This window comes from Arvicanthis niloticus, chromosome 10 (genome assembly GCF_011762505.2).
Source record: "Arvicanthis niloticus isolate mArvNil1 chromosome 10, mArvNil1.pat.X, whole genome shotgun sequence".
NCBI lineage: Eukaryota > Metazoa > Chordata > Mammalia > Rodentia > Muridae > Arvicanthis > Arvicanthis niloticus.
In genome coordinates, this window is record NC_047667.1 from 46,093,246 (window position 1) to 46,237,424 (window position 144,179).

Sequence of the window (144,179 nt, forward strand, 5' to 3'; positions counted from 1 at the left end):
GCATGGCTTGGACTCATGTAACAACACGCCAAGACACTCTAGCTCTCTGGAGATCCCTGTAGAACTGTTTCCTCACGTCACAGAAGATAGAGATTCTAACTATAGGTTTTTTAGTTGCTCCTCAGAGTTCCACAATGCCTCCTTAGCTGGGAAAGCCCATGCGGAAGGGCATAGGTGCCCCTCCAATCACACAACCTGGAAGCTTTTCAGGAAAAGGCGTGGCCCTCCTCACTTGTGCTTTCTTGGGAGTCATGGAAAAACACTGCCTAATATCCAAGGCCTAAGAGAATTTTTCCTATAAGGTGTCCTTAGTTTTCAATATTTGATGTGTGTATTAATTAAGGCTTCACTGCTATGAAGAGACAACATGACCAATGCAACTCTTATAAAGGACAACATTTACTTGGGGCTGGCTTACAGTTTCAGAAGTTAGTCCATTATCACCATTGCAGAAAGCACGGCAGCCTGCAGGCAGACATGGTGCTGGAGGAGCCTACAGCTCTACATCTTGATTCTCAGGTAGCAGAAGGAGACTGTCTTCTTCAGGCAACTAGGAGGAGGTTCTCTTCCCCACTGGGTAGTGCTTGAGTACTAGGAGACCTTAAAACCCACCTCCACAGTGACATATTTCCTCCAACAAGGCTACACTTCCTAATAGTGTCATTTCCCATGGGCCAAGCATATATAAACTACCACATTATTTCTGTCTTGGGGTTTCATTTCTGTGAAGAGACACAATGACCACAGCAACTCTTATAAGGAAAACAACTAGGTCTGGCTTACAGTTTCAGAGGTTCAGTCCATTGTCATCATGGTGGGAAGCATGGCAGCATCCAGGCAGATACGGTGGTGAAAGAGCTGAGAGTTCTACATCTTGGTCTAAAGGAAGCCAGGGGGTGACTTTTATTCCACACTTCGTGAAGTCTGAGCATAGGAGCTTCAAAGCCCATCCCCACAGTGACATATTTCCTCTAACAAAGCTACACCTCCTCCAATAAGGCCACACCTCCAAAGAGTGCCATTTCCCAGAAGCCAAGCATACTCAAACCACTACAGTGTGCTAAGGTGATTTTGGTACCTGTTACTCTGTATTGAGCAGAAGCAACACTCTCTGGCATTTTTTCTGTTATTCTGTTATTCTTTTTCAGACTGGGTAAAATCTTTGATACTTCCTAGCAGCAAAAGTCTGAGATGACAATTGTTATAAAAATTTACTAAAGATATCCTCTCAGAACAAAGGAAGTGAAAGACTTAGGAGAAGGGAGGAGAAAACCAAAGGAAAGGTGTCAGCTGGAGACATTATAGAAGAGTAATATTCCTGGATTGCCCCCTGTGCCTTACTCAGCTTGCTTTTTATTCAAATAGGAACACCTGTCCAGGTATAGCACCACCCACAGTGGTCTGAGCCCCTCTGTATTATCATTTACAAAGAAAATTAACAGAATTGCCTTCATGCCAATTTGATGGAGGTATTTTCTCAGTTGAGGGTCCCTCTTCCCAGAGGAGTCGAACTTGTGTCAAGTTGACAAAAACTAACCAGAGGAATCTCCATTGTCAACCTGACTAGGTTTTAAATCATCTGAGTGATATCTGTGCATTTCAGTGAGAGTGTCCAGAGAGGGGTAAAATTGGGGTAAAGATCCACCCATAGCTGAGGTCACAGACTGAGTAAAAAGAGGGAAAGAAGAAAGCAAGCTAAGCATGAACATTCATCTCTTTCTGCTTCTTTACTGCAGACTCAATGTCACCAGCAGTCTTAGGCTTCCATTGCCATGTTTCCTCTGCCACAATGACATAAGACTTCTCAAACTATGAGCTTGCATAAACTCTTAAGTTGCTTTTGTGTAAAAGTATCTTTTATTTGCCTGATGCAGTTGTTGTCTCTGAAGATTACTGCCTCAGTCTGCTAACATAGACCTAGTCCTGGAAGCTTCTAGCCTCTGAGCTGTCTAATCTAGGCTTAGATTGTTTTCAGCCTCTAAGACTTACTACTGAATAAGCTTACCCTTTCTAGTTCTTTCTGAACTTGGGCTGGCTGATTCTACTCAGCTGTTCTGGCTCAAACTCGTCGCCAAGCTGACTAACTCAACCTGGCTTCTCTCAGTTTTTTTCTGAATTGTTCTGCTGGTCCTCATACTAACTTTGGCAATATTCTAATCTGTGGCTCCTTCTCATTCTCTTGCTCATTCTGTCTTTAATTGTGAAGACCCCCAAACTCGGGAGACCCTTCCTCAAGTCTCAGGAAATCACAACCACCCAAGAATCACAAGAAACCATATCTGGATGCAATCAGCAGAGGTTTATTGGGGAATTGCCTAGCCAAGGTCAAAACAGCTTGTCCACGCAGGAACAGAATTTTGACAAAAGGCCAGCAAGATGAAGGGTTTCTTTTATAGGGAAAGGGAGGAATTTTCGCACGGTTACACATGATTGGTTGTATTTTCGCGCGGTTACACATGATTGGTTGCTTTACAAAGTTTGAACACCAACAGGTTGTAACACTGGAAAGACCAAGGAGGCGGGGGTAACCCAGAACAGTGGAACATTTCAGAGGAACCTACCCTAAACGATCATTACCAACTATTTCAGGTAAATTATTTTTCACTTCTTCCGGCTATAGCCCCACCTAGATGGTTTACATCTTTCTCTGTGGTCAGGAATGTGTCTTCCTGCCTTGGGCTATTCCCACCCACAGGTGGGGTCTACTCCCTGAGGCTTGAGGAATGTAATCCAGTAAGTGTTCTCTGATTCAGGGATAATGTCCTCCACCCGGAATGTGTCCCATTCCCGGGGCAGTGAAAATCTTACATTCAGTCTCGCTTTCTGGAACTTACATTCTTTTGCTCAGGTCTAGGTCTAGGGTAAAGAAAAAGCCTATATATATATATATATTTTTTTTTTTTTTCACTCTACACCTGTGTTTAGCTTGTTCTCTCTCTCTCTCTCTCTCTCTCTCTCTCTCTCTCCCTCTCTCTCTAACTGTCCCAGTAAAACTGTCTCTTTTTCTTCTTTCTCTTTCTGCTCTCTCTTAAGCAGCATTTTTTTCCTCCCTCTTCTCATGAGAGTCGGACAGATCATAATCTGTCAAATCTTTCTCTGATTCATCACTTTGTCTGTGATTCACACAATTAGACATCACTTTCAAACATGAGTGTTTCTTTCTACAAGCCAAGTTTTCCTTTATTGTTTGGTATTAATTGTGTGTGTTCAGGGCTAAGCCACACCATAACTAGAAATAGCTCTTTTCAAGAAACTACACAATCTCAGGGTTTACAATGTGATCAAAATCCTGCAACACTGTCTTTTGTCATAGCAATGAGAAAAGGCTAAAATACTAGGCAAGAAGTATGCTTCTGTAGATGTCAGTATATGATCAAGTAATGTATCTTACAGTAGAGTTCTTTGTTTCATCCAATTCAGTGGGTTTTGATATAGGCATACAATCCTTGTATCCACAATGAAAGTATCAATGTGAAGAGTTTCACAGTCCTAAAAGCCTTGGGTATTTCACCTGGTCAACACTCTCTTCTCTAAATCACTGGCAAATACTGTATTTAACATCTTTGTTGTCAGTTTAAGAGTAATACAAACCAAAGAATGCAGGATGCTCTAAGAGGTCCCTTGAGGGTGTCCCTTAGACTGTCTACTAGCAAGAAAATGCGGATCTCCAATCTATCATCTGGAATCAACTCATAACTTTTTTGAGTTTAGAAGCAAACAGCCCAAAAGGTCTAGTGTGTAATATAGCCACAATAGCTTTTTGATTTGTCTCGTGAGCCTCTAATGATTGTCTTGTGAGGCTGTGGTGAATTTGTCATCTGAAGCAGAACTTCATTGTTTAATGACATCAAACTTGTGGTGATGTGTAATGGCAAGAACAGAAAAGCAACCACACCCAGTAACTGACACTGTCCTGGATGCCAATATTTAATTGGATCTTCAACACAAAATTCTGTCTGTAGTTTCTTCAGAATCCTTACCAACATCTAGTTATATCTTGGCAAGAGCTATAACTAGAGTTATATCTAGTAACAATGAAGAATAATTGGTATATATAAATATTAACGACTGGCTCAAGCAAGTAAAAACCAAGATTTGCTCTTGTATCAGTTGAAATAAAGTCAAACACAGATGATTCTGTTCGGCCAGCAATGCTCAGTCACTGAACATAGGGTGGAGTGTTTTTTGCACAATCGGATTACTGCTTTGACCTAATTTTTCCAAACTGAAGGTGAGATAGGATCAGTTTCTCCTTTCTTATTTCAAGTTGGTAAGTGCAGATGCAGTGGATGAACTGGTTTAAGGAGAGATGCCCAGGGCTCTATGTGGGAGGAGTCCTTGTGTGAGAAAAGAAACACCTGCTGTGTCTGCCAGTGCCAAGAAAGAGTATAAGAACTGTTACATTGACACTGCAAATAGAAATAATGTTTGCTTTAAGCTGATATCACCTTTAGAGGTTAAAGGTGCTCCCAGGCTAATTTCTCATCCAAGCTAATATAAATAGAAATAAAAATTTTATGTTCAAATATCTAATCTTTTAAATCCCAGGTGGCTTATATAGGATCATAATTTATTGCTATGTTAACATTACTAGTTTATTGCCTAATTCAATGGCACACATCTTTTAATACAGCCTTCTCTTCTGTACTCATCACATACAAATTCTTTTTTAATAACTGTTTACCATGCTTTGTCCTTAATTTCATATATCATCTCTCTGTGCTGAGTCTCCTCATGAAGCTTGGTCACAGAAACAACCAATCAGAGGGACAGAGAGAGGCATTAGTGAGTAAAGACACTTTCAGCAATTGGGGATGTTTCTATGCACTGTGCATTCTCATGCTAGTTCTGTGCATGGCCATCAGGGTGGAGTGTAGACTTGGTATTGACTTAGTATTATGATTATTATGAAGAATTTCCTGACTCAAGTCTTTTGTAAAACAGTGTTCTCCATCATCTTCTGATTGGTCAATAAAGAGCTGGTCAGCCTATAGATGGGCAGAAGAGAATAAGGCAGGACTTCCAGGCCAGAGAGTGAGAAGGGGTCATCAGAGTCACCTTGAGTAAGAAAATGAAGGGAGGCCAGTGTGAGACCAAGGTGGCAGGTAACGGGAGACATGGCTGGGAAGTAGGCCAGGCCTGCATAGTTAGGTAAGAATAGATCAGTATCTGCTCAGCTTAAATATACTAGGTCTCCTGTGTCATTATTTCAGAGATAGGGCATAGAATAGCTTCATATTTTTACACGATACGAAGCTTAATGGCTTGAGTTTCATCCCCAGAACCACATGCCAGGAGAATACCAACTCCAATAAAATGAGAAACCAGAAGGAGACTAGGCACATCTCTAAAGATAAGGCCAAAGGGGCACATCATTTATCCTAGGAACTAAAGTTAGTTTGCAATCGTTTTATCCCCAGAAAAAGTTCCCTTTCTTCTTAATGAAATAACTTAGACTTTTCTTGGCTGTATTTTATATTAAGATACAATAACAGGGTAGAATAATCTTTACCATGATAGGAATAGGAACTGGAAGAGGTATGAATTCTCAGCAGTTATGCATAGGATACTAGGCAGAAAAGAAATCACTCATGATTTAGGAAAGTGCCTTAATGCAATTTATAAATGACAATAGACTGTTTTAACATTTTTTGATTCTAGCTTTATGGTTTGTCCAGATCACTTAGTTAGGTTCAGGCACTGAAATTCAAGGAGAATGCAGAGAACCATGAAGTTAGCTTGGCCTCGGTGTCTTGAGAGGCATTCATTGTAGGTTTTTCAGGTTAGAGTCATGGCTCTAGGGGTACAATGTGCTCCTGAACGTTCCTGGGAGACTAATGTACTCCCTCATGCAGCAAAACATTTAGGCCACTTTGTGTTTCTCTGTGTGTCCCCTTAGGAGTCAAAAAAGCATGAGAGCTTGACAGGACAATTGGTCTTAGACATTAATCTTGTGAACCCTGTATAACTTGCAAACATCATTGTATCCTGGCAACCACGATTGTATTGATCCTGGCAATTGCTATTATATTATGTTTCTGATAAAAGTATAAAAAGTCTGATTGCTCTCAATAAAACTGTCCAGCCTCAGTTGTGCTGTGACCCTTCAAATCTGTCTGACTTACCTCCTTTTGGCCACATCAGATGACCTTGGCCCAGTAAGAACAGGTACTTACAGAAGAGAGCAGACATGTTATCTTCTTTAGTTTAAATGCAAGGTAATTAAAAAAAAAAAAAATCAGATGACACCAATTGCTTTGTTCTTGTGGACTTTATCATACTTCCTTTTGATTTGACTTATGAGGTTCAATGGAACCAAATCTTCCTATATCTTTATGGAATGTACACACATTCACCCAAGTTTTCAGTAAATGTTGAAATTTTCCCCCTAATTCGGGGAGTGTTTCTAAAGTACCTGTTCACATTAAGACAACTCTTCCTATCATTTTTCATTGTTACAATACTTCTGATTGGCTCAGGATGTATTTTGCCACACCTTAGCTAACATTGGAAGCAGCACCCCGTGTCAGGAGTGCTGAAATAAAGAAAATTAACTTTAGAGCGTGATGAGTAACTTGCTTTGGTGCTGTTAGTCTAATCCCTCTAGTAGATGCTTAGGGTTTTACCTACAAAGATAATGGCAAATTGTTATGCAATGGAAACAGTGGGTTAGGTGTTTTCAGAGAAATACATGCTTTTAAATAATAGGTCAAGTAAATTATAGTTCTCTGAGTGAATCATAACTCCACCTCTGGATTTAATGGATTATTCCTACTAGGTGCATTGTTAATGTTATTGGGTTCACAAAGATTTCTGTGTCTCATTTTGAGAATGAATGAACAAAAAACATTTCTCCTTTTTTTATGAATTTAGTTTCGTCTGTTTGGGTTTGGTACTAAGGGTTGAGCTAACGAGCTACATACATCCTGGCTCCTTTAAACCTCTCTTATTTTTGTGAGGAAGCTCTCACTTGGTGGCCTACACTATCCTTGAACTTGCTCTGTAGATTAGGCTGAGTTTTACTTTTGCAAGCTTCTGCCTCAGCTGTCTTAGCAGCTTAGGTTATAGGCATGCAGCATCAGGCCTGGTTTTCAGTTTCTCTCTTTAATGCCATGCTTGTCTCACAACAGTAATGCATGCCAATTATACTGCATTAACTTAAGAAATCAGCAGGAAGCTAGATTGTTCTCTTAAGAGACTTGACTAGACTGCAGCAGGGCCTCAGATTTTCTAGTCTGGATTCAGAAGTTATTTACAAAACACAAAGCCTGCAGCAGATAGAAAACAATGTCTTTATCTCCCTAAAACACTGTATTTGGATATTTGCCTCAGGAATAGATCCGGAAGTTGAGTTTTCTTGTCCGCCATTCCATTCTACGTTCACTCCTTTGGTTAGATTTTAGATTTTGTCGTTCGTGTGTGTGTGTGTGTGTGTGTGTGTGTGTGTGTGTGTGTGTGTGTGTGTAAAACAGCTCACAGGCTAAACACATTTAACATTGTGGGATTCTTTTAATTATTTGTGCTTAGTATGTTTTGTTTTCAGTATTTAAACTATTCTATTCGTTGTTTCTCCTGAGTTGTCTTGCCTCCTTGTGTTTGGTGCATGCATGCACTTGTGTGCACCACACTTCCTCTTTACTGCTTTCCCAACAGGTCTTGACAGCAGAAACTACTGTGTATTTTTATGTATTTATCTCGTACAAGGGGAAATTGATTGCCTCATATTTTGTCAGCTTCTTCTTGCAGCTTTAGATGTTACTGAAGCTAGGCTCCAAGTGCTCATGATTTGTCCCTAGGAGACATGCTGGGTTATATCACCTCTCATTGGAATATACTTCTGGAAGAGAGTACTTTATTTCTCTTACATTCCCTATATTTTAAATCGGTGTTTTTAACATTTTTTTTTTTTGTTTTTGTTTGAAGACAGAGTCTCATTATACAGTCCAAACTGACTCTTAACTCACAATGTCAGTTACCTGCATTAGACTCACCTGGATATTGGGGGAATGTATATTCACATATCCTACAGGCCTATAGTCAGAAATCTATAGTTTAAAAATAAACTGTATGAATGTGTATTCTCTAATGTTTGAGAGTCATGGTACAGAAAATATTCTTAGTATGATTTAAGTATGGTTTGAGTGTTATTACAAAAGACATCTATACTGGAAGACTGGTCCCCAGTTTGTGTTGGGGTGATAGAACCTTTAAGAGGAAGAATATAGTGGAGGACATTTAGGTTATAAAAATATTGGCTGGAGAGGGATTAATGATGGTTTTAGGGAGAATAATTCATCCTCTCAAGGGCAGGCTATTATAAAGCTAGACCACTCCAAACATTTGTTAGGCCCTGTCATGGTTTGTATATAGTTGGCCCAGGGAGTGGCACTATTAGAAGGTGTGGCCTTATTGGAGTAGATGTGTCACTGTGGGCTTGGGCTTTGAGACCCATATCCTAGCTGCCTGGAAGTCAGTATTCTGTTAGCAGCCTTCAGATGATGATACAGAACTCTCAGCTCCTAATCTTTTAAGTTCAGACTCCATTTTAGAGAACCTAACCTAAGTTTAAACTCAGGTAAACTAACAGGATAGTACCTAGCATTAGTTTCCAAGTTGCCCCCCAACAAACCTGAGCCTAGCTCCAGTCTCTAGGCTAATCCCCAGCAAGACCAGTGTTTTCAGGTTACACGCTCAATAAAACCAGTGTCTCCAGGTTATTCCTGGCCAACACACCAAAATGTAGTGCCAGGGAAATGTTAGTGGTCCCCAAAAAACAGACAGGAGCCAATCTGATGCAACTCACAGCAGGGTTTTTATTCTATCCGAGTTAGCTTGGGCTCCAATGATAATAGATAGACTGAACCTGTAAACTAGTCCCAGTTAAATGTTGCTTTTATAAGAATTCCCTTGTTTGTGGTGACTGTTCACAGCATTAAAACCCTAAGACAGAAGTTGGTACTAGGAACTGGGATATTGCTGAAATAGGCCTGACCATGCTTTTGTTTGGAAGAATGTGGATTTTGGCACTTTAGATTTGGAAAGGGGTGAAATGCTTTAAATGGGGTTTAATGGGCTATCCTAGTAGGAATATGGAAAACTTTGTTGCTGAGAGTAGTTTGAACTGTGCAGACCTGGCCCAAGAAGTTTCAGAGGAGAATTTCAGAATGTGGCCTAGAGACTGTTTAGTGGTATTTTGGTGAAGAGTGTGGGCTACCTTTTGCCCTTGTCTGAAAAGTCTGCCTGAGGCTAAGGTGAAGAGACTCAGACTACTTGCTTTGACAAGGGAAGTCTCAAAAACACCCATCATAGACTTTGTTTTCTGGTTGAGTCTCATGAAGAGGATTTTAAACAAGGACAGCAAGCTGAGAAAGGGAAAGTATAAAATATATGGCTTGGGTATTAAAGGGGCACCAGGAAGTAAAATGGAGCTGAATCCTGTGTTCAAAGATATTAAATTGAATTAAGGAAGTGGTAACATTGGGGCAAGATCCCACCCAGCTAAATTTAGGTCTTGCCATGGTAGTACAAGCCTTATAGTCCTAGGAGATAAAGCCAAGCAGATCTCTGATTTCAAGGCCAGCCTGGGACAGAGCAAGTTCTAGGTGAAGAAAATCTTAAATCCAGGCATTGTGGTACATACCTTTGATCCACGGAGACAGACATGCAGATCTCCAAGTGATCCAGGGCTGCCAAGCTTAGGCAGTGAAGGAGTTAGAAAGCTGGTAATAGAGTAAGGGGGGCCATGTTCTAGCCCCAGCAAGCAGCTGAACATGGCAGCTTCAGCCATGTGTTTTCATGTGGCTTCAGAGTCCAGAATAAAAGGGACTACTGGGACTTTTGATGCTGGTTAGTTGGAGCTAAGAAATTAGTAGTGATTAAGAAGTGACCAGAATCACTGAGTTGAAATCTCTGGGAACTGTTTTCTGAGAGCACAAAGAAGCTGTGTTCCAGAGATAGCCATGGTTGTACCTTGTGCTGCAGCTGTACTTGGTTATGTGTAAGAGTCACCCAGGTGGTACTGGTTTTGAAGACATGAAGGCATCATGAAGAACAGCTGAGGCTTGGTATTGTGAGAGGCCAGGGAAGGCCATTGGTGAAGGTGCAGCCCCAGCTGCAGTTGACAGCCCAAGACTGAAGGGGTCATACAAAGGATTTGAGGCTTGGCACCGTGAAGAGAGCCTGTGAGAGGGTATTGGTGAGACCTAGTTGCAAGGGAAGACCCCATTGTATTGGAGATGCCAGTACCATGAGATGATCAAGAACAGCAGAGCAATGACGTGGATTAACCTGAGCTTAGAGTGCTATGGAGGGCAGAGCTAGAGAAGTGATGCCAGCCTTTTGGAGGAGCCTAGACATTGAAATAAGAAGCTTTGAAGTTGCCTTGGAAACTCTAAGATGTTCAAGATGCCAGAGCTATGGGCTATCTGCTGAAGTAAGCTTCTAACAGGGATTAGAACCAGCTCAGGCGAAAGAAGTTTGTTGCAGCCAACAAAGATGAAAAAGGAGTTGGAGATTGGAAGACTGCTTTGATATCAGACATGGAGGATGAGGAGTTTGGAGTTTGCCCAGCTTGTTTCCTGTCTTGTTTTGGGAATTAGTTAAGTGATTGGATGAATCTCAGAAGAAACTTTGAATACTGTTGAGACTGCTATAGACTATGGGGACTTTTGAAGTTGAACTAAATATATTCTGCATTATACTAGGTTTAGGTGTGGCCCCCATAGACTCATATGTTTGAACAAGCCTATTGGGGCCAGGGAATGGAATGTGATGGTTTGTATATGCTTGGACCAGGGAGTGGCACTATTAGAAGATATGGCCTTGTTGGAGTAGGTGTGTCACTGTGGGCTTGGGCTTTGAGACCCTCATCCTAGCTTCCTGGAAGTCAGTATTCTGTTAGCAGCCTTCAGATGAAGAAGTAGAACTCTCAGCTCCTTCTGCACCATGTCTTCCTGGATGCTGCCATGTTCCTGCCTTGATGATAATGGACTGAACCTCTGAACCCATAAGCTAGCCCCAATTAAATATTGTTCTTATAAGAATTGTCTTGGTTATGGTGTTTGTTCACAGCAGTAAACATAAGACAGCATCTTTGTATCAAACTATTTCCTTCTGGGCTTTTGGCCAAATTATGAGTCAATTTGCCCTTCACTGGAGGTGTGGCAGATATGGCTACCTCATCTTGAAATTTTAACCTCTCAAACTATGAGTAAATCTCTTTGACTAATAGCCCACACTGGATATTTTATTAGAATATGAAGTACAGTTCATCAAGCAATAGGTCCTTAAGAACTACTTATGATTGATGTATCATCCTTTTACTAATTTTCAAAAAATTTCTTATGTGTTGACCTTTCTGTTGTAACTTAGGCTGCATTTTCAATCTTTTCCTGGTTATGCCTACTTGCATGTTTTCTTACCCTACACTCAACACACCCAAAATTAAATTATCCATTGTGTGTCTTTAACTCTGGCATCATGATATTGTCATCCAGGAGTTATCTTTGGAGTCATTTCCTATACTTTTGCTCCATTATTTTTACAATGTATATTAGCTATTAAGACAAGCCCTGGAAAAGACACACTTGGGTCTGTATACTGAATTCTGTTCTGATCCTGGTTATGGAGGATGATCACCACAGAGAGCCTTCTAATTGAGAAAGACAGGCCCTTTCTGGTTAGTCTATGTTGGAAGCCCTCTTTCAGGCTTGGGAAGAAAATTCGAACAGGAAATTCTTCTCCAGTCTCTCATGGTAAGTTCAGAGACTAATAGTGGAGACCCTGTATCTTGGTTCTGTCTCATGAGAGATGTGGTTTCAGTATTACTTAAGTAAAATATCCAGTGTGTGAATGATTGAATTCATGAGGGGAAGTTTGGCTCAGGGAGTTATCTGCATTTTTTATTTTGCTGTTGGTGTTGTGTCTCATCTCAACAAGTGGGGCTGTGCTGTGTTCACTCTGCTTAACTTGATGGATTAAAATTTTTGCCAGTTTCTCAGGACTCTGCCAGTAGGTGACTCCTGCGAATGTTGTTAAAGGCTTTTGTCTTTTTGTCTGCCAAAAAATGTCTCCTTCTTCCGTAGGATGGCAAATTTTCAGTTATACCAATCCACACACCCTGGTCCCTCACCTGCCTAAGGCAGTGAGACAGGCTGTTCCCTGGAAATGTAGAGTTCCCATACTGGGCCTGCTTCACACAGTAGGGTCCCTGTTTCACCAGTGATTCACTGACTATGGTTTTTCCTTTGCAGAAGACACCAGGTCTTCCTGGGCTGGGGGCACCAACTTAGAGGAATCCAAATCTTTGTGACTGGAAGATCCAGGCCCACATCTTTCTTATAAGCTCCAAGCCCTAAATGCCCTCTTGGAATCTGTCCATCTGGATGATTGCCAACAACTTATTTATTTATTTTACTTCAGATGAAAGGGAAGAACTTATTAGGACAGGCAAGGAAGGCCTTTTTGGCCTTGATTTTAAGGCAGCTTTCCCATCCAAGCATCCTGATTAAGATGTGTACATAGGTTCCCAGGCCTTGAACACTTTTCATCTGTAACTCATGACTGGTACTTGGGTGCAGATTAAAACTCACTAATTTGTCTTAAGACTGCTGAGGTTCTTCAGAGCCCCAGAAGTCACCTTGGGTTATTTTTTGAGTGATTACTGCCTCCCCTACACCAAAGTTTCAGAACTTACATTTTTGATCCACTTACTCCTGAAAATGTTAGGGCATTAAATTTGGCTTCTGTTACTCAATCAGCCTTGGATATTCACAAAAATACCTTAAAAGCTAGAGGGCTATGCTAGGATGAATACCTCTCAAGTTATCGAGGTGGCCGAAAAGACACAACACCCGAGACACTGAAAGGCAGAGGCAAGCTGCCTTGGCAGCTGACTGAGCCACAGGCAACGATTGTGCCGGCTGCTTTCTAGCCAGTTCAGCTCCCTGTTGCTTATACTTCTCATGTTCAATGGGAGATACTCAAAAAGGAAGAATCTGCAGGAAACCTAGACAAACGAGCTTAGTCGGTCCCAGTCCATAGCCGCATGCGCGCTCGCTCCCACGCATGCGCAACACTACTGCTCCCTACCGCCGCAGGTTTAGTTGGGCAATCCGCCAGCGTCCACCCGGGGAACGCTTTAGTAGTTGCTTTTTTAGCGTTCCCGGTCCCCTCTAGGCCAGATCCCCGTCCTTTCCCCTTCCACCCTTTGGCTATCCCTCTACTACGTCAGGAACGAAATCAGCTTCCCACACAGACAGCGAGACACTGGGCCTCTCGTACAGAGCGGCGCCGGCGGCTGCGCGCGCAGCTGCTCCGCTGCCCCGCCCCTTCCGCCGCCCGTGAGCAAGGACAGCCTCCTCGGCGCGCCTGGGTTGGCTGCCCCGGCGGCCTCTACGGCAGTAATGGCTTCTCTGATGTGATAGTTTCCCCCGCCCCCTCGCGTAGGACGCGGCGGTGGGGCGGCGGTGGAAAGCCCAACTTTATTGTTCCCCCGGCCCACCTCCCGGCGCGTCCTCAGGATGCTCGGGAGCTGAGCGCCGGGGGCGGCGGAGGGTCGCGGTCCGTCCGGGCCCTCGCCTCAGAGCGCAGAGCCAAGGGAGGGAGGGAGTCACGATGTCAGGTAGCCGCCAGGCCGGCTCGGGTTCCGCTGGAACGAGCCCCGGCTCCTCGGCCGCCTCCTCGGTGACTTCCGCCTCCTCGTCCTTATCCTCGTCTCCGTCGCCGCCTTCTGTGGCGGCCTCGGCGGCGACGCTGGTGTCGGGCGGTGTGGCTCCGGCCGCGGGCTCCGGCGGCCTCGGCGGCCCCGGGCGGCCTGTGCTAGTGGCGGCCGCGGTGTCTGGCAGCGCGAGCGCCGGCGGGGCGGTGTCCGCGGGCCAGTCCCGGCTCAGCTGCGCGGCCAGGCCCAGCGCCGGCGTTGGAGGGAGCAGCTCCAGCCTCGGCAGCAGCAATAGGAAGCGACCTCTGCTCGTCCCGCTTTGCAACGGGCTCCTCAACTCCTACGAGGACAAAAGCAACGACTTCGTCTGGTGGGTTTGCATAGCAGCTCCTGCATGCTTGACCACGAGTTTCTGCTGTTGAACCTGGCAGGGTCCCGTGTAGGGAAGAGGCCTCTTGGAGGTGCTAGGATTTGAGCCTAGAGAGTTGAATGTTTGCAGAGTTTAAGGTTCCTCGTTGGGAGGTGGAGATGCACTGGGATCCTTGGGTTAAGTGGTGAAATGGGGTTACACAGAAGTGGGTGCTGGTGTTCAGGAACGGAAGGCGTTTAAGGGAGTGCTTAAAGATAGGTGGAGGTCCAGTAAGTGGTTATTAGAAAGGAGGTATTCGGACTAGGAGGTTAAATCCCGACTGTCCTCCCCCCCCCCCCTTTGGCCATCTAGTGGACGAAGTTATCAGTCTGGAGTAGTTCATGAAATTAGATTTTCTCAGGTAGAAGACGAGGGCCTGAGATTCTGAGATGTGGGATTGCTGGTCAACACGTACATTGTAAAAGAGTAGATAGTACCCGCAACATGGTTGGTGATGCTTTACAAAGTTATCTTTGCCCATCCTGCGTAGGAATGTGTTAAGTGTCTCCCATTGAATGGATAGGACACTTGTAATTCTACCGTTCATAATTTTGTAGTCAAAGTTTGTTCACGACCAGTTCCAGGTTCCAACTGTTGGAAAAAGGGAAAAACACTTTTTATTTCTGTGCGGTATGGAACTATCGCAGCCCTGTGCATACATTGGAACTTCTGACTTGAGAAACACTTTTATAGTCACTGCATCATAGCTGGCGTCTCGAATGACACAGTAGAATTCAGTCGTTTGGTATCTAAGAGGGACTTTAAGCAAAAAATAAATCTGATTGTCTTGAAGTGTGTTTGGAGTTTTAATTGGGTTTTGATACTAGTTGTAGGATTACAAAAGCTTAGTTAAGATTTCCTGCTCAAAAACTGGTAGAATTCTGGGCCTTTCCTGAGAAGGAACTTGTTGATTGACTTCATCTTAACGATGTAGGAAGTTGGCTTGAACAGTCATTCTTGGGGAAGTTGGTTCAGATCACAGTGGAAGATGGTTTTAGATGGTGTTATTAAAGATGATAAGGTTAGAGACTGTAACCATTGAGAGAGGTATTGCCTACACTTTCTTGTTCACTAATATAATTTGTATTTCTGCTTTTGTTTAGATTCAGAAGTAACGTGTGTGTGTGTGTGTGTGTGTGTGTGTTGATATAGAATAATAGCTGTGGTTATTTGTAATTTAAGTAGTTTATGGTTGCGTCTAAGAAGTGTTTGAATTCCTTTTTTATCTGGTTTGTTTTTTGTTTTGTTTTGTTTTGGTTTTTTTGAGACAGGATTTCTCTGTGTAGCCCTGGCGGTCCTGGAACTAGCTCTATAGACCAGGCCGGCCCTGAACTCAGAGATCCTCTTGCCTCTTCCTCCCTGTGTTAGGATTAAAGGTGTGTGTGTCACAACTGCCTGGGTGAGGTGTTTTCATTCTTGTCCAAGCAGTAGTGTCACATGATAAGGTAGACGCTAGTAAAACAGTCATCCTTTTCTTTTTAGCCATTATTTGCAGTTCAAACAAAGATGCCAGCATCCTTAGGTCATTATAGTGTGAAAGGTGTGAGAAATCAGTATTATTCAGTTATTAAACATATAACTTAGACACTGACTGTTGAACCATCTGTTTTGAGAGTCTATGGTATAGCCTGTATTACTGGAGGTGAATGAGGTACAGCTGGCATTTGGTTTTATTAGGTGTGTCCTATTTTCATTTCTGTTTCTGTGACCAATACCTTGACTATAAACAACTTAGTGAAGAAAAAGGTTTATTTGGCTCGAAGTTTCAGTTACAGTTCATTATTGTGGAGAGATCAATGCAGGAGCTTAAAAGAGCCATAACCACAGTCAAGCAGAGAGGGGAGAGTTCCATGCTGTCTGCCTGCTTGTTTGCCTGTGACTCAGCTGGCTTTCTCCACTCTTGTACAGTCAGGCTCCATAGCCTGTTGGTGCTGCTCACAATGGGCTGGGTCTTTCTATCAGTTGACAATCAAGATAATCCCCTACAGATATGCCAATAGGCCCACCTGATCTAGACAGTTTCTCAGTTGAAACTCTTTCCATGTGGTTCTAAATTGTGGTTAAGTTGACTGACAGGTTTTAACTGTTAGTTTTTATAATTAGCTTAGGAGTAAGACTAAATTATTAGTAGTTTTTATAACTAGCTCAGGAGTATGACTAAATTATTAGTTCATCATCTCTTTGTTTAAAATAAATAAATTGAGCCTAGGGCCTTAAGAGAAGACTTCAGTTGATAGGAGCACTTGTTGCTCTTTGCAGAAGATGGGTTTGGTTCCCAGCACCCACATGGCAGCTAACAACTGCCTGTAACTCTATTTCCAGAAGACTGAATCCCTCTTTTAGGCTCCATAGGCACCAGGCACATAATTGGTACACAGACATACTTGTAGGCAAAGCACTCATATACATACAATCTTATACTATATTATATATGTGTTTTATATTCTATTATGAAAACGTTCAGTGAATATTTGTAGTTGAAATTCTGAATATTTTAGTGTGTAACAATCTCAATTCATCATTTCTCTTTCTGATGACATTGTTTATTCAGAAGAATTAACCAGTGAGTGCATTTTTTCCATAAACTAGGTTTAATTTTGATCAAACTCTTGGAGTAGGATATACATTGGGCAATGTCTTAACAATCCTTTTTATTCCTAATTGGCCTCTGGGTGCTTTTGTCTTTTCTGTACTTCAATGTCAGACTGTGAGCCAAATCAAATTACTGTAATCTTTTATATTTAAATGAGGTTTATGTTTAAATACTGTTAATTCTTTACTCATTGATAACACCTTAAAGATATGTTTATCTTTCACTAGGAGTAGTTGTAAGGAGTTGCAAGGAGTGGTGTTATTTACTATAGCAGCAGTGTAATTATTTTCACTGACTATTTCAGGTAGGAGACAGCTAAGGGATAAAATGAGAAATCAGATTTAGAGTCTCAGTTTAGCACTTTCCTTTATGAGGTTAGAAAGCTTGAGCTCTGTGAGTACCAGCATATTACACAGTGGTTCTTAAATGGGCATGATTGGAGGTAAGCAGCTGTTGACTCATGTTTTTCTCTTTAGCCACGTGTTCCCTTGCTGCCCCTGATCTGAGACAGATTGTAATGGAGACTGGAGTGGCAGGTCATAGATAAGGACATCCTCTGCTCCAGCTCCTGAGAACAGTTAAGTAAAGCCCAGGGACACTCTTAGCTTTATCATATTTAAAAGTAGGTTTATGTTTAATTGTAGGTTGATTGACATTTTAGATATTTACACTTGTAGTCTTATATTTCTTAAAAATAACAGTATTAAGTTGTGGCTAATTTTCACAGGATAGAAAGGCAGGGAAAATTAAAGTGACATGACAAGCCCTGTCCACCCTGGAATCTAGTATGCCTTTCTTGTTGAACAAGAGCCAAGAAACCTTAACAATTTATAATGTCAAATTGCCTATATAGTGTTTTCCTAGAGACATCTCAAGCAAGGATGTTAAAAACAATAAATGAACTTCGTTTACATATCAGCTGTCATCCCTAAATCTGAATAATGATCTCATAAATCAAAAGAGAGTTCTTTAGAATAGGAAAAATGTAAACTAGTTGATAATTTTTTTTTTTATATAACCTTTAAAACTTACAAATTACATCCTTTGAAGAATGTAACTTAGAAAGCAGCCATGGGGATTTTATATATATATATATATATATATATATATATATATATATATAAATGTGTCTAAAGAGAAAAACATGAGTCAACAGCTGCTTACCTCCAATCATGTCCATTTAAGAACCACTGTGTAATATGCTGGAACTCACAGAGCTCACACTTTCTAATATATATAATTATATATTATATATTCATGTATGTATGTATGTATCTGGGATTGTAATGAGATACCCAAGCAGAAATCTCTAGAGATACCTGTACCATGTTGTGTGATTGTATATTATCCTTTTCCTGTGTTTATAGCTCCCTAAGCAATTATTTTAGTAAGCTCACTAACTTTATCTCTGGTTCATCTTAAAGTGTTTTAGGAGTATTTTCTGTAGGGGCGTAGCCAAGGACCAGCCTTTATTTGAGTGGAATGCAAGCTTCTAGTGGCCATAATGTGCTATGGTAATTTGCTGCTGGGAATTTTAGTAATACTTGTTAAGACATTCCTTTGTAATCAACCTGTCTTCTTTTTTTGTTTGGTTGTTTTGTTTTTGTTTTTTGTTTTTTGAGACAGGGTTTCTCTGTGTAGCCCTGGCTGTCCTGGAACTCACTCTGAAGACCAGGCAGGCCTCGAACTCAGAAATACGGCTGCCTCTGCCTCCCAAGTGCTGGGATTAAACAAAGGTGTGCGCCACCACTGCCTGGATCAACCTGTCTTCTTTATTGACTGTTTTTCCTCTTGCTCATAGGTTATATTTTCATTTGGATCCTAACCCGAGTGAGGCCCTAGGTTCAATCTCTAGCATGTTTGTGCATGTGTGTGTGTGTGTGTGTGTGAGACATTGTTCTTTCTGATTTTTTAAAAATAGATTATTTTATGTATGTGAGTACACTGTAGTTGTCTTCAGAGGACAGCCACATTGAATCCCATTACAGATGGTTGTGAGCCACCACGTAATTGTTGGGGATTGAACTCAGGACCTCTGGAAGAGCAGTCAGTGTGCTCTTAACCACTGAGCCATCTCTCCAACCCTTCTGATTCTTTTTTATTTTTAATTAAAGTAAAACAGAACATTGAAGGCAAGGTTTGGTTTCAAGGACGAATTCTTTACTAGAGCCTTATAGACTCTCCCTCTATGAACCCTTTAAGATTCTATTGGATGCTTTGAGTTTGAACAGTAGCTCCTTCACCATTTATCCCTGAACTTGTGGAATTGGATCGGGGCACAGTCACAGTTAGTAACAAAGAAGGGAAACTGATGTGGCTGTTCCAGAGTCAGTACTCCTTGTCGGTTTCCCTAAACAGTCTGTGCCCCTTGTGCTTCCTCAGTGACTCAGTGAGTGAGTTTTGTGTTCTGCTTGTGCTGTGACTGCCTACAAAATGCTTTCAGATGGAAGAATGAGTCCACAATAAACTTGGTCCAATAAATATGAAAATATGTTCATTTGTTTCCCTTCCTTCAAGGATGTTAGTGTTCAAATAGGTGTTTCCCCCCAGTTTTTCTGAGTAATACAGTCAAAGGAAAGTTCTCTCCAGTTAGATGTTGACCTCAAATGCAAATGAACTATATTTTATTATATTTCTTGGAATATAAATTTAACTCTCTTTCACTTGCTTTACCCTTTAACATTTTAAAACATTGATTTATATGTTATAGTTGTTGGTACCATAACAGTGCTATTGGATGTAGCTAACATTTTATGCAAGTTTGTATGTATAAAAAAATACCTGCCTCCAGGCCTGAATGTAGGTTTTGGCAGAATGAAAGAAAATCTCTCTGAGATAATTTTGAAATAATTGTTTCATTTTTTATGAGCTAATTGTTGGAATGAGGGACAGATGATGCTGAGATGTAGACAATCAGACATGTTCAGCAAAATTCTCACAGTTGAAGTCAGTTACAAGATACATAGCTAAGTTTAAAGCTGGCATAAGATCTTAGTGACAGTTTGGCTCTACTATGGATTCTTTGTAATAAATTTGCCGTCACTAAAGTACTGGATATTATTGTATGAAAAAATGTAGTAATCAATGACAAAGCTTACTTCAGGAGCCTGTGAAATGGCACAGTAGATACAAACAGTTTCTGTACAAGCCTGATAATCTGATCTTTGTTCAGGAACCTTAGCAGGAGGAAAGAACCAGCCTCTGAAGTTATCCAACTTCACATGCATGGCACAGCAGCTACACACATAGATAAAGTAAATTTTAGCTGGGTGTATATCTTTAAATCCCAGCACTTGGGAAGTAGGGGCAGGCATCTCTGATGATCCATATTGAGTCCTAGGCTAGCATGGGCTACACAAAGACCCTGTCATTTCCCCTCTCCTGCCTCTCCCTCAAAAAATGAAAGAAAACTCAGAGTGGGGAATAGTTCAGTGGGTAAAATGCTTGCTGCATATGCATAAGGGCCTGAATTTAGATCCTCATAAAAAGTTGGACTTAGAAATATACACACCTATAACTCCAGGGCTGAGGGTTGGAGACGTGAATTTGGAGGTTCACTAGCCTGCCAATGTAGCAGAAACAGTGTACTCAAAAGTTGTGAGAGACCTGCTGTCTGACTCTCTCCCACCTGAAAAGGTGAAGTTGTTGAAGAAGGCATCCACATTCATTTCTCACCTCCACGCTCACCCACATGGATTAGCATACCCATGTATTCATGTGCATACATGAATACATGCATATACTACACACTACCTAGAAAGTTAACAAAGTTATAAACTAAAATATAAGCACGTGCAAGAGCTCCTGATATATTTTTATGTATAATTCACATGAATGATGTAAGACAAAATTTGTGTAAGTATAAAGAGAAGTACAATAAAATTCTGTTTTGGCTGGGGACATATCTTAGATTATGTGAGTGCCTAGTGTGTATAAGGCCACATCCAAAACCAGCGTGGGTGGACACATGTAGACAAGAAAAGAAGATAACAGTTGGAAGAAAAATTTTCCCCAGGGACCACTCTCAAGGTCGGTGTAGCTATATATTAAATTTGGTTTGATTGACTTTGTTATAAGCCTTTTCCACTGTGTAACATTCTGCCTTAACAAACATTTTATCGATGGTTTCTTTCTCTTTTCTCTTTGTAGCCCCATCTGTTTTGATATGATTGAGGAGGCATATATGACAAAATGTGGCCACAGCTTTTGGTAAGACCTTCTTTGTTCAGTATAACTGCAACCAACCAGAAGTTATGTTCTATAAACTAATTTTATATTGTTTTTTCGACTGATAGGTCTTTATAGGTTTGACGGTTCATGATACAAAGTATGTTTGGTATATGACTTCTGTGAAATACTCCAGTGTACCATAGGCTGTTAAAATAAAATACATTTTAAAATCTTGTGTTTATTACCTGTTAGCAGAAACTTTGGAGTTTTAGAAAAATCAAGGTGGGTAGTCAGTCAATCAGTCATTAAGCATGAGACACCAGTTACTCCCTTGGGAATAAGGTGGGAGGACCCAGAAAACAGGGAAAGAATGGAGCAGACAGAAAAGACCTGCACTGTCTTTGTTAACACTTCACTGAGAATCATTAAATTATATTTGTTATGTTGATATACTTAAAAGTTCAAATTGTAAATTAATATAGAATTTACTGTCTTACCATCTTGATGTGTATAGTTATGTTGTACTATGTTTATTTGTTGGGCAGTCTCCAGGACTTGTTCTTTTGGCAAAACTGAAACTATACCTGTAAAAACAACGCTTCACTTTTTCACCTATGCAGTCCCTGAAGGCCACTAGTCTTCTTTCTATTTGTATGGATTTGTCAGTTCTAGATAACCTCATATCTGTATAATTAGATCATATGTGTCTTCCTGTGAGGGACTTATTTTATATAATGTCCTTTGCATTCTTCTGTGTTCTTTTTATGACATAATTATCTTAAGGTTGAATAATATTCTGCTATAAGTTCAGGTGACATTTATCCATTCAGCCATCTATGAAGGTTAGCTTGATTCATCCTCCTGGCTCCTATGAATAATGCTGCCTTGAATGTGTGTATTAATTACTTTCCTGTTGCTGTGATAAAACACCATGACCAGAAACAGTGTTAGAAAGAAAAGTCTTGCGTTTCCCAGTCCAGAGGTATGGAAGTACATTGTGGCATTGAGGCATGGCAGCAAGCAGTAAGCATGGTGGGAAGATCAGGAACCCCGGAGCACATGTCTTCAAATGCAGAGTCAAAGCAGAGAGAGAAAACAGCAGGTGGAGAAAGACTGTAATCACTAATAGTGCTCCATCATTAATAAACTTCTGTCTAGGATGGACCTCTCAAAAGTTTCACTGCCTCCCCAAACAGTGCCAGAGCTATGAGCCCATGTGGTGAGCTCTCATTCACATAACAGTATGCATATAGAAATACTAATGTGGATCTCTACTTTCAGTTCTCGGTGTTTGTTTGTCTTTGGTGGTTGTTTTTTGTTTGCTGATTTACTACAAAGGATACCTTAAAGGCAGAAGTAAAGAACCAGGTATAGGTGTACAACTGGATAAGATCTGTAGGAAGGACATGAGCTTCCGACTCTCCAGGCATACATGCCACTCGTCTAGTACCTCCACAGGTTCAACAACATGCATGTCTCCACTCCAGACATCACTCTGGGTTCTTACAGAGGCTTCATTAACTTGCAGGGGCTGATTAAATCAGGGGCATTGGCCATTAACTCACCCTTCAGTTCCTCTCATCTCCCCTTTGATGAAGGTGGATTGGAAGCTACAAACCTCTACCAGAGTAGTTAGTGTCCTGAGCAACCTCGAAGCTCCCAGGCTCAGAGACCTCATTTTTACTTGCTCATCACTGGAAGGGCATTTCTTGGAACTAGTCATCATCATGATTTATTTATATATTTTATTGGTATATAAGATTAGTCTTAGTATTTCATTAATCCATATTGGAAGTTGTGCCTGTAATTTTATGTTTTAAATGTTAGCCATGACATTTGATAGGTAGATATCCCTTAGTTACCAATGGGTGAAACCCATGATCTGGAATATGATTCAGGGTTAGTTAAGTTTGAACTAAACCAGCATACTTAATTTGTATTATTTATATTCTCCATTAAAATAAAATTATGGCATTGTATATTCTTGGCTTAGAAAAGCAATTTTTATTGTTTAGAACCATGTACTGTGAAATGTCAGTGTCTCAGTCATTCTTTTCCATTGTTCGATATTTTCACTGTTGGGATAATTACATCTTTTCAGAATTTTTTTGTTATCTTTTTTCCTTTTTATACCTTTGAAATCTTACTTATCCTTTCACAGTTCATGCATATATAATATCCTCTAGTCATAATTCCCTCCCCATTGTCCACTCTTACCATTGTCCACTCTTACCACCGTTGCTTCCACCATATCTCTTCTACCAAAAAGTCCCCCTCTTACTCTCATGCTTTGTTTTTCTCTATTATTTTGGTTATTTGAAAATTTCATACATGTATATATTATGATTACACTTTCTTTTTCTCTCCCCCCTGTTCCTACCAACCCTCTGCATTACTTCTAGTCTTTTCCTCAGCCTTATGTCTTTGCCTGTCTGTCTGCTTGTTTTGTGGCCTCACTGCATTTAATAAGGGATGACTGCATGAACACAGGCAGGCAGTTATTTACTTGAACAAGGGCTGCTTACCAGAGGCTGCAACCCAGGAATATGATCTGTGCCTTATACCCTGGCAACCAGTAATTGCCTATAGGACCTGGAGGAAAGGGAACTTGTGAGTCCTTCCCCCGTTTGTGATGGTTTATTAATGGGCCCAGTCTTTTGAAGGTTTGTATAGGTTGCCACTCTTGCTGTACAAAAGTTAGGTCATGTCTAAAACACAGTTTTTTGGTTTTTTTTTTTCCCCCAGGTTTTTCAAGACAGGTTTTCTCTGTGTAGCCTTGGCTGTCCTGGAACTCACTCTGTAGACTAGGCTGGCTCCAAACTCAGAAATCCGCCTGCCTCTGCCTTCCAAGTGCTGGGATTAAATAAAGGCGTGCGCCACCACTGCCCTGCTAAAACATAGCATTTTACAGTACTCTTTCCCATTCTTTCCCATTTCTGTTCTCTCTTCTTCCGTTTTCCCTAAGTTTGGAGGGGAAGGGATTAAAGATGTTCTTTTGTGGCTGACCATTCAAAAATGTACTTTTTTTTTTTAGTGCTTTGACTAGTTATAAACTTTTTGTTAGCATCTAAAATATTCTCCTTTTATCTGTCAACCCCTCTCATCTTTGTATCCACCCAGGTTCCTCCTTCATAACTGGTTTTATTTGATGTTTGGTAAATGCTGCCAAACTCTTCTCATGTTTATTTCCTGATAATAATTACTCACCTTCTTTTTTTCTAAGACTTTTTCACATTGAATTCTTTGTCTATTGTATTTGTGTATCTCATCATGGGTCTTTTTTTGGTAAAAATGAAAATGAAAATGCTTAATATTATTTTCTATACTGATACTTCCATGTAGAAAATGTCTAGTCAGATTTGGAGCATATCTGGTGGTCGTAGTCTGGTTGTTGTTGCAGGAGTGATGACAGTGTTTCTGCAGCACTGTTCACATCGTTTGTTTAGTAGATACTGGAGTCATTATGGACAGACATTTATTCCAACTTTAGGTCTCTGTGCTTTGCCAAGCAGTTCCTGATTGTCTTGAAAGTAACAAATTTGAAATTAAGGTAGTAGAGAAGTAGAACAGTAATACCTGATGGATGGAGGGTAGCAAGATAAAAATTAGTAGCTGGGCAATGGTGGCACATACCTTTAATCCCAGCCTTTGGGAGGTAGAGGCAGATGGATTTCTGGGTTCAAGGCCAGCCTGGTCTATAGAGTGAGTTCCAGGACAGCTCGGGCTATACAGAGAAACCCTGTCTTGAAAAATAAAAAAAACAAAACAAAACAAAACAAAAACCCCCAAAAGATAAAAATCAGCATCAGTTTATAAAGATGAAGTAAATACATAATAATCTGGAAAGAAAAGTTATGTTTTCTTTTTAGAAATGATTTTTGTAAGTACCTTTCTAATTTCTTAGAAATTACATTTTTTCTGATTGTCAGAATAATAGAAACAAGTTAAAACAATCTACAAAGAAATGTCTCCCTTATAGACAGAAGTAATGCTAACATTATACATGATTTTAGCCTATTTAAAATATACATATATATTAATGAGACAATGATTTTTTTCTCATGTCAATTTGATATTTTTCTGATAAGGTTGAACAATAGTTAAGAGTATGTATATTTGCATTTATTTACTTATTTAGGCAAGATAACATACAGTTATAAATGGTCTATTGTAAAGAATCTTGCTATACAAATCTATCAGACTGAGTTTGATCTCTAGAAGTCATGTAAAGGTGAAAGGAAAGAACCTGCTTCACAAAGCTGTACTTTGGAGGAGGGGTGTGGGGTGGGGGTTCTAGGGAGGGGAAATTTGGAAAGGGGATGACGTCTGTATTGTAAATAAATAAAATATCCAATAAAAAGAAAAAGCTGTCCTTTGATTCATGGCATATGCCTCCCACTATCACACACATATAGTACTGATGAAATAAGCAATTTTTAAAAAGCAGTATACCACAAAAATATAAGAAAGGACATTGCCTGTAATATATATTATATATTATGAATATATTTTGTAATAATTTATAAGACATATACACATATAAAATGTGATTTTTTTTTTATTGCCAGTATACCATTGCATTGAATTGATAACTGCAGATTTGGTCAGTTTGTATGTCTAATTTAGGTTGCTTCTCTTATAGATTTCTATTATGATGGTTAGCTAATTCTGCATTGGATAGCATATGTGATTCCTGATGATATATCTCTATAAATAAAACTATAAATAAAAGTTTCTATATTAAAGGGACTATAAGAACTTAAGGTTTTTTTTCCTGCATTTACCTTTTATGAAAGTTGTACTGGTTGCATTTCCTTCAGCTATGTAAGATTATGTCTTCTGGAGTTTAACACTATTTTATTTTTCTATTCTTCTTAGTAAACATTAGCACCTAATTTTGAATCACTTTTTTGTTACTAATGAAGATGGTTTTCTCATGCTTAACTAGATTTTTGTCTTTGCTTGAGTATCTAGATAGAATAGTATCTTTTAGCTTATTTGAACTCTGTGTGTTATCTAAGGATATCATTACTCTAAGAATATGAGTAGTTTGCTTAACTAGACCATAGGCATTTGCTTTCCTAGTGTATAATATAAATTACATAACCTAAAACTTAGTTCTCATTCACATTTTATATATAAATTTATAAATTGTTCAGTCAAGAAATGTTTTAGGTATTTTGTTTTATAAAGATAAAAGTAGAAATAAATGTTATATTAGTTATGTTGAAAGTGAGAGTACTAATAGTATTTTGTGACAGGTTTGTTAATTTGTCATTTTAATTAAGTTTGTGTTTTTTCCCTCCATGCTAATAGCTACAAGTGTATTCATCAGAGTTTGGAGGACAATAATAGATGTCCCAAGTGTAATTATGTTGTGGACAATATTGACCATCTCTATCCTAATTTCTTGGGTGAGTCTTTGAAATTGTTTTTATTATACTCTTTCCACAAAACATATGCTAACAGTAGCTTATTCAGAAATTCCAACTCAGAAGTAAGCACGTTTTTCTCTGTTACTCACCAGGGTGCTTTCATCTTCTTGGGCTATGGCATAGACTCTATACATGGTTAGTACCATTTCTTGTTATATTTCAGTTCCATATAAGCAAACCCCACACGCCCTTAGAATTTTGTACACATGTTTGGACAGTATGTAAGGTTTCAAGGAGTTGTCAGAGGTTTAGGACAAATTTAAGTAGTATTGCATGTTTCTGTGTTTCTAATGACAATGTAACAGTGAGAAGTAACAAAGGAAATGTTTGATGGGGAGGGAGAACATGTTCTTGGTCAGTGTTTTCTGATAGAAGGGGAAGATCAAGTATAGAGATCCCTGGATGTATGTAGAGTGTATGAAATGGAAAGGCTCCCAATAGGAAGAGGAGGAAATAAACACAGACTTTGATATGGAAATGTAAGAAGTGGAGTATAACTTTAAGTATAAATGGTAGAAACTTGGAACTAATGTAGTCAGGTGCTAGTTGTAAATTTAACAATTAATGTTTTAAGTTGGATGTAGTGGCCTGTGTTCATAACCAGCACTGGGTAGGCTAATGCAAAGGGGGCAGTGTGTGGTTCCGGTAGACTCTGTCTCAAAATAAGTTACTAGTTTTATATACTGAATGTCTTAAAATTATAGATCCAATTTCAGTACAAATTAAGGAGTAATGAGTATTAAAGCACAATAAATACTAAGACTAATCTTATATACCAATAAAATATATAAATAAATCTTGATGATGACTAGTTCCAAGAAATGCCCTTCCAGTGATGAGCAAGTAAAAATGAGGTCTCTGAGCCTGGGAGCTTCGAGGTTGCTCAGGACACTAACTACTCTGGTAGAGGTTTGTAGCTTCCAATCCACCTTCATCAAAGGGGAGATGAGAGGAACTGAAGGGTGAGTTAATGGCCAATGCCCCTGATTTAATCAGCCCCTGCAAGTTAATGAAGCCTCTGTAAGAACCCAGAGTGATGTCTGGAGTGGAGACATGCATGTTGTTGAACCTGTGGAGGTACTAGACGAGTGGCATGTGTGCCTGGAGAGTCGGAAGCTCATGTCCTTCCTACAGATCTTATCCAGTTGTACACCTATACCTGGTTCTTTACTTCTGCCTTTAAGGTATCCTTTGTAGTAAATCAGCAAACAAAAAAACAACCAGAAGACTATGAAAAAGCGAACTTACAATACACAGATGATATACTCATTAAAGTGGCTGCTAAAAAGGATTGCAAAGTCGTGGAGAAGCTGTGTGTATAGTGTTTGTAGTAGACAACAGTATAATGTTTTCTGAAAACAAACCAAAGTTTTCATGATGTAATAATTTTCTGTATGTAGACACCAAGAATAATTTTAGAGAAGTATGTGTGCATACACATTCACAGTATCATTCACAGGATCCAGGAGATCAGCTAAGTGGATAAAATACAATGTAGAATATTACTTAGACTTGAAAAGGGAGGGAATTCTGAAACTAAACTCCCTCAGTATACTCAGTTCCTTATTTCTCTCCTAGGTTGTCTAAGACTATTTTATTTTCAGGGCCTAGTCTTTAGATTTTCCCCACTTTTCACCCCCAACCTATTTGTATGTGTTTCTGTTTTTGCAAAATTTGTAATTCAAGTTTTCTTAGGTTTGTTGTGAATCAGCCTCTTACTTGCAAACTTTATTATCTACATTAGATCTGGCGTGGTGAGCACCTGTAATCTGCCAGCACGTCAGAGGATGGTGTAGGGGGACTTTTAATTCAGTTTAAGCCTGGTCTGTACAGGAAGGCTCTACAGTGTCTGTCTCTCCCCTCCTCTTTCTTTCCACTATTTCACACACTTTCCCTCTCCCTTCCTCCCTGCCTGCCCCTCATTCTCATTCTCTCTCCCTACCCCACACTCCTCTTCCCATTTGTGTATCTCTCTGTCCCACAAACACATTTAGCCAGTCAGACCTCCTGTTAGGCACTGTGTTATGTGCTTTATAGCTATGGCTTTATTTTCTGGTCATCTTATACTAGTAGTATTATGCCTATTCTTCAGATGGCAACACTGAGACGCAAACAGGTTGTATAAAGGGTAAATAAAGGTTTTACCTTTTTTTTTTTAACCTCACTTTATCATTTTTTTTAACCTCACTTTACCTTTTTTTTTTCCAGTCTTTTTCTAAGAACTGATTGCTTACCCAGTTTAGAGATACGTAAATCTGAATATGAAAGTCTTAAAAGCCTCATGCCAAATGGCTAATATATGTAGATTTTTATTTGAAGAAACTTCTGCTTTATTCTCATTTTAAAGTGTAAAACCAAAAAATATTTTTCAAGAAGTTCTATATAAAAAAATGTAAAGCATACTTAAGAAAAATAGATTAGTTCTTTTATTTCCCAGACAAAACTGCTGCTTATTTAGAGGTACAATTTTAAAAGAGAAAATTTGTTCGGTTCTTTGAGAATTTCATACACTGTGCTTTGGGTCATAGTCACCACCCTTCTCCCAGTTCCTTCCAAATCCACTCCCACTTTGCTATCAACCTAGCCTTGTGTTTTCTTCTTCTTTTTAAAATCAAGTCCAATTTATGCTGCCCATATATTTTTAGATGTGTGACCTTCTACTAGATGACAGTTAAATTTAGGTGTTGGTTTAATACTGTGTTCATTTACAGAATAATAGCAGTTTGTTCTTTCCTGGCCCCTGTGACCCACTAGTCACAGGTTTTAGGCTGACAGTGGTGCTGGGTATTGTTTCTTTTTGTTGCTTGGGCATTAAATTCAATCAGAAAGTGGTTGGTTACTCCCATAATGGTTGTTCCACTAATGTATATATATAAATGTATCATATATATAATGTACCATACATATAATGTTACACACACACACACACACACACACACACACCAGGCTGTTAATGTATATCAAATGGTACTTTTCTCCTCCAGCATTGTGTATAGCACCTTCTTTGAAGAATAGTGTTTAAAGGGGAAAAAACCTGTTTCAGTATCTACCCAAAATTCTTTTTCAGTTTTAAAGCTTATTTTGCTTAATTACATTATTCCCTTACTAAAAATGTTTACTTTGATAAGATTTTCTTTTTCTTTTTTCTTTTCTCTTCTTTTCTTTCTTTTTCTTTTCTTTTTTCTTTTCTTTTTTTTTTTTTTTGTGGAGCTTAGTTTGTCTTTGAACCTGTAATCTTACCATGCCAACTTTTCAAATGTTGAGCTATAGACCTGTACTACCACCACTGGCATTTTTTTTCCCTCTTTTGAGTGTAATCTTTCTATGATAGTATAGGTTTCATACCAATTAACATTTTTTCATTTTAGCCTTCATTTTCTATTACTATTTTACAGTTTGCAACCTTTAAAACTTGATGTAATAGTGTTGGAAAAAAATCAATCAAATACAATGGCATGTGAGACTTTAAATATGGAATAATACGCAATATTGTAACCATTTATATCAAAATTCTTATTCACATGCTTAATAACTTAGTGTAATGGAAACATTACATTAACATTAAACTTTGTCTTACTCTTTTAAAAAGATTGGTTTATTTTTATTATAGCGTATGACTGTTGTGTTTTTATATATTTATGTGTACTAACTGTGTGCCTAGTGTCAAGAAGGCTAGACAAAAGCATTGGTAGTTGTGAGTTGCTATGTTGGTACTGGGGACTGAAGCTGATCTTTTGTAAGTGAAACAAGTTTCCTAACTACTTAGCTGCATTGGTAACCCCACTGTGGTTTATTTTTACTTGTTCATTCTTCATGTGTTATTTCAAAATCTCTCTCTTTTGTAGATTGTAATAATTTTGTTAGGTGTTTGTTTCCAATCAGACTGATGTGTTAATTTCTGCTCTTAACATTTAACTGTTAATCTTCACAGAACTATCCTCTTATGTCTCTTGGGTTGATCACACACATGCACAATATACACTTTTATCTGTATTCATTTTCATTCATCTTTTTATTTAATAAAGAGCATAGCATATTTTGGTTTCATTCTTACTTGGCCTTCATATTGCCTGTGTATTTTTAAGTTTGTATCAGTGATAGTATTGATTATTCAATTATTACAACTACTACATCATATATATTTCTCATAGTAATTTGAATTATTTGAGGCTGTGGATCATTTCATTAATTTTTGAAGCATCAAACCTAAAGTTTCTTTGGTATCAATCTTGATTTATTTGTAGAGTAGATGATATTTGGCATTTAATTTCTGTCTTGTTCCATTTGTTACCCAAGTAAGTTCTGAATTCTAATAGAGATTTAAGCTTTTTAGTATCAGTTGGCTGTAAGAACAAACAACAAAGCAAAACATCCCCAAATACAAGTAAAGTGCCTTAAACATCATTTACATTGTATTCAGGAGAATTTTCAGAGCAAATTCAGTGCTTCATTGATAATGTTAAAATTCTTTCTCTTATGACCATAAGCCTTCGTCCCCTAGAACTTCAAAATGTCCTTAAGACAGTTCAGAAATCATCTTATTCTAGAGACAGGGAAATAATTTTTTATATACATCTGAAAGACAGCACATTTCTTATTGTTTAAGACTGTTTCAGGGCTGCACATGGCATTTCTGTAATCTGGAGAGGCAGGAGCATCAGGGGTCCAAGTCAGTCTTGGTACATAGTAAGACCTTGTCGTAAACTTAAAACAAGCCACATGACTTCTTTGGCTTCATATAAATTACTGGCAAAGAACAGACGGGCTAGTTTGGCTTAGATTACTCACACCATGGCTGAGAAGAGATTTGGCATCTCTGAAAGTTATATGACATCTGAGATTTGGACAAATAATTATATTACTAAGAAGGATGAGATGGATTTGTATAATTATCAGTGTCCTTCGAGGGATATATAGAAAAGTTACAGTCAAGTAAAAGTCTTCAAATCTTGTCTTTCAGAAGGCACTTAAATGTTTTCACCTGGTGAAAAATTATCTTTCTTGAGTGACATATAAAAGAGGGGTATATATTATAAAGAATCTTCTGTAGAGATTGTAGTAGAATATGTATACAAAATGATTCCTAATTAAAAATAGAACAAAAGCTACTAATTTCTCCTTTACATTTCTTTAAATTTGAGACTCTTGTAAAGTTAAAATAAAAATCCACCCGAGTAGAACAATTAGAAGATAAATAAATTTAACAAAAATACAAATTTTGTGTGCTTTTTACTTTTGTTTTCAGTGAATGAACTCATTCTCAAACAGAAGCAAAGATTTGAGGAAAAGAGGTTCAAATTGGACCACTCAGTGAGTAGCACCGTATGTTTCAGCTCTTATTACTATTTCTATTTTTGTTTGTTTTACTATGCTGCAGATTGAACCCAGGGTTTCATATATAGTAGACAAGTACCCTATGAAGTAAGCAATATTTTTTAGCCCTTCTTACTCCGATTTCTACTAAATTAATTTTAATGTTTTATTTCATTAATAGATAGTAGTATCTATTAAAGAATGGACTTTTCAAAACAGGAGTTTATTTAAGAGTATGATACTCAAATAAGTAAATAATAAACTTTCTTAAGTCCATTGTCTGTAATAGTTTATTAGACTATCATTTGCAGGGTCTGGTGGTGTCACAATAGATAGTTTACTTATATCTAACATTTGAAGGGTCATATGTCAAGGTATTGTGAATAAACTGCTCAAAGTTTCTTAAGTTAAAGGATTAACCCCAAACTATTGAGACAAGTAAGCTTAAATTAATATTTTACCAACTGCAAGGCTGGAAATACTAGCGTTTTCATTCATAATACTTAGAAATGTCAACTTAATATTTGTCTTCTGTGTACCTCTTGTATTTGTTAGCTAAATTTATTCAAATCAGAGATAGTGTTTAAATTGTATCTCCAGTAATTGGGGAGAGGTGGGTTAGAATGTGAATGTAATTTTGCTTTTGGTATATTAGAAAGATTTCTTAAATTTTTGTTTTAGAATCTAAAGTTGTCTTGTTAAGGTGCCATTTTTTTTTTTTTTTTTTTTTTTTTTTTTTTAAATTTTAGAATGGGCATAGGTGGCAAATATTTCAAGATCTGCTAGGAACTGATCAAGACAACCTTGATTTGGCCAATGTCAACCTCATGTTGGAATTATTAGTGCAGAAGAAAAAACAACTGGAAGCAGTAAGTGGTGCCTGAACTTAAAAGATACTTTGTGTTAAATGATGATCTAGTTATTATATAATGAAAAATACCTAGAAAGGTTTGAAAATAATAGGCCATTTTCAGTAACTGATTATTAGATCACATATGTAAAGGCATTTCTCCAGCCCGTTTTGTAGGCCCTAAAGCAAATGAATAAAGGATAATAGATTTTCATATTTTATAAAGCTGTGTACCGGGCTAACGGTGATGTAACAAAGTTACGAACTTTAAGTTATGTATTGTGGAGTCTTGAGATTGGGTGTATCAGGTGTCAAATTTAGTACAGGTTGGGGATAGGAGTGAAGTAGGTGGAGGATTGGCAAGATACCTCAGAGGATAAAAAACGTCCATGCCATGCAAACCTAATGACCTTAATTCTGTCCTGGATCCCAGTGGAAGGAGACAACTGACACTAAAAAATCGTCCTCTGACCTCCACAGGAACACAGACACACACACACACAGACACACACAGACACACACACACACACACACACACACACACACACACACACACAGAGTGATTAGGATAAAGAAGCAAGTAGAATCAGTGCTCTCTTCCTACTTAGCTGAAAGTTCCTTCTCTGCCTCAGAAGAAAATAAGATTTCATTCCTCCTTCCTATAGCACGAACTCATTTTTATTATTTAGGTCTTTGTTAAATCTAATCTCGTACCTTTTTTGTTTTTCTTATGTTTTGGTCTTTTTAAAAAAATATATAATTTTTTACATATATACATATGTATAATATACTTTAATCATTTTCTATTCTAGTATCCTCTTTACCTCCCCCCTCCCACCAAACCCCACCTTTCCAATAAATGCCCTCCTGCTTTAATGTCTTGCATGTGTGTTGGGAGAGATCAGCAGCATTTAAATAAGAGCACAGAGCTCAGGGAGTATTTACCGAGCAAGGAAATGTATTGTGCCAACAGTCTTCCATTAACAACTTGTATCTCCCTAAAGGAGTGGTGCGTGCTGATGGGCTCAGTCCTTTGGGAGGCCTTGTATAAGGAACCACTGCTGCTGTGAGTTTGTGTGAAGCAGCTGTGTGTTGTCCAGAAGGCAGTGTTTGACAGTGAGCCTTCTTTTCTGGGAACTTTTGTAAAATAGTAATATCAGAAATTTTAGACCTGACCAAATGACCATTGTAAGAGTGCTTCAGATAATTCTGTTGCATAATAAGATAAATAAAAGTTTTGTTAACCTTTATTTTCCCTTTCAAACCTATGTTAGTTTACATTTGTTTATAAACTGTCTCTCATTATTCTGTTTTTAAGTGTTGACATATATTTATTCTATTCATCTGCACTTCCTTAGTTGATTATATGGATTTTAGGATATTCATCTAATGTCATGGTCATACTGATCACATATCAATAAAATCTTCATTTCAGTTGCCAATTTGGGGTACTTGTTATTTTCCCTTTATGGTTTTTATTTATTTTTGTGTGTGCATGTTTTCAAAGGTTTGGTTCTCATCAAACTTTACAAAAATATTAATTTTCTTATCTATGTGAGTAGATGCTACATGACTTTTTCTGGGCAGTGTATTTCTGTTTAACCCAAATACAGGATAGTTTCATATAAAAGGAACTACTATTTCATCAATTCCAAATAAGGATTACTTAAGAGAATTCTCAAAGGGAGCTGTTCTACTCCCAATAGCTTTCTCTTCTGACAGCAAGAGGCTCCTGAGTCTTCTCCCATCCACCTATGAATGCTAGTAGGACCAATCTTGTGAGAAAGGCATACATTTCTTTCCAATTATTAATGCTTATCTCAGCAAATAAAATTTTTTTATTACAACTAGCAGATGGGAAAACATAGTAGTACAGTAACATTTATTCAGTTGTTAATGAAAATTTTGAACTTGTGTTTGTTGAAAAAAATAAAAATTTTCTATTCTAGGAATCACATGCAGCTCAGCTACAGATCCTTATGGAATTCCTCAAGGTTGCAAGGAGAAATAAGAGAGAGGTATGTTATTTCATGTTTGTTTAGTTTCCGTTATGTCTTGTATCTGTTATATGTAAGCATTCCAGGCTAAAACATGTTTAACTATTTTAATTTAAAAGCATTTAATTTGATGTTGTTTTCTTAAGCTTTGTTATTTTAAAAACCTGTATTTCTTTTGTTCTTTTTTTGTAGTTTTTCTTTTTCCTTTGTATTTTGTTTTGGATTTTAGGTAAGTCTCACTATGAGCCTGGCATTCCAACAACTATAGCTCAGGCTGGCCTTGGATCCATAAAGATCTGCTTGTCTTAGTGTCCTGAATTCTGGAATTAAAGGTGTATGCCACCATGCCTATCTCAATTTAATATTTTCAAGATTTTTTTTTTTGGACCTATACTGTAGAGTTTTTAGTGGATCTTATGGCTAGTGGAGTGCTTGCCTGCCATATGCAATATAAGGTCCTGTGAATCACAGTCTCAAGGACTGCCAGCTTACCATAATGATTCATCTAAAAGCAATAAAAATAGAAAATAGAACCATCGTGAATTTTTCTCAAAACCAGGAAATTTAAATAAAATAAATTTAAATAAAATCTGAGGAGTTGCGGCTTTTCCTATGGGGGGAAGTGCATGTGAAAAGAATAGTTAAAACCTGTTTGCAATTTCTTAAGTCATACAGGATACCTAAGAGACAATTTTGTCTTCACTAATATATAACCAGGATGTTCTAATTTAATACACACATTTCTTCAGCTCTTTCACACACATAATTTGCGAAGATAAATTCTTTGCTCTCTTGGCAACATATAGAAAGTAACACTGAAATTCGAGTTTTTCAAATCTCTTTTAGAAGCTGCTCAAAAGGTGCTTTTAATTATTCAAATTTTATTTTTTAATTAAATTATCTACTGTATACTATGTTCTAGACTGTTAACTTAAAAATAAAAATGAGTAATGTTTTTATTGTGATAAAACTACATATTTCCAGTTTTTCTTCTGGTTATTTATCTTACTAACATCTTTGTTAAGATTTGGGATATGCTGCTGTGAATGGTTAAATACTCTTTGCATGGTTTGTGACTTCCCTATTCTAACTTTTGTGGAATTTTATTTTGTATATTTATTGACAGAAATACTATCTTTATTACATATTTAGATTCACTTGTCTCTTGGTGGTTTTGGTGGGAGAGCAGGTAATTGTCAGCTATTTATTTACTTAAATTATTCTATAGAGTTGTGCTTTTTTAAAGTTAAAACAAATTTTTATTTTATATGTATGAGCGTTTGCCTGCATATATGCAAATGTACTACAAGTGCACCTGCTGCCAGAGGCAGTCAGAAGAGTGGGATAGGTCTCACTGGAACTGAATTTACAGATGGTTGTGAGCCACCATGTGGATGCAGGAAACTGAATCCAGGTTCCCTGCAAGAGGGGCAAGAGTGCTTCCTGCCATCTCTCCAACCCACATAGTACTTAAGCTATTGATTGAACTCATGGAGTCAACCTTAGGATCTAGTTAAAATGCAGTTGGTTTTTTTTTTGTTTTGTTTTGTTTGTTTTTATTTAAGGGAGTCTTTGGACCCCGACTGTATGCATTTCTAGCAAGTCCCAGATGATGTAGAGGCCCTTGGTCCTTGGATCATATGGAGTAACAAGACTGAAAATAGATCTTGCATGGATTTTCTTTTTTAAATGCAGAGTGTACATTGTGAGCCCTCTGCCTCCTGTGGGAAATTTTTTATAAAGTATATGAAATTTCATATTTCTTACCTACCTTACTTGTTAAACAGAATGCATGAAAAATTTTTGCAGTCATTTTACATGTTTCTTTTTGACTTAGACTTACTTATAGCTTCCTGTAAATGTTATTTTGTTCATTGTAAAAATCTTTGATAATGAATAAATGCATCAATAAAATGAATAACCCACCTATATTAGGACATACGGTAGTTAAGTGAAATGGCTGGTAATTTTCTATATATGGAAATATGTGAAGTTCTTATTAGTTATTGAGTTGTTTTTTTTCCAGTGTCCTTTTAAGCATTAACAGTTAAGTTTTTATAGCGATAAAAAACAGAAAGGGATGGTAATTTTACCTCACTTTTAGCTCCACCATGTTTTATTGATTCTGGTCAAAGACCTGAGTCTAGTGGGTTAAGACTAAAGACTTCATTTCTCATTAAATGTCTAGCTGAATCAGCTTCCTCATTGCCTGAATCTGCCCTAACTCTCCAACCCCTCACAGGGCAGTGTGGAGGTGGGTTGGCTTAGTTTGGAACATCCACTGGATTTGTGTTACAGTAAGGGATCTTAAGCTCAGGAGGTCTAAATCTGGCTAGTCTTTGTTCTGTAGAGAGACACTGTTTTTATTAGTCAGAAAATGAGTCTGTCCTCTTCCTTGGAGCAGTTCTATTTAATCTATGAATATTTGTGTACAAATAATTTTGAACAAAAACTGTCTTGAAGTATAAAACTTGGAGTGATGAGTTGAAAGGAGAATTGTCTCCCGACAGTAACTTTTCCTTGAGGTTCTGATAGGTCTTTTTTCTGGTAGCCAATATTTTGTAGTAACCTTCCTGTGGTACTTCATTGAGTCATATAGCATTGTGTACTGCTTTTCTGTTTTTGTCATTAAGCTTCTTGGGGATTTATATGGGGGTCTTTTAGCTTGACTTAAATTGAGTCTTAATAGCCTTTGGACTGATTTCCTCTTGTGCTATATATTTTATATAGATAGTTTACTTTAAAAAACTATATTGGATATTGGAGCCTATAGTGAGCGGTAAATATTTGTTAGTATGTTTTTTTTTGTGTATCCATGAGTTTGGTTATTTTAGTTTTAATTATTATAAGTAAGGAGCTAATTTATTTAAGTCTAAAAAACTAATATATTTAATTTACTTTGTGGGGTTGGGTTAGGAAGGGGTGTCATACATAGGTCAGAAGGCAACTTTAGAAACTATGTTGGGTGCTACCATGTGTGTCCCAAAGGTAAGCTTAGATCATCAGACTTGATGTCTGTACCTTTACCTCTTGAGCCATCTCACAGGTCTGACACCTCATTTTTATATTAACGCTTTAGCCATTACTTCTTTGTTTAAAAAAGCCATAGCCCTGTTCTAAACTTTATAGGGAATTCCACAAAGATGTGACTACTAAGAAGAGAGGTTCTTTATTGGCTAGAGTCTACCTATCAATAGCATTAAATATTTAGATGAATGTTTTAGTTTTTCTTCATAGTTAGAATGGTAGAAATTTGAGTTCCAGGTAAAAGCAGTTGTATCCATTTGAATCTGTATTTGAATTATTGTTAAGTATTTTACTTGATATATTTTTTAAATAGACTTTTTGGCAAATTTTGGAACTTCTTTATTAGTTTATTTCAGTTGGAATTTGAATGAGTTGAATTTTAGCAATTTTATGTGAAATAAAACATGGAAGATTGTATCAGTTAAGGTTATATTTAAGAATAGAATAGCATGTACATAGCTTTCTTAATTACACAGCAAAGCATTGCTGGGATTCCAGAAGCTACCTGCTTATACTCTTTCAGATTTCTTTCTTACTTGCCTGCTCGCTAACATCCTGATATTTATGGTTGTAACTTCCCATTCTTGAATGTGTTGCTGCTAAAGTATTTATAGTATTTATAGTTCTCCAGTTTGAGCTTTATATAAACGTGCTTGTACAGTATTTAATCAGACCTGTTTACTGTAGCTCAGTGTTAAGCCTGTATGGATATACATGACTAGCTGACTGTCTTAATTAGTTTCTCTGCTGTAATAAAGAACACAATGACTAAAGCAACTAGGGGAGGAGAGGGTTTATTCAGCTAGCAAGTGTCAAGTTGCCTTCCAGCACTGAGGGAAGTCATGGCAGAAGTGAGACAGAGGCTATGGAGGAGTGCTCTTAGTGGCTTACTCCTCATGGTTTTCTCAGCCTGGTTTTTTGTTTTTTGGGTTTATTTGTTAATACAACTTAGGACCACTTGCTCAGGGGTAGCACCACCTGCTGTGAGCTGGGCCCTGCCTTGTCAATCATTAATCAAGAAAATGTCCCCACAGGCCAATCTTGTGGGGCAGTATTCTCAATTGAGAGTCTCTCTCCCCAAGTGATTCTAGCTTGTGTCAGGTTGATAAAAATCTAAGTAGGACATTAACTGATTCTATTTCAGTGGTCAATGAATTAAGTAAATACTATTTTTATAAACATAATTGTTTGTGGACATTCAAGTTGTTTTTAATTGGGACTGTACATAAACAATGTCAATATTGTCCAAATGTGTATATTAGAATATTTACTTGTGGGATATATATGTGCGAATGGAATCAGCAAGTCATAGGGTATGTATATCTTTACATTAAAAACAGAATACTGTAATGTTTTACTGAGCAGTGCTCCTTGGATTGCATAGTCCTTCTATAGACCTGTATGGGTGTTTGTTTGCATTTACTCTTGCCAGAAGCTGTCAGTGACATTACCTAGTTTTAGAGTTGGAATTTGGGCATTTCCTTGATGGCTAACAGAGCTCTTTGGAATTATGTTCGCTGGCTCTGCGGATTATCTTGAGTGTGTGTCTGAAGTACTGATTACATAAGACCTTTTGTAGCTTTCCCCTTTTTTGTGGTTTAAGTTGTTTTGATATAAATTCTTTGTCATGTTAATATCTTACACAAAGATCATTTTCCTTGCTATTTGGAATACTATTTTCTGTTGTCTTATTTATGTTGTTTGATAGATAGAAGTTTCTAACTTAAAATTATTCAAATTATTTTTCTTACAGTGTCTTTTGTGCTAGGTAAAGAATCTTTACCTGTGGTCATGAAAATTTTTCTTGTACTGTCTGTCATTTGAAGCTTTGCTTTGTTATCTTTCACATTTGGGATTCTGCTTTACTTGAAGATTTTTATATATGGTGTGATATTTAGAGATCTTTTTACATGGATCCCCAGCCATCCAAAGATTCTTTACTAAAGCCCATCCTTTCCCCCATTCTGGAGTTTTTCACCTTTATTCATTATGCATCCATGTATACATGTACATGCCCCTGGCTCTCTTCTGATCCCATGCTCATTTTGTCTGTCCTTTGGGAAGTACAATATTAGATACTAGAACCTAAAGTGACTACTTTTCTTCAAGAAACTTTTGGCTATTAATGGCTCTTTGTATTTTCTTACACGTTTGAATCAGCTAATAATTTTCATGTTAAGTCTGCTAAGATTATTATTGGGATTACATTGACTTCAATAGACAATTGGGAATGTATCTCTATAGCATTGTGCCTTTGAACCCATGAACATGGTATTTCTACATACTTTTATATCTTACAAACTATTTTTAAAATTTTTGATACTTTCAAAATTTATTAGTCTTCCACATCCTGTATAGATTTTATGATTTCAATGCTAATGTAGATGGTATCTATGTCTTTAATTTTATTTTCTTATTGTTGCTGATACATAGAAATTCATCTGACTTACATATTTTAATCACCAGCAACCATGTTAGACTTTCATTAATTCTAATTTGTAGATTCTTTTTTTGTTTTCTATGTACACATCATAATCTGCAATAACAATTCAATGTCTTTCTCTATGATCCTTATATCTTTTATTTATTTTTCTTGTCTTACTCTGCTGGCTAGGACATCCGGTACAGTGATGAATAGAAGTGGTGATAGCTGGGCATCCTAGTCTTGATGCTGATCTCAAAGTGAAATTCGACGTGTCACCATTAGGTATGGAGTTTTCTGTAGGGTTTTGTTGTTGTTGTTGTTGTTGTTTTTTAGGGTTTTTGTTTTGTTTTTAATCATTCAAGGAAATACATTTTTATTCCCCTTGAGTAAGTGGATTTTCTTTTCTTCAGTTATGAGTGGGATTGAATATTCTTTAGGAGTTTTGCATATCTGAGGTAGTCATAGAATTTATTCTTTTCATTTTGTTAATATGGATAAATAACTTTGATTTAACATCAGAAAGTCAGTAGGTATAGTGACCAGCCATCAAGATTGTCCCAGGGTTGTCTTTTCTAGAATGTTTTTTATTCTAGGAGATCCCACAGGGTAGTTTATCTCTTTACTCGAAATCAACCCTTCTTATAAAGCATACCAAGTAATTATGTGTACTCTCATGTGTGGTTTTGATTGTTAGTGCTTTGTTTAAATTTTTTCCCCCCTTTTTTCTATTGGAGACAGTTTCTCTGTGTAGCCCTGGGTGTCCTGGAACTCGCTTTCTAGACCAGCTGGCCTCGAACTCACAGAGATCTGCCTGGCTTTGCCTTCCAAGTGCTAGGAATAAAGGTGTGGGCCACCATGCCTAGCTTGTTAAAATATTTTTATGTCTATGTTCATGGGTGAGAGTGAAGTTGTGTTTTTCTTACACAGATCTTGTGCAGTGCTGTAAAGATTGTTAACGTTGACAAATGACTTGGAAAATGTACACTCCTCTGGTTTTCTTTTGTGAGTCAGAATTCATGCATCTATGATGCATGCCTCTTTTGAATATTTAGACATCTAGCTAGAGAAACCATATACTGTGATTTGTTTTCAGAAGATTTTGATTATTGATATAATTAAATAGTTACATGCTGGTGCAGACTTTTGTTGGATGCTTATGTTACAGTTGTTTGAGAAATTGTCTACCACGAGGTTTTGGTGGAAGTTTGTTTTAATTTTTTTATTGTCAAAACTTAGTGACCTTTTTTTTTTTCTGATAGTACCTATTGGTTTTTTTTTGTATTTTTTATTCTTGACTAGTTCTTTACAGGGATATATCAGTTTTATAAATTTTATCCTAAGAATTAACTTTGGATTTTTTTTAGCCTGTGTTCTGTTTAATTTTCTGTTCTTTATTACCATTCCCTTGCTCCTTGGCTTTTTGCTTGTTTCTTATATACTGCTCTGAATGTACTTTTTATGTAGATTTTTTCATGCAGGGGCTTATGGTTGTATTTCCTTCTTTTTGTTTTAGCTACATCAAATGGTTTTTGGACTGTACTTTATATGGAACTGTTTTAAATAGTGGATTACTTAGATAAAAATATTTGAATTTGAAGATTTTTATATTTTCTATAGTCATTTGCTGGTTTAATGTACCATAACAAAACAATGTGACTTTTATTTTTAATGTTTTAATTTTAACCTTTTCCTTTTTGAGAGAGGGCCTTTGTAGCCTTTTGGCTAGCCTTAAGCTAACTACATAGCTCAGGCTGGCCTTGAGTTCTCAATCTTTCTGCCCTAGCCTTTCTATTATTGGGATCTCAGGTTCGTACTCTACACATTATTTGCACAAAAATGATAGGTTTTATTGCGACATCTTCAATGTACAGGTAATGTGCTGTGATTATTTCTGCTTGGGATAACTCCTTTACTAGTTTCCCTTTTACTTCTGCTTGGAGATTCTTTTTGGTACTGAACATTAAACTGGGGTTTATGCATACTAGGCAGCTCTACCACTGAGCTTCCAGGCTTCTTCTTATCACTCTGTACCCTCAGGCACACCTTTAATTTGTGAAGAATCTTTTTGATTTGGTTCAATTCCATTTGTTGATTCTTGCTGTTGGAGTACTGTTCAGACAGTGTTCGTTGGTGATGTTTCTTTAAGTTGTTTTCCGTATGTTTTCTCCTTATAGTTAGATATTTGGTCTATTTTGAATTGATTTTGTTTTTCTTTTCTTTTCTTTTTTTTTTTTAAATCCTGAGTAAGTGGTAGGGATCTCTTTCTTTCTTTCACATGCAAATATCCAGTTTTCACAGCATCATTTGCTAGAGAGTCTGTTTTTCCTAAGATGTGTTTTGGTGCCATTGTTGAATTCCGTGGAGATATAGTTACATGAATCATTTTTGGGTAGTCTGTTCTAGTCTTGCTTGGTTTTATGTGGTAAACATTTTGTTTTCTTCATTGTAGCACTATTGTATAATTTGAAATTATGTATTATATTTTTAGCTTGTTCTTTTAGGTCAGGATTGCATTAGCTATTTGGAATTTTAGGGGGTTTGTTCTTTATTTCTGGGCAAGTATCATTGGAATTTTGTTAGAGATTACATTGAATCTGAATTTTGTTTAGTGACACCACCATGTTTACAATACTAATTTTGCTGATCCTTGAACATGAGAGATGTTTATACCTTCTAGTGTCATTTAATTTCTTTCTTCGGTGTTTCATAGCTTCTCATTATAGATTTTTTTCCTTCTTTGCTAGGTACATTTCTTGAAAATGATTTAATTTCTTTACATAAATATTTGCCATCTGGCAGATTGTAAGTTCTGAAATAGCAAGTATAATCTAGTGTAAACTTGTGAAATGTGTGTTTTTAACTTCTTACTGAGTCTTTGTGATCCTGCTATATTGATTCCTGAAGCTTTGTATTTGAGGTGATTTTATCTGACTGTATTTATAGAGCTACAGTGTGCTCCTGTGTGCATGCAAGTGTACGTTTGTGCCTCTGTCTAGAAGTCAGATGACAACCACATGTATCACTGAACTAGAACTTGTCAAATAGGCCAAGCAGGTTAAGCTAGGCTGCCTCAGCTTCCCCAGTACTGGGATTATAATCATGGGCTACCACATCTAGTATGCGTTTTAAAAATACACTTTGTCTCTTTTGTGTTTAGACCTAAGGTAGATCTACTATAAACAATACTGGGCATGTAGGCCTGTCACTTTATTGTTGTTTTGTGTTCATCCTGTTTTGAATTTTTTGTTTATTATATTACAGTTGTTTGTATTGGAGGGGCTATCATGGATGTGAATGAAGTTCAGAGGACAGCAACTTCAGAAGTGTTTCTCTCCTTCCACTGTGGGTCCAGAGATAGAGCTGAGCTCTTTTGTTAAGTGCTTTTCTTGACTGAATCGTTTCATTGACCTGTTAATATATTTTTCTCCGTATGATTTTTGACCAGGCTTTCAAAATTCCTTTCAAAATTTTGATTTATCTCTACCATTTTGGGGGTGGGGGTGGAGTTGTTTTTAGGCTGTAGATTTTACATAGTTCAGTCTGGCCTTCACCAAGCCAACGATGACCTTAAACTCCTGATTCTCTTGCTTCTAGCTCCTAAGTATTGGGATTATTGGCCTGTACTTGGCCATTTGAATTTGTTTCTTTCTTAGTACATCTCTTTGTGTAGTTTCCCCGCTCCTCCCCCAGTGTTTGCACTAAATTTATAGGAACTTGTCTTTTTGAATATGCATGTACACACTAGTATGTGAGTTCGTGTGTCTGTGTTTGTATATATTGGGAGTCAGATGATGGTGTCAGCTGTTTTCCTTAGTTGCTCTCTATGTTATATATTGAGGTAGGGTCTCTGACATGAAACTGAGGTCACAAAATCAGTCACCTAGCCAGCTTGTTCAGAGGCTCTCCCTGGATCTACCTCCTACATGCTGGGATTATAGGCAACCTGCCATGCTTGCCCTTCATTTAAGTAGGCTCTAGGAATCTGAACACAGGGCGATCAGTCACTGAGCTGCCTCTCTGGCTCCTAACAGTTTGTGTCTTATTGTAGTGTGTGTATATTGGTATTGCCATTAATCTACATTTGCTTTTAAATAAACTGTCTTGTTTTCCCTATTTGTTCATTTACTTCTTTATTTATTCTTTTGTTTGTTTCTTTGTGTTCTTTTAAACAACTTCTCTGGAAATGCTGAATGATGTCTTAATATCAAGCCTGCCATTAGATACTAAGTATGTCTCTTATTATTTTATGGAACAGTAGGGTTTCTTTAAACTTTGGTTAAATGTTTTGTTCTTGGTAGTTTCTCTTTTAGAATTAGTATACATTGACCTTTGCTACTTTCTTTTGATTACCAGCTTTTTCTGAGTCCAATATATTATTCTTTGTTTATTTTGATGACTTATATGTATTTTTATTCCAAGTGATATTGCTATAAGGTTGAATTCACATAATGAGCTTAATATTCACATATATTCACATTATCAAATCAGTAGTAAAAGTTCAAGGAAGTGAGTGCAAAAGATTCTTACCTCTTATAAAAACTGTCAGTAATAGAGAAGTCTTCAATTTCAAACTCTTTGTTTTTATAATGATTCTGAGACTTTAAAAAAAAATTTTTTTTTTACACTGTTCAGAGAGTACTTGCCACCGATGTCTTAGGGATATGTTCTGAAATATTGTTGTCATTTAATCAGCCAATTAATTTTAGTAGCTTCAAATTTCACAATTGTATTAAGTCAAATTTGAATGAATTTTATTACTCAAGTTTGACTGGCTTTTACTTACATGATAGCAGTTTACCTTTATGGACTTACTTATTTCTAAAATAGTTTTGGACTTCTGTTTTATGTTATGATTCTTCCTTTGGGGATTATGATACTTATAGGATAAGTAAGTTTAGCACAATTCTTTCAAATATTTGTGTTTTGTCTTCTGTTTACTAGTACTAAAATATTTTGTATTGATATCTTGAAATCGAAATGCTTGAATCTAATACGAAATTTCTAAGCAGTTTCTTTTCATCAGATCTCTTTTTATCTTAATTTCATCACTGACATCCAAGATAACTTTTAACATCTTTTTTATATTTATTAGGATAGCACTTGTACCTTGGTTAATTGTTTCCTTTAAAATAGAGTCATATGAAATTCATGTACATGCCTGGGTGTTTTGACTGCATGGATGTCTGTATATCACATATGTGACTGTTACCTATAGAGGCTAGAGAGGGCATCGAATCCCCCTGAACAGGAATTAAACAGTTGGTTGTGAGCTGCTAGGAATCAAATCCATGTTTTGAAGAATATCAAGTGCTTTACCTGCCAAGCCATCTTTCTATAGCCTTAAAATCTTGGTCTGTAAAGTATTAATTATTTGATATTGGCCATTTTTTTTGTAATTCATCTTAAGTATATAGCAGCCTCAGGCTGGTGAGATGATTCAGCAATTCAGAGCAGTTGAGAGGGTGTGTGTGTGCATGTATCTGTGTGTCTGTGTCTGTATGTGTCTGTATCAGTCTCTGTATATTAAAATAGGTATAATGGGACACTACAAAGATGAGACAGAAGAATTGACTGTTATGGCAATTCAGGTGACATGTGAATACCCTCTTATACTCCCAAGTTCCAATATTTTATAAAAATTATTAATTTGATCCTGGTTATATTAATGACCAAATGTGATGTGGATTATCTATGTTGATATAGGTTTCTATGTTGAGACAGGTTTTATTTTAACTGTTTTTAGTATTTATATTAAAGAGCCCTTAGAATAAAACACTTTCTAAATAAAGATATTTCTGAGTGATGCATTTCAGAATAATAAAAATATGTAAGAGGTGACCATGAGAATATTTTGTTCATTTAAAAGTCAAAACCACTGGAATTTTAAATGTCCGTGAAACAAGATTTCTTTAAGGATGAAGAATAATGGGATGTTGTAGCTGGCTAAAAAGGTTGAGAATCATTAACTTCATGACTCTTATGTGAGCTGTACTAGAGTACTTTGTATGTATGAGTGGAGGACAAATAACAATGGGATGACTGGAGAGGAAGTTGTAGGTTTGTGTACTCTGAGTCTGGGGCATTAAAAATTGGACAGTGTGCCTGGCGGTGGTGGTGCACGCCTTTAATCCCAGCACTTGGGAGGCAGAGGCAGGCGGATTTCTGAGTTCGAGGCCAGCCTGGTCTACCGAGTGAGTTCCAGGACAGCCAAGGCTATACAGAGAAACCCTGTCTCGAAAAACCAAAAAAAAAAAAAAAAAAAAAAAGGACAGTGGACCAACCTTTATTTGAAACTACCAAGCTGTCAGCTAGTGTCTTCAAGTAAGACACTAACAAGTGTTTTAGTTAGATAGAAATGCTGTTAAACTTTTTAAGATTGAGCAAAGTTATCTTAAAGTAGATACAGTGTTGAGTTGAAAACGTGGTAATTCTAATCACTTTTTTGTAACCATTTATTTCTCTGATAAATATATCTTCTCCCTTGATTTGGTTGCTAATTTTTTTTCTCCTTCCAGTTAACAAGTGTCTTATATTAGATTTCCCTAGTGTCCACTCTTTGCTTCATTGTTTCTGATTAAATTGGGTGATTACATTCATTACCATGGATCCTTTTTATTATATCCTTTCCTCATAGCCTTAGCATTTGTCCTTATTTATTGTCTTTACCTATTGTAAAACTCTGTAAATCATTTTAGGCTCCATCTTTGACTTAAGATCTGATTTCACTTAGATCCTGTGTTTGAACAAACATTACCTTCATTGTACTGTTCTCCATGCTTAGCAAAGTGCTAAGGTAATAATTATTTGGTTTTAATAAGTTCATCATTTAGATAGTCTTCAGTGTGCTTATTTTGCTGTAGTAGACAATACCAATGTTAACAAACTTTAAAATGTATCCGGCATTAGAGAAGTAAACTATAAGGTTCTATTTCTTGAGATAGTGTTGCAGTGGTTGATAGGTTGTTTTTTTAGAGCAAAAAGGTTGCTTTGGCTCTCATTCCAGTTTTTCTGCACACCAACTGAAAGGTCTTGAACAAAATACCTAGCCTTTCTGTACCTCATTTTCTTAATAGACACAGTATTTGCTTCAAATCTGGCAATCAGTATTACACAATTATTTATTACTGTTTCATATTTTAAAATTGTTCAATATATATTTGGGTTAAAGTAAAACAGCCAGTTAGTTATGCTTGCTCAGGGTAGTACAGAGTTTCTAGAAAGCAGCTTAGTGTATAATGAAAATTTTATAGCTATTTCTGTTGAATAATTTCTATTTTAAACTGTAAATGGTATTTTCAAATGTTATTTAATAACTCTTTTACTTGTTATAATAATCTGTCTGTTCCCCAATAATCAAAGCAGAATCCTGTGGATTTTTACATTGGCTTTAGCACAATTACTGGGCGAACTACCCCTAATTTTTCGGAATGCTAGACTGGTTAATTCCCAGCTTAGTTCCCCGAATACATGCTGTTTGAGTCTCGTCCAGGTTATTTCTGCTCTATCAGTCTGTCCTGGAGGGTGGGGAGGCATTTCTCTCAGCCAGGTGCTTCTGGTCCATTAAGACTACTAGAGATCTCCTGTTCTCCTGTCTACTTTCTCTTTCCTTCTCTCTCCTTCTTCCTCTTTCTTACCTTGTGGTCCCTACTGGGACTTGAAGCCTGGCAGCTGAAAACCTGCCTACCTGTATTCACCCTAGTAATTGGCTTTAGCCACTTTTACTTAAACAATAGCTTTAATTTGGGGAACAAGATTTATACAACAGAGGCTGGTGTACATGGAATCTACAGCCAGACTTTGGCATTCAGAATTTAGCATTTCTATACACAGGACCAGACCAATCCCCAACTTTACTCATCTCTTAATAAAATCTAAAATAACCTTAAAATACAAGGAAAATGATAGTAATTGAGACATTTGTATATCCTAGGTTTATGATAGTTGTTAATATCTTAAATCTCTGGTAAGAAAGAAATGTTTCAATGTATATTTGAATATTATCCTATGATTGAAATACTTATATTTTATTGACTTGAAAATGGCTGCAATGCAATGGGAACATTACAAAAAGCAAAATAGTTAAATGTTTTTAAAAATCATGATATGTAACTATTACAGTGTGTAATTCATAGTTTCTTTGGAGTTGATTTTAACCACTGTCAGACTAATGAAGTGGGATAGAATGTTTGCCTTTTTAAAAAATCAATTAAATGAGATGTGAACACTTTTTGGATATCTTATATTTTTAAGTCACTTTAATTGCATTGTTTATCATTTATATTTTATTATAAAATCAGTCTGCCGTAATAAACAACATAATGTTCCCATAAAAAGTATTATCTATATTTGAATGTCAACATTTGAATTTACTTCTTTGATTTTCTTCTCTTTCAGTCCCCTTCTTTTGCCCTTAGGGGTCAGTTTTAGTAGGCCTTTTTTTTTTTTTTTTTTTTTTTTTTTTTTTTCTTTTTCTTTTTTAAACCAAATGTAAGGTTAATTTTTTCCATGATGTTGACAATGTGGTTTAGATTAGAATTTTTTCTTTTCTCCCTTTCTTTAATCTACAGCAATTGGAACAGATCCAGAAGGAACTAAGTGTTTTGGAAGAAGATATTAAAAGAGTGGAAGTAAGAAATCAAGAAATTCTCACATTTCTCATAGTTTTATTTTATTTTTAATTAACAGTTCAGCTGTGCGGGGAAACAAAGTCTGAATACTTTTTTGAAGATAAATTGTAATCTAAATTTATATTGACAGTTATTGCAGTAACTCTTGATTAAATGGAACAAAATTTGACCTAATTTTCTTTTTGAAATCCAATTAATTTAAATTATTACTAATCCTTCATGATTTGTCCTTAAAGTGATTTGTCATTTCATCTTTTATTAAATTTATTTTTACATTTCTACTGCATGTACTAATGTATACTAGTGTTAATTAAAAATTATATAAATTGATTGGCACTGTTATTGGAATTAATAATAAAATACAGATTACTAACAGAAATTCATTGGGAGATTCATAGGCTATTGTGAGTTGAGGTTACTACATCTGGCTAAATTTAAATTTAGTGTGCTCTTAATTATTCACACATGTGATTTTCTTTTGCTGACATATAAAACATTTCAAAGGATAATGAATGGTATAGTATTTAATGGGAATTCAGTATCCCTTATAATATTACTAATTTATTATATTTATATTACCTGTTTAGCTATTTTTGAAATAAGGCAGAAATAATTGTATCTGATTATGTGTCTATAGTTGCATTTTCAAATTTGCTATTTTTCCATTAATGAGAACATTATGCATAAAAAGGCCAGTCATGAAATTCAGAGACATAATTTATATGATGATCTTTGATTAGCCCCTTTAGGTTAATGAGCAGAAATTACAATTTATTTCATTGTTAAAGTCAGTATTTTATTCAAGAATGTTACTTTTTTTTATTACTTGTAGATCGTCTTCGAGAGTGACAGACATATTCCCAGTTTTGTCACTTACTGTGGCGATTTGACTGTTTTAATTCAGTCACCACCTTATTTATCCCAATGTCCACTAATAGATCATCACTTGCATGAATAGTCAGTTCACTGTGTAATAAATCCACTGTGTGTCCGTTTTTTATATACTTCCTTTTGGCTTTTTCTTCATTTGATACTTTCTTTAGTTAGAACGGTATTTCTTAGGAATTATAGTTTTTTAACATTAAGCGAGGCTTCCTTCATTTCAGATTAACTTTATTTTTGTACTCTGTGGAAAGGAATCCTAGAGAAGTTTGTGTTTGAAGACAAAAAGGGACTGATAAAAAGCTGGGGCTAGAACAGAATATAATGCCATATGCCTGTTTGATTCATACATCTTCTGTTTGGAGTATGTACAATAACTCATATAATTACAATTTCAGGAAATGAGTGGCTTGTATTCTCCTGTCAGTGAAGATAGCACAGTGCCTCAATTTGAAGCCCCTTCTCCATCACACAGGTACAAAGCTTTGCATCAGTAATTGTTTGGGATTTTGTATTAAGTATTCATGGTACTGTAGTTTTCAGGAGCCTTGTTAATGAAGACTGTTATACCACTGAGAAATAGGGTGCAAAGAGCCAGTTTTTTTTGTTTTTTTTGTTTTTAATTTATTTGATCTTTTGGGTTAAGTTAGTGAGTAGATATTGCAGTGTTTTAAATTTACACATGGATTAAAAGTTTGGTTAATTTTTTGATGTCTTTTAAATTCATGTTAGATCTTAAATCAAAATATGGAAACATAAAATGGTAACATTAAGAAAAATAAGATAAAAATGTAGGTCCTGGCACATGTCTTTAAAATCTCAACACTCAGGAGGCAGATGCAGGAAGATCTCTGTGAGTTTAAGACCAGTTTGTCTACATAGAAAGTTCCAGGCTAGATAGGGACACAAAGACCCTGTTTTGAAATGATGATGAATGAAATAAAAATTTAAATCTTTGTTATTCCAACTCACTGTAATTTTGGTGCCTGGTTACTTTTCCCATTTTAAAAAATGACATTATTAGAAAAACATAGTTTAAGTCTTCCTAGCTTTCTTTTCTTTTCTCTTCTTTTCTTTGATCTTCTCTTCTTTTCTCTTCTCATCTTTCTTCTTTCTTTTTTTTTTAATGATTCTCTATCTGTCCTTGGCTGACCTTGAGCTTAGAATCTGCTACAGTTCAACTTGCTTCCCAAGTGGTAGAATACTAGTATTACAAGGTGTACCTCTATAGCTGGTATAGCCTTTTTTTTGTTGGTGTGTAGAGGAGGCTAAGGACTTAAGTTGCCCAGATTAGTTTTGGTCTCACAGTCCTTTCATCTCAGCATCTGGAGTAGTTGGGGTTTTGTACACACACTAACATGCCTGTCCTTGTATTCTTCCTAGCTTGGGAGACGGAAGCTTGAGGAGTAGGAGTTCAGAATCACCCTTGGTTACACAGCCACTTCAAGGCCATGAGATCTTGTTTCCAAAAATAATTAAGCTTCGTCCTATAAATCATTAAATCCTACTATCATTACAGCAGGCATTATATTATATATAGAATAATTCTATATCTCTTACCCCAACTAGCTCCCTAGATTTTAGAAATATCTTCATTTGACTATTTATAGAATACAAGATACCATTAGCTATAAAATTTATTTCACGAAATAAGTGCTATCTAAATTTTGGACTTTGGCGTTTTATGCTTAAGATGTTCAAATAAGAGCAACAGCTAGCTTTAGCTAGTAATTTACCTGTTTCTTAATTTTTTTAAAAAAACACTCCTAAAGACTAGATCTGTTACCTTTAAGCCTGTCATTCACTTCTGATGTTTGGTGTCCTTAACAACAGGGCTGGTTTTTTTGTTCTTTTTTTTTTTTTAATTTAATTTTATCTATCTATCTATCTGTCTGTCTATCTATCTATCTATCTATCTATGACTGAATACAGGGAAATAGTTCAGTATCACAAACATTTCAATAATAAACCGGTAATCCATTCCCAATTTCATGTTACTCAATTTAACAGAAAGCATTGTTTAACTATTATAATATTAGTCTATTAGATTTTATGAATCTTTAAAATTACATTTGTTTATTTGTTAAATGCCTCTCATGAGAGATTAGGCAGTTTTTTGTGTATGCTGAATCTTGATAAAGCTTGTGCCTTTATGGAGAGCTCCTAGTTGTCTTAACTGTCAGAGGAGTACATAACATAAATCTGGAGCCTTCAGAAGAACAGATTAGCAGGCTAGATGTTTACAAGAACATCCTGTTTTAGGTAGTTGAGCTTTTCTAAAGAGATAACTAGTGGAATGAAGCTAAAACATGTTGGAAAACTATTGGGTCTGCTTTGAATTTTAAAATGTCTTCAATATCCATGTGGAAGAGAGAGAAGACACATGTCATTCCTGGCTTCATATTTGGAAGTAGGGAAAAAAGTTAGAAAACTTATGAAAGAAGAATGAGAGCTTGATTTATGACTTTGTTGGTGACAATGGGGAAGGTAGTTATTAGCATAAACTAGGCATCATGACACACACCTTTACTGTCACTGCTGAGGAGGCAGAGGCAGATGGATCTCCATGATTAAGGCCAGCCAGGGAGGGCTGCATGGTGAGACCCTGTGTCTCACCAAACAAAACAAAACAAAATGTCCCAAACAAAGCAACAAGGAAATAGAATAGAATGAAGGAGCAGACCTTGAACAAGAATCTCCAATAGACTGGGCTTAGTAATCGAACACATTCACTTGATGTATTTTAATGTTTTTTACTGATTATTTGGAGTAGAGATTATAAAAACTAGCCAGGTACTTTTTATAGCAAGCACTAGAGATGAATTACTTTACTTTATGCCTTGGAGAGAGGTTGAATTGATGCCGTAGGCATGAGAAGACACTGAATTGTAAATGAGTATAGAGAATACTTTTTCATTACCTGCTTATTACTCATCATTAATAACATTGATAGGTAATAAAAGTACAAGTTATTAAAATTGTTCTTAAAACTTTAATTTTCTTTCTTTTGAATACTTGAAGAGTTTACTGTAAGTCATTTATCCTAAATTTGGATTATACCAGCTAGGCATAAAACACAGTGAAGATCTGTGTTATAGTTGTGAATATGATAAACCCCCAGACCCTATTCCCATGATTATGCTGTCTTGGGATGGGAAATAATTTGTCTTAGTAAATTAATAATTTTGCTTAAAGTACAGAATGAATAGAATTTTTGACTCCAATAATTTTAATGTATATAACGCATTTTCCTCTGAAATGATAATGAGTATTTTTATTTGCAGTTATTTCAGAATTTTTATAAAATGTATGTGTGTCTGTGTGATGTAGATATCTATGCACAGATGAGAGTACCATGCATGAAGGTCAGAGGATGATATAGGGGTGGCTGTCTTAGTTAGGATTTTACTGCTGTGAACAGACGCCATGACCAGGGCACCCCTTATAAGGAGAACATTTACTTGGCGCTGGCTTTCAGGCTCAGAGGTTCAGTCCATTATCATTAAGGCAGGAACATGGCAGTATTCAGGCAGGCATGGTGCAGGAGGAGCTGAGAGTTCTACATCCTTATCTGAAGGCTGCTAGGAGAAGACTGGCTTCTAGGTAGCTAGGATTGAAGGTATTAAAGTCCACACCCACAGTGACACACCCACTCTAACAAGGTCACACACCTCTTAAATGTGCCACTCCCTGGCCCAAGCATATACAAACCATCACAGGTGTCATGCTGAAATCAATTTCAACCTAATTCTCTTGAGTCACAATCTTTCACTGAATCTGGAATGTGCCATCATTTCCCCGCATCTTTCCAGGTACTGGGAATATAGGTACATGAGACCACAGGTGGATTTTTATGTGGATTCTGGGAATTCAAACTCACTTTTATACCCTAACGAACATCAACCACTCTTACTTTTTCTTGAGCAGCTATCTTTTAGGCCTTATAAAATAGTTTTTGATTCTTGCTATGAATGTTCTCATGGTCTATTAAAATTCTGAAATCTGAATATTTCAGTCCTTGTTGGTTGACAGGCAAGACTTCTGCTTAAAAAACAGGATTTTGAATCCTTATTATCTAGTATAATTATCTTATATGATAGAGCTCCCAAAGACTGAAAAACAGGTCTGGAGGTGGGGTGGTAGAGATATTACTTTAGAAAGTATATAAGCATTATTTATAATGTGTAATATCTGGATTACAGATTTGTTCGAAAGTAACTCAGATATTCAGTGTTGAAGTTTTTAAAGTGTGTTTATATATTTCATTATTTGGGAGGAGTGGGTAAAGGTGTCTAAATACTTTTCTATTTTATATAAAGTTGTGTATTATTTTTTAACAATAGAAAATGCCTATTTATTACATGCACTTTACAAATTAATGTCAGTCACTTTTTGAAGACAGCTTTGAGAGATGGCTACTAAAAATCCATGTATTGAGTTGGTGACATCACATTTTAGGAGTAGCACTAATTATGTTTATGTCAAAATGTAGGTACCACCTGTTTGTGGAGGGATGTGGGATTGTGGTTATGTGTGTTGTAGGTGCATAGCAGCAGATACTTTGCACACTGACTCGTCTCCTCAGCCACACACCTATGTAATTTTACTAAGACTGTACAAATGGTAGGAATAGTTTCATTAGTAAAGGAAACATTTTAATGCAGACTTTCACTTATTTCTCAGCTGTTAGTATTGTATGAAGAAACTGAAAATATCATGTGATCCCCCCTCCACTCCCTACCCAAATACACAATTGTAGGGGATGCACACTGTAATTGTATTTCATCAGAAGAAAACAACCACAAGACCTTATAGGTTTATTTGAGTTTGTTTTATTTTAATTAAAATATAATTATATAATTTCTCTATTAAATGTCCAACTTCCAACTCCCATCATGTACTCTTCCTCCAGCTCCTCCCACAAGCTCCCTTACTCTCAAATTATTATAGTTCTACATGTGTGTGTCTATAACTACAGGTCTGTTGAGTTTGTTTAGTGTTGATTGAACTACATGATTGCTTATCCACTATCAGGAGTCCCAAAAAGTTCTTTATAATGTCAGTAAAGGTTCTTGGCTATGTGATTGAACACATAGAACCTTTCACGATGTGTATGTTTGAGGAGTTGGGAGGAGTAAATGTTCATGGTCCTTTGATGTCTGATGAAATGATTGTCATTAGATCTGTACTGTATTTTAGCATTGTATATAATGTTACATTTCACTTTCACATCTCTGTACAATGTCATCTTTTCATAAAGAAACTGCTGCTCGGATAAGAATCACCTGCTCAGAGTGAATTTATTTGTTGGTTAATTAAAAATTTGTCCTCTAAAAGTATCTCCCATAACCTTTAGGCTATTTCAGTGCTAGAGTAATTATAAGGTAATTGTCCCAAGAGCACATGGCTACTGAGTGCCATAACAGAGTCTGTTAACTATAGCCCATTGAGTGCATGCTGTTTACCCCAATATTGTAAGTCCTCTTTTTTTTAAAGTTTGAAACCTTACTAACCTATTTGGAGACAGAAATAAATCGATGTGCTCACTGACTTCATGATTATTCCCATTTGATAGCCTTTCTTGATGTGTAGGTTTGAGGAGCCACGAGAAGTAAATGTTTATGGTCCTTTGATGTTTGATTAAATGATTGGCATTAGATGTTTACTTATAATTATAAATGTTTGGATTATAAGTGATACATTTTAGATCAACTGTTACTAAAATAATTTAAATACTGAAATTGTATTCTTCATTTTGCAGTAGCATTATTGATTCTACAGAATACAGTCAACCTCCAGGTTTCAGTGGGACTTCTCAGGTAAGGGATACATTTAGCAGTATGTATTAGCTGTGAGTATAATCATCTGCATTGTAAGATAATAGATTAGTTTATTAAAATATTCTTTGTTTCTTGTACATAACAGAATTCTATTTGCTTTTCAATGGCAGGAATTTTTAAAAAGTGTTTTTACCTTGGTGATTAATATCAGACCTTAAGAGGGAGAAAATACTGTCAGGCATTGTTTGTCTCAGAGATATGAAAGGTATAATTATTGATTAATTACATATCATTATATTAAAGCATTAATCATTTCTTATTATTTCATGGACTAGAGACTTAAATAAAATAAACACTAGCCTCACTTCTTCCAGTTAATTGTATGATTCTCTTAACTTTTACTCTTTCCAGCTTTGATTGGGGGATTGATGATACTTACCAACTTTATTCTTTGAGTTCTGCTATGTACTTAAAAAAAAATACTAAAAACAAACAAGTAAGCAAATGGTTCCCCAAATCAAAACTATTTACAATCAAATACTTTCAGATTCATGGAAAAGCAGTAAGATTGTTCCAAAGAATTCCTTTATCTATTACATTCTTTTACCCCTTTTCTCCTAGGTGTTTAAGGTATAGATAGTATGCTATTTAAGCTTAGCACATGTAGAGAAAAAATATTAAAGTATTTTTAATGGTCATTTTTTTTTTATATATTTACTTTATATTAAAAATCTGGGCAGTGGTGGCACACGCCTTTAATCCCAGCACTTGGGAGGCAGAGGCAGGCGGAATTCTGAGTTTGAGGTCAGCCTGGTCTACAGAGTGAGTTCCAGGACAGCCAGGGCTACACAGAGAAACCCTGTCTCAAAAGTTATCATTAGTAAATGCAGAGCTTTTGAAACATTGAGCTTTTGTGATTTATACTCCTGAGTTCTTAAACGATTATCTATTTTGTAGTTTTGAAATTACTTGGTATATCTGATATATGAATTTGCATGCTTGCACTTGCCTGTTTTGTTAAACCTTTTGTTGTAGTAGTTGTTTTATTTTTGTATTTCTGGAGCTTGAATCCAGGGCTGTGTGCCTGGTAGGCAGGTGTTCTGCTGCTAAACTTCTCTAACACTTTAACCTTTAAAAAACAACTTTATTATAAACTTTTGTTATCAAAATTGATAGAGTGGCTTATATCTTTCTATAGATAGTAAAACATGATTTGAGTATTTTTTGCAGTATATAATAGGATATGTTAGGAAAAATTTTAAAGCCTCAAAGTGTATAATAACTTGAGCAAGAAAGGCCAATACTGATCTGGAAATTAGCTAGTATAGCATTTATAGCATGGCTTTGACACTTTCCTTTGAAGATAATTTCACAGAATAACATTCATACAAGGCCAGTCCATGGCTTTGATAAAGTCAGACAAACAAAATACATTATTCAGTAATTTTTAAACACATAAGAAACCATGACTGCTTTGCAGACTATACAAAATAACAAGCACATCATATCCTAAGTAATATGAATGACTGCTGCTTTGCATACCATCTAAAGTAGTATGAGTAGCCGCTGCCTTTCCTACAACTTTATTTTAATTCGCTACAGACTTCTTTGTTCCCTTTCTAGCATTTTGTTTGCTTGCTTTGAGGTGCTAGATATTGAATCTAGAGCATCTTGCATGCTAACTCAAGCACTTAACCACTTAGCTATTATATTATACTCCAGCTCTACTTCTCATATAGGTAAAATTTATTATAAATATCCCACAAAACAGTTATGTTCTGATTCAGAGTAAAACTCAATATTCTTGCATGCTCCTACATATTTTATGTGAGCCTTACTCTTATAGATTGTTTTTGACATTCTTACTAAGCCAACTCTTTCTTTTGTCAGTGTAATTATACATATCTTTGTCTGTGGTTAGAGGTATGTGGAAAGTTTATATAGAATAAAAAGAGAAGCTTTTCATTAAACTATGTAGTATTGTTTTGGATTTTCTGTTAAATTCTCAAAACTAGGGAAAAGGTTAAAACAAAGTCTGGTGGAAGAAGAAAATGAGTAAAAGTAGCTGTCTCTCTTTTTGATGATAGCCATTTTAAAATCTGTAAAAGGAGTGCAGAGTCGGTTGAAACCATACTTTGAATCTTGAGCTGTGACCTTTTTCTGGGCTAGCCATCTGTATTGTACAGTAGTCTCCTGTGATGTTGGGCAACAACAACAGACCATAGTTCCCTTTCAGTTAGTTGGTAGCAAGTACTCTAGTGGATTGTTTTGACAAATTTTGCTGCTTATTAGGTGAGAAGTATTAAATACATTTTTTATTTACAGTATTTTGAGTTTATAATTTATTAGGATGCAACTCCTTTTAAAAGTTGAGAATTTTATGATGTTTTTTCATTTTATGTATCATTTACTGGTGAATAGTCAAAGAGACTTCTGGTTTCCTGAGGTGTTGCATTAGTATCATCCAAGCGCTCAACCACAAAAGAGTCCTATTGCTTTTTGGTTTACTTTTCTGTTACTAAGAAAATTAAAAAAAAAAAAAAAAAAAAAAAAAAAAAAAAAAAAAAAAAATAATGAAAAAAAACAAAGGTGAGGAAAACAGGATTTATTTTAGCTTACAATTCCGGGGTGGTGGTGGGGTCGGGTAAAGTTAATCATGGTGGAGATAGCTTGTCAGGAAGCATAGAGATCATCTTTGATCTGTCCCAAGGAAGTGGACCCCAGCTATAAAACACAATACCAGTGACATCCATGTTCTAGCAAAGCCACAGCTTCTAATTGTTCCAAACCTTCTCAAACACAATCACAAACTGGGGACCCAAATGTTCAGATATATGAAGATATAGGGGATATTTCTCATCCAAATCACACATTCTACCTCTTCCCATAGTCTTTAAAGCCCTCAAGACTGTTCAAAAGTCTGAAATCTCTTCTGAGACTATAGAGTCAGTCTGTTCAACTCTGACTCCTTATAAAATTGAAACATAAACCAAAGCCCTCATAATATACTTCTTATATACAGTGGCATAGAATAAACATTTCCATTGCATTAGGGAACAATGAGACCTAGTGAGGAAAGAGTGGACCAAAGCAGGACTAAACTCAGCAGGTCAAACACCAAATCTCAAAGCTCCATGTCAGTATCTGGAGCTTTGGTTTCAAAGCCCTACTTGCTGCCTTCAGTACTGTTTCTACAAATGATAACGAGAAAATGTTTCATGATAAATGAAAAGAATGGACTGATTTCTGAGTTGCTGTGTGTAGAGTAATTGTGCAGGCTCAATTCTTGTGCATTTCGTAGCAGAATCCAGCTTTCACACCTGTTAGGAGACAGGGCAGATATTGAGGAGTAAATCCTATTAGAGATTTCTAACAGTATATGAAACAAAATTAAAATTGATACAAAAAAGGTGGTTTGCTCTGGTTTTATAAGTGTAAGGGCATGGAATTTCTTTGGTGTACTTGGTATTCTTCATTAAAAGGATATCCATTTCATTTATTTTTGTCTTTGGGAAGATTAGCAAAATGAATTGATTCTAAAACAGAATATATCATGCCATCTGCACTCCATGATTAGAATGTTAGCTAGAATATACTGTTGTAATTTGCAACAAGAAATAGATTTCTGTGAATACTCTGAATCATAAAGTAGTTCTATATAAAAATACCCCCAAAGCACAAAAGGATACTTGCTAGTATAAGCACTATATTTAAAATAGTATGGAAGAGAGACTGCACTAGAAATTCATAGCAGTCAATGTTTTTATTAATAGATTTAAAAAATTCTCTAAGCATTTTCCTAAGGAGTCTACAATATTATATAAGTATAAAAAGATAGGTTTTCATAGAAGGGCCCATATATGACAAATTAATGTTATCACAATTCAGGATAAATTATGTTAACACAGATGAACATTAATAAAAGTAGCAGTCTTAAATGTAAATTTTAAAAATGAATATAATATTGAAATAACTGAAGTAATTGTAGAACTATTTGGATAGATTAATGGCCTTAATTATTAATTTAACTGGTTCTTACTAAAACATCCCCATAGTAATTTTTTAAGTATACAGATATGTTATCAATTGAATTTGAAATTCTTTGATAAAATGGATGATTCAGAGGTTAATATGAAGACAGTATTCACCTACTCAATATAAAAGCAAGCTGTTACCAAAGGAGCAAAATAATGAAAATATCATTGATAACCTGCACTAAAGGAGTTTAGAAAGTGGTGCAAAGAAATATGTTGAAATAACTAGGAAACATTTGATAGAAACGTGTCTGGTATTTACTGCTTGCTAAAAGCTTCTAGATCACGTACATAATTGTTTAAGTTGAAATGATAAAATAACTCAACATACAATAAAGGACCAGAAACAAAATCTTAACCCATGCTGTGAAACATCTTGAGTATGGTGTATAAAAATCTTACTTGCTGTAAGATGTTAAGAAAAAGAAGAGACAACTGTGGTACTGATAACTTTTTAAATGCAGACTCCAGATAGGGTTAAAAAGTTTGCTAAGTGGTTAAAGGGATAAAAATGTTCATGTTCATGTCATCTGACATGATTCTGAATTTTCTAAATAAGAAAATTTGGACTGAGACATGGTACCAAAGAATTCCTCCAGTAGTTCTTACTGAGATCAAAGAGAATTCGGACTGAGAAACTTACATGAATGATTTACACATGAGGGCATATTCTGAGAATCTCATCATTGACTGTGTAACAGTATAACAAGTCTATTTACACAGATCTCAATGTTGTAGGTCGTCACTGCCCAAGTGCCACTATAAAACAAGATGGATGCTGCTGCTTTACAGCATACCATCTTACCGTGAGCTTATTGTACATATAATAACACATTCCAAAATAACAAGTGTGTGCTAGACAAAGGGCATAATCCAAGAGCAGAAATGTTTAATGCTATAGCAGCATGAAAAAGGTTTTTATTTATTTTTTTGTTGGTCTTGAGACAGGGTCTCTCTATTTTGCTCTGGTTTGTTCATGAAGACCAGGCAGCCTCAAACTCACAGACCCACTTGCCGTTGCTTTCCAAGTGCTTGGATTAAAGGCATGAGCCACCAAACCCAATTATGAGACAATTCTTAGAATAAGGGAAATTTTATTCTGTGCCAAATATGAATGACCATGGTTTGTGGATAAAATGTTCTTCTGAGGAAGCAGTTACACAAACTTTTTATGTCACTGAACAAAAGAATGTCAGAAACTAATACATGTACTAAATAACATAAATAAGACATTAGATCAGTTACAGCAAATCTAGAAAACCTCTGCAAATAGGTTTCACATGCTGTATTGTAAGTGTCTTAGCTTTGAGCTTGGGGAAAGCAAACTATCTGGTAAGGTTATGCATTCTAAAGGTATACATGACAGTGGAAAGTGTTCTAAGCAAGATACAGTGGGTGAGAACTAAATGCTTATTAAACAGCTTAAATAAAAATAGCCCAAGATAATTTTGACTTCAAATTTGCTAAATTTCAACTTTGCATATCATAAAAGTATAAGCAATAAGTCTTCAAAATTAAGTGTGCCCCTCCCCAGGAATTCTGTTTTATATTCTCATTATTTAATATTACTTACTGTACACAATTACCTACGGTATACATTTACACCATTGTCAGCACAAGAGGTTTGTTAATAACTATCATTGCTCAAGCACAGGAATTGTGTTATAGAGTATTATGACAGTGGAAGCTGCAAGGGTAGACAGAGAATGGAGAGATTGAGTTGGTAGTCTTCTATATACATATGGTAACTTCTAGGAGCATTTGATTTGAAAATTACACACATAGGAACCCTTTCTAAGAAGTCATTTGAAATACTGCATAAAGATGAAACACGAGGGCCATAGAGAAGGCTCAGCAATTAGGAACACTTGCTGCTCTTCAGAGGCCCCGATTTCAGTTCCCAGCATTGGTGGCTCACAGCTGCTTGTCCCTTCAGTTGTAGGGGTTCTAGTGCCCTTTTCTGGCCTTAATAGATAATGGTATGTACTCTCACAGAAACATAAATAATAAGAAAAATAAAACTTTTGAAAATAGGTTTGTATTCTAGTAAATTCTGGAACATAAACATGTCCAGCCATAGTAAAATAATTAAGAATGTTATACTACAGTTAAAGAGTAAATTGTTACACTATTAAAAGAACAATCTAATAGGGGAAGTAAAAGTTTAAAATGCTAACATGATTAAGAAAAGCCAGAAATATATGACTTTTATATAATATAGGTTTATTATACTTCTGAATTTTTATAATTATCGGTTGGTTTTGTTTTAGAAATTTTGATAGCTTCTGTATAATGAGGAAAAATAAGAAATTATCATTAAAAGCCAGAGGAACTTATATTTTAAAACTTAAATTTCAGTAGTCATTTTCTTGGTGTGTTCATGTGTGCCTGCCTGCCAGCCTGCCTGCCTGCCTGTTGGTGTATTTGTGTATCTCCCTTTCCCACTCCCTCCCTGCTTCCCTTCCTCCTTCCCTCCTTTTTTCCCTCCCTCCCTCCCTCCCTCCCTCCCTCCCTCTCTTCTTCTCTCCCTCTCTCTCTCCCCCACCGTGTGTGTGTGTGTGTGTGTGTGTGTGTGTGTGTGTGTGTGTGCGCGCGCATGTTTGTGTCTAAGAACTATTATTCAGGCTGTCATGAAACTCAGTTACAGGTCAGTCTGGCCTCAGATTCAGAGCAGTTCTAGCTTCAGCTTCCTAACTACTAGGATTACAAGCATGAACCACAGTTCCTGGTAATGACCTGTATAGGAAAAGAAATGAAAACAGAGCCAAAAAACTAGCTAATGGTCCAGAACTGGCTCAGAATCACTGTTAAGTTTATTTGTTGTATTATCTTTCCAATTCCTGTGAACTGCTAGTTTCTTAGGACACTGGACTTCTGCAGGGTGTAATTTATTTGTTAGGGTATCTTTTTAAGGTACATCTTAATTCTCATAGGGCTCCACCTCTAGCTCCCTTGTGGTTCTTCATTGTCGTACCTTTTGTTCTTCAGTGTTTGGTAAAGCTTTCCAATTTGTTTTATTCTTTGAGCTTTGGTATTATCCTATTTAGATCCATAAAGAAGCCCTAGGGGTTGGGGAGAGTCAGGTATATTGTTTAGTGTTAACTGCTATGTTTGAAGCCCTGGATTTGCTCCTTGACTGCAACTTACCCTCGCCCCACCCCTAAAATTGTAGCAGTCTCCTGCCTCAGATTTTAGCACCTTGGAAGCTAAAGCCGAGAACTGTGTGTATGAAGCCAGCCATGTTCACTTATCAAGACCTTACCTGCTACCCACCCACTGTCCCCCAAAATGGAAGAATCTACCTCCTGATATTTGTATTGGAACTGCCTTTACTTTAGAAACTATTCTAGGGAGAACTCATATTTTTCTAGGGAGAGCTCATATTTTTATGAAATGGAGTTAAATAGATTTTACTCATGATTTTGCATGTTTATTGCTAAGTGGTATTTAAATACTGAATTTTTACTTTTAAAAATTTAAAAATTAATTTGAGATCATGGACTAAGATGTAGTTATTAAAAAGCTCCAATATATTATGTCTCTAATAGAGAGGTTTTACATAACTTTTGCTAAATTATCTTTTAAATCTTGTCATCTTGATAGGTTTTCCTACTCAAATAGTTTTGTATGTATCCTAGAGATTTTTCTTGTAAATGAATAAAGACATGTTCTGATTGGTTTTGCCAACAAAGATGATTTATACTTTAGAAAAGAGCATTGTATACCATAGTAAATTACGGACCAAGAAGGGAAGATAGGAATTTTTAGATGGGTTATCTAATTTGTTCTGAAATTATTGTCTTTGACTCAAGGCTAAATAACAAGAATGTCATTAACCCAAGACTAGACAGGCAGCTGCTAGGGCTGTATCCTCCTCCTCTCCAGTAAATAATTTTTGTTGTATAATTTGATGGGCTTTATTCGTATTGTGTTTCTGGTAGTCTTGTGATAGTTTATCAGACAGCAATGAAAGAAAGCCAGAGTGGCTTTCTTTCTTGGTGTTTGACCAACTGGTGACTTTTATTCTGACAATTTTCCTAGCTTTTAATGTCTGTGTTCTTCCTGGATTTATTTCCTCCTATCTCTGCCTCCCTTTTATCCTGTGCTTTTTTATTTGCTCTCCCCCTTTCCCTCCTAAACATCTCCTGTACAATGTAAGACTTTATTTCCACAGATGCCCCCAGTTATGTTGAAGATATTTTCTATTTTAATAAATTTTTAAATTAAAATATAATTCCATAATTTTCTTTTTTCTCCCTTTATAACTCTTCCCATGAACCTTCGTTGCTCTCTCAAATTCATGGCCTCATTTTCTTTATTCATTCCTAAATGTATAAATACAGCTTCTTCAGTCTGCATAATGTTACTCATATGCACAGAATTATAGGGCTGACCACTTTTGTTGTTAGATAAGTAATTTGGAGGCTTTTTCTGCCTCTGATAAAGGAGAAGGCTGGCAAATGGGATCATTATTATTTTTTGTTTGTTTTGTCAAAGTAGCTAATGAAAGCAACCTAAGGAAAGAAGAGTTTGTTTTCTACCCCCTCCACCCTTCTATTTTGAATTTATAGTCTATTCTGTCATGGAAGGTATAGTGGCAAAAGCATGAAGTCGGACCCTCTAACTTTTTTGTTTTCTGTTTTGAGGCAAGCTCTCTCAGTGGCCTGGAGCTAGTGACTAGGTTAGTCTGGCTGGCCAGTGAAGCCCAGTCCACCTCCTTCTTCCTGGTTGGTTGGATAACAAGTGTGTTCCACTATTGCCCAGCTTTTTAAAGCAGGTTTTAGGGTTCAAACATAAATCACCACGTTTGCATGGCATGCCCTTACCAACTCAGCTATTTTCCCTATCCTTAGGCAGGAAGTTTATATTTACCACTTTCCCTCTTCTTCGTTGCTTCCTAATGAATTGTTACCTCTGTGTCTCATGAGAACAGCAGCTAACTCAGAGCTTTATTTAAGTACATGGACTTGTAAAGTGCTTCATGCGTACTTCCTGTCTTATCACAGAATACTAAAACAGTGTGTGTGCCAGGGTCCAGAATCAATAATAAAGATTAATTTTTATGGTATTATTGAAGAGGTCTAGAGAGGTGAGTTCAGAAACTTTGGTATAGAGGAGTAGATATAGAAAAAATAATTATTTCTGGATAGGTGGTTGTTGTAGTGCCTATAAAATCACTATAAGGATTTGAATTGATTGTTTTTAAAGCACACTAAGGTCTAGAAAAAATATATATTATATATATATATATATATATATATATATATATATATAATATATATATATATCGTAGATTCTTTAGCTGATGGATCTTTCCCATTTCATCTCTTCATCTTCCAGCCCATGTAATTAAAATTAGGTTACTTCAAGGATTTTTGTTTTGTTTTTTCTTGTCTCTGTTTTTTAACCTTTTGGACACAAGTTCTCCTGTAGCCAGCCCAGAATGGCCCCTAAACTTGTATAACCAAGTCAACCTTGTATAGGTTGACTATACAGGTTGACTTGGTTATACAACTGATCTCCTGCCTCTGCCATCTCTGAGTACTGAGTTTACAGGTCTCCATCACCACTCCCAGTTTTATGTGGTGTTGGGGATCTAGGCAAGCACTTCAGAAGGCCTGCATGGCCTTTACATCACTGTTTGCAGATTCTCCCCCTGTTTTTACTTGAAAAGAAAAATTGGAAAATATGATTTGAGAATTGTAGTTTTCACCATTTATAGTCATTTCTAATATATTGTTCATTTAGAAGTACATAATTAAGCACTTGGCTATTCTGTATAAGAGTGTGAATCGTGCTGAGTTATAAGTGTCTTTTCTTATCATCTTAGACAAAGAAACAGCCTTGGTATAACAGCACATTAGCATCAAGACGAAAGCGACTCACTGCTCATTTTGAAGACTTAGAGCAGTGTTATTTTTCTACAAGGATGTCTCGTATCTCAGGTACATGTTCAGGATTCTTCTTTAAAATGTCTGAAAATCATCCTTCAGCTGTATTTTCAGGTTCATGTGCTAGATTTATGGAAAGTTCTAATTGCAAAGCAAAGCGTGTGTGTTTAGAAGTCTTATCAGTAGTGTATAGGCTTCCAGATATCTTATCAGTAGTGTATAGGCTTCCAGATATCTTGAAGGTGCTGTTTTGTACTTGTATCCCTATTCCTCATTCCAGAATTTTTCTTTCTAGAGCAAGCTATATAAAATAAGCTTGTGAAATAACCATGACTGTGTAGCTAGCAACAGCAAGTTCCATTCAGTTAGCTCCAATTCAACATTAATACGTTTTAAGAATCATTCTTAGTGCTGATGGAAGAATTGAGTCTTAATTATCATAAAGGGGATGTTGTAAATCTATAGGCAAAAGCAACAGGTAGCTGCTAATGATGTGCTATATAAATATGCAATTGATATAACTGAGTGAAAAATCTAGGCCAAAGTGAAAATGAAAAGACATAAGTGGATGTTCTCAGTGGGGACTTAGAAAGATTGTATTTAAGCCAGATTACTATAAATTAAAAAATAATTAGAAACATTCAAAATGGAATGAATACCATAGGGCCACATGACCATGCTAGCATGAGATATTTTAAATTTTAGAGAAGTAATAAAACTGTTGGTCAACCTTTCTCAACATCTTATCTGTGAAGGTTGGATATTAGTAGCAAACCTCAATGTGTTCAAAGAATTATAGATGAGAGTTATATAGATGGCTTACTGTTTTCTTTTAGTTCAGTTTCCAACACTCACGACAGTAGACTGTGTAACTCTAGCATTACAGGGTCTGAGTCCTTCTTCTGGCCTCTGTTGAGCACCTGCACACACGTGGCACACACACACACACACACACACACACACACACACACACACACCCTTAAACACAAACCATCAAACATTTAATAGTTATAGGTGAAGTGTATAAACACCATACTAATTTCATTAGTAGTATATATGTTGTAAATGAAAACCATCAAGGAGAAATTTGTCTGGTAGCATATTGCTTATTAAAAACTGAGTCTTAATTTCCTCCTAAATGAATGAGTATCTTTATATTGTATAAACTCTGTGTGTGTGTGTCTGTGTGTGTATGTATGTGTGTGTGTATATTCTGTTTACACCTTTTTTTTTTTATAAATTTGCCTCATAATTGGTGATGGAGAAAAAACATTAATTTATGTAGGTTGAGTATGTGGCTCTATTGGTAGTGTGCTTGTCTATCAGCAGGATTTGATCCTGCTGATCTGATATTAAAAAAAGGAAAAATAAGCATGGTATGCTTGCCTAATATGCAAGTATATGAGAGTAGAGTCAGTAAGATTAGAAGGTTATCCTTTACTACTCATAAGTTGGTGGCTAGCCTAGACACCACACACACACACACACACACACTCTCTCTCTCTCTCTCTCCCTCTCTCTCTCTCTCTTTCTCTCTCTCTCTCTCCCCCCACCCTCCCTCCGTCCTTCCCTCTCTCCCTCTCTCCCTCTCTTCTCCTCTCTTCTCTCTTCTCTCTCAGGAAAATGTTAAAATTTGTCTTAAGCATATTTGATTTGAGGTTAATGATGAGCCTTTTTTATGGATGAAAATGTTGCATTTTCACTGCCAAGGGCTTAAGTTTTTTATCGAATGTCTATAATAGTTTGTGAATATAGACTTCAGTGAGGTGTGGTTAAATCAATAGTAGTTTGCTTTCTTATTTTAATAGTTAGGGAATTCCTGTTGATTCCTTTAAATATTACTTGTTATTTTGATGTTGAGCACACTATAGGGTAGATGTTGAGTAGTTTCTTTAAAGTAGAAATGACACAGGGCTTGACAGAGAATCATCCTTATGTCACTGGCAACAAAGACATTCAGAGAGGATACTGGATAATTTGCTCTGGAAGATGCAGATTTACAAGAGAGGAGACTAGTAAGTTCACACCAGAAGGCAAATTAGATCAATATTTAATTTCTATATCGTGCTTATAAGCATGTTATCTCAGGTTTTTACAAATCTTAAGTTGTGCTGGATTTGTACATTGGCTTCCCATAACTGTACTACTGAATATGAGTTTTTTTGGACAGGAATCCTAACCTTATCCAGTGATGTTCATACAGTGTTGATTGCACTTTATCATTTTCCACCTTTCCCTGGCTTTGCAGTTGTAAAAAATGATAGATGCTTATTAGAAAATTAATATCTTGACTTCTTAATTATAATTTTAAAAGGATGTAATGAAAACTCATGAAGAAAAGAAGTATTGAAAACACTTCTCTAAACTAACCTGTAATTAAGATGGAGAGGTGTTATGCCAACAGGTGTATACAGATATTGATCATCAAACAGCTGAACCAACAAAATCCAAGCCTTCTTTATAACCAGATATAGGAATGACAACTGGTATACATTTAGATACTGAAATAACTACTTTTTTTGTAGACTTGTTTTGTTTTACATGTGTGAAAATGTTTTACATGTTTTGGTTCATGTCTATCTGTATTACATGTGTGCCTGGTACCTATAGAGGTTAGAAGAGGATAACAGATCCTCTATAACTGGATTTTAGATGGTTGTAAACCACCATGTGGATCCTGGGAACTGAACCCAGATCATTTATAGAAAATACTTTTAATATTTGAGCCATCTCCACCCTTGTTTTTTTCCTCATAAAATATTGTATATTTATATTAATCAGCTTGTGATAGCTAGGAGTACCTTTACACTAGAAACAAATGGTCTTCAGCAGTCATAAATATCTGTGATTATGTACCTAGGAACTGAAGACAAAATGTTTAAGGATAGATTAACATTAAATTTTTTTCTGAACCAGTAAAGGACTTGTCATGCAGTACTTACTATATTAAATAGCTCTTAGTAATAGGATTATAAATGAAGATACGCAGTTATCATATCCACACACTGTTGTAGTTGGTTTTGTTGGCTTCCTGCCCCTGTAACCTACATTTTACTTATATTCTATTGAACTTTCTCAGTGTAATTTTTGTGGAATAGGGTCTTATCTCAGTTGTGATATTGCTTGCTGGTTAGGTCATTATTTATTGTTCTTAGAATAAAAACACCACTAACTCCGACCCCTTTAATCCAGTTTGCTAAATAGATATGGACTGCTTAAATCTGTAGCATTTATGATGTAGCTGACAGAATTTAATTTCTTCAAATAACTTTTTATTAGTAGTGTAAGATAGATTTTATCATACTAAGTAAGTTTCCAGATATTTTAAAAAATGGTTTGTGTCATCTAGTTCTTTTTGCATTTAATTTCATTATGCCTACCATTTCTTCAGATAATATGTTTAAGTGGAATCACAAAAAGTTGATGTTGAAAATGCAGTGTACATGTGGATGAGAAAATAAGGAACTTATAGAAGATACATTAAAATAAATAATTTTAAAATTTAATCTTTTAGGGTGCTAATGTAAATAATTGTATGCTGTAGTTTTTTTGTTTATTTTTGTTTTGTCTTTTCAGTTCTTGGGGAAATGTTTAAAATGCAGATTTTCAAACTGAATATTTTATTTGTGTTTTACTGCAAGCATACCTCTGTATTAAAGAATAGATAAAGTGACAGTTACTTGGAACGTTAATGTTATGATTTAAATCTCAGATGGCTTAACTATAGTCAACTCAAAGGAATCTTGTGTGATAATCATTATTGTTGTCTTTGAGCATCACTAATTTACACATTACAGTTTTGTACCTATGGCTGAGAATAGGAATTAAACTGACCTAATATGTGTTAAATAATTTTGCTTTGATCATAAATGTAGAGTAAGTATATATCCCTATAAACAACGTTTGTTAAACTAACAAATATTTAATCACATGTAACTCTTCCTTCAGCAGTTACTTTCAGTGTTGATTGTTGGAGTATGGTTTTAATAAATGATTTAAGTTCATTAGAAGGTTTCTTACTGTTTTATTTTCCCCAGAAATCAGTGCTAAAATTAGTGGAGATTGCCTTTATGTTTTATTGGAATACATAGATGTTTCAGTGAATTCCTAGGCCATTTTTATTAAAGCTAAAATATCACCTAATGAATTTGAGCATACTACTTACTCTTTTTTAAAATCTTCAAAAATAATTTTTGTTTACAAATAATCTTTTACTATAAAGATATTTTTCTTTGCTTCCTTTATGGTGACATTCATTTATTTAATTTTATTTTTTTCTGATACAGATGACAGTAGAACTGCAAGCCAGTTAGATGAATTTCAAGAATGCTTGTCCAAGTTTACTCGATACAACTCAGTAAGACCATTGGCCACATTGTCTTATGCTAGTGATCTCTATAATGGTTCCAGCATAGTTTCTAGGTAAGTGTTTGGCACTGTTCTTACTGTTCATTCTTTTATTAAAGTATAAGGTAACTTACTAAATTTGAGAAGCAACTATAACATGTCTTTGAGACTTGGGATTTGAAAGCTACATTACCTTCCAGTTACTAGGACCTAGCAAGTTGGAATGCTCAGTAGTATCCATTTGATGGAAGGCTACAGTTTCTCTTTATATGGTATATCTGATGTCTGGGTGTAATGATGGAAGGTGCTCTTTACGTCCTTCCTTCAGTTTTGCAAGTCTATAGAATTAGTATGTTTTCTTCTGAATATTAATGTTTGATTTTCCAGTAAACCTTTCCATGGAATATAAGAATATGACCAAAGTTCACTGTATAGTTTATACAATTAGTATACACTAATAAAAACTATTAATTTGAGAGATAGCTGTAGTTAGTCTAACTAAAAATATATAAAGCAGAGGCTGACAGAATGCATTTTTGAAACGTATTTTGTGGCTGGTGGTATAAAACAGCTAATGATTGCTTGCCTTAAAAGCAGAACACCCAGAACCTATGTGAAATAAAGGCCAGGCATAGTAGTGTTTGCTTGTTATGCTGGTGCTATTGAGACAGATCTTGGAACTTACTGCCATGTTGGCAAAAGAAAGGTAGACAGTACTTGAGGAATGGCATCCAAAGTTGTCCTCTGATTTCTGCATATGGATACATTCTTGTACACACATGTGCCTGTGCTTACAAACACAAAAACTTCCCACTATATGCAATTTTCTATTTCTTAAAATAATGGACATTGTAAAACCACCAGGCTGTATTACATTTAGCCTATTTTCAGTAGGCATTCAAAGTAAGATGAATTACATTTAAATATTTTAAATTAAAATTTTACAAATTAAATAGATGTACTTAATTGGTATGTTTCGCCTTTGTTATTTTTCCCAATTATATTGAATTAAAATTTCTTAGTGAAATATTTCCAAGCTTTTAGGTTTGTTATACCAGCAGAACAAATAAAGACTAATAGGTAGCAAGAAAGGAAAAAGGAGCTTTGAAACTTTCATTCTGGTGACTCCTTTTTATACTTTGAAGGATGTTGGTAATTCATTCTAACCTTTGATTTCTTAAGGGTTAAAAACCACTAAAACAATGTTGGATAGAACAAATTATTATTACCATAAAACTATGTGAGATCTGTGTCATGTTGATTACCTTATTGCACTGAAACTAGAGTTTCTGAAAAGAAAAATACTAAACCAAGTAAATCTTCCCTTTTCTTTTCTTGTGTGGATTTAATACCATATCTATTAGTCCACAAGGTGGCAGCATTTGTTTGTGCCATCTCTACTGTTATATAGTTGACAAGGTTAGAATTGGATGGCTTGTCCAGATTCATTCTCCTAATTATTATATGGTCTTAATAACAACAAATTATGGAAAAACACTTTCTACTTTTTTCTTAAATATAGTAGTTACACCACATTTTACATGTTGTTTTCTCTGCCACCAGAGAGGATTGGCTTGAAATTACATCTTTTAAACTAACTCAATGTGTAGTGCTGCTACTTGCTTCATGAATTTGCGATTTGAATTTCACATTCCTGTATATACTACAGTGGTGGTCGACCTTCCTAATATCATGACCCTTTAATGCATGTTGTGGTGACCTCAACCATACAATTATTATTTTTTCTTTGCTACTTCATATCTGTAATTTAGCTATTGTTATGAATCTTAATGTAAATGTCTGTGTTTTCTGATGGTCTTAGGTGACTTCTGTAATGTCATTCCGCCCTCAAAGGGTTACAACCCACAGGTTGAAAATTGCTGCTATAGTTTTATGCTCAGAACTATTAACTACTTTACATCATGTAATTAATTGGTTTTAGCATTTGGCTTCTGGTTTACTCAAGTTAAAAAATATGTTGTATGCAGCTTTTGTGAACTCATGAAAGGTAAATGATTATATTTATGTGATTCATTGATGTAAAATCAGTCACTAGTAAATTAATCACTTGCTGGTTTAATTACTACAACTAATTAAACATTACCCTTTTTTTTTTTTAAAAAGATAATTATGACTGTTTTACTTGCACTTTCTAACTCATACCTTTAGGTTAAGATACTGTGGTTAATCCTATTTTATAGGAGAGGAAGTTGAAGTAAGGAAAAGTGTGACTTGGCTAGGATCAACACACTGTACTATGGACAGAACTTAGATTTGAGCTCCAGCCTTTATTGAACTTTTATGGTGCTCTGTTGCTCACATCAGGACCTAGGGACTAAAGTTTCAAGTGAGACACTGGTAAACAATACAACATTGTCCATTCTTTAGGTTCTTTATGGCCCTGTTACTGTCTTCTCTAACTGGCACTTCATAGTAAATGTTTTAGAGTTTTAATTTAATGTTTATACTGTGTGCTGTTCAAGTCGTAGCTAAAACTACTGGAATTAAACTTCGTTTTTATAGTATTGGTTTACAAAGATTGTTTTTTATGGTCACCAATGTTCATCCACGGTAAAATTGTAAGGTATGGTTTATTGAAGAATGCTTGTGAGTTTTAAAATTTACTTAGTAGATGTCTTGGTTAGGATTTTTATGAAGAGACACCATGACTAAGGCAACTCTTATAAAGGCAAACATTTAATTGGCAATGGCTTACGGTTTTAGATGTTCAGTCCAATAAGGACTGAAATAATTGCTGTGATAAGCCTGATTGTGTTTTTGTTTGGAGAAATGTGGATCTGTGTTGGGAGCCGCATTAGCCCCACGTTCGGGCGGCCAAAAATGTCACGGCCCGAGTAAAATGTTGAGGCCCGGGCTACCCCACGTTTGGCGGCCACTGTATCCCGGCTCAAGCTGCCTCTCCGGTCTGCAGGTCAGGGTTCAGCAAGAGAGTGAGGACAGACTCTAAGAATGGAGTCCAGACAGAGTGTGTTTCAATCCCGTTTATTCTTCAGTCTCTCTTCCTCTAAGTGTCTCAAGTCCTGAGTTCCTAGTCCCTAGTTCCTAGTCCCTAGTGCCTCCAAGTTCCAAGTTACTTCTTCCAAGTTCTCTTCCAAGTTCCTGCTACCTAATGCTTAATTCCTACTCCAAGTTGTACTCCAAGTTGTACTCTCTGAAGTGTCTGATTCTCTCTTCCTCCAAATTGTTCTCCTTCTCTGTTCCTCCAAATTGTTCTCCTGTACTGTCCTAATTGTTCTGACTAGGGCCAAGTGTCTTCTACCTAATGTCAAGTAATCTGTTGCTTTCTCTGTCTGCCTCTAGCCTTTTATATGTCTCACTTCTAAGACAGACTTTTGGTCACGCCTTTAATCATGTCCTTAGGTCTTGTCTCTACATCTGATCTCTACACTTCTAAGTCGAACTCTTAAGTTACACACCTTTAATCTCACACACCTTTAATCTCACACACCCAAGGTATCTAAACCAAGATTATCGGAGTGTGCTTAGCTGTTGTAGGCTATTGTAATCCAAGTCTCACGTCAGGGTATATGGCTCAAGATGGCTGCAAAGCTGATAGCCGCTTTCTGCTAAAAGTCGGCCTCCAACAGATCTGGGGACTTTGTAAAGCAGTGGAATACTTTAAGTGGGGCTTATTGGGCCCTACTAGTAGAAGTATGGAAGACATTGGTACTGGGGATGATTGGATATTGATGGGCTTGGCTCAGGAGATTTCAGAGGAGAAGAATTTTAGTATGTGGCCTAGAGACTCTTGTGATCTTTTGGTGAAGAATATGGCTGCCTTTTGTGCTTGTCTAAAGAGTCTGCCTGAGACTAAGGTAAAGAGATTTGTATTTGTTTCATTGACAAAGGAAGTCTCAAAAAACAGTCCTGCATAGACTTTGTCCTCTGATTTACTCTCATGAAGAACATTTTGATCAAATGTAGCAAGCTTAGAGAGGAAGAATACAAAATATATGGTTCCAAGATTAAAGCAGCACCAGGAAGTAAAATGGAGCTAATCCTGTGTTCAAGGATATTACATGGAATTAAGGGAGTGGTGACTTCAGGGTAAGATCCAACCCTGCTAAGCTTATTGTTCATGTATTTGCAATTAAACAAGGGATAGTTATATCATGTCAGGCTTTATTTTGACCTGGTTATTGTTTTTGTTTGGACTTTTAATCCGGAAAGAACTACAATACAGAAATGGAGGAAACATCTGTGGTTAGTTCTTCAGGCATAGTCATGAAAATCATAGGTTCAGACATGGTGATACATTCCTTTAATCCCAAGGTCAGAGTTAAGCAGATTACTTGAATTCAAGGTCAGCCTGGAACACAGCAAGGTTCAGGTATAGAAAAGCTTAGGTTGTACACACCTTTGATCCCATCACTCAGGAGACAGGCTTGTAGATCTCTGAGTTCAAGTCAGTGTACAGAGCAAGTTCTTGGACAGCCAAGGGTTATTGGAAACCTGCAATCACCTTTTAAAAAGGAGGTAATTGTCTAGAAGTACCATGACAGGGTTAGAGTTCTAGGTGGGAGGGGCAAGAGTGACATCATTAGAACTGAAAGTACCAATGGCTTTATGGGATGGATCATGGAAGAATGAGAGATTGATAGATTATATTACTAGAACAACCATCTTTAAGGTTGTTGTAATAGTCAAGAATTTTGACAGATAAAGATTGGAGAGTGGCAGTAAACTGAAAAAAAAAACTGTAAAAATGTATGGCTTGGTAAAAGAAAGAGTGGTACTAAGTGTTCCAGGTGATACTGAGATGGGAAATTCACTATAAGAAATCAGGTATAGCACAAAAGACACTGAGCCCATCTATTCTGATGGAATAATAGATCAAACAAATAAGGAAGAAAAAGTGGTTATAGTGTAACCTAATGGAGAGTGGTTTGGTTTTTACTTTATTAAAATGTGCAAAATTTCAGATCTAGAACTTAATATTTGAGGATAGTCTCAAATACATGAGAAATGACAAATTTTTCATAAAAGAATATTATGTTGTTGAGGCATTGTTTAACAGTAAGGATCAGCTAGGTATTTTGGTGCACACCTTAATCCCACCACTCTAGAAGCAGAAACATGAAGATCTCCTTGTGTTTGAGTCTAGTCTAGTTAGACAGTACCTGTCTCACATTCAGTTTTTGAAAAAGAAATCAATATTAGGGCCAGATGTGGTACATGCTTGTTATCTTAGCTTTGGGAAGAGTAGGAGTCCTGACGGTGCTACATGAGACCGTATCTCAAAACATGACAAGAAAGTAACAGTAACAAAAAATCAGAATCAAATGGTTTTTAATGATACAATGTTTGTTAAATTAAAATACTTTCCTACAGTTGAATTTTGTATAACCACTCTGCAAAGCAAATGAGGTAGCTCTAGTGCATACTGATGTAGAATTATTGCCAAGAATTACTACTAGATGAGAAGACACCATGGTATAAATTGCCATGATCTCATCCCATCTACTTAATTTTAAAGAGAGTATACCTTCTTACATGTTTAGGAAATTTCTAATAGGACGCACAGGTTGAACCTACCCATTACTTCTAGGTAGGGCAGTCAATTATATATTTGGCAAGATTGAAATGGAAGGTTTTTTTTCTGTATATGAGTAGAATATTTTTTTAAATTAAATTTTGAGAGCACATTCAAGATACATTATAGTAGGTCCTCATAGTATTAAAATTAGGGCTTTGTAGCCGGGAGGTGGTGGCGCACGCCTTTAATCCCAGCACTTGGGAGGCAGAGGCAGGTGGATTTCTGAGTTCGAGGCCAGCCTGGTCTACAGAGTGAGTTCCAGGACAGCCAGGACTACACAGAGAAACCCTGTCTCGAAAAAACCAAAAAAAAAAATAAATAAATAAATAAAATAAAATAAAATTAGGGCTTTGTACAGTAGTAAATGATTATGTCATCACATCTTATTTGAGTTTATTCTATCTATCTCTCTTTCCCTCCCTCCCCTCCCTTCCTCCATCTCTGTGCCCCCCCTCCCAGAAGTTTATTCTAACTCCTTCTTTAAAATGGATTAGAGTGACCAAAGACATGGTTCAGCTGTTAAGAACACTTGCTACTTTTGCAGAGATGGTGGGTTCAGTTTCCATCACCTATATCTGGTGGCTCACAGCCACCTGTAACTAGTTCCAGAGACCCAATATTTTCCTTGGATATCTGCATGCATATGGTACACATATAGTGCACATGCTCATGCACACACATAAACACACTACATAGATAAAGGGTCAGAAAAGAAGACAGGGCTAGATTTGGTAAGGGGCTCCTATGGAAGCCTGAGTTTGCATTAGTGCACATCCAATATTATTTCTGTTGTGTTCTGAAACATTATGTCAAGGTTTTCTATCAGCTAGCAGCAGTCAATCATAGATGCTTGATAGCTGAATAATCATGCTTCATTCTGTTGCTCTGTCAAACCTGAGTTACCATTGACTTCTAATTGCTTTGTTTGTGTTATTAGTCATTAACTTATACTATCTGATTTTTAGTATTGAAAACCCTGTAAGGCTATCTCATTCCTTCCCCCCTTTAATTTATTTTTCAGGTTTAATTTTTATTATATGTATAATAGTAGATGTTTTTTATTCTGTGTATTTTCATGTCTGTGGATATGGTTTTGAAGAACAGTCCATTTATTCTCATTAAAATGGTAGTTTTAAGTAATGACTGAGAGTAGAGACTGAAATTGGACCCCTTGAATTTTTAATCCTTGGCACAACCTATACCAAATGACTTAACATCTACATGGTAGAGATTTCGAGTTTAACTTATGTATAGTGTTTAAAATAATGCTTAGCACTCAATGTAATATGTATTTTAAGAGCTTTACTTATTAATATTTACACTTATTGCTTTAGGAGAAAGGCCCTGAATGGCACCAGTTTTAATTGACTTTGCCTTTGTTTGCACTTTCTAAAGATCTGGCAATGTCTTTTTCATTATAATAATCACTTTCTAAGTCTGTGATCTGTTTCTTTGAAAATATAGCTCCCTGTGACTCTTGAGGCACATGAGGCACATGGTAAATGAGATTTTAACAACTGTTCTTACTACGTTTTCTCCTGATAAATTGGGTTCTAGTGCTAGGGGATATTAATCTACCTTGTTTGTTATTAGTTCTCTTATAACTGCATAAAGATATAACAGACTGTGAGACTAGTGACAGAATTAAGTGCTTGAGCAAATACAACTTTGTATTGCTTGTGCTACATTGTACTGGAAAGATGTGTTAATAAGCTGTGCTTTATGGTCTATTGCGTTGCTGCTTAATCACTTAACTTATGTCCCCTTTGACAAAGAATGTGTCAGTTTCTAATACTGTAATTATATTTTTCAACTGCTGAAATAGATCATGGTCTTAATTGAAAATTGCAAAATGTCAAAGAAAAATGCAATTTCCATGTTATAAGTATATCTCCAATATTATTTTTTAAAGTTAAAAAGTGTGTTTTGAAATAAACAACAGATCCTATGAAACTAAGTTGTTTATTAATGACGGTTTCATTAATACATATAATTTGTTTTACCATGTCTACCTTTTATCTTTTTCACCTGCAATTCTTCCCGTTTCTCTCTACCACTTTTCTTTCCCAACTTCATGAGGTTTTATTTTATTTTGAAAAACAAACCCACCAAGTCCACACAGCAGTATCTCTATGTACTTTGTTGTAGAGCTAATTAGTGAAGCATAGGTAGCTTCTGAGAGGTTATAAGCTAAAGAAAACCAGTTCTTCCTTCCCAGGAGCTGGCCCATTGATCTTGTGCAAATATTCTGCATTCTGTCCTCACAGCTGTATGTGTGTGCATTGCACTGCTCTGTCTGGCAGATGCTGTTTTGTTATAGATATCCCCCGGCTCTTACAGTGTTTCTGTCCCTCTTTCATGGTGATTTTTGAGCCTTGCTGAGGAGGAAGTCTGATATGGGTATGGCATTAGAGTTGAACACTTCACACTCTTATGTTCTACAGGTTGATCAATTGTGAGTCTCTGTACTTATTCCCATCTGTAGGGGCACAGGACAAACAGACTTTGATGATGGTTGACAGATACACTAATCTATGGATATAAGAATAAGAACTTAGTTTTGGAGTTTCCCCTCAGGTCAGTGACCTAGTCAGTCATACCTTTTGGGACTTTAAAACTGCTGAGAATGTCATTGCCTGCTCATACTATTCTTAGCACTATTGCACCAGTGAGGATATTCTGGTCATACCAGTCATCATTGGAGCTGGTAAAGTTTACAGCGGGGGTGGGGACATAAGGGGGCTTTAAGATTATTGACCCTCCCCCCAATAGTCTGCATAAAACCTCCTGCTACTCTTGTTTTAGGGTTTTATTGCTATGAAGACAGCATGGTCATGGCAACTCTTACAAAGGAAAACATTTAATTGGGCTGGCTTATTTAGAGGTTTAGTCCATTACTGATATAGCAGAAAACATGGTGGCATGCAGGCAGACATGGTGGTGTTGGAGAAGGACCCAAGAGTTGTATATCTTGACCAAAGACATCAGAAGGTGACAGTAGGACTGGCTTGAGCATATGAGACATCAAAGCCCACCTCCACAGTAACATAGGTGTCTAACAAGGCCACATCTCTTACTAATGTCACTTCTATGGGCCAAGCATTTTTAACACATAAGTCTATGGGACCCATTTCTATTGAAACCACCATGACTATGAAAGCTAGCCGAAGCGTCTGTGTCAGTACTGGTTTGCTTTCTCCATGTCTATTAATTCCAGTATATGTTATCTTCCATATTTACCAATGGAGTTTACAAGTTCTGGAACCAAGAGCAGTTGAAATATCTTGCAATGTTTCAGGGTGATGGTGGGAGTTCTGTAGGACCCCATGAGCAAAAACTTGAAAAGAGGTAATCCATATTTGACACTTGGCTTGTTATTTGAGTCTGTGGTGTCTAGGAATGACGTTTTTCCTACTTCCTCTTGTAGGGCAATTTCAATTAAAAATTTTTAAATATATTTGCATATGTAGGTTTCCACTTGGCATTTTCAACTGTCTTTTCATTCATGTTAGTCATTATATTTTAGGAACTTCTTGTTTTACTATGATAAAACACTATAAGCAAGGCAACTTACAAAAAGTTTATTTTGGCTTACACTTCTAGGATGATAAAGTTTATCATGGTTGGAGAGACAATGGCAACAGGAGCAGAAAAAGAGTTCACATGCTACAAGTGTAAAGCACAGAGAATAAACTGGAAGTAGGGAGATACTATGAAAATTCAAAACCTGTTCCTAGTGATCTATTTCCTCCACCAAGGAGTAGTCTCCTAAATTTTTCCCAGTAGCACCACTCCTCATTTAAAGCACCATTCCTCATTTAAACCACCACTGTTCTTGCTTTCATACTGTCTTCTACACTGCTCTCTTATCCCTGTCTCATTTAACCTTGTCTGTTTCAGTAATCTCTGCCCTGTCTGTACCACCTGCAGTCTGTTCTCATTCACTTGAATCCTCCTCCTCCGTACTAGTTTCTTTATATCTGTGGTTATCTGATTTAAATACATGTATCTATCTCTTCTGACTAGTTTTGGCTTGAAGTCTGATTTGTCAGATATTAGGAAGTTAATACCTACTTGTTTCTTAGTTCTGTGATAAGCACCACAACCAACAGCAATATTGGGAGAAAATAGTTTTCAAATAAGTCAAAGCTAATATTTCAGTCTTTCATTGAGGAAAACCAAGGACCTTAATTAGAGTACAAGGTGAAGTAGGACTGTGGAGGAATGCTGCCTATGTGCTTGCTCACTGCCTAAAGTAGTCTGAGACCTACACTCAACCAGACACATTAAGAAGATGCTTCACAGACTTGCCTATACACCAGTCAGATGAAGACATTGTGCAGATTGCTGTTTCTTCTTCCCAGATGACACTAGCCATGTCAGGACTTACTGAGGGATGTATACCAGTGTTTGTTGGTTTGTGTGGTTTTTAAAAAATTATTATTATTACAATGTTAGGGCTTTGTTTCCAATATAATTTGTCTTGTGTTGGCATGGTTTGAGTTTGTTTTGTTGTGAAAGAATCTATCTGTGTCTCCCAGAGCAGCCTCAAAGTTAGAATCCTCCTGCCTCAGCCTCTGAGCACTAAGATTTATAGACATGAATTATCGTCTTACTCCCCAAAATGCTTGTTAAATAACCCAAATGAAGAAAACAACAGGACCAAAACAAAATTCTGATTTTTCAACAGTCACGAGTAAGGTAAAAAACCTAAATAATGGTGTGGCTGCTAGGAAAATGATATATAAAGCTAGTTATCAACAAAGACTACACAGGTCATTGTTTAGGATGTTTAGTCAGTTTTCCCTGCAGTATTTTTAAGTTAACAGGCTAGTGCTTAAACTTTTTATATTAAAAACTAGTTAGTCATTTGCCTATTAATTCCGTACTTTCACTTGTACTTTAGAGTAATTTTGATTTCTTAGTAGTACCTGTTTATAAATAGAGGGAATGTATTCAAGGATTATATAACTGATTCTTACTTGAGTTACTAGGCATTACTAAATCACCTCAGTTAAAGACCAGATTTCAATTCTAGCAGTCTTAGTCATGCTTTCTCTTCTGTGATAAATAACCAAAAGCAACATGGGGAGGAAAGGATTTATTTCCATTCATAGTTCCACAGCACAGTCTATTACTAAGGGGAAGTCAAGACAGGAACACAGACATGGCAGGAACCTGGGGGCCAGAACTGATGCAGGGGCCTTGGAGAAGTGCTGTTTACAGTCTTGCTCTCCATAGCTTGCTCAGCCTGCTTTCTTAGTGCACTGAGAACCACTATGTGAGCCCTCTCACATCAATCAGTTAAAAAAAAAAAAATGCATTTCAGGCTTGCCTACAGGCCAATCTCGTGAGGCCATATTGTCAGTTGAGATTCTTTTTGTCAAAGTAACTGCTAGGGTTAATTTGACATAAAACTCACCAGTACAAGTACCACTTCTCCATCAGTGGGGTGTGTGTGTGTGTGTGTGTGTGTGTGTGTGTGTATGTGTGTGTATGTGTGTGTATGTGTGTGTATGTGTGGTGTGTGTGCACGCACACACGCTAATTACTAGCATGATCTCTGAAACCAGACTACCTGATAATTAAGTATCATTTCAAACCACTTAAAAGCCAGCTACCTTTGAGTAGCTCACTTCACCTTAACCCTCATTATTCTTTTTTTTTTTTTTTTCTTGGTTTTTTCGAGACAGGGTTTCTCTGTGTAGCCCTGGCTGTCCTGGAACTCACTCTGTAGACCAGGCTGGCCTCGAACTCAGAAATCCGCCTGCCTCTGCCTCCCAAGTGCTGGGATTAAAGGCGTGCGCCACCACCGCCCGGCAACCCTCATTATTCTAAAATGTTGATAATAGCAATATCTTTCTCATATGGTAGTTAAGAGAATTAGTGATTATAGATCAGTGAGAATTTCTCTAGGAGAACAATTAATTTATATTGAGAAGTATTGAAGATCGAAGTTCATTTCAACTCTAACCTGCATTAGGCAATTTAGATTGCTGGCCTATATGATAAGTGTATGGAGGCTGCAGGTTAAATTCTACAAAAGTGAATAAGATCTTTTATTTTGCACTGAAGTAGCTTATTTTGAGATTTGTATTTCAAAGAAGTTACAAGAGTGGAGAGGATTCCCTAAATCCTCTAAAGGGAGGAGAGGATTTTTTATATTGTTCTCTGTGCAATAAGGAATATGCATTGACATTCTATAATTCAAAGAGATAGTTTTTGGGGTATAGGGAATTGACTTGAGGTAAAGTAATGATAACTAAGTTCCTCTTTTTGTGAATATTCTGTCCCGTTTTCACCACCAATTGCTTCAGTAATTCTTCTTGTATACTGCTTTATTTATTAAAATAAGTGTCTTGAAAGAGTAATGACAAGATTTATGAAATATTTATTGATAATTTTTTTGGTCACTCATATTTCAAACTATTAAATATTTCAAACTATAGGTTTCCATACTAGAATGTAATATGGTTATTAAAGTTAAACTGAAAAACAGGCCAGGTGTCTAGGAACAAAAGTTAGAGATATATACAGGGTTCTGACTCTTGTAATTCAGTGTCTTGATGACTTATTTGTAAACATGTGGTCTAGTGAGACTTGAAGATACTTGAAGAAGCTGTCTTCTCTGTAGAAATAGAAGCTCTGTAAAAGGAGAGAATGCCAGCTGGGGACACAGCTCAGGGGTGTCACACTTGTCTAGTACACATACATGCCCTACGTTCAAGCTTCAGCACTGGGGAAATAGGAAAAAAAAGGTAAAATTTGCTATAGATAATATAACAGGGTTGGATACATAGTCTCACAGATAACACGTATGCTCTTACTCTGCTTTAGTATTGAATTTGACCGGGATTGTGACTATTTTGCAATTGCTGGAGTTACAAAGAAGATTAAAGTCTATGAATATGGCACAGTCATCCAGGATGCAGTGGATATTCATTACCCTGAGAATGAAATGACCTGCAATTCCAAAATCAGGTATTTCTCTTCTTTTCTTGGCACACATAGTATATTCATAGCTGTTCATATTCGTGATAAGTATGACATTATTTTATTTTATTTTTCATGAGAATCTGACTCATTCAAAGAGCATGCTTTGATTGTATATATAGAGGATACTTTGTATGAAACAGTTTGTGTACATAGCCAGCAGACTTGGTGCTCTAACTGTTTTGGATTCTGAGACATTTGATATTAAGTTGAATTCAACTTAATATCACCCCATATCAACATAAACACAAGGTATATGTGTTTATATGTATGTTCTAATATTAGTGATAAACTAGTATCATGTTCATTTTTATTTCCTAATTCATGCACAGCAGTTTAAGAGCCTGCCCATTTGTAGTGGCATCATACTTGAGAATTTATTATACTCCTAAGTAGAGAATATATTGCAAAAATGAATTTATTAAATTCTTCTGTGTTAGACATTGTCTTAAGTGCTTTAACAGTTCTCTATCATGGTTACTATTATTATGCACACTTACAGTTGATTGCACTAAAACCAGAAGTATATAGCTTGCCCGGGATGATCTGGCTAACGTGGAGGGGTGCAGACTGAGGGAGTTTAATTCTATATACAGTCTGTGCTCTTAATCCCTTTGTACTATTTATAGCATATAGACACTACAGTAAGGTTAGTTGTATAACATTGTACTTTTAAAACGTTACAATAATAAACTCAGCAGAGTACTTGGTTCATTGTGGTATTAATAGTGATTGTCACCATAAAGGAAAATGTAATTAGTTTTAAGTGTGCAAATGCATAGTACTTTATGGCACATTCCAGTAAATGCCTGAAATTGCTTAAGGCCAAAACCTACAGGGCTGAAAAGACCAATATCTATGCACAACTAACAGAGTTGTCCAGGTTTTTTCCACCAGTTATGAAATACGCTAAGTTAACCAGAGCTGCAGCTATTAAATGACAGATCTGAAATTAGAGTGCAGGTTTGTCTGGATCCGTAATGGAAAACTGAGTTTATTTTAAAACGTAGATGATCCCCTCCCAATCCCTAAATTTGCCATAAATACAATGGAGAGTGAAATACATTCTTGGATACTAACTGTTTTCTTAGTGCTTTATTCAGTAATCCACACATTTTACTGTGCATGATTTAACTGTGTATGTCTCAACAATAGCTTACTGCTTTAGATGCAGACTTTTATGGAATAGCTAAAATTATTTAAATCTGTTGCATGATTTTAATTGGAATTCAAATATAGATTGCATTGGTCAAGACCTTTTGAATGTTAAAACCGAAATCCAGTTCTAACTCATTAGTTTAGCTTCATGGTTTGGCACAGCTGCATATAGGAGCTCATTCTGTTGTACCATTCTCTGAGTCACCTGGGCTTTGTCATTAACAGTTACCCTTTCATGTGTAGGAGAGGTGATCAGTAGCAACTCTCAGCTCTATCTGTCATACACAGTGTGATCTGAGTAAAAAATGATAAACTTCAGCATTTGATGGTTTACTATCAATTAAAAGATCTAGATATTTCTAATGTCTCTTTCTGAATTATTGTAAACTGATAGAAACCACTTTGAAGAATGTTCATCTTCCTGAACACTCTGAAATTCATTTTGCCCCAATGTTACTATTTACATCTTAAAGTTTTAGCTGCTTTTTTTTCATTTAGCTGTATCAGTTGGAGTAGTTACCATAAGAACCTGCTAGCCAGCAGTGATTACGAAGGCACTGTTATACTATGGGATGGATTCACAGGACAGAGATCAAAGGTCTATCAGGTAAATATATATATTGAATATATATTTAAAAATTATTTTTTTTGTTTTCTTAGCAATTTAAAGTATGTATATGCATTATAAGTAAAAATTTCTAACCACTATCTAATATTTTTATACTTAAGTGGTTGTACCAAGTGCTTTTCCAAAGATTTCTCTACTTTATTTTTAGAATGTATCAAATACATTTACAGAAGTAAATATGAGGCTTGCTTTCACTATCTTTGCTTTTTATTTGATTGGAGTTTGTTTCACCACCCCATATCATTAAATTGTTTTGCCCCCTTCTTCTTTTTCTCTCTCTTCTATATCAAGGAGCATGAAAAGAGGTGTTGGAGTGTTGACTTTAATCTGATGGATCCTAAACTTCTGGCTTCAGGTTCTGATGATGCAAAAGGTACTATTCATTCCTCTTTTCCCTTAGAAGATCCCACTTCTTAAACTCTATTTAATGCAGCTGTTCAAATTGTTTATTGAAACTCATGCAAGTTCTTTGTGAATCAAAAAGTATTGAGTGAGAAATCTGTTTTTCCTTTTGAGTGAAGGAAAAGTGAATCCACAATATTTTCACAGTAATGTTTTTGTATTTGTGCCACACACTGCCAACTGATTTGCTGTCATCTTTCTAAAAATACTTAATTTCTTTGTATGTTTGTATGAGTTTGTATATGTCTGTATGCCTATATGCCTCTGATGGAGTGCATATGCATGTGTATATACAGAAGCCGGAAGAAGGTGTCAGATCCCTCAGTTGGAATTACAGGTGCACTAACATGGTACTGGGGTCAGAGCTTTACTCCTCATAATTATATATAGTGTGGATTTAACTGCTGTTAACATTATTAACTACTGAGTCATGTGTCCAACCCCTGCTGTCATCTTTTAACCAAACGTTTTAGATATATCGTCTAGTAAACTTTATTCCCTCAAGAATTTAGAAATTTCTACACCTGAAATTATATTGAATATTTAATATATTCTAAAGCCTCATAGTGTTGTAATATTTCCAAGGCAGGTTTATATGTATATATTTTGGCAGAATAAGCAATCTTTTCTACTTCTCTTTGCTTATCTTAATATTTGTTAATTTCTGCTAATTTTCCTATCCTGTTACAGCAGGGTATGAAGAGATTACCTTACTTTAAAAATCAAGCGTACTCCTCTTTTTTGAGTGTGTGTTTGTGACCTGTAATGTTACATACTAGTAAACTATAAACAGATTCAGATGGAGCAACTCTCAAAATATTTTAGAGGGAAATAAAAATTAAGTACTCTAGAAATTGTTAACTAATTCAAACAGTAGTTGTATTCAAAATATAGTCTAAAGACCCCCATTTGACTGTTGTGGGTGGTATTTCCATCATGCGAATGCATGTGCAAATATATATTCATTTAGTTACTTTTAGTTATTTTTAGAGGTGAAATTGTTCTTTCATATGGTAATTTGTAGTTTCCTTTTTTCTTGAACTATCTGCATATTTTTTATGGAACTTATAACATTTAAGATTTAATGTATAATGGTTATAGTGCATGACTGTTCTGCTTTCTCTACATCTTTGTTACACTTTCTAATTCTTTAGCCTTTTAGACTTGATGTGTCTGCCTACCTGCCCAGCTGTCTGTCTGCATTTCCCCTCCCCTTTGCTTTATTCCTACCACACCCTTTTCTTCCCTTCTCTTATTTTCTTTGCCTACCTGTCTGCCCTCATGCCTTCTGCTTTTTAAAAATATGTAAATAATAAAAGGGAACATAAAGGGATAATTAACTTTTCTTTGGTTCTCTATTGTTCATTGATACTGAACATCTTTTTTAATATATGTGTATTTTAGCTATACATGTGTCTTTGTAGAAGTATATGTCCAATCCCCCATCCCCATTTAAAATCAGATTTTTTTCATTATTTTTCTGTGTTTTAGCTTGAAATGAAGAGTTATGTCTACATTCTCAGTGTTAACCGTGGTTGAGTTCTCCTCGCCTATGGGTTGCCCTTTTACACTGTTGATAAAATTGGCTACATTGTTGTTGTAACTAGTACAAAGTCCAGTTTAATTTTTTTTCATTTTGTTGTATATGCCTTTAGCATATTTGAAAAAAAATCACTGCCAATTTCATTGTTATGACACTTTTCACCTTTTTTTTCTTTTGTAGTAAGTCTAACATGGGTGTCTTTGATCCATTTTAATTTGTATGTGGTTTAAGGGTACAACTTTGTTTTTACACATGAATGTCCTGAATTTCTAATGTCCTTAATAAAGATTATTCTTTCTCCATTGAATAATATAGAAGCACTTAACAAAAGTAACTATTCTACATTCATGGGCATTCATAGGGAAGCTATTTAGACTTCACAGAGTTTTGTTCATTAATATTTCTATATTGCAGTTATTTGTAGATATTTTCATCCCCTCTTTGCTTGCTTCAAATACTTTCTTCTAAGCACTGTTGTAATCCTATAATTTAAGCATTAACATTTGTTTTTTGTTTCAACTTATATGTTGTTTAGCTATGGACCATTTTAAAATATGTTTTAAAATTTTCACACTTAAAATTTTCAGAAATTTGACTTATAACAATACAGGTACAAAACACTTACATAATTTTAATTTCTTTAAATTTGTTTTGACTCACTTCATGGTTCAGTTTGTGAACTATCTTTGTAGATATATCAAGGGCATTGAGAAGAATTTCTATTTTGGCTCCTATAAAGAGTTCAGTAAGTGTCATTTAGAGCACACTTGGTAGTATAGGCTGATGATTCTTTTTTTCTTCTTCTTGGTCTCCTTATTTTATGGGTTATGAGATAGAGATAGAAACATGGAACTCTAATTATTTATATATATATATATATATATATACACACACACATACATACACATATACAGAGAGAGAGACATATGTTATATGCAATATTTTTTCTTTCATATTTTTCCTGAAAACTGTGGGTTTTTATTTATGTAAGGGTCAATATAAAAGTATATCTTTGAAGTGACACAGGTACATGATCTCTGGAGAAAGAGCATAGCGGTTAAGAGCACATTTCAGTTTCCAATACCAGGGACTCTAATGATTGGCCTCCCAAGGCACCTGTACTCACATCTCACATGTTAATATGTACGCCCCCCAACACACATAAGTATGTGCTCCCCCCCTACACACACACACTCCATTCACATTTTAAAAATGAATCTGAACAAAAAGTAGATAGGTGAAAAATGTATGTCCCCTCTAATTACTCAAAGAAATGGCTATAATTGCTGGAAGAGTTCTTTTTTTTTTTTTTCTTTGTTAGTAATGATTCAGTGAATTGCTTGCAGTGCTAACTTCAATTTTCATTGTGTCAAAGAGTCTTATCACACATATATCAAGACAAACTACAATAATTGACCAGGAGGGTAGTTTGTCAGTGGCTCTTTCTGTAAGAGACTATAAAGCAATCCTGAGGTACATACTTTGTTGTTAACCCCTGTGCATGTTAGGGCAGAAGCTGGGCAATTCAAGAGTATATAAGGTTGAATGGTTCTGCCTGGTTATTTAAAAGCAAATACATAAGTGATATTGATTGAAATATAATTGAGAGGTAGAGAGATGACCCAACAATTAAAGAGTACTGGCTTCTTTTGCAGAGGACTGTTTGTTTCTCAGCATCTTTTTGACAGTTCACAACCATTTACTTCAGTTTCAGAGGATATGACACCACCTTCTGGTCTCCACAGGCTCCTGTATGCATTTGTTGTGTGTATGTACACACACACACACACACACACAGGCCCATATATACACCTACAAATGATTTAATAAGATAAATATCAAAATTTTAATTAAGTCCATATACATAAAGTAAAGCTGTATGCCCTCATTTGTTTTGAAACTGTCATCATAAGGGCATGAACCAATTGAAGGTTGGTACATGTTGGTGAATTGTCCCCTTTATTAATACATTGTGCCACTCCCCCCAACCCCCCCACTCCCCTGACAGAGTTTCTCTGTGTATCCCTGGTTGCCCTGGAACTTACCTTGTATTGGACCAGGATGGTCATAAACTCAGAGAGGTCCACCTGCTTTGAGTAATGGAATTAAAGGCCTGCACCACCATGGCCCAAACTATAGTATCATTTTTATGCCTATTAGTCTTCAGAGAACTACTCCATTGAATATTCATAAATCAGAAATTTATTTTTTATACACCTTACCTTTCTGTTTTCTTTTATGAGACATATACACTAATTTTTTTTACTTGTTACTTTTATTTAGATTGAGTAATTCCTACTGTATCTTCTACTTCACTGACTCCTTTTGTCTACCTCTTTTTTTTTTTTTTTTTTGTACTTTTTGAAACAGGGTTTCTCTGTATAGCCCTGGCTGTCTTGGAACTCAGAAATCCGCCTGCCTTTGCCTTCCAAGTGCTGGGATTAAAGGCATGCGCCATCACTGCCTGGTACCATATTATTTTTTTTAATGATTCTAAGAATTTTATTTTCCAAGTCACAGTAGTTTTTTTCATAGCATACTAAACAGTAAAACTTAATTTGTGGTTGACTGAAAATATATTTATAAAACATAATATTTTCTTAAACTAATACAAAACCAACTCTAGCAAAACACTCACATGGAAGAATTTATCTCATAATATTTAAGAAAAACTATGTCTTAGGCAATAGCTAGAATATTCCCTACCACCAATAAAATAGTTTTTACTATCCATCTTAATATTCATAATTGGCCCCAGAATTTATAAAAGTCTGAAGAGATTAATAATAAACTTTCCAATGGACTCTTTAAGTCTTAGCATGCTGCGTTACAGGAAGTGGCTAAAATTTAAATTTTTATTGTAAAAGATGTGTTTACTTAGATTTATTTCAGAATTGTATTTTTACATTTTATGTTCAATTTAATTATTTTAACAAGTAAAATTATAGTTGCTTCTGAAGACAAAGTTTTACAGCATACAATGCACCATGAATTGTCTTATTTAGAATTTAGAAGGGCAAAGAGTGACATTCTAACCACTCAAAAGCCTTAAATTGATTTTGATTGATACTTAACTTATGCACCTGCTGTGTGTGTGCTGGCAGGTGCTAACAAATTTTTTTATTGGATATTTACTTACATTTCAGATGCCTTCCCCATTTCCCCTCTCAAGAAACCCCCTGTCCCATCTCCCCTCCTCCTTTTTGCTTTTATAACATTTTAATTGAATACAAGTATTAATGTCAGTTCTAGGTTGAGGAAGTAGCAATACAGTAGATGCAGTTGTCAAGGAACAAGCAAGACAATAAACATAAATAGTCAAAGAATAAGCAAGGCAATAAACAAAGTCCTGTAAACACCCCTGAGATCACTGTTTCTAAGGGCTTATCAGGATGACCAAAATATCTAAGCCTACTTCCTGTCCTAGCCCAAAGTCATTTTCATGTCTAAAGTCTACTTCCTTGTTCTCACCTAAAATTTAGATTCCTGCCTGAAATTACTTCTTTGTTTTCACCTAATATTTAATTCCTGCCTGAAATTACTTCTTTGTTGTAGCCTAAGATTTAGATTCCTGCCTGAAATTACTTCTTTGTTTTAGCCCAATGTCAGATTCCTGCCTAAAGTTTGCTTCCTTGTCCTTGGCCAATGTCATATTCCTGCCAGGCAGCCCATTTCTTTGTCCTTGGCCCATATCAGATTCTTTCTTGCCAAGCAGCCCCAAAGGCTCTCGGCCTCTTGCACTTTTTTATTTCATTAACAAGACTGAGCCTGTCTAAGGTCTTTTTGACAAGAATGCCTTCCTTACCTGTCCTGAAATATGCATTATCAAAGGCAATGCACTCCTGTCTTAGGTTGGTAAGGCTCTATGCAGAATCTCTGTGACACAGGAACATGGTTTCTGGAGAGATAGCTTTAGAATATTGAGTTAATTTTAATTTTTTATCATTTTATCTGTTGTTTTAGTTTTCAAAGGCTGCTGTAAGAAAATATACCACAAACTGACTTGCTTAAAACAACAGAAAATTTTGCTCATTAGACTGGAGACCAGATCTAAAGTAAAGATATTGAATGGGCCATGTTCCTTCTGAAAGCTCCAAGAACAACAATTTATTGTTGGCTTTGTATCATATTAGTTGTTTGCTTTGGGTTTCTTATAGCAGTATTGCCTCATTCTTGCTTTCTACATGTAGCCTTCCTCTCTGTATCTCCGTCTACCAGTCTACTTGTGTATATGAGGACATCTTAAGTCAGTATGGCTTCATCTTGACTACAGTACTAATTGTCATATTTCTAAAGACTGCAAGCGGCACTCACAAGTATTATATTAGGAGCTTATATATCTTTTAGAGAAGCACAGTTGACACACGTGTTCACTTTATAGTCATCATGAAAATATATTCTAGTTCTTTTTCTAAGTTGTACCTGTAGTCAAGTTGGTGCTTGAGATTTTTGTTTGTTTTAAAGTCTTTTTTTTACTTTTATTTTTGTGTATTGGTGTTTTACCTCCATGAAAGTGCACCTCACGTGTATAGTACTCTCAGAGGTCCAAAGAGGGTGTAAGATCCTGTGTAACTGGAGTTACAAGCTCTTGTGAGCTACTGCAGAGTGAGTGCTAGGGATTGAACCTGGATCATCTGGAAGAGTGCCAAGGTACTCTTAATCTCTGAGCCATTTCATCAGCCCTAAGTTGATTTTTACAATAGTTTTAACTTTAGTTATCTTTATCATTTTGGCATCTACTGCTTTTTTTTTTTTAATAATCTCACATAGTGAAAATTATACTCGTGGTTATTATTACTGTGACTTGCGCGAGTAATGTTAATAATTATATTTAAAATTATAATGACTTTTAGCTATATTCATCCCCTAATGCTAATAATTATGATTGCATTTTAAAACCTGGTGTACTTTTAATTTGACTATCATTCTGTTAGTTCATGGTTACTTCTATGCTTCCTTATAGTTATTTGTTACTACCTCTGATATATAACAGTTGTTGTTATAACACTTGTTTGTAAGAGATTTTTTGTGATGATTAGTGGGATTGTGGAATTACAATAATTGTTCCGCATGTTTGTTGGCTTGCTAGAGTGTAACTTTACCCAAGCCCTCTTTTAGTGTAATCTACAAGTGTGGTGGTGCTTTAAGTGATTCATAAAGGAATACAAATTGTACATATACATAGGGTACTTTGTGGTGTTATAAAATGTGTGCATTGGGTGTAATATTTAACTCAAGATACCCTATCATATCTTCTAATACATTATTATTTTATTGTGATGAAAATATTCAGACTCCCTTCTAGTTTTTGAAATATACAATACAAAATTCTTAGTTTTTTTCTCACTATAACTTAATACCCACTGGTAAAACCTTTACATTTTCTTATCCTACCTACCCAATGCTAACTATCGTTTTACTTCCAACTTTTTAATTTTAATACACAGTACTTGGTTCCTTATACCTAGCTTATTTTTCATTTAAGAATGTCGGGAGATATATCTATACACACAGACACACACACACACATATGTATATGTATGTATATATATGTATCATAATTTTACCCATTCATCAGTTGACAAACACATAGCTTATTTCTATATCTTGGTAATTATAAATAGTGTTTCAGTAAATATAGGAGTGTGGACTTCTCAGTAAACACATTTTACCTTTTTTTTTTTTTGGATATATACCTTGTAATGGGATTACTAGATCATGGTAGCCCCTTTCTCCACAGCCTAGCCAACAGTAATCATTCTTATTGGAGTAAGGTGATTACAAATTATTGTTTTTATTTGCATTTTTCTGGTCCATGTTGAGCCTTTTTTCATGTCTCTCCCATTTGTATTTGTTCTCTTGAGAAATGTCTTTACATTGATTGCCTGTTTTAAAATAAACATTTTTTCTTTTGTCGAATCAAATGTTGGTCCTCTACAAGAACAGTGGGTGCTTAGCAAGTTCTCTGTCCTGTAATAAAGTTATTTTGTTAAATTGCAAGTTACAAAATGAGTATACAGACATCATAGCATGGTTATATATTGATAGCTGTCTGAAACAAGAAACAGGAACTAATGACATAATAACTGTATAAACTTTACATGTGTTAACTAAGTGAATATTTGTCTTATTAGAAAAGACATCAACCAAACCAAATTGTTCTATTTAAAATTGTTAGCCTGATGAATCTCTAGCTTACATATTTTGGTAACAAATAATTTTTATTCAGAGATTTCAGGTATAAATTATGAAACCCTTTTTTGTGGAAGCGCTCTTTGCTGAAACCCTTTGTAGTTACTTCTGTTTAGGTAACATTGTCAGTAACCTTTACGTGTCCTAAAGTTTTCTATGTTTTCAACCCCAAATACATGTTTGAGTCACTTAGGAAATTTTAAGTAATAGTAAAATTATCATTATGTACACATGATCTGAGAATTGTTCCTGGATTAGACATTGAAACAGATTTTTAAAATGGGTAAAAATGGATAGCAAACCCCCACACACTTTTAATGCTTACTTATTCTATTCGTCTCATCTGTGCCTGAATTTTGGCAAATTTAATCTGATATGGGCTTTGTTCAGGTAACCGCGTGATTGTGATACCATGCCATGTCCACAAGTCGGTGTTTTGCAGCACTTCTTCCCGCCTTTTGGCTCTTACTATGTCACTCTTCTAAGATGACCCTCAGATATTCCTTACTTGAGGTGTAGACATTGGAGGGTTAATATACATGTCCCAGTTGGTGCTGAGCACTGATTCTTATTCTCAGTGTTTGGCCAGTTATGTATTTCTCCATTGACTACTTTCCAATGTAAAAAAGCTGCTTCATTGACAAAGTTTGAGAGCAGCGCAGATCTATCCACAGTTGGAGTTTTGAAGTGTTTTGAAGTGTTTTTTTTAATCTTAACATATCACATACATGTGAAATGTGTGTTTTTTATCAGAATGTGCTCTTATGGACCCACCATCTGGCTCCATAATGCTGCTGTTTTGTACTGTTGTCTTTTGAGTCCTTGATACCTATCTTTGTGGAATCACTGTTCATATCTGTTGATTTTTAACATTGAAAGTGAGCTCTCAGATTTAAGAACTGTTCTGTCACATTATCATTCAGCTCATTTTTTTTTTGTCCCAATAAAATGCTTCATATTGACACAAAGATATTTGAGTAACACTTGTTCCTTACAGAAACATTTGCTTAGTGTATTGTTTTTTATTTTATCACTGTTTCATTAGTGAAGCTGTGGTCCACCAACTTAGACAATTCTGTGGCAAGCATCGAGGCAAAGGCTAACGTGTGCTGTGTGAAGTTCAGCCCCTCCTCCAGGTACCATCTGGCTTTTGGCTGTGCAGGTAAGAAATTAAAGTAAATTTATCTTATTTTGATTTTCATTTTAACATACCTAAAAGTGCATTTGAAAATGAATTGGCTACTTTTTTAATTGTAAGTTTTCTTTTCATTGTTAAGTTATGATATACTGAGAGGTGCATCATTCTCATCTACTGCTTTTCCTGACTGTGATACCCTGTCACCTATCTTTATCACATAGAGAGGGGCTTGTGGATTTTTGTTGGCTGTCTGCTAAATGTTTTAGAGACTAACAGAATAGTGTTTATTAAACAGCTGTACTGAAAGGATAGGGAATTTTTAAAGAAGTCTATTAGTTTCTTTGACATTAGTCATTTCCTGTTATGCATAAAACACTGAAGGAGAATAAACATGCCAAGTATTTATCACAGAGTACATGTTAATGAGGTATTTTTAAAAGATAGATGTTCTAGTCATAACAATGAGTTACTTGAAGCATTTTTGTAATTCTGCTTTATACTTGTACACAGAGTGGCAGTTTTCATTGTGCGAAAGCCATGAGTTTCAGAATAAGTCACATTCTTGCCCTACTTGTAATTTTTTGTGTTTTTATTTTATCACTTTAATTTTTACTTTAATTCAGTTTGTGAACGTTTCTGAAAAACTAACAACATGTACAGAGCACATTAACAGTGCCGAAAAAGAACACATGTTCCAGCCTTACCCTCATCAGTGCTCCTGTTTTCATCTGTCTCTCATGCCCTGTTGATTTTCTCTCTTCACATTAACCAGAAATGTAATCTTGAACAAGTTGGCTCTCACCAGTGGATTCTCATGCAGATGCTTACTGTGTACATGCTAGATATCCACACCTTGAAATATTTCTTCCTGGTATAAATTCGGATTTTTTTTTTCAATCTAATCTTCTTTACTTTTCCATTTAAGGGTTAATATTCACATTTTCCAGATCAGCAAAATTATTGTATTGTAAAAATAATTAACAGTAATTAGTTGGAATTACAATTATTTGATAGTTCTGAAAGCATTATTATTGATGTTGTATGTTTCCCCATTTAATTTCATGCAATGAATTTCTTTTAATTTGGATTGTTTTTATAAGTTAAATATGATAGTTTGTTTCCTATAGGGTCTGGAATTTCTCTGGTCAACTTTCTTTTTTTTTTTTTTTTTGTATAATTTTGTTGTGATTTTAAGCAAAATAATACTTCCAACTCTCTATATTGTGCTACCTTTTTTCCTGTGGTCCATGTGTCCTGTATTCTATTACCAACCACCCTGCTGTATCCAGGCAACAGCACACAAACTGGCAACCAACGCAATCCAGTTATACAAAGATCTGAGGCTTAGAGTACATTTAAGGCTTTTAAATTTAAAAAAAAAGAAAGAAAGAAAGAAAGAAAGAAAGAAAGAAAGAAAGAAAGAAAGAAAGAAACTAAAATAAGACCAAATGACCCCAAAGTCAATCCCACAACCAATACAATAGTGATTTTTTTTTCCTGATATTTGCTACTTTTTAAAAATATGGACAGAAACTGTTGCTGTTTGCCTTTCCAATAGACATTTATTTTTCATACTAAATATTGTTGTTTTTTATAGTTTTTGAGCTTACATTAGTCATAAAATGTTAGTTGTGCTTCTTTTGACATAATTCATTGCAGTTTCTACCTCAGTACAAAACCAGAGGCAGAGTTGTGTTTGCTAGTGTTTATGTTTCATGTCCATTTCATTTAGTTTAGTTAGCTTTTCTTGTTCTGTTATTAGAACATCTATTTTTATAAAGTAGCCTATTGAAATCAAATAATTTCATTTATTGCATTTTGCTTCAATACACATTCAATATTTTTTCCAGTACCTTCCAAAATCAGTTCACTAGGTCTAGGTTTATTCTGTTGATGTTTTGATGCTTATTTATTTTCTCAGTCACAGTTGTATTTGTCTTTCTTGAATAACCGTGGCTTGAACAGTAGGTAGATACCCTACCAACTAAGGATGACATTAGGCTCCTATTCCTGATAAGTTTCCTGGAGCTGAGCCTCTGGGCATGTCTGTGTAAGATTATCTTAATTACACTAATTGATGTGAGGAGAACCATCTTGGCTATGGGAAAGACTACTCCTTAGGCAGGATCCTGGGTTGTGTACCTGGAGAAAGCACACACTAGCATAAATACATTTGTTGCTCTTTGCTTCAATGGATATACATGCAATGTGAGCAGCTCCTGCTTCTGTGACTTCTGTACCATCTTGGTAGGATGGAAGTACACTATGAATAAAGATTCCCTGATTATCCTACTGTATTTACATGTAGTCTCTTCTACTGATCCTGGTAGTGCCTGCTGTTGGTTTACTACATATGGCATTTATTATGTTGAAGTATGTTTCTTCTCTGCCTTCTTTATTCAGGTTTATCATAAAGACCCGATGAATTTTATCAAGTATTTTATCTGCATTTGTTGAAACAATCCAAGTTTTAGTCCTGCATTTCTTGGATAGAGTATCAGTGTCATTGATCTGTGTATGTTGAGTCATCCTTCCTTCTCTGTCTGGAAGTAATAGGTTGTTTTCTGAAACCTTTCTGCCCCCTTTTTATATACTTAATTTGTGTCAACGTGTGTGTGTGTGTGTGCAATATGAGGTACACAAGTGGAAGTCAGAGGACTACTTGCCATAATCAATTCTTTTCACCTCCTTAATTTTAGGGATCAAAATGAGGTGGTCAGTGTTGATGGCAAATGCCTTAATTCCACCTTGTCAGTCCCATATTCTAGGGTTTTGGTTTTTTTTAAGGATTTATTTTTATTCATGTTTGTGTGATTATATGCCATGTGTATGTGAGCCCATGAAGACTTGAAGAGAGCAGCAGCTCTCCTGGAGCTAGAGTTACTGGTGGTCATGAGCCATGTGTTGCTGAGAAACAATCTGGGATCCTCTGGAAGAGCAGCACTCAATCACTCGGCTTTCTGCTGTGCACCTTTGTTGCTATATGCTTCCTCTTTCTACTGCTTCTGCCGTATTCTGTCAGTGTACGTGTATTGTGCTTTTCTTTGTATTTGTTTTGAGTAATTGAATATTTTTTCTTTTAATTCTTTATTCCATTGATTGTTCATAAGCTGGTAACTTACATATATATAATGCCCAAAGTTTTGTTATTGACTTCCAGGTTAATTCAACTTATAGTTGGAAATAATACTGGACCATTCAATATTTTACAATGTATGGAGATTTCTCATGGCCTACCATATTACCTGTATTGGAGAATGCTTCATGTGTTATAGAAAAGAACTCATATTTTCTAGTGTTGGAGGGCACATGCTATAAATGCATTTTTAGTTCCACACTTGGTCCAGAGTATAGTTTAATTCTCTTGTTTATAGATTTTCTGTCCAGATGGTCTATTAAGGAAAAAGGCTTTTAAACTCCTCTATTACTCTACTGAAATCTCTTCTCAGTCCTATTAATTAATATTTTTCATATTTATGTATATGCTCAGATGTTGGGTGCATTCATACTAAAAGTTATTCCTCTTCCTTTGATTTGGCCCCTTTATATTGTAGCCCACCTTGCCCTTTTTGCTGATATGATTTAAAATCTTTTATATTAGTGTGGTTACTACTGCTTAGTTTCTTTTTGAAAATTCCATTTGTATGGAATGTTTTTATTTTTCTCCAGTTTTAAACTATGCTTGGCTTTAAAGATGTAAAAAGCCTCATGCCAACAAACTGAATCTATTTATTTCTTTAATTATAGTTATTTTGGTTGTTTTGTCCTTTAATTGCCTGTATGCATCTATTTAAGACCCTTTGTGTGAATAGTCATACCTATTAAGCCTTTGTCATCTCTTTTGACAGCTTATATGCATTTTGGTTAGATGATAGTTCCATGAGTGTTGTTAGTGTATATTCACACCCAGTAATGTCTGTACATGAAAGGATTATGCTTACTCTTCCAGATATTTTAAATAAGGCATTGTTTTTTTCTGAGTGTATGGTCAGTGCTGCTATTTTAGTACTATAGAGAATCCCCAAAAGCAGAGATTCTACCCCCAACCTGTATATGTGTTATTCAAGAGAACAGTAAGAGTACCTGGAAAGTGTGGTTTATCATGCAAGCCTCTACCTGAGGCTAAAGTGGGCCCAGCTGCCTTTTCCTCAGCCAGTTGCCTCTTATAAGACACTGATTTTTTTTCTTCTACAATGATCATGAACAAACTATGCAGTAATTTGGCTACTACTTTCTTTAATCTCTAGTGATAATGTCTTTGTCCATGTTCTGCTAGGTATTGGGTTCAGAATGACAGACATCTCAGTATGAGTCATCCTTAGAGCCCACAATCTGATAAAACCAACACAACAGAGACTGGACATAGGACCATGGTGTTGTGGCCTGTCTGCTGCTCTAGTATTGGTATACTCAGAGACTTAGACAGCCAGCCACAGGTGATGCTGGCCAGAATACAAATTCTTTTTACTCTGGCCACAAATCCCTCCCCCATTCCCCTGCTTCCCCCTCCCCCCCCCCCAATCCCTCCCCAGCACCAAGGTGTTTAGAATGTGGTTTTCTCCAAGATACAAAAGCTCTAGGTTTTAATGGCCTGGTGATGTGTGTTTTTTCTTTAGCCTCAGGGGATTGGAGTCTTGCTTTGTGCTATCCAGGCTCAAGTAAGAGGTGGTAGAGGCAGCCACCTCTATGATACCAGCTTCACCCATAGTTTTATTGCATGAGCACTGGCTTGGGAATTGACCTTTGGGCTGTGTCAGATGTTGTATTGCATCTTCATGTATTGGTACTAGACTCTAAGTTTTATACCTGGAGCTAGTTTTGTTTTGTTTTGTTTCCCTACCCTTAGCTAGCTGTTTCTCTTACTCTTTTGTTTCTGTTGCTGTCTTTTGTGTTTTATATTCTTCTTGCTTTTGTTGAGCTAAAACAAGATACTATTATCTCTTTCCTGGATTCCTTACCTCTTCTGAGGTAGTTTTCATAAACAGTGCCTCAAAACAATGTTTCAATGTGAAGATGATCTCCCTTACTCAGCCACCCCCTTGCTCTGATAAAAACAACAAATCCAGTTAAATTGTTTGTTTTACGTTCCTTTTCTTCACTTGCTACATTTATCTCTTAATTTTATTTTAGATCACTGTGTCCACTACTACGATCTTCGTAACACTAAACAGCCAATAATGGTGTTCAAGGGACACCGAAAAGCAGTATCTTATGCCAAGTTTGTAAGTGGTGAAGAAATTGTCTCTGCGTGAGTATTCTCCTTGGAGGGTGAGCTTGATACAGAAGTCTCATTATTGATGATGTAGGTTTATGCAAAGAAGGACCTTGGATTACTTTCCCAAATAGCAACAGATTTGCCTGTCTTCCATTGAAATACATGTATCTTATCCACTTTGTTTATTTTTATATTACTTGTGAATATTACTTTTTGTTAGTCCCTCTTAAGTAATGTTTGTAATTTAATTAATATTTGAACTTCAAATTTGAGTTCTGTTACTACTTCTAGAGGTAACCAATATGTTTGGTGTGATAGAAAAATAATTTATTTGATTAAAGTAAACTAGTGTGTTACTACATATGTCTACCTTCAATGTAGTAGTAGACTGATTATTGGTTTTAAATGACTTCTTGATTTTTTTATAATAACCCAAACCAGTTTATCAGTAAAATCTATTTTAAAGAGAACTTTTTAAGTGTGTCTGCTTATACTCAGCAAATGTCCTTTGTAAAACCTTTTAGTTGCCTTTTTTTTTTTTAAGTAATGAAATGTCAGTGATGTAAAGCAACTTATCAAACTACAGAACTTTTCTAACAATATGAGTAGTTCCATATTTTGGTTATCTATCTTATAATCTAGTAAATCCACATATTTCTCTCTACGGACTTTCTTATTTTTCACTTGGTTTCTTATCTCTTAGAAGCTTGTTTATACCAATGCCTTAAATTTTGCTTTATACCTTCACCTTCTCACCAGTTGCTCTAGATAAGAGTTTGCTGATTTGTCAAGACAACAGAGGACAAAACATATTCATAATTGAGCTTTCCAAGGGAATTATGTGGGTAATTAATTAAAGCTTAAATTAAGTGGTAGCTAAAGTGTATTCCCTCTTTAGAATAACTGTAATAAGCAGTAAATAACCTAAAAATGAGGTACATTGTAAGTGAAAACACAAAAGAACATTCATCACAACACTGGAATGAAACAGATTAAAGCACATTCTTTTAATTCTTTTTTAAAGATTTATTTGTTTAGTTTATGTATATGAATCATGCACACCAAAAGAGGGCATCAGATCCCTTACAGATGGTTGTGAGCCATGATGTGATGCTGGGAATTGAACCTCTGGAAGGAAGATCAGCCAGTGTTCTTAACCTCTGATGTCCAACCCCTAAAGCACATTTCTAAAAGACCTCAAGTGCTCAAATCAAACCATTGGGATCTTGGCAGTATTCAGTTGTAACCTACTAAACCTCAGTTTTCTCATCTCCAAAATGGGGCTAATAATAGCACTAAGTTTTTTAATCTTTAATAAAGTAGGTTAAACCTGTATCATACTGTCCTGTTCAATGATCAGTGTAATTAAAAAGATTTAATTATGTAATCCTTAATAAATACATTTACATAGTCCCTTAACAAAAATATAATCAAGCAATTCAGTATAGGAAAGCAGTTTGCAAAATAGTATCAGTCCTAAAATTGCCTTTGTCTAGTAGAATTTACCAGTGATTTTTATGCAAAAAAAAGTTGTTTTGGGTAAACAACTAGACTTATATATTCTTTCAGCAAAATAAACTACATCATGTAGTTTCTAACGGTACCCTCATCTGGAGGGGATAGCATGAAAATAATTTATGTCTACTACTAACTCACCAGTTGAAAGATAAATCACAATGAGAAGAATGAGGGATTCCCTGAAATGAAATACATCTCTCAGGGCAAATTCTCATTATTTATTGATAGTGGGACAGTGGTATTGTTGCCGTTAATGCTTGCTTTCTGTATACCCAGGCATTATTGAAAGTGTATTAAACGAGTTTAGTTTTTATAGGGTTGGGTTTAGTTCTATAGATTATCACATCTCATATTTAACTGTTAAAACTGGAGCCAATGAGGATGTGGCACCGCAGTTCTAACCACAAAACTAGATTGCTTTTTAAAATTACTAGTGGTGATAGTTTCATACCATGAAATCTAAAATTTACTCCTCTTTGTGTTTATCTCAGCTCAACAGATAGCCAACTAAAACTGTGGAATGTGGGGAAACCATACTGTCTGCGTTCCTTCAAGGGTCATATTAATGAAAAAAACTTTGTAGGCCTTGCTTCCAATGGAGATTATATAGCTTGTGGTAAGTGAACTTGTATTTTTGCACAAACTTTGAAAAGACATGTCATAGCAGTTTTCAGTGCATTTTGTGCACTAGGAAGGTAGCATCACAGCCTTGGTGCCTAGAACTGCATCCTTTTCTTTAGTTGCGCTTGGGAGCATTAGTTTTCCTTTCTGTATATGAGCGCTGTATTCATAATATTACCAAAGATTTTCCAGTGCTTGCTTGTCATTCTAAATATGCCATAATTTCTGTAGGTATGTTGCAAACTATAGAAACTATTAATTTCTGCTAGTAGTATTTCAAGAAGACATCTTTTCAGAAGCTTGCTACTCCTTTTACCCTGTCTAGTACCCTTTTGATTTAGTGATGTGTTTGGCTTGCATGAATCCAATTCATGAGTTTTTATTATATAGAATTTGTGCAAATTTAAATCTGAAGTGGAAAAATTCAATTTGCTATTCAAATGTTCTGATAAGAGTAAATGAACTTTTGTCAACACTTTTAAATGATAATGCTTTATTCTGTATTGCCCTTATTCTCCTAATGTATGATATTGAATATCACCAAAGTATCAGCACAGTTATCCTTAGAGTCTCCTGAAGTGTGTCAGGTTGATGCTATGTGGGAAATGGAGAGTCAGTTTGGGCTATTCAGATTGGGCTTTGAAGTACTACAACCTTCATTTTCCTCTCGTCATGGTAATAGTTTCAAATGCAATTTAAGATTCTTGTTTCAGTAACAACTTTTTAATGTACAGAGCTCTGCTATGACTGATTTATGTGTGTGTGTGTGTATAAAAATTTATATATATATAAATTTATATATATATATATATTTATATATATATATATATTTATATATATATAAATTTTTCAGTTTTAGAATTATCAACACTGTTAGGTCATTTAACAGTGCTTATATCTTTAAATTAGTAAACAATAGTTTTTGTACCCTTTCTCAAGTAGTTCCCAATTAATTGGTCATGTGATCTTGTCTTTCAGATTTGAATATAAAGATAATTGGTCTCTTTAGTAAAACTATTGATTAATGTCTAAATGTCATGTTGGGAACTGGGGCTAGAAGTGAAGTTCACTGTAGCTAAAGGTCTTAGATGGAGTTTCTAGCACAGAGTGGGGAGCTGATAGAAAGGATGGAATTCTAGCCGGCCATGGTGGCCATACACCTATGGTCCTAGCATCTGAAAGGCAGAGGGAAACAATTGTGAGTTAAAGGACAGTCTGTGCTACATAGCAAGACTCTCAAATAAATATTTATATATTCTAATTCTAAATTTTCCCATTCTAAAACAATTACTTTATTTCTTTGTAGGAAGTGAGAACAACTCCCTCTACCTATACTATAAAGGACTTTCCAAGACTTTGCTAACTTTTAAGTTTGATACAGTTAAGAGTGTGTTAGACAAAGACCGGAAAGAAGATGACACGAATGAATTTGTCAGTGCTGTGTGTTGGCGGGCACTGTCAGACGGGGTAAGTTTTCATATATATATATTGAGCATGACATTTTATATAATGTTCATGAATACATGTAATAGATTGTTTTGTTGCTTTTGTTTTAGATTTTAAGGTATAGCTGGGTAAATGGTAGGTGTTTTCTCTTTTTGTCAAGCATCACAATGCCAGGGTTGGGGGCAGTCTTTTTACAGTTAGTCTAACATAAATATAGTGTATAAACTTGACAGCACTAATGTAGCCCCTAACATTCACTACTGTACACTGAATCACACAAAGCAGCTTTCAGTATTGAATGTTCTCTCACTGTCATATCCAGGTATAAATATAAATAGATATACATATACCATGCCATAAATCTTCTGTGCCATATTTTAGCTTAGCATTTTATGTCTGTGTTTATATAAACAAATACTTAATACCAAGTATATTACCAGTTTCCTTAGTACTTAGTATTAACATAGTAATATATAGTACAGATTGTAATTTAGGAGCAACAGATTTTATATATATCCTGGGAAAGTGATGGGCTGGATCATGGAGCTTTACATAAGTATATGATGTGATGTTTCCACAACAACAAAATTAATGAACAGGTCATTTCTTAGCATGTCTACACTTGCCTTGAAACATGACAGAAGAATTTCCCGACTAGGAATGAGCTACACTCAGAGAAGCTCCTTATAGGCAGCAAAATTGGATTCTGGTATTCCTAAGCTACACTGTATGTGTGACTTTAAGTGAATAAATATGATCTAGGGTAAAACAATGAAAGGTAAATTGTCACATTGAAAATCAACTGCAGATCCTGTGAATCCCTGAAATTGAACTGAGGGGTCCTGGACTGCTTGTGCTCAAGAAAATTAGCATAATTGCTTTGCTCATTTATTCTTTTGCTTTTTAAAATACAGTAGGCAGAGCACAGTAGCAGCTAAAAAGACATAGGAAAATATAAATAGACAAAAAATAGAAATTCATCATAGCAACACACAACAGAAACAGAATAACAGATCTGGATTACAGTTAACTCACCTGGCTTATAGTAACCATGCTTATAAAATGAAAGCCATAATTGAAATTTCATTTGGGAATTGGAAACAAATTTTAAAATGAAAACACACAGTGAATTCTGTGGATGAGGTAAATGAAAGATGAGGAGGAACAGGAAGAGCTGCCTCCAGTGGCTAAGTTAGGAGGAAGTGTAAGAGGAAAGCACAGAGGGGAAGGGCGTGTTTCAGTTGGTAGAATACTTGTTGTGGAAGCACCTGAGTTAAATCCCTAGTTCCTGCATAAGAAAGGCTAAGCACACTGGCCTGCGCTCATAATGCTATGGAAGCAGAAATAGTGGGATCCCTGGAGGAATTTGTCCAGTGAGTCTCAGAAGAATCAGGTGGAACATGACTTGAGGAAGACACTAGTGTCAGCCTTTGTCCTCTTTGGAGCACTCCCAAAAACTCCCTAAAAGGACTGTGCTGCAAATATGATGGGCAAATGAAGAAATGAAGTAAAGGGCCCAGAATTTACTATATTAAAGAAGAGACTACAAAATGTGAGAAGACAATTTTTTTAGGAACAAGAGTTAGAAGGGACTATTTTTCAGAGCCTTATAAAAGTTAATAAAAGACATCAAGGTAAAGATTAGTTGAACCTTAGAACTACAGGGAATGGAGATGTGAAATGCACAGTACCTGTGGATGTAAATACCATAGGACCTACCTTGGATTGTCTTCTCACACCAATGTTTCATTGAAATACATTAAGACAAATATAAACTCTGTATCCTAGTTTCAGGTTAATCCCTTAATTTATTTTTAAATACTTGAGTGGACTAGATAATCATGAACTGGCATACCAGCCTTGCCTCTATATGTATACTCAATAGTATAAGAGTGATTGAAAACCAAAGCATAGTGTTGTGTTGAGGTAAACTAACAATCTCTGGTTGATAATATGTACACTTAGTGTGAGTCAAGAACCTTACCTGTGAGGGGTTGAGCACTTGGCCTACTGATTTTAAAGATTTGTGGTGCCATATGTTATTTCCTTCTGTACGGCTTAATATTTTTTTGCTAGATAAACACCAGTTGTCTTATCTTCTGACTCTTGCTAATGATGTGGTCTTTACTATTTAACAGAATGGAATGAATGAATGAATGAGTGAGTGAATCAATGACATGTAAAGGATTCCACTCTCATTTAAACTATGCATCTTCCTTTAAATATGTTTATTAATTCATTGAGAATTTCACACAACCTTGTATTAATGAAGTATTTATATTTATGAGATACAATGTGACATTTTGATGTAGATATACCAACTGTATCTGTATATCAGAATGATTAAGTTTAAGCCAATTAACAAGCCCATCATCAAAGGCTTGAGTTTGGGGTTGTATAGGGACATTGAGACATCTGGGTAGCAGATGTATTACAAAAGTTATTAATGCCAAAATAGACAGACAGTACAGCAGGGCTCTCAGAAGAGTTCAGACCCACATAACCAAATAGTGGTTCCTTTATAGGTTCAGAATACAGGCAGGGCTCTGTGCCCCATAGTTAATTAATAGTTCACACACTTGGATTCCTGGACACCAGGAGAATGTGTGATCTTGAGTAGGGAAAGGAGAGCTCTATCTTATTGATGTGTGTGCCATAAGGGATATACAGCAGTAGTTTCTGATAGCTTGGTTTCCCTTGGTCTTAGCTATGACAAAGGAGAGAGAGAGAAATGCAGATGGGTATGACCTAAGTGGATTCTAACACATCTTCTATTACATTGTTTTTGTTTGAAGGTGGTTTTTGGTTTTTTTTGTTTGTTTTGTTTTATTCACTTTACATTCCACTATCAGCCCCCTTCTTGAAACTCCTCCTCCCTTCTCTGAGAAGGGAGAGTTCCCCCTCTGCATCACCTCTCAACTCCCCTCCCTCCCCCAGCCCCCTGCCATGAGTCACTGCAGAGCTAGGTGCATCCTCTCTCACTGAGGCCAGACAAGGTGGCCCAGTTAGAGTAGTGGGAACCACATGCAGGAAACAGTTTTTGGGAGATCCACATGAAGACCAAGATGTATATCAGCGCGCTGTGTGTGTGTGTGTGTGTGTGTGTGTGTGTGTGTGTGTGTGTGTGTGTAAGGGTCCAGGTTAGTTGACTCTTGTTAGTCTTCCTGTAGAGTTCCTATCCTCTTTGGGTCCTTTAATCCTTCCCCTGACTCTTCCACAAGACTCTTGAGGTTCATCTAATGTTTGGTTGTGGGTCTCTGCATCTGTTTGGGTAGAGCCTCTCAGATGACATATTAGGATCCTCTTTGCAAACATAACAGAGTATCATTAATAGTGACAGCGATTGGTACTTGCTCATTGGATAGATCTCAGTTTGGGCCAGTCATTGGTGGGCATCTCTAGTACATGCCAGAGACCTGGGAGGGGGATACCCTCTAGGATGTCCATGGGGTTGACTTTAGCTGAAACACCTAACAGTGGGGCATATGGATCTGGCCGGAAGTGGCTACTTCCTATAGCTAGGCAGGACTCCTAGTGGAAGAATAAGGTTAGCAACCCACTCATAAAACTTTCGACCAAAAATGTGTCCTACTTACAAAATGGACAGGGACAAAGAGCAGAGATGTTTTGTTTTGTCAAAAAAATGTTTAATTTTATTGTAATAGGCTATATGATGCCATTTTTGTGCAAATATATAAACTACTTCTAACAACCCCACCCATATACCACTTCCTTCTCTTTTTTTATTGACCCCCATTGGTTCCCTTTGTTTTCATGTCTACTTTAATGTTATCTGTGCATATGATTTTCTCTCTATATATAAAGTCTAGGACCCACCATTGAAACACAACATGTAATATTTGTCTTTCAGAGACTGGTTTAACTAACTTACTGATAATCTTCAGTTGCATTCATTTTCCAGCAAATAATCTTTATAGTGAAAAAATCCATTATGAATTTAAGCCTCGTTTTTTTATCAGTTTCTTTGTTGATGAATTTATTGGTTGGTTTCATAATGTATCTGGTATAAAAAGTCTTCCAGTAAATATCAGTGTGCATGAGGTATCTGTGAAATAATAAATTTAGAGTCCTTAGCCATATACCCGGAAGTAGGAAAGCTGAGTTATATGTTAGGGTTTTTTTGTATTTTGAGGAGCTTCTATAGTGAATGGACTTACTTATAGTCCCAGCAGCAGCATTTAGGGCCTTCCTTTTATTCATGTCTTCACCAGTGTCTGTTGTTTATTTTCTTGATGAAAGCTGTTCTGATTAGAGTGATACATCCTAAGATCATTCAAGTTTGAACTATTTTGAATTATGTAGTACATTAGTAAATGGTCACCATGGTGTGCAAATAGACCTAAAATAGACCTCTTGTCTAATAGGAACTTTGTACTCTCCAACATTTCTCCTTTGCTCATTTATTCCTAGCCTCTGGTATATTGTGTTCTACTTCTATATATTTGTCCTTTTTATATAACACACACACAAACATTATTCTTTTATGCATGACTTATTTCACTTACCCAAGTGCACACCAGGTTAATTGTAAATAAACAGCATCGTACCTGGTAGATAGGTAGGGGTGGGTGTATGTGTTTGTGTGTGTGCCACATGTGTCTGCCTGATGTCTTCTTCATTCATTCATTTGTTAGTGGATATATAGATCATTCTGTACCTTGATTCTTAGACTAACAGTGCAGTACAGTTGTCTTTGGATGCTAATTTCCAGACTTGAGCTCTGTAGTATTCTTTAGCATTCCTAAATCATGGTTGTTATATGTTTAGATTTTTAAGGAACATCTTCATAATGCTTTTCACAGTGGATATACAAGTTACACTCCTACCAGCACCATGACCTGAATTTATTTTCTTGATGACATAAATTCTAACAAGTGTATAATATCTCATTGCAGTTTTGTGCCTCTATGGCGATTTGTCATATTGAATATTCTTCATATTCCTGTTGCTCACTTTCCTATTCTTGTTAAGAGATGTTTCTTTTGTTCCCTTGCCCATCCCTAACCCCAAGCTATTTATTAACTGCTGAGTTAGTCTTAGGATCCTTTAACATGAACATTTTACCATGCTTGGAGACATCTTCATGGAATTCATTGATTATCTCGTAATTGAGTTTTCTTTCTTGTTTTAGTTTTTAAAATGCTCATCTGTAGTCAATGCTTTTAAGATCATATCCAAAATAGATCACATCCAAAATAGATCACTACCTCTTTCAATATACTGATATTTTCCCATTGTGAGTTTTTCTTGTATTTTTATATTTTTAAGTCTAAAATCTAGTCTTACTAAATAGTCAAGTATCATTTTTCTGCATATGAATATCCCATTTTGCCAGCACTTCAATAAAATTTCAGTAAAATACTTCAAAACCAAATACAGGCATACATCAAAGGATCTCCCACCATGATTCAGTAGATTTATCTTGGAGAAGAATGGGTAGTTCAGCACATGCAAGTCAAAAAACATAATTAGTCATATAAATGGTCCTAAACAGACAAAAAACATGTCAATAGATATATAACAAGCCTTTAACAAAATAAAAAATGCCTTCATGATAAAGTCCTAGACGGAGTAGGACTGGAAAGAATAAACAACAACATAATAAAAGTTACGTATAAGAAACTCAAACCAAGATTACCTACCGTAAATGGAAAATCTCAAAGCAATCTCATTAAAATCAGGAATGAGAGGGCTGTCCACTGTCCCCTCCTGTTCAGTACAGTGCTCAATTTAGTGAATCAGGAGAAGAAAATTAAAGAAGATAAGTAAGGAAAGAAGTCAAATTATTCCTGTGTGCAGATGAGAGGATGTTATAAGTAAGAGATTCAAAACAAATTCCATAGGGACAAAAACCTCTAGAAGCATTCTTTTTTTTTTTTTTTTTTTTTTTTTTTTTTGGCAAAGTAGCAGGGTACAATAACCTTTCTATACAGTATCAACAGTCATGTTGAGTAAAACAGTAGCCTTAAAGTAAATCAGATGTCTAAGGATAAACTTAGTGAAGGATGTGATGGATTTCGACAATGAAAACTTGAAATACTTGAAGTGGGAAATTAAGGAAGACCAAAATATGAAACAACTTCAAGTGCTCTTGGATTGGCAAAATAACTTGTCAAAATGATTATTCTACCAAAAGCAATTTACAGATTAAATGCAATCTTGAACAGAATCTCTCAAAATATGCATTACAGAAATAGAAAATAAAATCTTAAAATTAATATGGTAACACAAAAAAACCCAGGCAGGATTAGCAATCTGAACACCAAAGAACAGTGCTGGAAGGATCACCATTGGAGATTATTCCAAGAGATAGTACTGAGCTGCAGTAATGCAAACAGTGCGGTTCTCACACAGACAGATGTAGATAGACCCAACGTGAGTGTGTGTGTACACATACATACATATGTCTGTATATACTTACATATACACAACAGCCATCTGATGGTGACAAACAGGAAGGCAGTATCTTCAACAACTGCTGCTAACAAGACTGGTTGCATGTGTGTAGGATGAAATTAGATTCATCTCTAATACCATGCACAAAATTAACCCCAAATGGATCAGTGTGCTCGGTATGATACATTGAAATTGCTGGAATAAAAAATAGATAATTTTCTATAAGAAACAGTTGTGAGAAAGGACTTTCTGAATAGGACTCTGTTATCCAACAATTAATGTCATAGAACTAAAAAGCTGTTGAACAGATAGGAAAGGATAAGTCTGGTGAAGAGTAAGCTCACCAAGTGAGAAAGTTATTTATCTGACAGAGTATTAACATCCAGAATATGTAAAGAACTCAAAAAAAAAAAAAAAAAAAAAAAAACCAGAATCAAGAAGCCAAGTGACCCACTTCAGAGGTGGTCTATGGATTTAACGGAGAGTTTTCAACAAAAGAAATAAAAATGACTAAATTAGGCAGCTCTGGGGAGCCTGGAAAGAGAGACATTCAAGCTTCTGCTCTGGCCCTGCTGTGGGCGCCTCTGCAGTAAAGGAATATGTGATAGTGAGATGGGAAAGGAAGTGAGTGGTGGAAAGCTAGGAGAGAACACAAAGCCTAGCAATTCATGTACTGGGGAGACAAGTAGAACTGGAGACACAACCAGCAGTGAGCCATCTGGGATTATGGTGATGTTAGTGCCCAGGCTGTCACCAAGGGCCATGTCTGGGTCTATGGCTCTATCATAGCTGGAGCCTGTGTGATAATAGCTGTGGTCTGTGTTGCCACCCAAGTTTCAGGGAGGTAAATGAAGAGATAGATTTTAAGAGCTAAAAGTTTGGGTATCTGCCCATAAGGTCGTGTCTTCTAAATATAACAGGGAAGCTGTCTATACTCATGAAATCTCAAAAATATGCCAGCCTAAACTATACCTAAACAATGACACCACCAGTTGATAGATGAATTTAGATGGGGGAAATTATCATGGACCCTTCCCCTAGATGAAGCCTTACACTTGTTACCTCAAAGTTTCTGAAGATGCTCTGGTCCATCTCAGGACAGACTCCAACAATCTGACAGCCTTCTAGTATCACTACTAAAACCTCACCATGCTCAGTAGCGCTACCTGAGGACCCAAACTTCATGGGGCATTTAGAGCAAATGGTGGTACTCTATATAGGAATGTAAACTAAGAAACGACAATGAAGGTAAAGTAAAAACATTTTTATCCAGGTGCAGGATTTATTTAATATCAGGAACACTGGATCTTCTAAACTAAACTGGTTTGACAGGAACAGGCTTGAAGTTACAGGTTTATTGACTAAATACTGACACAGATGAGCATTTTTGTAAATCATGTGATTGTATTATAGTGCCAAGAAAAGAGGAAAAAAACTGGTCACTGTTGTCTTATAAACCTGCAAAATTTTGTCGCAGGTTAGATTCCAGGAAATTGTTTTATTTGGTCATTCATATTCAGTTTCTGATACGCTCTTCATTTGATTGCTGTACAGTGTCAATCAAAATTTTAAGACTTAGTAAAGAGGTTTTGTTCTCTTTTAATAATTTATGGCCAATCTTTTTTTTTTTTCTAGCATTACCCTTCTACTTCATTGAGCAAAGATTTCATTGTTCCATACAGTTCCCATTGCTACTTTTAAACTTGTATTCATGTAGTTACTTGGGTTGAATATTTATTACCTGGTCTCCTTGTTTCTGTTTGTTTAAATTCTCTCATCCTTCTCCTTTCCAGTGTCTAGTTTCCTGACCTTCTCTTAGCCAATTTCATTGGTTCCTCACATTGTATAGCTACTGGCATGCATATATGGAAGATACGTTATTTGCTGCTCTTCAAAGATTTTTCTTTTATTTGTTGTACTTCATTGGTGATGTCCTGTGTGTCCCATGTTGGGGGCCAAAGAACACAGTGCGTCAGTTAGCAGAGTAAAAAGAATGTAGACTATGTTTAATAGTATCTTTAGTAAGAATATCTCCAGTTTACTTATCTGTTGCCTAATTTGCCAGTTAACTCTTTGAATTTCCTATCTACTACTAAGTTCAGGCCTAAAACTCAAACAGCATAAAGGATTAGTGAGAGAAGAGTTAGAAGAGTTTTGCACATTTATTTAGTAGAAGTTTTATATAATATACAAAATAATGACTTAACCAAATATATTGTGTATTTTTATGTATATATTGTATATTTTTATGCTCGGGTTTAAGTAGATAGTCTTGAAGTATAGTTTAAGGACAAAGGAATATATTGTGTGGTAACAAACTGGGATGATCATGGGACTGCTTTGCTCAGCTTCTCTTCTCTGTCCCTCTATATGTAGAATAGGTACCTCTGAACCATGGGTCTTCTGATTTACTTCAGAGAGAAAGAACAGAGAGCTCTTTTATGATCTTTTTTACAGGAAAAGTACAGGAAATTATCAGAGACACTCTTACTTCTGCTATTGCCTCAAATGCCAAAGTGTCTGTTATATTTGCTACAGTGTTTTGAATTCCATCAGTATGCTATTTTTCCCTCTGGGAAGCCTCATCATAAAGACTGTTAGAACTTGAGACTATTTTATAGTTGAAGAAGTCAAGTCTAAAAGGATTAAGCAGTTCTGTGCAGAAATAGTGTATAGACCCAGGTCTCGCTCATTCTTAAAATTATGGTGGGTTTTGATTGGTTGGGTGTGTGCATGCAAGTGTGCATATGTGTATGTGACAGAGGAGAGAGAGATTTTGCACCCCCATTGTGTTATAGAGTGTGCATTTGAGCATGCATATGTGTGGGGTGAGATTTTGCCCCCCCCCCCAATTGCATTATAGAGTATCTCTAAAACAGCACAAAGTTCTAGGTGCAGCCTTACAAAGATGGTAAGGAGGAAATTTGCAAATAGCAATTTTATACATATACATTTCTGGGGCTGGAGAAAAGCAGTTAAAAGCGCTTATTGATATTGCAGAGGACCAAGTTCAGTTTCCAACACCCACATAGCAGCTTACAACTGCCTGTAAGTCCTGTTCCAGGTGAACCAACATGCTCTTCTGGCCACTGAAAGCACATAGTACATACAAACTCATACAGGCAAAACACACAGACTGATAGAGATAGGTAGGTAGGTAGGTAGGTAGGTAGGTAGGTAGGTAGGTAGGTAGGTAGGTAGATAGATAGATAGATAGATAGATCTGTTGTGGGGGAAGAAATGCAGTTCTTTTCAGTTTTTAATATTTATCAGCAGTATAGAATCATTCCTTGCCTTAATTCATTGTGAATATAGTGTTCTCAAGCTTTTTCAAGATAGATTTTGGCATGTGATGTAAGTTGAAGTTATCTTATCTGTAAATATCTTGAGTAGCAAATAAAATTGACATGGGCCACTTGGTGAGATTTGCAGCCATTGGAGTGACTGAGGTATAGTGAATATGTCTGTGGATCTCCATCCTGCTTCCCTGAGTGGATATACTCTTAGAGTTCTTCTCCCTGACTAGATATCTGTTGCCTTTGTTTCTTAAATGTGCCTTTTTAGAGTTTTTTTTCTATTATTCAAATCCTGATTTTTTTTCATTTACCTTATTTCAACGTATTAAGGTGTATCTAAATGAGAATTCTAAGCAGTTCAAAGTTGGAATAATGTAAAAATACAGAAAGAAAACTGGAATATAAAAAGACTATAACAAATGTTATATTAATAATAAATCACACTAAAAATGGAAGCTGCGGATTCAACCATGTAGACAAATGAGAAACTATCTTTTGTCTGCAGAAGGCAGCAATCCTACATAAACATGGAGGTCTCTGTCTGACTTAGGATAGCTGGCTAAGTCTGATCGTTCCCCTCCATACAACTTTTGGATTTCCACTCTAAATACTGTTTTGTTTATCATTTTTGCAGTATCTGCTGATTAAATGTACTAGATTATAGAAGCAAACAAAAAAGAAAACCAAGTTTTCTTAAAGCATTTTGAAGTATTTTATCAAATTTGTTTGTTTGTTGTTTGGCCCTTTCTTAATGCACTTTAAAATAAGGTCTCATGTCACCTACACTCCTAGCCTGGAACTCCCGCCTCTATGATTAGATACAGGTTGGTTGGTAGTTTTTGAAAGTAGATATTACTACTGGCATTTTTTTTCTTTTGAAAAATCTGTAACATGTGTAATGTATGTAGAATTGCTGTTTTTCTAGGGGTTGGGTTAATTTATCTTGAACTATCAACATTTTATGTACAAAGGGACTATTGAAAGCGTTCAGGAAGTTCTTTGTATTAAAATTAATTTCTTGCTACACACTATATGACTCAGACCTTTGTAATTCCAGCATTTGAAAAGCTGAGGCAGGAGACTTGTCTTTAGTTTAAGTCAATTCTCTAGATTAAAATGATTCCCTGTGTTGAATAAAAAAGCAAAATACAGTTGTGTGTTCTTTTAAGTGTATAGCCAAAGATTGGAAATGACCATTTCCAAAGAAAGTTTTTGCTTCTTAATACAATATTTGAAGTGTTTGAGTCTAAGTTTTGGTAAGAAGGGTAGGAAAAAAGGAGCCCTTGTAGAAACTGAGTGGCACTCAACACTGGGGTGTACTGTGAGCAACCAAAGTTGGTCCTGTTGATTGTGGAATGATTTTTGTTTGTGGTCCTGAACTCCCAATGTTTCTTTCTCTGTGCAGATTCTCTATGGAACAGTTGTTGAAACAGTAATTAAAGTTGAGGGACACTTACACCTGATAAATGCTTTTCTATGATCCCTCTCTCCTACGCACATAGCAAGATTACTAGTTCAATAAGATAGAAACCAACATTGATATATTAGTCTTCATGAGCTGGTTCTTGGCCTTGGTTTTCCTTAGACTGTCATATAAATAGAAACAACAGAATATTTATGTTCTCTCTTTTTGTCTGGCTTCTTCAGCCTGGTTTGTTGTTGAATTTGTTGACATTATTCCTTGTATATAGTTTTATGATGGTGGTGTTTTTCTAAACAACATTTTTATTTATAACTATGGCAAAAGTTTTGTGTGTGTGTGTCTACTCATTTTAGATATAAAGCCTAGTCTAGGTTTTGTATTGTTTGAATAATAAGTAAACATTTATATGGTTTAGTAGTCTTTCCTTTACATACATATCTACAGGGTAGATACATAAGAGAAGTGTGCAGTTAACTTAGTATTAGCTTTTCCCAAACGTACTCAATTATTTGTATTCTTCTCAGCAAACTATGATCATCTACTTGCTCCACATCCTTGCCCATATCTGACATTATTAGTTTATTTATTCTAATAACTAAATTATACTTAATTTTTTTGAGGTAAGTTTATCAGTATTTTTCTCAGGATAGTCATAAGCTCCACAGTTTTATTTGTCCTCTTAAACTCAGTGCATTCATTGTTTTTATTATTTTGAGAATTTCGTACAATCTGTTTTGTGCTCCCCTGCCCCTCTCACACACACATACACCATTCTCTACCCATCCAACTTGGTGCCCTCCTAATTTTTTTAGCCCATCAAGTCTGGTTTACACTTGTCCATATAGTCCACTTGCATGTGTGGACTTCCACTGGAGTATAATGATGTCCACTTACTGGGGCTATGGTTTCAAACTAATAGTATTTTTAATGGAGATATTTTTTGCATCCTAAGAATATTTGTTTTCCAACTCAAACTTTGTATTCTCTGTGGGTTTTGTAATCCTAGAATTTTTATTTTTTACATTTATTTGTTTGATCTATTTAGAATTCATTTTAAGATGATCCAATATAAAGATTGAGTTTTCATATGTATTTAAGCAGACATACAATACTTTTCATAAATATAGTTTGCCAAAACACAGTCCAGGTGGGTAAAGGGAATTCTGAGTACTTATAAAAAAATTCAAAGAAAACAAGACACTAGTCTTGTGGCTTGTGTGTTATTAAAAACAAGGAATTGTCCTTAGAATGTACTTTTGTGCCCCTCCCAGATGTAGCAAATAATAAGTTTACTTTAGATTATTCATTACAGTTGGCTATTGTTATTTGTTTATATATATGCCAACCATGTTCAATTTATTTGGTATTTGGTACTTTATATGACTCTTAACCTTCAGAGTATAAATTGTCTGGCACGCTGACTAAATTTACTGTTACATGACTGTCTCATTTTTTAGGCTTCCCTCTCCCACTTTAACACTGCCAACTAAAGCAGTGAACAGTGGTTGTTTCAGCACTCTGTAATACTAATTATTTTTGCCAAGATCTTTAGAAAATTTACACGATCACACAGTGATCTGCTGCTGAGCTTTCCATTTTCTTACATTACAGTTCCTTTGCTTTTTGTTGACCTGCTAGGATCAACTTTTAGTTTATAGAATAATTTTAATTGTGGTTATAAAAATGGACATTAGCCCAAAAGTTTGCAATATCCAAGATACAACTCACAGACCACATGAAGCTCATGAACAAGACCAAAGTGTGGGTGCTTTGGCCCTTCTTAGAAGGGGTAACAAAATACTCATGGGCGCAAATATGGAGACAAAGCATGGGACAGAAACTGAAGGAGGGGTCATCCAGAGACTGCTCTACCTGGATATCCATCCATTGTGCATTCATCAAAGGTAGACTCTGATGTGGATGCCAGGAAGTGCATGCTGACAGGAGCCTGATATAGCTGTCTCCTTAGAGGTCTGCCAGAGCCTGAAATAGACAGAGGCAGATGCTCACAGCTAACCATTGAACTGATCATAGGGCTTCCAATGGAGTGGAGGAGTTAGAAGACTGAAGGAGCTGAAAGGGTTTGAGGCCCCATGGGGAAAGCAACAATACCAACCAACCAGAGCTCCCCAGGGTCTAAACCACCAGCCTAGGAGCACATAGGGACCCATGTCTCCAGCTGTATATGTAGGGGAGGATGGCCTTATTGGACATAGGTGGGAGAGGAGATCCTTGGTCCCATGAAGGCTAGACACCAAGTGTGAGGAAAATTGAGGGTGGGGAGTAGGTGGGGGCATATCCTCATAGAAGCAGGAGGAGGGGGAATAGGATAGGAGGTTCCTTGGGGGTGGGGGACGGGAATGAGGAAAGGGGATTACATCTGAAATGTAAATAAAATATTCAATAAAAAAGTAAAATAAAAAAATAAAAATGATTAATACTTTAAATACTGTCTGACCAATGCACATAGATAGGTTTGTTTTTAAGAAACTCAGAGAATTATTTTATAATTTTTAATGTTAGCTGATTATCTGTAAGTGGATAGTTGAATACTCATTAATTTTTACATAAATTTGTATGGTGTAGGGTTTTCATAATTTACTTACACATTTACATGTAGATTACAAGACTTGAGTGTGTCTCCAGGATGTTGAGCTCAACTAGAGCTCTAAAGACAAGTCTGAATCCTGAGGTTATTTTGAATTAACTCATTCTTGTTGAATCTCTTCTGTCCTTTCATGCCTCCTGCCGTCAAACAATTTTAAAAAAGTTCCCCCTTAAGGCTTACAACATTAGAGACTTTGTGACATAAATTCTCACTGAGGTTATTACAAGGCTGTTAATAGCACACTTGTTGAATAATGAAATATCTTACTAGAAAAAAAAAAAAAGAATAAAACCAGTTTCCCTTTTGTAAAAAAATAACCCTGTGCCTTTGTTGTCCTGGTTGTCCATAGAGGTGTGTACTGAAGATGGTGACCATATGTCAGTCCTTTGTGTTTTCTGGAGAATAGTCAGTAGAAGAGAATGTTCTGAAGAAGCAGATGCTCACCTTTTCTTGTTGCTATTACATATGCTAAAGGTTGTCCTTCCACTTTAGATTTCCTTGGTGTCTTAGGGTGAAGTGAAAGAAGAAGGATGAAAGAAACTATTCTCTTCAACTGCCCTCCAGGAAATCCTCCTCTGTTCCTAAAGCTCTTGTTTCTTTCTAGGAGTCCAATGTGCTGATTGCTGCTAACAGCCAGGGTACAATTAAGGTAAGCCACTTCATACAGCTTCTTTTAAACTCAGATCTTTTTTTTTTTTTTTTTAAACTATAACAGGCTCTTGGAAATATACCCCTGTACTGAGCCTTCACAATCATGGGTTTCTGCCCTCAAAAATGACTTAGGAGATAGGTAGCTCACAGTTATGGAGACAATCATGCTTGTTGGGGTTGTAGGCAAGATGGATCAATAGATGGTCAGATAGAAACAGAGCAAGGCTATTGAGCACTTACATTACAGTACATCTGGGCCATTACAGCCACATCACAAGGGACTTAGTAGACAGTCTGGCAGGAATGATGTTCATGTGTTTGTTACCTTCACCTGTAGTTTTTGTTCTTTCTTGTATTTTCTTTCTTCTCATATGTAATAAGTAGGGTTGTTTTTTTCCTTCTTGCTAAGGTGGAAGTCAGGATAGAGAGGAAATTTTAGTGTTCCATGATCTGAAACTCTGACCTCTGGAGCATACTCTGAGTTATAAGACTCATACTTTACCACATGCTTTCTTTTTAGTTAATATTCCAAGGAAATTTTTACTTGATTACTTGATACAGTTTTACTTGATTATAGCATTTAATATTTATCCCTTGGTCATAATGTGTTGTTTATATAAATAAAGCGAGCTAAGTAGTGAAATTTTTAAAAATAAAACTTCAGATAAGAGATTTTTAAGTACATGAATTTGGCTGACACATATTCTGAGAGAATGTAATCCTTCTCTGTATTCTTATCGAAAGTTCAGGAAGCATTCTTGTCTATGATGTGTCTGTCTTGCCTGCCAGTGGACATTTATTTTTGCCATAACTTTATTTAATTTGTAAGTGTCCAAGCCACAAAGGGAGCAATAGAAACTAAGCACAAGCTCTGGAGATAGAGCACACAAACTCAGAGCAGCACTGCATTGTTAGCTAGTCACACTAGTTCATAGGACAGTCACCTTTCTCAGGCGTATAGTATGTTTGGTAAAAATCACAACTCACATGAAAACTAGGCCTTTGCATGAATTACATCAGTTCTTTTCTGGAGGCCTCAAGTAAGATGTTAGTGTTTGGAGTTGAATGGAAGTAGCTAAGTTCTCTCAGTTTTACATTCTCTTGACAAGGCATAGATTGAAAGTGGATGATATCTAAATCAACAACCTGGATGTCTGAGACAACTGGGATTGTTGACACCCTATAGTAACTCTAAGGCTAGGGTGAAATCACGTAGATTCTCAGAAGGAAACCTAAGATTGTTTTTTCAGCATTGGTCTGTCATGTCAAGGGACCTTTATAATGTATATACAAAAAAGCATTGTGACACACAGGCAAAGGCGAAGGGTGGCACCATTCAGATGTTTCTGACCTAAAATTATAGTGTTCATGAAACAATCCTTGACAATCTCATAATCACCTTTCTGTTCTGACCATTATTAGTCATTTCCATTTTGTTTGGTTTTCTAGTAGTACATGTAGTAAAACACCATTAAATTCTATTTTTTTAACACTACTCTGTAAAACTCTTCCTTTTGTTTCCCCATTAGGTGCTAGAATTGGTATAAAGAGTTTCCTGATGTCATTGTGTTTGATCCTCCCAAAAGCCATCTGCAGCTGATGATGAGAAGAAAAAGAAATGGCATGTGATGTCTCTCTCAGCATCATTTGGATTTGTTCTGAGTACCTTTTCCCTCCTTTATGCCTTTGGGACATTGGGAATATCCAGAGAATTCTCCGCCATCAGTGTAACTATGAACTTTGCTGTTGGCAGTGTGGCTATCTAATTTTTGTGATAGGGAAACATTCTTTTAAATAAAAAATAACAAAAAAAAAAAAAAAAGTTTATTGAGCCACAGCTGAGCTGGGAACACCTTTGTCAGGTGGGTTGAGAGTCTTTTGAAGATGTAGCACTTGTGGGTTATACAGAATGTTCTGGCTGGGCCTGGAGAGAGGCTCAGTGAATAAGAGCACTGGCTGCTCCTACAGAGGATCTGGGTTCAGTCCCCAGCACCTATGTAGCAGCTCACTGCCACTTATAATTCCAGTAGGAGACCTGACGTCCTCTTCTGGCCTCCTTGAGCACCAGGCATGCATGCGGTGCACAGACAAACATCCAGACAAAACGCCTACACATAAAAATGAAAATAAATCTTAGTTTAAAAGAAAAAAAATGGACTGGTGAGTAATTTTAATGTTGTGTTTCCCAACTTTTTTGGAATTACACCTATCAACATGAACAAAAGATAAAATGTGTGGATTCCTTCCAGTGAAGTTAATGTTTACAATTAAAAAAAAAAATAAAGAATTCCTTTCTACACACCCTAATGAGATCATCGCCATCAGAACTCTTGGGTTCCTCCAGGTCTGGTTATAGATCTAAGAGTTTGGCTTACTGAGATCAAGTAAACAGGCGAGGAGGACTGTCCTTACAACTGCTGGTTCTCTTTTGCACCTGTAAGCCCTCAATTTAGTCGAATTAGCTCTCATTTTAACTACCAGACTTATCCTGGCCAAGACTGATCACTGACTTGGAACAAGGTCAGCTGCCTTTTTTTATAAAAGAACATAAAGGAAATACTTATGGCTTTGCTGGCCATATGGTCTCTGTTTAACTGTTAGAACTGTTAGCTCTGCCTATGTAGCAGGGAAGTAGCCACAGATAGCTTGTGGCTACTTCCCTGCTACAAATGGGCATGGCTAGAAAATAGGTGGAATTTCAAACTCTATCTGCAGCTCATTATCTGCAATGCCCTGATTTAAACTTGTATGCTCCGGTAACTACCTCGAGTTTCCAAACCATGTGACCTCTTAAATTGTCTAGTTAGTTTATAAATCATTTTTACATTGCAGGGCATTGGGTTACACAAAAGTAACGTGGATAGCTACTTAAAGTCTGACATGGATAACTACTTAAAGTCTGAATACTTTTCAGCAAATGGTTCAAGCAAAATTTTCCACACATTTCATAAAACACTTTCAGAAACATTTGTTGGATACAGATATGCATGCTCAGCTAAAGGTTATATAAGTAAGCTCACTTTTTTTTTTTTTTTTTTTTTTTTTTTGGACTTAAAATTATTGAAGCCAAGTGTCTCTTGAAATTTAGAATCCTTAAACTATCAGAAAGTTCACATAACACATATAACTCTATATTTATAGCAATCCCCAACAGAACTAAGGCAATAGTACATGTCTAACACATGCTTCTGCAGCAAAGCATGCATAGTCACATTAACATGAGATTGGTTAGGAAAGAGGAAAAATTTAGTAAAGAAGAAAAATGATTGTACAGTAGTTGTGTAAGGTTCTATCATCCAACTTGAGAGAAATGTATTAGTTTTCATAGCTTCAAACGAATTTCATCTTAAATAATTTCTTACATTTAGAACCTGCTAAACTTAATGGCCTCAAGTCTGAGAGAAAAGGCTAGGGACATAGCTCAGCCATCAAGAGTCCTGCTGCTCTTGTAGAGAACCCAAATTTGATTCCTAGAACCCACATGTGTGCTCACAACTGCTTAGAACCCTAGTTCCAAAGAATCTGACACCCTCTTCTAACATCCAAGGGACCAAGGCATGGATGTGGTACGTAGATATATGTATAGGAGAAACACCCATACATATAAATAAATCCTTAAAAAATCAATAGTTACCATCTGTCACCAATGAATGTTAAAATTAATAAATGTCCATTTGTAAAAATGTAGGAAGTAAATTCTAACAGAGATCCTGGTATTAAGAGATAAATGCCCTGAAAATCTTCAAAATAGGAAGCATTTAATGCTATCTTGAATGTCTTTAAATAGAGGTGATGGTTTTGCTCATTTGTATTGTTTTTATATGCTTACACTTTATTCTCAAGCTCTCTATATAATAGAGCCAGTCATGTTAGTTTCCATGTTTAGAAGATACAGTATTGCGTTTGGTTATCAAAGGGATGTGATTTTTTTAAATAAATTATTTTAAGATAGTACTTACTTTTCCTTTTTCTCTCCCCACCCCCTTTTTTTTGTTTAAAGAAAGTTTACCATGTAGGGGCAAACCAAACTCAGTCACAAGTAACCTTGAGCTTCTGATCATCCTGTCCCCCCCCCCCCACCCCCCCCGCCAGGGGTTCAGATGCTGGGATATAGTCAGATGTCATCCTTCCCAGTTTTAAGTGGTGCTAAAGTGCTAGGGAATAAAACCTAGGGCTCTGTGCAAGCTAGGCAAGCCATTATCAACTGAACTCCATCCCTAACACCTTTATTTAATTTTCCCTCTGTTTTCTTGAGAGTCATAAAGCTTTCTAAAGTTGAGTTAGTCTCTGCATGACATTGAGATCAAATTAATAATGCTATTTCAGGGGTTTTGTAGGGTTTCTCATGCAGCTTACCTTTATTTCCACACGTTCAACTAATGTGAATAAAACATAAATGTTTGAATTACTTTGTAGTTATTGTAAATTACCTAATATTAAAAACAAATTAAACTGAAGGTAGATATGGTGGCATGCTTCTGTCATTTTAGTGCGTGGGAGGTAGAGGCAGGAAGGTCATGAATTTAGGGTCATTCTGAACATCACAATACAGGCTAGGCCAGCTGCACTACCTGAAATGAAACATGGATCCAAGTTACAACTTTTAGAAAGATTTCTCTTTCTGTACTATTAGTAGGCAAAGAAGAAAGAACACAGGATGAGTTTGAACAGAGGAGCCCAATACAGTGGCACTCTTCGCACGCGATTGAGAATTTGGATTTTGTTCTAAAGCAGTTAAAGAGAATGGTGGGATCTGATTCATGACACGTGAATCAGTGGAGGAAGCAGCTCAGGAAAATAGTTGGAAGTTAATAGGAGCTTGAGTCAAAGATAAAATTAGCCACCCCAAATCCTGCATCATCTATTGGTTCACCACAGTCTTTACCAAGAGAACTTGCCCCAGCAAGCTTAATTTCTGCAGCTATTGTATTATCCTCAGCCAGCAGTAAGCTACTTGAAAACATCATAGCTACAGTGCTCATGATCTTTAGCTAAGCAAATCTAGAAAGTTTCTAAACATAAGGGTATGACCTAAAAATAAGGGTCATTGCCCTTAATGCAATTATGCACGTATAGCTGGTATTGGCTGCTTAACCTGAGCCCATTGTGTTAGTGCCTTGCTCTTCCTTACAGAGCAGTCAGCTTGACAGCCTATATGATGCAGCTTCTGTTTAATGGGTTAGAGAAATGTGGACTCCGGTCAGTTCCAAAAATATTTGTTGGGCTGCTACTTTCCATAGGAATTGTATCCTACATTCTAAGACAATTATAGCTATCCTTGTGTAGCTTATTGTCCACTGAGAGAGACAGGTACCCAGGCAGAAATATGGTAGACATGAGTTTTGTGTGGTCACTGGGAAAACATACAGCCTTACATTGTGGGAGAGGAAGGGTTGGGGATCGAGGTAGTTTTCAGGAAGTTTTATCGTACATGAATTAAAAATCTCAGCTGAATCTTAAGTAAAAAAACAAAAGTCAAATGAATTTAAGGACAGCAGATTTTAAGAAAATGTGTGGCTCTCTTGACCAAAACTGGAACGCGTGTACAACAGGATAAACATCAGAATGCAGTCAAATATATGGAATAAACTGGGAAGCCATACTGCTGTAGTAAATAACTGGGCAAATAAACAGAATAAATCAGGAAGCCATACTGCTGTATGTAAATAACTGGGCAAATAAACAGAATTGCAGTTTGTGGATATACTTCACCCGCAAGATACCTTTGGGGGCATACCTCCACTTTGAGTATGGTCTGTACATAGTGATTTTCTTCCCCAAAAGTATATTGTGGTTAAGGAGATAAAAGTTACTACAATGGAGAATCTTATAGAACTACTTTATCTAATCATGTCCAACATCAAAGGTGATGCCATGTTGATAGTATATACTTTTGATAGAATGTATTAAAAAATGGTGTTTTTACTCTGTAGTCATGGTGTAAATGAGAAAGATACCAGATAAACCCTCCTTGAGTTATATCCTACTAAATAACTCACTAGCCTTTCCAAACTGTCAGAACCATCAAAAACAAAGCCAGAGAAATTGTCAGAGGCACAAGGAGAATAGAGAGTGAACAAATGGTCTGTACTGTCCTGGATGATATTCTGAAACTGAAATGGACAGTTCATAAGATAGAGAATAATCAAGTATGGCTTTCTTTGATATTAATGGGTCTACCCTGGTGTAATGATAATAACAAATTCTCATAATATGAGATGTAGATAGGCTACATTAGGAATGTGATATAAGGGTTCTAATTGCCTCATTAAACTTTTTTGGAAGTTTATTTTAGTCAATGTTTACAGTTTTAGATCAGGGAATCGGCTTATTAGATAAAATGGTTACCTTACAAATATGAAGACCAAAGTTTCAGTCTTCAGAGATCACCAATAGCTGAGTGGGTATGGCATGTAGCCTGTGGCTCAGAATTGATAGACACAAGGATTCCCAGGGAAACCTGGCTAGGTATTGGTTGGCCAAGATCCTACTCAGTAAAAAGAAGTGAAGAACAGTTGAGGAAGGTGCACAGAATCTTCTGACTTACACAGACCCATACACACATCTGCATACCTGTACATATGTCCACACGCATGTATACCTATACACATGCATACAAACTCATAATCACCTCCAAAACAGAACAGAATAAGAATGAAGATGTATATACAAAGCAGAATGCAACAGAACAATGGGAAATAAAGCTAACTGCAGATTGGTTTACACATGAAATCAGAGCAACTGTCCAGCTGATGTTTATGAGAAACAGCAAAGGTCACTGAGCTTAGAAGAAACTAACATTGTAGTCTTTATCAATAAAGTATATTTTTGCAAAAGATGGAAAATATTTTTGTTTACCTTCAGATTTTACTTTCTGGGAGTGAAAATTGCAACTAAAAACAAAGCAATATCTTAGCAAGATTATAGTATACAAAGTTTATAGTCATCCTTAGGGTTTAAACACTCATATATGAGTGAAAATATTCTGCCTGCAGTCATTATATCCTCAATAAGAGAATCAAGAGGTTCTTCCATTTGTGTATAGCTTCAGCTGGTCACTTCTCTGAGTTACTTGTCCTTTGTCAGGTTTAAGGGAAAACTTCATATTGCCTCAAACCTGAAAGCACTGGAGTTGGAGGAAGGTCAAATGAAGTCAAAGTTTGGGCTCCCAAATTTGACATGATAGACTCGCAGGACTTCTCCATATGAACCAGCTTTTGCTCTAGCTGTCAATGTTACTCTGTGGCCACAGGCTTAGGAGCATTGTTTGGAACACAGGAAACTTCAATATGTATTGTTATTAAAACTTATCTGTATGGGTGGTTGCCTGCATGTATGTCTGTGCAACACATATATGAAGCACCCGTGGAAGCCAGAAGAGAGTGTCAAATCTTTGAACTGGAGTGATAGATAGTTGTGAGCCTCCATGTGGATGCTAGGAACTGAACCCACGTCCTCTAGAAGAGCAACCAGTGCTCTCAACTGCTGAGCAATTGTTCTAGCCCTAAGATATTTGAAAGAAGCCAAGCAAAGGTAATTTTGTATATGCAAATATTAATACTTGGTTTTATACAACATCATAAACATTTTATTCCAAAAGCTTAAGAATGAAGTAAAATGGAATTGAGATTCTTCTAGCATTCTGACCACCACATATTCACAGCCAGTTATGTCCCATCAGTCTAGATGGTTGATATGTTCCCCAAGTGTGTGTAAGGTTGTGCCCATCTGGACAGTGGGCTGCCAAACCATAGGGATCATATTTCTGTCTCTCTTTAATTCTCCTTAGGGTGGCTTTCAGCTAGAAGTCTGTAATGGGCATGGCAGTTGCTTACAAAGGAAGGTACACCCATATTGCTGCTTGTTCCTGGTGGGTTCCTTCAACAAATTGTAGTGCCAACTGTATGGTTGGCTGTTCTAGCCAGGAGTAAGCAAGCTCTTTCTGTAAAGGGCCAATTATGCTTTGTGGGCTGTAGCCCACAAAGATATACCCTGCTTCCATACATTCAGATACATCAGAGCCACTCAGTGTTGCTGTTGTAGCATACAAAAATATCCCTGAACCAAATATAAGCAAATGAATCTGGTTGTGTTCCAATTCAGTCACATATTTGAGTTTATTTCACTGTAATGGTTCACAGATTTATATTGATTAGACATTAAAATATAGAAAACTTATGATCTGTACAAAAAGCTACAAGCAATTTGACTTGCATGCTATAGCTTGTTGACCTCTGTTCTAGGTGCATGTAGGAAAAAGTAATCTTTATTGAACTTCTATTTATTGGGGAGAGGCATAAATTATTTCTGAAAAATAAGACCTCTTTCCATAATGGAACATCTTGAGCGTAAGAGCCTGGAAGACAATTATGGGTAATGTCACGCAACTAAAAGCCACTTTGATGCTTAAGTTTCCACAGAAGTGCACACATGCAGTGTTGGTATGCATTGGTTACGTGTCTTCTAGAGAACCAATGGACACTTCCTGCTGAAGCTTGGTAAGATGTAAGGTATTTTGTTAGGTGGGTATACTTTGAGGGCTGTGCTCACTAACAGGCCTCAGAGTTCAAGAGCTGAGATGATACTAAAAGATTCAGACATAAAGTCTGTAGCCTGTTGAATGTATGGAGGCAGGGTATATTTTTCAAGGCCGACTTCTTTACCTCATCCCCCCTTTTGTTCTCCTTTACTTTGTTATTCCTTTCTGAGTATAAAATGTTTCTTGAGCCCTCTTAGCACTTAACAAAGCTTTGGAACCTAATGTTTCTTTGGTATGATTGGATCTTATAAAACATTCATACATATTTTTATGATAGTGTTTAATTTTACACAGTAAATTTTGATCAGTACAGCTTAGTTTCCCCTAAATTAACCACCATCAGATTAGCCTACTAATCTTGATATTATTCATAATGGAGTCCAGACTTTGAATGCGTATACTTTTTTTTTTTTCCAGTCAACACTTTTGCTTCCCAATTTTGAGTGGCCAATCCCAGGAGAAGCCTCAAGCTCTGTGGCTCCCTGGACAAAGGCAGCCTTCTATTATTAGCGTAGGCATTGCTGCTTCTGTGCTCTGGAACTGTGTAGTGCTTTTCTGTACAGTCAGTGATGTATTTTCTCTGGGAAGGCTGCTGGCAGTTTTGAAAATTAAAAGCACTCCATAAACACTGGGCAGCATTAGCATTTGTGCATGAAAATTTCATTCACTTCAATTTGTTCCTGGAAAGATTATAAAACTGTTTTTTCAAAGGTAGAGAGTTAAAAGTCAGAGCAGCTATTCCAGTAGTTTGAACCAACCAGTCTATGAAATGACTTTATTCACTGTGTCTTAGTTAGGCTTTCTATTGCAGTATAAAACACCATGACCAAAAACAACTTAGAGAGTAAAGGATTTATCCACCTTACAGTTTGTGGTCCATCATACAGGGAAGTAAAAGAGAGCTTAAGGCAGGAACCTGGAGTCAGGAGCTGATGCAGAAGCCGTGGAGAAGTGCTACTTACTAGCTTATTTTCCCATGGCTTGCTCAATCTGCTTATTGAACCCAGGGAACCAGCCAAAGGGTAACCCTATAATAATCCCTCCCACATCATCAACCCAGAAAAACGCACCACGGGCCAATCTGTTTGGGGGATTTTTATCAATTGAGGTTTCCTCTTATAAAAGGATTCTGCCTTGTGTCAGGTTGACATAAAACTAGCTAGCATGCCTTGTGTTTTCAACATGATACTAGCCTATATCCATATGAACTAACCTTCCAAAGAGCATCTTCATAGCTACAGTGAAAAGCTACTTTAGGAAAATGCCATTTCCCACATATTCCTTTTCCTTGGTGATTCCTTTTTCTTTTTCCAGTGGAAAAGAAAGAAGAGTTGTAGCTCTATGAAAGAAGAGTTTGGTTGTCAGGGAAACCCTTGAAACCACATCTGGAAGCTAAAGTTTTCATCCTTAGGAAGCATTCTTACCTTTCAGCTCCTGTGCCCTTCTAGTGGTCTAAAATCATTAAAACAGAAAAGGAGTGTGTACACTCTTCCCATCTCTTCTTGGTATGTTTTTCTAGTGACTTCAAGTGGCCATTTAACTATGCAGCAGTGTATTCACTATCTGAGAATCTCAAGGGAACCTTGACATCAGTTTTATGTCTCTCCATAGCTGATCAGTGGGTCATTAATTTCATGTCTTTATAGTTGGGTGGGAAAACAGGGTCAGGAATTTGTATAGGAAACCAACCCTTGTGACTTCTGTCTCACTGTATCTAAGTGAGTACAATGGTCAAAAGACCAACCTCAAACTTTCTCCAAAGCCACCAGTGAATTGATACAGAAATTCTCATGTAAATGATGAGTAGTCTTCCAGACTCTTTTTATCCCTAATAGCCCTTGAGAGCCACTGATTCCTGGGATAGTTTTGAAGAATAGTTCTAATTGTTAGGCAGGTGTTTTGTTTTGTTTTCCTGTTTTTCATAGATTAAACTGAAATCTGCCTCTGTTGCATAACTCTTCTTCCTCCTTCCCACTAAGCCTAGAGTCATGATTTCAGGAGAAACTACCCCCTATAAGTATGTGTGTTGAACGTTTTTGTCCTCAGATGGTGGCACCATTTGGAGAAACTAGATATTTTGGAAAGTGGGGCCTACCCCAAGAAAGTGGGGTACTTGGGTTTACCTTTGAAGGTTATGGCTAGTTCTCCCATCACTCTGTTTCCTACTTTGCCTTATCAAAGGCCTGGAGCCAAGAAGTATGTACTGAAACCATGAACCAAAAGAAATTTTTCTCCTTGTGGATTTTCTTAAGCATTTTGTCACAGCAATGCAAACATAACTAATCCACTTGCCTTGGCTCCAATCTAGACATTGGGTGAGAAATTGTAGAAAAATATCAAGTAAAGAAAGCATGATCCCTTCATGAAGCTTTACGCAGATAATTTGCATTTTAATAAAGTCCTATAAAGTAAGCATTATGATGTTTATAAATGAAAACTGCCAAAATAATGACACATAATTACAAGATGGTTTAAAAGGCGTATCTACTAAATTGTTAAGTGGGTTGTACAAAGGATTTGGGATTTCAGTGGATTCAAAAACAACAACAACAAAAGGGCCAACTGCTATTTTATATCCACTAATCAAACAGGTACATAAGAAAGCAGTTACACATGCTAATTGTGCCAAAAGACTAGAAAGTGTCTTATGACTGTTGACAAGTTACTTATCTGATGATAACCTTAGATGGTTAAAATAGCGAAAGAAAGTCTTCAGAACCTATCATGTTGTTACAACACTAATGTTCTATAACACATAGCCAGTGGTTATGGACATCTCTATCCTTGGAGATCATTAGAGATAAATGGTCAACCAAGTGTCCAAAATGGTTCACAGTCAACCTTCTGTCTGAAGTCTGTGCCTATGTGGACCATCCCTTCAGATCCCTTTGAGAACTCAGACTCTCCTCCTGATTCATTCATTCACAGAGAGGAAATCAGAAAGAATGGCTATTTCTCTACTGTAATAGGTAATACAAGGTGAAAGCAAAGAGCCTACTTTTCCTTTTTGAAATTGACTTCTTCCTCCACTTCCACTTTACCCTTCAACCCTTTTTCTGTTTTGTTTTGTTGTTCATCTTTTTAAATGTATTGAAAGTATATAACAGCTATGTAAGGCCATCTCCTGTCTTGCAATTCATCCATGTTTTCTAAGGAACAGGGAGCCTTTCTTTGAAACAAACCTCAAGAAGACATCCCTGCCTCAGGTTCTCTAGAAAGCTGAATGCCTACTTTCAGTTGCATCTGTCTCTGATTTTGTAAATAAACCTCCATAAAGACATAGGCAGGTTATTTTGCTATCCCCAGATACTAGAATCAGAGTTGGACAATCTGACTAAAAGTGCTATCAGTCCTCTGTTTTGAGCATCAGTGCTAAAAACAATGTGTTTCCAAGTTACAGCCTAAACACAGGAATATGAGCTAGCCACTGAGACAATTCTACAGCCTGCAGATTTCACTTGCTTACTACCCAAGCTTGTCAGGAACTAGGACACCACCTGCTATGGAAGGGGCTGAGAGAAGTCAACAGCTCACTGACTTCTGCAATACAGAACAACTGAGCACATCAGAGATCCATTTAGAGTTGGTGCTAACAGCACCCCTTGAGAACTTTTCCACCAGCAGCTAGTTGGGCTTTCCCAGCATCAGCTGGAATGTGTCCAGAGAATCATGTTGCAGACTTGCCAACCTTACCTGGTTCTCTTGCCAACTGCGCAAACCCAGATAGAGGGAATGATGGTAGGACTGCAAGGACAGACTTGCAGTAGCTACCAAGTTTAGGAATAAACTAGAGAGTGACTAATCTGGAGATTGACTGGCAACACATTAAGATACACAGCTGTATTGGAGAGTCAAAGCTCCATACTAAGAAGCCCTACCTTGGCCAGACTGTGAAGACAGCAAAGAAAGACAACTGTGTGTTGTTGCAAATACCAGAATTCTGAAGGCAAGTCAGTAGAGACTGGAGGATGCCATTTCAGAAACTAGCTGTCAGAAAGCCCACCAAGAGGGGCATTCATCTAGAGGACCCTAAGAAAGGGACTCAAAATTGACAGCTTGCTTGCATCAGTTTGGGAAGTGGTAAAGAATAACTTTTGCTCAATCTTGCCTGTCCTTACCTTTCCTGGTAGGCATTGGCATTGCTTATCCTCAGGAAATGCCCCTTTCCATCTAGCCAACCATCAGTAGACATTGTGTTCCCAGGCGACCCTTTATGTGTTTCTTTTCCTCTGTGATCTCATAGAGGTAAGTGCTATATGGAACTGAGGGACATGCACTCTACTTTCCCCTAGACCTCTTATGGCTATGTTGGGCAAGTTAAAGGCAAATATACTCTGTTCTCCATAGGAACCATTTCTGGAGTTCCCTAAACTCAGACTCCTGAAGTAGTTACTGTAGTAGTACTGTAGTAGTTCTACCTTCTAGAAAAACAGAGATATACTCGGATGTCAATCAAACTGAGCCAGCAAAGCTTCCAAAAATAAAATTAACTAATTAAAATTTTAAAATCACCATATTGTTCAGGACCCTACACACTGATGACACTAGACAGAGTCAAGACATAGGACCAATAACTACTTCCAAGAAAGGTAAGCCAGAGCTATGTAAAACAGTATTCTTTGTCAAGAGATCAACTACAAGGAATGAAGGTGGTTATGTAAGAATAAAGAAGACAAGATAATATAGAAAGAGAGATTTAATATTACCTTGCAATATTAAAGCACTTTTTTCACACTTGTATGATATTGGAGAAACAACCATACTTATTTCCCCATCAAATACTGTAGCCACCAACCCTTTAAGTGGTCAAACCAAGGTCCCATCATCTGAGATTTCTCTGCAGTCACTCTCTTCCATTTTTTCCTGTCCTTTTAGCAGCTGAGTCTGAACTTTTGTTTGCTTTTACTTATGAAAGAACTCAATATGTGTAGCAAAAAAAAAAAAAAAAAAAAAAAAAAAAAAAAAAAACTTGAGGGTTTCCAGATATGCCTACTATTTTTTCTAGTCATTTATAGGAAATTTGTTCCACCAGAGAAATGTATAATCTTACATATGAACAACAATTTACTGGGAACCTCAGACACAAAAAAAGCAAAGCAAAAATTGATGGTCTGGCCTTGTTGCAATTCCTTGTTTGCCTGGTCATAAAGCCTCATTAGACAAATTGCAGTATTGCCAAGCTGAGGTAAAATATTAGAACATTCACTGTTGTCTGAAGGCTGTAAAATGCTGCAATTAGGACTCAGCTGACTTTGCATATAAAATGGCCAACTGTGAAAACAAAAACTTCCAACTCTGGCAGCTGGGGAGTTAGTATGGTATTAAATGACAAATCTGAACTTCTTTCCAGTGTGCAGAACACAGGGAAATGATCTCTGACAAGCAACTGCATGTGTGACTTTGCAGACCTTTTGCTGTGGTCCTTAAGATCTCATGCAACAATTAAACAGCCTCACCTTCAGCTTTGTGGATTATGAAAGCCTTCCCACTTATTTTGTCATGTAAGTAAAGTTACTGCTAATGGCCTGTTGACTTAAAAGTTGACACTGGATTACAGACCAGTGGTTGATTACCGCTGTGCTGTGCTGGGAATGTTACCATCCATCCCTGTGGTTTAGAGATGGCATGTCTTATGGCCTAGCTTTCTTATTACACACACCCTTACTCTCATTTTCAGTCACTTATTGACATGTTCCACATGCAGTACCAGCAGACTATTACATAACCCACCATTTTTCACTACAGTATTGAGCTAACTACATTGTCATCCAATCTTAATATCCTACTTAGAAATACAAGCTCCCAGGCCTCCTGAAACTGATGATCATGGTTGTACAATGATCATAGAAGATGCTGGGTTCTAACCTGATGGGTCATGTGCCCAAGACAATAGAGCCAACATAAGGTTTCCTTTGCTATGACTTCTGAGACTGTATAAACTTATGCTTTGACTAGAATTGAATCAGAACAAGCAAATTGAATCACTGCTGGTTTCTAGAGCTGCAGTTCTTCATTCTGGACATCCATTGATTGCAAACTTGTGTTTGGGGTTTGTCATACAACAGAGCAATTTTTTCTTTAATTTGTAAAAGGGCTTGTGGACAATGAGAATTCTAAAACCCCTTATCAAACTGATAATTGCTTTGTTACGGTCCTTAAACTACCTGTTCACATACCAGTAGTCTATTTTGCTGACAGTAATGCAAAAGCTGCCATGAAAATGTAGCAATCTCCAAATTTGAAAACTCCATTTTAAACAAAACTGAAGCATTTGGCCATTTGCAAAAAAAAAAAAAAAAAAAAAAAAAAAAAAAAAACATGCCATGTACAAGCAATAGAGCAAAGCCAAGCCAGGTATAGTGGTGCATACCTGTGACTCCAGCACACTTGAGAGGCAGAGGGAGCGAAGGGAGAGAGAGGGAGAGAGGAAAAGACAGGGGAGAGGGAGAGGGAGAACCATTATGTACTTTCTTGATTAGTATTGTGTCACTGACAAAATTAAATAAAAAAAGGGACTTTTAAAGACATTAAACTCTTGTTACAGCTACCAAAAAGATAAAAATTATTCAACAAATAGCAAATGGATTCTGTTAGCAGAGTTCATTGCAGTCCACCCCAAGGTCCGGCTAGGAGCTCACTCTCTAACAAACCTACCCAGAGCCTGTGGCACCTGTATCCAAAGAAGGAATGGATGTAGACAGAGAGCAGTGCTATGACTGTGTGTGTGACATCTGGATAACCTGGAGGCTTTCCCTTTCAGGAGCTAGAGCCCAGCAATGGGGAGGATTCTCATCCTGTACACTGTACCCATAAGGTACTGAGTCAAAGGACATCATTTTATTCCTGCTACTGTCCAGAATTCCTAAAAATATTTGCACACAAGTCTAATCCTTTGGACAAGTAGAACAAATGAGTCAAAATGCAGAAAGTGAATAATATAAACAAAAACATAAATTGGCCAAGAGCTTAACCAGTATACTTCTTAAAAATTAGAAAGGACTGGGAATGGATGCGGCCTTAAAGTGTTTGCTTGGATCCTGGGTTTGATCCTTGGCACGAGAGAGAGAGAGAGAGAGAGAGAGAGAGAGAGAGAGAGAGAGAGAATATTAGAATGAACTCTGCAAGTGGCAAGTGCCTGGGCTCTTTCCTTGGGAACTTATATTAGGCAGGCCTATGAATTTAGATGTAACTAAATCTTTTCAGTACTTAAAAGGCTCCTTTCAGACAGAAACTCTGAATCTCAAATCCATACTTTATAGGAGTCTGAAAGGACAGCCAGAGGAAGGCAGCCATACCTGGCCACAGGGAGACTTTGTCTAGATGAAAGTGTTCCTGAGAAAAGAGGGCCATCACCCTGCAGAGAGAGATTCTTTCAAGTGCTACAGATAACCTGCACTGCTATCAGAGACAAAGACAGGTAACTGGAGTCATGCTTCCCATGTGAAGCCAACACCACAGGAAGACTGGACCGTGGTTCTCACAAAGAACCCAAACCTTAAGTTTCCACAGTGACTAATAGGCATCACACTAACTGGAGAGAGCTATTCTAGAACTGTGTTATTGTACTCCTAGCCGCCTAGCACAGCAGTACTTATTCCAATTACCTTAAGAATCATGTTGAGGGGGAAGCTGGTCTGGGGTCTGGCACACATCTCTTTCTTTTTGTTCCCCCTTCCCTCTGTTGGGGATGATGGTTCCCATAACCACATAAGCTCTAAATGTCTCTGGCAGTATGGGTTCTATTTGGACCCACAAGGCAGCAGTCTGATTTCAACTGAGTTCAAATGAGACCTTTTTCACTAATACCTTTAATAGCAACAAAGGAAACATAACGTGTCTAGGTATTTGAGCTATAAATTTTTTAAAAATAAATTGTATTGAAAATAGATCCTTCTCTCATACAATACACCCTGACCACAGTTTCCCTTCCTCCATGCTCTTCTCACCTCCCTGCTCCCGTCAGATTCACTCCCCTTCCATTTTCCTTCAGGTAGGAGAAGGCATCTAAGAGACAACCAAACACAACAAGATGCAACAAGACAAGGCAACCCCCCTCAAATTGAGGTTAGACGAGGCAACCCGGTAGTGGGAAAAAACTCTTAAGAGCAGTCAAAGGAGTCAGAAGCACACTTGTTCTCATTGTTAGGAGTCCCACAAAAACACCAAGTTAACAACCATAACATATATGCAGAGGACGTGTTGCAGACCTATGCAGGCCCCATGCGTGTTGCTTCAGTCCCTGTGAGCCCATATGAGCCCTGCTTAGATGATTCAGTGAGCCATGTTTTCCTGGTTTCCTCCATCCCCTCTGACTCCTACAATATTCCCTCCCCCTCTTCTGTGGGGTTCCCCAGGCTCTGAGGGGAGGGATTTGATGGACCAATTTAGGCTCTCCCTACATAGTGTTTTGATGTGGATCTCTGCACTCTCAAACTGTAAAACTGACACGCAAAATACCGATTGAACTGAAAGATGGTATAGCAGAGAAACACATTTGATTAATAGGCAAATAGAAGCTGCAGAAGACAGGTGTATACCACTAGGTTTACAATGGGACAGGAGGTCTCTCTAGGTCTAGTGTCAATGGATACACAAAAGCAAGTGTCTATTATGTTTAAAGATTAGTACCCCAAGAAGTATTATAGTGAAAATTTACATTTACAATATAGAGATCCCGGTAATGACTTTGTATTTTTAATAGTCACTGTTCTACTGCTGCGAACAGATACAATGACCAAGGCAACTCTTAGAAAAGAAAGCATTCGATTGAAGCTTGACAGTTTCAGAGACCTAGTCCATTATCATTATGGTGGAGATCATGGTGGCACATAAGCAGACATGGTGCTGAAGAAGCAGCTGAGAGCAAGTGACATCCTGATTCACAGGCAGTGTGGAAAGAAACTGAACCTGGCATGGGATTTTGAAAACTTAAAGCCCACCGCCATGACACACTTCCTCCAACAAGGCCACATCCCCAATCCTTCTAATCCTTTCAAAGAGTTCCACTCTCTGTGACTAAGCATACAAATATATAAGCCTATGGAGGACGCTCATAGTCAATCCACCACAGCAGTTTACTGTGGACTTGCTGAGTATTTAGGCAATTGCATTGTCTCAGAGAAAAGAAGACACTGTAATAGAAATAATTATAAGGTTGTAATGATATTTAACAGTGACACAGAGACTATGAGGGCAAATACAAATTAAAAATAAGAGGCTTAACTTCTCTGTGTTGGGAACACATGGAAAAAGACTTCCTGTGTTTTTCTTTCATTATTTCTTGGTCTTTTCAAATGTATATACATCTTCATAAGATGAAATAAGCCTTTTGCCTGTCTTTTAACTCAGCCAAATTTTCTTCGAGATAACACATTCCCTGCCTTATTCTACTTTTTATTATTTTCTCTTATTTGTGAGATTATAAAATAATTATATCGCTTCCCCCTTCCCTTTTCTCCTCCCAACTGTCCCATATATCCCTCCTTGTTCTTTCAAATTCATGCTCTTTTTTTCATTAATTGTTGTGACATGTATATATGTACATGTCCATATGTATATATTCCTAAGCATAAGATGCTCAGTCTCTATAACATGGCTTATATGTATGTTTTCAGGATGAATAATAAAATGATATGCTCTTCCCTGGGAAAGATGATTTTTCTCCCACTCTCAGCTTTCCTTAGTGGCCTGTAGTTTTTAGTGTAGAGTTGAAGTCATGGGATGTTTTTCCCAACCCATTTTGGTGTATCTGTTGTCATCCTTGTTCAGTTTATGCCTGCCTTAATCATGAAATGAAAGTATCTTCAGGTCCTTTGGGAAGCTAAGAGCCTGTTGTGGCTTAATCTGAAACACATGTTAGAGACTTGGTTGTTGGCTAATGTGCTTCTGAGAAGTGAGTAGATGCTCATGGCTCTGACCTAATGAATAGATTGATCCCTTGATATTTTGAATCCTTGATTCACACTGTGATGGCATTATTGGGAAGTTGTAGAAAGTAGGAGATGGGGTCTACTTGCCTTCTGCGTTTGAGATTACCAACCTTTCCAACTACACCCTCCTGTTGCCATGATATTCTGCTTTGCCTAGGGTCCAAAGCAAGAGATCTAGACACCTTGGGTTGAACCTGAGCCAAAATAAACCTTCGGTCTCCCCCCTTCCACCTCCAAATCTAAAATATTTATCATAGCACAAAACAAAAACAAAACTTAGCTGACCTTCAGTGGTCACCCAGCTCCAATATGTAACACAACCCCTGACATAAAGATTATAAGAAGCTTCCTTTTCCTCTGGATAAAGCCAACATATGAGGTCCTCACACCCCAAAATCAAGTTAGGATAAGCTCTGTGCTGATCAGTGGGCAAGTGTTCACTATTGAGGACTAGTGCTGGTTTACTTGAGAACATTAATGCAGTTGGTTGAATCTCCTTCACTGCATGAAGGGTTCTTTTCTGTCCTGGAAATCCCTTAGTAGGCTCCCTGAGATGTGTGGCCCAGCTTGGTGTAATTGTTATTCAACCATCAAAGTTGTGCTTTCTTGAGCCTCTAATTCATTGGTGGAGGTGGGATTTCCTGAACAGAACCCCAATGGTTCAGTCTCTAAGATCAAGAATTGACAAATGGGACCCCATTAAACTGAAAAGCTTCTGTAAGGCAAAGGACATAGTCAATAGGAAAAAATGGCAACCTACAGATTGGGAAAAAATCTTCACTAACCCCACATCTAATAGAGGGCTAAGATTCAAAATATATAAAGAACTCAAGAAGCTAACCTCCAAAAAACCAAACAACCCAATCAAAAAATGGTGTATAGAACGAAACAGAGAATTCACAACAGAAGAATCTTGAATGACAGAAAAACACTTAATGAAATGCAAATCAAAATGACCCTGAGACTCCACCTTACACCAATGAGAATGGCTAAGATCAAAACCTCAGGTGACAGCACATGTTGTTGAGAATGTGGAGAAAAAGGAACACTTCTCCATTGCTGGTGGGATTGCAAATTACTACAACCACTCTGGAAATCAATTGGAGGTTCCTCAGAAAATTGGAAATAGATCTACCTGAAAACCCAGATATACTACTCTTGGGCATATACCCAGACAATGCCCCACCATGCCACTGGGGCATGCGCTCTACTATGTTCATAGCGGCCTTAATTGTGATAGCCAGAAGCCAGAAACAACCCAGATGTTCCACAATGGAAGAATGAATATAGAAGATATGGTTCATGTACATAATGGAATACTATTCAGTTATTAAGAATGAGGACATCCTAAGTTTTGCAGGCAAATGGATGGAACTAGAAAAAATATCATCCTGAGTAAGGTAATTCAGACCCAAAAGGACATGCATGGTATATATTCACTAATAAGTGGATATTGGCCAAAAAAGTACAGAATACCCAGGATACAATCCACAGAATTCAGGAAGGTTAACAAGCTGAAGGGCCCAAGTAAGGATGCCAGAAGAAAGAATGGAAACAGGTAAACTTGGGAGGTAGGAGGTAGAGAAACCCTCTAGAATATACCAGAAACCTGGGAGGTAAGAGATGCTCAGGACTCAGAGGGTGGGACCTTAGATGAACTGCCCTACAGTGGGGAGAGGGAACCTCTAGAGCCCACCTCCAGTAGAAAGATATGGCATCAAGTGGAAGGATAGAGTTGCCATCCCACAGTCAAAAACTCTGACTCAAAATTGTTTCTGTCTGAAGGAACTGCAGAGACAAAAAAGGAGAAGAGACTAGGGGAAAGGAGGTACAGTGACAGGCCCAAATTGGCATCCATCTCAAGGGGAGGCTCCAAGGCCTGACACTATTACTGATGCTATGTGTGCTTACAGACAGGAGCCTAACATGGCTGCCCTCTGAGAGGCCCAACAAGCAGCTAAAAGACTCAGATACAATACTTAAACCCAACCAATGGGCAGAAGCCAGGGACCCTTGCAGTTGAATTAGAGAAAGGCTGGAAGAAACTGAGAAGGGCAACCTCTAAGAAGACCAGCAGTCTCAACTAACCTGGACCCCTGAGATCTCTCAGATACTGAGCCACCAACCAGGCAACATATACTAGCTGATATGAGGCCCCCAATACATATACAGCAGAGGACTGCCCAGTCTGGCCTCAATGAGATAAGAAGCACCTAACTCTAAAGAGACATGAAGCCCCAGGGAGAGGGGAGGTTTTGTGGGATGGAAGGTGGGGTGGGGTAGGGACATCCTCTTGGAGATGGGGGAGGAGGAATGGGATAAGGACTGTTGGAAGGTGGACCAGGAGGGGGATAACAACTGGACCATAAAAAAGAGTAATGATAATAATAAAGTTGTACTTTCTTTTTACTTTTGTGAAGAGAATGTCTCTGCTGTGGAAGATGTGATTAATTCCACGTTATCAACGTTCTTCCAAGGCATCAACAACTCTGCTCTAAAGTGTTACTGTAGCTTACACTTTTCCAGGAAAATAATATGAATTCTTTAGACAGCTGATAAGGTATGGTCAAAACCAATCAACCAAATCTCACTGTGCTTTAACAGACTCCCTACCTCTTGCCCCTTCTCTACTCAGTTACGTTTTTTTTTCTTTCTGTTGTTGTGATATGATACCCTGACAAAAGCAAAGGGATTAATCTATACTTCATGATGGCAAAGGGACAGAGAGCATCAGGAGTTTGAGGCAGTTGGTCACATTGCATCCAGTCAAGAAGCAGAGAGGTATTGGTTCTATGCTTAGATAATTTTCTTCATACATATATATCTGATATATATCATATATATATATATATATATATATATATATATAATATTCTTAATAATAGTAGTAGTAGTAGTATAATAGTAGTAAAGTTGTGCTTTCTTATTACTTTTGTGAAGAGAACATCTCTACTGGGAAAGATGTTGTGATTAATTGCACGTTATCAACGTTCTTCCAAGGCATCAACAACTCATGCATATATATATACACACATATATGAATGATATATCAGCCCAAGGAACAGTGGTACCCAACGTGGGTGGTCTTGCCATCTCAATTAACTCAATCAAGTTATCCTCCTACAATCACACCAAGAGGTCTATCTCCTCGGTGGTTCTAGATAATATCTAGTTCACAGCTGGGATTAATTATCATAGGCATCCATACCATAGATGACTCAGAAGCCCGTACTAGCCTGAATTTGAGGAATGTGCTAGTTTCTGCTCTGCTTCCCACCCCCCATCCCCACCCCTACCCCTGTTCAAGTTATGCTAAGTTCCTAGAAGAGACTTAGGAATCTCGGTGTATTCTTCCTTCAAATAAAGTACTTCATCTTTCTCACGGCAGAACCAGGTCCCCCAAAGTTCTCATAATGTGAAGGCTTGGCTGATGACACACTTTTCTCCATATGTCCTTAGGGAGCTGCTGCAGACCCAGTGTGTCACTTGCCTTTCTTCATTTCATGAGCGTGGGTCTGTGTGGAACTATAATAATTGCTTCAGCAATAAAAACCCATGTATGTTGTCTTTGATCCACCCTTTTATCAGGCAAAGGTCCTGTGGGACAGGGGACATAAGCACATACTCACCCTCTCCTAGCACATAGTTCCCTTGTCTCTCCCAGTTGGCCAGACACTTGCTTTCCTTGGCTTGTCTTTCACAATCCTCATAAAATGTGTTCTTTTGCTTCCTGATTACATCATTGCTACTCACCCCCACATTTGAGCCTCTAGCACCCAGGGATAACATACTAAGGAAACTCAGATATGTGTTGGGAAACCCAAAATTCCAACCTAGCACGGGGCTCCTATTGATAAGTTTGGCCCCAAGTTCAGCACCTTCCCCCAGGAAGACCTTTCATGATGGAAGTCTTCAACTATTTATTCCATAACCCATATTTCCCCTGTACCACCATCACCATGGAAGAACATAGGCTTTGCCATATTGTCCTCTGGGTTCTGTCATTTGGTTAAACAGATCCCATAGTCAGCATGCATCTATTCCCCTGCACACGTCCCCTCACAGGGAATCTCAGAGCTTCAGAAGATTTCTGTATGCCTCTACTCAGCAAGCAACATGCATATGTCTGAATTCAAGGCCTGTCTGCTTCCCTTCAGGCAAGAGAACAGAACACACTTGCCTTCATCATCTCCCCCACCTCTTTCTCCTGACCATGCGAAGCCTGTCTTCTCTAAAGGGGAAGTGAAAGATGGTACACAAAGGCTCAGGACACATACATATTTATAGGCTGGGTTATTTATAGACTGCAGGAGCTCAATGGCTCTGCTTTTGATACTTGGTGAGTTTCGGCCTTAATACTTTGAAGCTGCCAGAATGCAGGGAAGTTCTGGGCAGTTCTTGAACTCTACAAACCACTCTGGCCCTGCATGCTTGTGCAGCCGCTGATATCTGCCCAGCCTGAACGCTTGTGATGGGGAGTCTGGATGCAAGCTTCCTCCTGAAGCTAATCATCAAGTGCTTGCCATGGCCACAGTTTAATTCACTGCAGGTAAGAGATCACTAGTGGGCTGGATGTGCTCCCCAGTAATGGTAAGTTTGAAGAACAAACAGCTACTTGCAGGGACCTTTAAAGAACATTTGCTCTGATTCAGGCAAGTAAACACTCCTCGCATTCTGAAACTCAGAGGGGTGGATAGGTAGTTGGCCATAAGGTATGGACATCCCCAAAGAGACCTAGAGCCTATGTCCTAAATGTCAGACAGAGGGCAAGGCCTTAAATTTACATAATCATCATATCTATTGAGATTAGCAACATGCCTAGTATGTGTTGACTATCTTACATGCATTATTTGCATTTAATTCCTCCCTAACAGCAGCAACAAAAACTAACTAATGAGTCAGAAGTGTTCAATGTGTGCGGCCTAATTAAGTTGCACACTGTATAACTGGACCATGTTCAATCCTTTGTGAGCATGTTACACTGTAATTCAAAAGGCTCTGTACAGCATGTGCTCTTATCCCTTTAAAAATGGACTATGTCAGTTTGATCCCTGAGTTCAAACTCATAACCAGCTTCTACTGTGAAGTGTCTGAGTAGCTCCCCTAAACACAGCTGCCTAGGCCTATTAGTGCCACCCGTCACCCTTGCCACATAGTATGTGACACGAGTCCACAACCACTCTATGCTTAGCACCAGCACAGGAGCAAACCCTTATGGGATTCCAGAAAATGGGCTAAATATTTACTTTCTTCTTCATTTTTTTTCCTCTTGAGAATTCTGTGTTGTCACCTCCCTCACCATGTGTTAGGCTACCCTGTCTAGCTGCTGGCAAGATCCTCATCCTGTCATGTTGCCCTTAGTTTAATAGCGCCCCCACCCCTGCCGCCTCCGACCTTAGGATGATTGACACCATGATAGAGGTACCATTAAGGCCTTGGAACTCAGCATAACAGCAGCACCTGCCAAAACAAGAACAAAAATCTAATGCATAGTTCTGGGAAAGTCCCTAAATGTACTAACCTTGCTTTTGGCTTCTGTAGTTCCACTTCTTGCTAACTGAGGTGTGTCAACATAAGATGTGGGTTTTGTACTTAAAAAGACCACCCTGAGAAAAGCTTGACACTACACGTGGGTCTCAAACACCCTATAGAGTCAACAGCTGGCTAATAACTTTCTACTGGCTTAAACCCACGTCCAAAAGATCATCTCTGGTGGACACTTCACAACATTAGGAGCTCAGAGTTTGGTGTTGGATAAGAATGGCCCCATGTTCTTGAATACTTGCCCCATACAGAATGGCATTGTTAGAAGGTGTGATCTTGTTGAAAAAAATGTGCCACTGTGGAGGAAGGCTTTGAGGTCTCATGCATTCAAGTCTGGCCAGTGTGACACAGTCTCCTACTGCTGCCCGGGAATCATGATATAGAACTCTCAGCTCCTTCTCCAGCACTATGTCTGCATGCATGCCACCATATCTCCTGCCATGACAATAATGGACAAAACCTCTCAAATATAAGGCAGCTTGGATTAAATGTTTTCCTTTATAAGAGCTGCTGTGGGCATGGTGTCTCATCAGCCCACAAAACTAAGTGAGAAGCATTGACTGAAGTGTAATGATGAGAACAGGTAGAAGTTGTCTGGGCAACCTAGGGTAAAATAACCCAGTTTTGTTTTTTGTTTGTTTCTACTGTCTAAAGGCAGAAAATATCTTTGGCCCTCTTGGCAGCTTTGTTCTTGCTAGAGGCCAGAGACACTAGAAGTGTTTGAGAGCTATGATCCTTGATCTGTCTCTTAAATGATTTTAGAGTGTTCTCTTCAGAAGATAGAATGTTAAGTTAGCAATAAAGGCCCATAAAGGAAAAAAAAAACTTATTCAAGAGAATAGAATCTCTGGCTGTGTGTGACTTAATATCTTTGTGATTATTAAGTAAAATTTTTTGGAGTATATAAACACACCCCTTGTGCTCACCAAACAAGTGGCTAAAAATATCATCAAAGAACAACTGAGGCATGTGTATGTGTGTGTGTGTGTGTGTGTGTGTGTGTGTATACATATCAGAGCCTTTTCTACTTTGATGTACCCCACCTACCTGATGTTTAAAGTGCCTAGATTTATGATTTCTTTGTTCTGTTACTACAAAAACTCCATGAAACTGTTTCCACAATGGAACATAATGTTTGGGCTATCAGGAGTCTGTGTCCCTTGGCCATGGTACTAAGATGAGGCTGTGTTCTGCCCTAAGTTATTCCATATTATATGAAACAGTGGCTTGTCTGGCTGTGCATTACCCTGAGAGGCTAAATTTTACAAGCAGCTGTCGACTCTGTTTTATATACAAATGTAGAAGAACAGGGCAACTCTGCACCTTGGTGGACATGTACACAGTGCCATGTCTACTACCACCCACGAGGTACAGGCTGATGAATGATGCATCCCTAAAAGTAGAAAGGTTATTACCCTATACATCTATCAAAGGAAACTGGGGGTTAAGAAAGAGTGTGACTCCTTTATCCCAGCCTCATAAAAGAGAGTGAGTGTGTTCTGAGTATACTGGGTCTGAAACATAAAGGAATGGGAAGTTCAGGACATTGGTGGCTGTAGAAATGAAAGCAAGCAACTGGACCCAGAAAAAATGAACCACAGCTAGAGAAGAGACCATGAATAGAGGTGATCAAGATGAACAGAAGGTCCTGAGAGAGTCATGAGCTCTCTCTGCCATTCCCTTGATGTTTGCATTAGATGATCTCTTGACAATTCCGCAGGCTGGTAGTTCTCACAGTATTAAGTATCTCTCCTTTCTGTGAGGTTTGACCATTGCTGCCACATAACAATGGCTTTTTCCAGCCCCTGTAGGCAAAGCAGGGCTGTGAAGATGCTTCCCAGTACCTCCAAGGGCCTGTGTGTAGAGCTTTGGAGTGCTGGAGGCAGGAGCGATGCACAATTGCCTAGAACGTACAAGGCCTTTGGTTTGGTTTGAAGAAAAGAAAGCAAGCCGGATAGAAAACATGCTATAGAGTTTGCTTTAGTTAGTGGTCTGTGATAAACCACCATGACCAAAGGCAACTTGGAGATAAAAGGGGATTATCTGGCTTCCACATCCTGATCATAGTCCATCATGGAAAGAAGTTGGTGTAGGAAAACCTGACAGCAAGAACTGAAGCAGAGATCATGAAGGAATGCTGCTTACTGGCTTGCCACCTTCCCCCCCCCCAACCCCCCCACCTCATGGTTTGTTCAGCCAACTGTCTTATACACCCCAGGACAACTTGCCAAGGTGTCAGTACCATCCACAGAAGGCCTTATAGCAGTCACTAATTTTAAAACGTCCCACAGGTTTGCCCATAGTCCATGTTCTCAATTAAGGTTTCCTCTTCCCATATGACCGACCCTAGCTTGTGTCAAGTTGACCCAAACCTAACCAGCATTGAGGCATAAACAAACGAGGATTCATGTTTCTCAGTTAAGATGTCTGGAGGACGGTGACAGCTCCTGCTGCTGAGTCAGTGGTTCTATGAAATCAAAGCTAAACACCCCAATACTCTTTGGGTCATTTCCTCAGAATTTCAAAATGACTGTTATGCTGGAAGTCCAGACATAAAATTATTGCTTATGGTTTAAAAAAATGAAAGGACTAGAGTGATGATTATAAAACCAAATGAAAGTATCTACAAGGGACCTCACAACAAAGATCCATTTGTGTCGTGTTAGAGTGTTAATCCATGGCCACCCTCAAAAAAAAAAAAAAAAAAAAAAAAAAAAAAAAAAAAGAATTGGGAATGGGTCTGAATCAGCTAATCTACCTTGTTTGTTATATTGTCCTGTTCCCAATTTTTCTGATAACCTAGCTGAAGGTACTGGGACCTGAAATGCCCATTGATAAAAGCTCTGGAGGCAGTTTAAGTGGTCTGGGGAAGTTTAAAAGAAAATAGTATTCTATACTCAATGCTTCTAGAAGCTACTACCAACTGCCATGGTTTTTCCAATCTGAGCAGTTTTTGGGTTCTCTGTAGGTACCAAATGGATGTCCTGCAGGTTAAGTCGGTTCTGACACTGATTTCCAAGAATGAGAACACAGCAAGCAAACTAACTGCTCACTCCCACACCACATGTCCCATTCAATGACATCGCAGGTCATGGATTGGCACATACCGATGGACAAAGCTTTTATTGCAGGGTGCCCACAGCCTAGCTTCTGAATGACTTATGGGAGCACAGGGAGACCCCAATTACTATGGGGCTGTGGATGAACGTTAGGATAAACATATAGGATGAGGTTCTGCAAGCAGAGGTCTAAAGCAGCCTCTGTCCCCACTGGGTTTGAGTGTGAGTGCCAACCTGCCAGCATCCAAGTATTCTACTTTCCTCTCCTAGGGGTCCTTCCAGAGGCTCTATTTCAAAGGCAGGATGAACCATGGTGTTCTGTTGGTGGGGCTGAAATTTCCAACCCAATAATTGAATGACCAATTCCTCGGGCCACCAGATCACATCTCCACAAGCCTTATCTACAGTATAAACTCAGGGGCTGTAGAAAGAGTCTTTGAATGAATAATAGAAAACATGTCTCTCATTCCAATTTGAGAGTTATATACCAGGAGCCAAGGATGAATACCAAATGGTTATATCACAATATAGAGCCTTTTAAAAAAATGCAGTTCTTTAAAACATGAAGAACTGAAGCCACAAGGAGCAAGAAAGTAGATGGATGACAAAGGAGGTTAACCCTGTCACACTTTCAGCTGTAGTATCGAGTGGTGAGCCAGGCTTCTCCTTGTTTCTAGATGAGATGTCCAGCAAACCTGTCAACAAGCAGTGTAAGGACAACTCACTTCCCCAGGGACCCCTCAGCACTTCAGATATGAGAGCAGAATTGTCTCCATATGAAAACTCTTACAATGTTCTCTCCAGCATCAGTCTGAGCCATGTGAGAACAATGTCAATTCACTCCTCAAAGACAAAACTGGACAAA

The 144,179-nt window shown here is 36.8% G+C and overlaps 1 protein-coding gene and 1 non-coding gene across 6 annotated transcripts; both read left to right on the top strand.

Moving 5' to 3' along the window:
• The first annotated feature begins 13,353 nt into the window (after window positions 1-13,353).
• Cop1 (COP1 E3 ubiquitin ligase) lies at window positions 13,354-118,065 on the top strand. 5 transcript variants are annotated; one of them, XM_076941444.1, is made up of 21 exons: window positions 13,944-14,027; window positions 20,809-20,868; window positions 26,146-26,243; window positions 26,357-26,399; window positions 31,510-31,586; window positions 32,327-32,446; window positions 34,377-34,445; window positions 48,444-48,503; window positions 49,784-49,860; window positions 55,147-55,204; window positions 65,030-65,144; window positions 69,377-69,512; window positions 81,832-81,975; window positions 83,644-83,752; window positions 84,065-84,146; window positions 92,956-93,072; window positions 98,179-98,296; window positions 100,273-100,397; window positions 101,709-101,869; window positions 116,197-116,241; window positions 117,773-118,065. In XM_076941444.1, the coding sequence occupies exons 3-21, from the start codon at window positions 26,202-26,204 to the stop codon at window positions 117,788-117,790; spliced, it is 1,716 nt and encodes a 571-aa protein (XP_076797559.1). In that variant the 5' UTR covers window positions 13,944-14,027; window positions 20,809-20,868; window positions 26,146-26,201; the 3' UTR covers window positions 117,791-118,065. The 5 variants fall into 5 exon arrangements, with proteins under 5 accessions (XP_034369060.1, XP_034369061.1, XP_076797557.1 ...); XM_076941445.1 differs by having other exon boundaries at window positions 31,510-31,574; XM_034513169.2 differs by lacking the exon at window positions 26,357-26,399 and having other exon boundaries at window positions 13,354-14,027.
• LOC117716673 (small Cajal body-specific RNA 3) lies at window positions 112,010-112,149 on the top strand. Its single transcript, XR_004607780.1, has one exon.
• Window positions 118,066-144,179: the final 26,114 nt, after the last annotated feature.

What these genes read in the sequence shown, in the direction of transcription:
- Cop1 (XM_034513169.2), top strand. Translation starts at nt 13,615, where the DNA reads ATGTCAGGTAGCCGCCAGGCCGGCTCGGGTTCCGCTGGAACGAGCCCC. An exon ending in GCCCCTTCTCCATCACACAG is followed by an intron (nt 49,861 to 55,146) that starts GTACAAAGCTTT and finishes TTCATTTTGCAG; the next exon opens with TAGCATTATTGATTCTACAG. An exon ending in TCTGGCTTTTGGCTGTGCAG is followed by an intron (nt 93,073 to 98,178) that starts GTAAGAAATTAA and finishes ATTTTATTTTAG; the next exon opens with ATCACTGTGTCCACTACTAC.